At 43.6% G+C, this 144,179-nt stretch overlaps 1 protein-coding gene across 1 annotated transcript; it reads right to left on the bottom strand.

Moving 5' to 3' along the window:
* Positions 1-31,604: 31,604 nt before the first annotated feature.
* On the bottom strand, positions 31,605-116,252 carry LOC311234490 (uncharacterized protein). The gene is made up of 4 exons (XM_084321703.1): positions 116,126-116,252; positions 83,235-83,374; positions 76,138-76,282; positions 31,605-34,719 (listed from the first exon to the last, which is right to left on the bottom strand). Exons 2-4 carry the CDS (start codon positions 83,361-83,363, stop codon positions 33,107-33,109), a joined length of 1,887 nt encoding a protein of 628 aa, XP_084177829.1. The 5' UTR covers positions 83,364-83,374; positions 116,126-116,252; the 3' UTR covers positions 31,605-33,106.
* Positions 116,253-144,179: the final 27,927 nt, after the last annotated feature.

Raw genomic sequence — 144,179 nt, 5'->3', positions numbered from 1 at the left:
TACACAGTAGAATGCCACCAGTTACACATTAACTCTAATAGTTAGACTAGACGGTTTTTAGACCTTAAGGATATAGAGAAAACTAATAAAGTAAAATGTGGACAGAACTACTAGAATAACTTAGTCACAATAAAGAATAAAAACTCTTAAATACTAGAAGGTAAAACTATACAAATATTGGTCACATGATTTAATCAGGAAACAAAGTATTCTATTAAAGGTTCCTAGTTACACTATGTAAACATTTTGTCACAAGCATGAGGATGTATTATTCAGTGAAACGGATCCCCTCATCAAGTAAAGTGTCAGCAGATTCAAACTGTGAAAACCGTTGTCAGAAGACCCAAACGGTTGTGTCAGCCTAAATTGTGTAACATGTTGTCACCAGACCCGCAGACAAGCCGGCTACAAGGGGTGGCCAAATAAGGAAGGCAGATCATGGACGTGAATAGGCAGGCAGGGTCTCCCCCTCCCTCTCTCCCCCTCTCTCTCTCTCTCTCTCTCTCTCTCTCTCTCTCTCTCTCTCTCTCCCCCTGATAAAAAGGGCTGATGGCGACACACAAGAAGAGACACGCCACACACACAGGGGACAGGCCCTGGGAGGCAGAGCCACACAGAACTCGAGAGCCGAGCAAGACACTCAGAGGAGACGGAGAAGGATCCCTGGAGAGCCAAGCCGTGACACAGAGGGCCTGAGACCCGATGACAGAAAGATCGCATCGCAGCTGGAGCGCTGAAAACCTCCACCGACAGAGGGAGACTCGCCAAGCCGGCTACTGAAGAGCCGATGACACAGAGAGCCATTGAGACCAGATGACCGAGCCGAGGTTCATAGCAGACTCCGCCGATACGAAATCAAGCACTCCCTGCCTGATCGGCGAGGAGACCAGGTTGCCTTGACAACCAGACCAGCGAACCACAAGAGAGAAGGCGCGTGTTGGCCTGGAAACCAAGACAACAACCAGAGAACAGCACCGAGAGACGATTAGATTGAATGAAAGAGACAATTAGATTGAACAAAAGAGACGATGTACTTGTTGATTCCTAAGCTGTGGTATTAATAAAACACCGCAGTTGTATTTTGACCACGTTGTCAGCTCCTCTCTTTACTTGAACCGAACATCTGAGAACTACCTAACCAATGCAGGAGAAGGGTGATATAGAAAACTATACGATCAATGAACTTAGATAGAGATAAATGAAGAACACAGGAAGGATACTTCAGTTGGTGCGGTGACCCGTGCTGCATTCGACCAGAACCGGTTGACAACGACGGCGGCCACTTCTCAAGGACACAGAGGGGTTCTCTCCCCCTCATCGATGCTCTTTACGACTGAGGACTGAGGATCGTCACCATTTCGACCGTGACCAGTGGGGATAGGTAAGTAGTATTAATGGCGATTAAAATTGGTAATGGTCGAAGCAGTCTCACAAGTTGGGGTTGCTATTACTTTGGTTAGGAATGAGTTGTAAATGGACCAGGATAAAGTTGGTGTTGGAGGGGATCGGGGTCCAGGTTTCACAACCTGGCTCTGGTCTCAGCCACACACCGGCGCTGCACTTAGGAAGCGTAGGGGTTAGGGGATGTTCAGTTGGGATGCCTATAGTTGGTACAAGGCCAGGTGAGGAGAGGAAATAGATGTCTGTATTTAGTTATATCAGCTTAGGGGATAGGCTAGGGATTAGGTAAAATATTTGAGGGGACCGGCGTAGGAGCAGTAGAACGGAGATTAGTCACAGATAGCGGGAAGTGGGACTGTGCGTGACGTAGTGGTTCATTAAAGGGTAAAGAGGAGTAGTCAGATCTTAAAGAGTAGAATAAGAGAACCGTGGTGAAGTACAGGGATAGCCTGGTTCCGCGAAGAGAAACAGAGAACAGGGAGATGAGAAGAGGATAGGGTTCGGGCTAGGATGCTGTAGAAACCACACTTAGAATCGGTGCGACGGAGTAATGGACTTTGGAAGACGTTCCATAAGCGAATTACCACTTCTAGTCCGACGTCATTTAGGCTCAGATTGGCTAAGGTCGATATCTGAAGAACATCAGCCGTGTGGAGGAATGAGGGAATGTAGAGGAAATCAAGCCGACAAGGGGCTCTACGGGTAGCGGGGACTACGGTCGAACACACGATTTGGCCATATAACACTCCGATACAAGCCGACAATGGGCGCTATTAAAACTCTTCACGGGCTACTATACATGAATGGAGTGGGTTTTCTCAGGGGTATAGCAAGTCGGACTCAGTAGATATATGAAGCACTTTGGAAGTAGATACTGCACATGTGATTAGAACATAGGAGGATATTGTGTGAAAAAAGCGAGCAAATGCGCTAATGGATGGTATGCTTATGAATGAGACATTGTTTTACTAAGTATATGTGTTTAGATGGATGAATGTTAGGAGCTCTGAGTGAATGCCAAGGTATTTTTTGTATTATTATGAACCAGGTGGCCAAGGCTGCAACGGGGAAACCGCACCCCTGTCTGGGAAGAGGCGTTTATTTAGCTGCCAGTGTTAGCTGGCGCGACGGGACTAGCGTGTGGTCGCTGTGTTGCGTTGTCGAGTGAATTGAATGAATGGCATGTGTGATGGAACCTAGATGATGTGAAGTGTGCGTTGAAATTTTTCAAAACGGTGGTGTGGAAGTCTAAAAGTAATGTAGTAACGATCAAAGAAAACGGAGATTTTGGAGCTGATGACGTCGCTAGGAGCATCTGCTTGGTGGGGGCCTAGAGGGGGTGCATTAGATTTGAAATACGGGGCTGGATCGGGAGCGTTAGATTTAAAATACGGAGCCGGCCGGGGCCAATCGGGCGAGCGTGCTAGAATAAGGAAAATAATATATGTTCTGTGAACGGGGGCTAAATAGGATTATGGGGGAAAGCAGGGGTTGTGTAAACGTTGCGATGTGTTGTGCCGCTCGGATCAACAGGAGAAGGGGCCGTTTGGGAGGAGTGATGTTGGATGCTAAGCTAAGCTGGTGCTAGCGGTACTGAGCTAACGAAGCTAAAATGCTAAGCTACCTGTGCTAACAATATAGCATGATTGAACTCTCGGGGAATCTCGCGTGTTGCTACTCTTTGCTGGCGCGGGATCTTAGAGAGGCGGTGGACAGGGACTTCCGGTGTAGGGGATTCTGGGAATTGTTGTTTTGTGGTTGAGGTGGAACGTCGAGTTCCCGTCTGGGTGTGGTGTTACCGTTACGTGATGACGCACTTGCGGGGGAGGGCGTGGGCGCCTCCTGCAGGACGTGGTGAGAACTGTGGTGCAATGTGGATATGAGCGATCGTTCCAGTGGAGGGCAGTGTTGCTTCTTTGATAGTTACACCTCTCCTTCACAGGTTAACGAGGTGCAGTGAGCAATAGAGAACGTTTGTGATTATTATAGGTTTTGAGTAGCGACCATCTGTGGAGATTTGTAAATTCTTTATATTCGGTTTTTTCAGTTATTGATGATGGATGTGTATACTTGTTTGATTATGAATCTGTATTTGTTATGGGCCAAGTATGGTTGGAGTGAGAGCAGCGGCGTTTTGTGATGGGGTTTGGCGTGAACACCCCCCCCCCCCCCTTTTTCCTCTGTCTCTTCCTCCCTCGTTCACACTCTCCCCTTCCTCCTTCCCTCCCTCCCTCCCTGTCCCTCCCTCCCTCCCTCCCTCCCTCCCTCCCTCCCTCCCTCTCTCTCTCCCTCCTTCCCTCCCTCCCTCCCTCTCTCCCTCCCCCCCCCCCCCCCCCCCCTCCGCTCCATCCCTGTCTCCCAGCTTGACTTTGTGGGATGACAGGTGCGCAAAGGGAGTTTTGTTGTTGCCTTTATGGTGGGCTTGGAGTGTTGGTTATATTAATATAGTGTTACTTGCTAAAATAGGATTACGTAAGGATAAATAGAATATTCATGGTCGTTCTTTTGGTCTGATTGAAGTTAAGGTTGATTTAAGTTAAAGTTGGCAGCAGATGATGGTGATGTGTTTGGAGTCCTGTGGGTAAACGGGACCAGGCGATACGGGGTATTCTGCTGATTGAGTGTAGACGGTTTTGGTAATAGTTAATGTTGCATTGTGTGCCCCCCCCCCCCCTTCCTCCCCTCAGTCCCTGTATCCCTGTATCCCTCCCTCCTTTTTTCTTTTCCCTTCGCCCCTCCTCTGTCTCTCCTTGTATTTCGCCATCCCTAGATTGCGGCGTGTGTTGTGGGCATTTGGTTGTAGGTTTATTTGAACTACGTTGTTATTGTGTATGTGAGGTAGGTACCGGATGGGCGCTGTCCTGTCTAGGTGCAGGTGGTGGTAGGTTGAGTTGTGATATTCCTTGGAAGGAAGGCTTGGGGTGTTTCCGTTCAGGTTCGAAACTGGAGGGAGGACGCTTTGGGCTGTGAGTTGACGGTTCTTTGTGTATTCAGGGAGCTGGGTGAATATTGCGGTGGCATAGTGCGGGTGTCCGTGAATTTATTAACGTGGCCAGCTGTACTATGTGTCGGTCGGGGTTTTAGTGATATAAGTTGCTAAAAGTTTATTGTTTTCCCTGATTGGTGGTTGGTAGCAGTAGCAGCACTAATTAATTTTTATTAAGTGTTGTGGGGGGTAATGGTTGTGTGTAAGGATGAATGAAATGGATGTTGTATGAGGAGTATGAATGAAATTGAGGTTGTATGAGGAGTGTGAAGCAAAAGCGAATAATACATTTAGTCGATACGCTAATCGGGCATTTAAAGTAAGAAATAAGATTAGGATAGACAGATTCATCAAGCGAAGAGAGATTGGAACAGATGGAAGACCAGGTTTACAAAGGATTATTAGATAATGGATAGGAAGGGGATTAATGATTATATTTCCCAGGAAATCAGGTGGAGAGAGCACACAGGGGATTGGAAACCTCCAGTGTTCCTGTTGAGGGAACGGACAAAAAACAAGATAAGCTGTATCGTTATTTTTTCAAACAAATCACACTGTGTCTCTCTAAATATTTTAGTATAGTGTTGCCCGACATTTCCAATGCATAACGAAGAGTGGGAATAATAGGGAAATGCCACTGTATTAAGTCTGGATGTTTTTGCTTTCTTTCTGTCCAGGTGCTCGGCTGAACAGGAGCTCTGGACGATTTCCATAACCATCTAGGGAAAACGGCTGTAATGAGCCTTGGTATAAGTATGAATGATAAGCCAATTATCAATCCTTGTCTGCACAGTAAAGATTTGACAGTGTGAGTGTTTTAACTCAAGTAAGTGGTAATAGTGAAAGACAGAGGAACTTGTTTTTTCAAACGGTGTTACAGGAGTGTTTGAAAGAGTGAAGTGAATGACAGTAACATAGGAAGTTCACCTTAGTGGAACATTAATAGGAATAACTGAAGCGATAGATGCAATAATAATAGAATAACAACAACGACAATATGGAAAAGGGCCTTAGTGATCAGGCCATTGGGGGGAGAAGGCCGAGAGCCTCTGCAGACATTTCCCAGATAGACTTTACCAGTGATTATGATCTGATAGATTGGAATATGGACTTCTCTCATGTGACCAGTACGACAGAAGGACTTGAAATGTTGACTTTGGTTCCAATACAGGGGAGTGAACCAGTGACAACGGTGTTACTCCAACCAGAACCGATTCAAGCTGGAGTGTCCATTGCAGGCGACTGCGGTTTAACCAAGGGGCAGAAAAAGAGACTGAGGTTACAGCAGTCCCACGAAGTCCACTCTGGCCGGATGGCTGGAACTGAGACCGACAGCAGGTATGGAATACACGAACAGTTTCTACAGCCCACCCGTTTCCCATGTCCACCCTGCCCTCAGCACCAAAGCCAAGATGAGAGGCGGAGCCCAGCGATGGGACGTCAAACCGCCAGTGCTGAGATGGGGGAAGAGGCAGCATACTATAGACAACAGAGAGCGTTTGTGACAGCGTTCGAACAACACGAGGCAGTTCATCGAGATCTGATGAAGACACAGCTGGAGATCGGTCAAGCCGCACACGAGACTCAGAGATTGGAACGAGAACTGGCAAGAAAGGCTGCGCTGCTAGAAGCGACAGCTGTTGAGATCATGCTTCGGGCGTCTGACCTAGGCCGCCGTGATCGAAGAGTGCCCTGTGCTCCGTTGCCCGGACAGGGAACTGGGCCGCGACAGGGTGAACGGAACCGCAGGAGGGGTGAGTTTCCAGGCCCCTCCCAACAAGAGAAGGCCCGAGGAGAGGCAGCAGAAAAGGACAGGTATGCCCCTCTCTCCTCCAGGCAACAGGACATGCGCCCAGAGGACGGGAGAGGGGTTGACCTGGCGAGCACTGTGGGATGCCAGCCGAGAGACTGCGGGAGTCGTGGTAAACTGGAACCCCTGGGATGGCCGGCGTCGGCTGTGTGCTGGGATTGTGGGGAGGTTGGCCATTTCGCTCGGTCATGTGACAAAGGGTGGAGGGCTCAGCAAAAGTCCGGTAGAGGGCGAGAGTCCATCAGAAAACAGAGTTGCTGGAAATGTGGAGAGTTGGGACATTTTCAGAGGAGGTGTCTGCATAGGTCATAGGTTAATTAAGAGCAAAGCGGAAATGCACTAACAGCCTTTTGGGTGCTCGAGTAAATAGAGTTATTGATAAATTAAAATGGAAAATGAGACTGATTAGAATAAGGATAGAGATGAGGATACATAGATAAGGTTTGATTAGGTGTGCAAGTTACTAAAATGGTTTGGAAGACTAACCAGGGTAAGTTGGGGCTGTTGATGGGATGAAGTAACTGGGAAAATTGCATGGGTTAATCTAAACTAACAAAATTTATGGTTTTAGACAGGAAAAATGGAACATATAATATTAGACAGAGTTAGAAACAAAGGACTATTTATAGTAGTGATTACAATACTTGATCAAAGGGTGGTCAAAGTTGAATTAAAAAAAAAAAAAAAAAAAAAAAAATATAAAACACGACAATTATTATTTCATTACTTATTTTATTTCTTTTTGAATTTCTAAGTTCTGTTTGATGGGTGTGTAGCATGTAGGCACTCACAATTTTTTTGTTAATTTGTTTGTTTTTGTTTGGTACTCTGATAGTTATAGGAACTGGCTGGCTGGGGGAGTTCTCTCGCCGGTCAGGGATAGCAGGTGGTGGTGACACAGCGGGACTGGTAGGAAGTCTGATATAATGAGCTGGGAACTGAGAATGGACGGGAGCTGGTTCATGGTTTGTTTTCCGCTCATTAAGACTCCAGATGTAGAATCTGGAGGGTTGTGTCACTTTTTGGGTTATGATAAGTGTTGGGGAAACATATTTCTCTGTCTATAGAAAGCTCTGTAGGTTTTTGGTCGCAAATTGGCCAGACAGTATTCATGTAGAGTGCAGACATGTGAATTTGATGATTGACTTATGGAAGACTCTGCACCGGCTTGTTGAAAGCTGGCGGAGTGTGTGTGATGTGTGTTTAAAGGGACTGTGGTTTGTTGACCATGCACATAGGTTCTGTTGGTGATTGGCCTCGTCTAGAGCTGACTGTCCGGACCGAGGAGCTGTCGGGAAACAAGGTATTTGAAAGTGAAATAATGGTTATTCCACTGTCAAGGGTGGAAGTGGTAGTTGTGTTGATCTTGAGATATTGCATATCTAGTAAAACAGTACAGCACAAAACCAAATGAGACAAAGGTGATTTGATTGAATAAATAACTTAAGAAGCTGTGAAATACATAGATAATTGATTTGGAGAAAAATGTATTGTCAAAATGCAGAACAGTAAAAATGTATCTGCGAAAATAAATGTTTCCAATCTATTGTGTGTTTGTAAATAATAATCCAAAATGCAAAAAGGACAGAGGGAAAATCGTTTCCTTCTGTGGAGAATCGGAGCAGGACAGAGATCTACATGCATACAACGAAGAGGCGGTGATTAGCACAAGATACAACAAGAAGAAAACGGTTAAAAACGAGTTAGCAGTAAAGGCCTTAGGAGGTTGGAATAGGGATAACTGACAGGGATGAAAGCGAAGGATAATTGAGGCCTCAGTGGTCTTTTCAAGGAGAAGAAATAATTTATGTTGCTTGTTTGAATTTCCCTCAAATGTTTAGAGAGTTAATCTTTTAGTGGTGTGATGTATTAATCTTTTCTTGCAGAGTCCATTACACAAAATAGACATTTAAGCTAATTACACGGATAAAAAATAGTCTAAACAACAAAGCTATTATTGAAAGAGTGTTTCTTGTAAAAACAGGAACAGCTTTCGTAGACTGGATGTCATAATAATAACTGATAAATGTGTATAACTGTGAAAGGAGGAAAAGGTAGGTAAAATGATGATTTTGTAACTGTACAGATGGAAAGGGGGTTGTAGTTCGATTTGGGTAATTTTTGGATTTTTTTGAAAATTTTAGAAAATATTAGCAAAAATTATGATTATGATTTTTAACATGTTTAATTTAGAAAATTAATGTTGTATAGTGGGTTATTAAACCCCCTAAGGGTGGATTGTCGTATATTTCTAAATGAAAACATGAACATAGCCAACTGAAATGTACAAGGTAATGATTAGAAAGACAAAATGCTGATTGATAGAAGGGCCATTTAGATATCCCCATGTGAGTTATTTTTGTGACCCTAGGCTTGAGAGGGAGATCACCCCGCACTCAGCCAAATGGAGGACAATCGGGAGGGCAAAAGACTGTTTATGATGTAAATGCACATTCCACTGGTTGGTTAGCAGCTGTGGTTTAGGCCACCTCCAACTGACAAGAGAGGAAATCATTATCGTTGAAACAGGAACCAAACTCAGAATAACCGTTGAGATCAAAAAGGTCATATTTACCCTAAGGAAGGAATTTCAGGTTACAACACGGCAGCTGCTGACGAAGACCCAGAGGTCAGAAAGGTGACACAGACTATTTGGAAATCTCCCCTTACACAGTAGAATGCCACCAGTTACACATTAACTCTAATAGTTAGACTAGACGGTTTTTAGACCTTAAGGATATAGAGAAAACTAATAAAGTAAAATGTGGACAGAACTACTAGAATAACTTAGTCACAATAAAGAATAAAAACTCTTAAATACTAGAAGGTAAAACTATACAAATATTGGTCACATGATTTAATCAGGAAACAAAGTATTCTATTAAAGGTTCCTAGTTACACTATGTAAACATTTTGTCACAAGCATGAGGATGTATTATTCAGTGAAACGGATCCCCTCATCAAGTAAAGTGTCAGCAGATTCAAACTGTGAAAACCGTTGTCAGAAGACCCAAACGGTTGTGTCAGCCTAAATTGTGTAACATGTTGTCACCAGACCCGCAGACAAGCCGGCTACAAGGGGTGGCCAAATAAGGAAGGCAGATCATGGACGTGAATAGGCAGGCAGGGTCTCCCCCTCCCTCTCTCCCCCTCTCTCTCTCTCTCTCTCTCTCTCTCTCTCTCTCTCTCTCCCCCTGATAAAAAGGGCTGATGGCGACACACAAGAAGAGACACGCCACACACACAGGGGACAGGCCCTGGGAGGCAGAGCCACACAGAACTCGAGAGCCGAGCAAGACACTCAGAGGAGACGGAGAAGGATCCCTGGAGAGCCAAGCCGTGACACAGAGGGCCTGAGACCCGATGACAGAAAGATCGCATCGCAGCTGGAGCGCTGAAAACCTCCACCGACAGAGGGAGACTCGCCAAGCCGGCTACTGAAGAGCCGATGACACAGAGAGCCATTGAGACCAGATGACCGAGCCGAGGTTCATAGCAGACTCCGCCGATACGAAATCAAGCACTCCCTGCCTGATCGGCGAGGAGACCAGGTTGCCTTGACAACCAGACCAGCGAACCACGAGAGAGAAGGCGCGTGTTGGCCTGGAAACCAAGACAACAACCAGAGAACAGCACCGAGAGACGATTAGATTGAATGAAAGAGACAATTAGATTGAACAAAAGAGACGATGTACTTGTTGATTCCTAAGCTGTGGTATTAATAAAACACAGCAGTTGTATTTTGACCACGTTGTCAGCTCCTCTCTTTACTTGAACCGAACATCTGAGAACTACCTAACCAATGCAGGAGAAGGGTGATATAGAAAACTATACGATCAATGAACTTAGATAGAGATAAATGAAGAACACAGGAAGGATACTTCAGTTTTTTAGTGCCTTTGAGGTGCTTTGGTACCATGAGGTGCAAGCATAGTCGTAGTACCCTTGAATGAGTGCTCCTGCTAGAGTCTTCAGGGTATTCTTGTTTACCAGAGAGGAGATCCGGTACAAGAATCGCGTTCGTTGGTTGACTTTTTTTATTACATTGGATGCCATTTTGTCACAGGAAAGATTAGCCTCTAGGATGGAACCCAGGTAGGTAATTTCATCTTTCCTTGTGATAATATTGTCACCCACTGTAACCGAGAAGCCGTCGGTCTTGCTGAGTTTGTTATTTGAACCGAAGAGAATGGACTCTGTTTTGCCCATGTGTAATGATAGTTTGTTGTCGGCGAGCCATATGCAGATTTTGCCTAGTTCCGAGCTGAGGGCTTTTTCAACCTGTAACTTGTTCTTGTCAGAGACCAGCAGGGCTGAGTCGTCCGCAAACAGGAACAAGTTGCAGTCACAAGCTGACGACATGTCATTTGCATAAATTAGGAATAGTAGCGGTCCTAGTATGCTTCCTTGTGGAACACCACAGCTCACTGTGAGGGGGGGGATAGTGTACCGTTTACTTCCACCATCTGTTCCCTCCCCTCCAGGTAGGATTGTATCCAGCTCACTGATAAACTATCAAAACCAATTGCTTTTAGCTTGTCAATCAGAATGGTGTGATTGACAGTGTCGAAGGCCTTTTGTAGGTCCAGCATGACCATGCCGCAGTATTTGCCCGCGTCCACCTCTTGTTTGATGTGGTCGTTCAAGTAGAGAAGGCATGTGTCAGTGGAGTGGGATGTTCTGAAGCCAGATTGGAATTCGTAGATTAGATTTTTTTCCGCGAGGTACTTTTCGATCTGTTCGTATACTATTTTTTCCATGACTTTCGAGATGGATGTAAGGATAGAAACAGGGCGGTAGTTACCCGGGTCTAATTTGCTGCCCTTTTTGTGCAGGGGTGTTACTCTCGCAATTTTGAAGTCCTTGGGGACGTGTCCCTGTTTTATGGAGAGGTTTATTATGTGTGTGATGACTGGGGTGATGGCTGCTGCTGAGTCTCTGAGGAATTTGGAGGGGATGTTGTCATGGCCAGTGGCCTTGTTTGGTTGGAGGGCGCTCAGTTTTTTGAGTACCTCATCTGTAGTTACTATTTCCAGTTTGAAGTCGTCTTTGTGGACGCCTAGGTTCTTGTAGTATGCTACTATGTGTTCTACCCCATACTGCCCTGAGTGGGAGGGTAGTTTGTTTACCAGTGTTGTGGCTATGTTTGTGAAGAAAGTGTTTAAGTAATTGGCTACATCCAGCTTGTCTGTGATGAGCGTGTTGTCCGTCTTTATGTTTATGTTTGAGTTTATGTTTTGAGTTTTTTACTGCAGCCTAGTTGATTGTTGAGTAATTTCCAAAGTTCACGTGGTTTATTTTTGTTTTCCTCGGTTTTGTCATTGATGAAATTTTTTTTAGCAGTTTTGATCATGGAGTTTACGTCATTTCTTAGTCTGTTTCTTTCTAGTTTGAGTTCAGTCACGTGGTCTTGGAGTTCACTGCTCGTGCTTTTGGTAAGCTTTGACTGACTTTTACGAAACTCAGAGCATTTTTTGTCTCTGGCTTTCATAGCGGTCAGTATTTCAGTGTGCATCCATGGCTCAGCGCGATTTTTTACCCTGGTGGTTCTTAGGGGGGCCATGTTGTTTAGTATTGATGAAAATTTGGTTTTGAAGCCAAGCCAAGTTTCTTCAACCAGTGTACCATTGAGTTCATCTGACCAGTCCAGACTCTCCAGTTCAAGGTTAAAGGCCTCGCTAGAGTAGGTTTTGAGGTCTCTAGATGTGACTGTTTTGTGACAGCCAGCCTTTAGTTTTAGCTTTTTGCGGGTACAGAATATCATATAATGATCACTTAACCCGCATGCTATAACCCCTTTATTGGATATCTTGGACTTGTCAGAGGTCAGTATGAGGTCAATGGTAGTCTGAGTTGATTCACATATCCTTGTGGGTTGGGTGATTAGTTGGCTGAGGCCGTGCAGATCACAAAACCTATTGAAGGATTTGAAGACGGGTGCATCTTTTTGTTGCATATCCGTGTTCCAATCCCCAATAAGAATTTTTTCCGCATCCTCAGCTCCAGCTAAGCACACATCCATAGTATCATAAAAGCCAGTTTGATCTGGCGGTCTGTATATTGTGCCGACTAGAACAGATTTTGCCCTTTCAAATAAAATTTCCACCCATACGGTTTCAATTGTCTCATGATGAAGGTCAGTACGGGTAATGAATTTGGTGTCCTTATGTATGTACATACAAACACCACCTCCATACTGGTTTCTGTCATTACGGACTATAGTATAGTTCTCTATTTCTATTTCAGGGTCTGTTACAGATGGATCAAGTTTAGTTTCAGTAAAGCATAATAAGTCTACCTTACCGCTCATAAACAGGTTTCTTATTTCGTCCAGCTTATGCTTAATGCTGTTCACATTAAGGTGAAAGATGTGTAGTCCGTTTTTATTAGCTGTGTTATTGATGTCTTCAAGTTCCAGGTAATGGTTTTCTGGTGCTGCTGTGGGGGAGGGAGGGGGGGGGCTTTGTTGTTGTCTCCGTGAGGTCTGTGTGCTGGTGTGTGGGGAGGGGGGATCCTTTGTCCTGTCTTTTCTGGCGGCAACCCTTTGTTCTCCTGGGCTGGTAAACATAGCCAGCCTGGCTAGGTTGGCTAATTTATCAGGCGATTTGTCCGTGGGGTTGCCGGTTGGATTTCTTGTGATTTGCACCGGTGTTGTAGCCTCTGGTTCATCCCGTCTAGTTCTGGTCCCTCGGGCGTTCCGTTGTAGTTGCGCCGGTGATCCAGTAGTGGGCGGTGGAGGGTTGTTGATGTTGGATGATGCATTGGTCGCAACGGTGGTCGTCGCTGTTTGCGTCTGTAGTCCGAGTTGTCTCGCTTGGTACAGAGTGATAACTGGACCTGGGTTCAGCGGAATGTCTCCCGAAAGAAGCAGGTATAAGTCTGACCAGTTTGTTTTGTGATGTTTGTAGTCTTGGTTTTAGGGCCTTTGAGGTGCTTTGGTACCATGAGGTGCAAGCATAGTCGTAGTACCCTTGAATGAGTGCTCCTGTTAGAGTCTTCAAGGTATTCTTGTTTACCAGAGAGGAGATCCGGTACAAGAATCTTGTTTGTTGGTTGACTTTTTTGATTACATTGGTTGCCTTTTGTCACAGGAAAGATTTGCCTCTAGGATGGAACCCAGGTAGGTAATTTCATCTTTCCTTGTGACAATATTGTCACCCACTGTAACAGAGAAGCTGTTGGCCTTGCTGAGTTTGCTATTTGATCCAAAGAGAATGGATTCTGTTTTACCCAAGTTTGTTATCAGCGAGCCAGGTTCAGATTCTGCCGAGTTCAGAGCTGAGGGTTTTTGCCTGGTATATCAATATCATAGTCCCCCTGTCTGCCCCCCAGTCACTACCAGACAAACTTCTCATGACATTTATCACTTTCTCACCTTTTCCCAATGTCTTTGCTATATGAACGGCCCAAGTCAGTCGCTCGTCAAGACATTTAAAAACATTCACCTTCTCCAAAGGAGACCCATACATGTCCAGCCCAAGGGTCTGCAACTTTCTTTTAAAGCCAACAATCCTACACTTGGACTTTGCCCCTGATATCTTAAAACCATGAATGAATGAATGAATGAATGAATGAATGAATGAATGAATAAATGAATGAATGAATGAATGAATGAATGAATGAATGAATGAAAACTTTATTTAACAGATTGCAGAATGGGTACAATACAGTACGGCTCAATACACACAATTGTTAAGGGGATGCAGACCAGAGAAAGCCGTTTGTCTTGTTTACATCAGGGTCCCCCATTTTCATTTCATCTTGACATTTATGACATACCAGTCTTTCCTTGTGACAATATTGTCACCCACTGTAACTGAGAAGCCGTCGGTCTTGCTGAGTTTGTTATTTGAACCGAAGAGAATGGACTCTGTTTTGCCCATGTGTAATGATAGTTTGTTATCAGCGAGCCATATGCAGATTTTGCCTAGTTCCGAGCTGAGGGTTTTTTCAACCTGCAACTTGTTCTTGTCAGAGACCAGCAGGGCTGAGTCGTCCGCAAACAGGAACAAGTTGCAGTCACAGGCTGACGACATGTAATTTGCATAAATTAGGAACAGTAGCGGTCCTAGTATGCTTCCTTGTGGAACACCACAGCTCACTGTGAGGGGGGGGGGGGGATAGGGTACCGTTTACCTCCACCATCTGTTCTCTCCCCTCCAGGTAGGATTGTATCCAGCTCACTGATAAACTATCAAAACCAATTGCTTTTAGCTTGTCAATCAGAATGGTGTGATTGACAGTGTCGAAGGCCTTTTGTAGGTCTAGCATGACCATGCCGCAGTATTTGCCCGCGTCCACCTCTTGCTTGATGTGGTCGTTCAAATAGAGAAGGCATGTGTCAGTGGAGTGGGATGTTCTGAAGCCAGATTGGAATTTGTAGATTTGATTTTTATCCGTAAGGTACTTTTCGACCTGTTTGTATACTATTTTTTCCATGACTTTCGAGATGGATGTAAGGATAGAAACAGGGCGGTAGTTGCCTGGGTCTAATTTGCTGCCCTTTTTGTGCAGGGGTGTTACTCTCGCTATTTTGAAGTCCTTGGGGACGTGTCCCTGTTTTATGGAGAGGTTTATTATGTGTGTGATGACTGGGGTGATGGCGGCTGCTGAGTCTCTGAGGAATTTGGAGGGGATGTTGTCATGGCCAGTGGCCTTGTTCGGTTGGAGGGCGCTCAGTTTATTGAGTACCTCATCTGTAGTTACCATTTCCAGTTTGAAATCGTCTTTGTGGACGCCTAGGTTCTTGTAGTTTCAAGTTCAAGTTTCTTTAATAGTTGTCATACAGAAGTACAGAATACTTTTATACAAAATGCTTCTTACTGTTACGCTCCAGAGACTGTGCAAGACAAGATAAGTATGAAATAAAATAACATAGTATAGCATGTAAATTAGAAGTAAAAAAATTAGGTCACAGTGTTCAGTATAGACATATGTACAATGTTCGATGCAGAGTAGACGTAACTGAGTTACCATATAATATACAATACTGTGTAGTGTACTAATATACAATACTATATAGTGCAAGGCAGAAATAGGATGAGGTGCAATTTAGGTACAATTTACAGTAGGTGTACGAGTTGTAGTGCAAATCCTTTATCAATAAATATAAAGTGTGTTTGTGTGATCTAAAGTGTGGAGAGTGGGTGCTGCAGTGTGTTGTTTGTTTAAGTGAGTGTGTGCGTGTGGGTGTGTGTGCTGTGTGCATTTGATGGTTGTTGCATAGTGTTTATTGTTCGTTTAGCAGCCTGATGGCCTGGGGATAGAAGCTTCTTCTGAGGCTTTCTGTGCTCGCCTTAAGACTCCGGTATCGCTTGCCTGACCGCAGCAGTTCAAAGAGGCAGTTGTTCGGGTGGCTCGAGTCCTTAATAATTCTCTTAGCCTTCCCCTTGCACCGCTTGTTGTAAATGTTCTGGAGGGTGGGAAGCCCCCCTCCAATTGTGCGTTCGGCTGAACGTGTCACTCTTTGTAGTCTGCTACGGTCTTGTGCAGTGCTATTCCCAAACCAGGAGGTGATGTTGCCAGTCAGGATGCTCTCTATTGTACATGAGTAGAAGTTCCTAAGGATCTTCTGACTGACTTGGAACTTCCTTAGGCGCCTGAGGAAGTAGAGGCGTTGTCGTGCCTTCTTCACAACACTGTCAATGTGTGTGGTCCATGTCAAATCCTCGGATATGTGGGCTCCGAGGTACTTGAAACTGTTCACTCTCTCAACCGGTGCCCCGTCGATGCTGAGGGGGCTGTAGTCCTTGACCCCCGACCTCCTGAAGTCCACAATCATCTCTTTTGTTTTGCCGACGTTCAGGGAGAGGCAGTTCTCCTGACACCACTGTGACAGGTTCTCTACCTCTTCCAGGTAGGCCCTTTCGTCGTTGGCAGAGATCAGGCCCACCACTACTGTGTCATCAGCAAATTTGATGATGGTGTTGTTGTTCCGCTGTGCTACGCAGTCATGTGTGTACAGGGAGTAGAGGAGGGGGCTCAGAACACAGCCCTGGGGGGCCCCTATGTTGAGCGTGATGGATGAGGAGGTGCAGTTGCCTGCTCTTACCACCTGGGGTCTGCCCGTCAGGAAGTCCAAGACCCACTGGCAGAGGTCATAGTTCAAGCCCAGGTCCCTGAGCTTGGCTATGAGTTTGGAGGGGACTATGGTATTGAATGCTGAGCTGTAGTCGATGAACAGCATTCTCACATAGTTCCCCTGCCTCTTGTCCAGGTGTGATGCTGCTGTGTGCAGCACATGGGCTATGGCGTCCTCCGTGGACCTGTTGGGGCGATATGCAAATTGCAGAGGGTCCAGGTTGATGGGGAGGGAGGAACAGATGTAGCCCTTCACTAGCTTCTCAAAGCACTTCATGGCTATGGAGGTGAGGGCTACAGGGCGGTAGTCGTTGAGGCAAGTGGGCGTAGATTTTTTGGGTACAGGGATGATGGTGGACTTCTTCAGACAGGTGGGGATGACAGCCTGTTCCAAGGACAGGTTGAAGATGTCAGTGAATACCGGGGCCAGTTGGTCGGCACAGATTTTTAGGACGCGGCCGGGGATGCCGTCCGGTCCTGCTGCCTTCCTGATATTCACTTTTTTAAAGATCCGTCTCACCTCATGCTCTGTTACCCTGAACACTGAGTCTCCATCAGCAGACCCCCCCCCCCCATTGCCGTGGTTTGTAGGCTGGTGTTTTTATTCACAGCCTCAAACCTCGCATAGAAGGAATTGAGATAATTTGCTAAGGAGATGTCATTGTTCAGTTTGAGGGAGGTGCCTTTGTAATCTGTCATTGTTCTGAGGCCCTGCCACATGCCTCTAGAGTCAGCCTGTTCGAACTGAAGTTCAACTTTATCCCTGTAACGCCGTTTTGTCTCTTTTACTGCTCTCCTGACGTTGTATCTTGCCATCTTGTGTTCTTCCATGTTGCCTGTCTCCAGCCCGGTGTTGTATGCTGATGTGCGCACTTTCAGAGCCTCACGGACGGATTTGTCTACCCAGGGCTTTTGATTTGGGTAGATTTTAATTGTGGTGGAGGGGATTGTTTCTTCTACCAGAGTACAGACATAGTCAAGCACCGTTTCAGTGTATTCGTTAATATTGGCTGTGTTATCACGGAATACACTCCAGTCTGTGCAGCTTGGAGTGACTCCTCTGACGTCACGGCCCAACGCTTAACCTCTCGCGAGACCACCGGCGTTCGCTTGAGACTTTGTTTGTACTTTGGCAAAAGAAAGATGGCGGCGTGGTCCGATTTACCGAATGGACTAAGAGCCTGTGACTTATACCCATTCTTAAATTGCGAGTATACATGGTCTAATATGTTCTCGCCTCTGGTGGGACAGGTCACATGCTGATAGAAATTCGGCAACACCTTTTTAAGACGCGCGCTGTTGAAATCACCCAGAACCAAAATGGCAGCGTCAACATTAGCTTTCTGGAGTTTGTTTACCTCGTCGTGAAGTTTTGAAAGTGTGACCCCAGTGTTCGCGTGTGGTGGAATGTACACTCCGATGAGGATGATGGACGTTAACTCTCTTGGGAGGAAGAAGGGTCGACATTTTATCGTGATAAACTCTAGGGCTGGGGAGCAGTGGTTAGACAGTTCCTTTGCGTTGCCTACATCGCACCACTCCTTGTTTATCATGAAGGCAATGCCGCCTCCTTTCTTCTTTAGTGACTCTTCTGCCGTCCGGTCCTTGCGAAGGACGAAGAAGTGGTCTGCCGGTTCTATTGCGTGATTCGGGACATCTGGACTCAGCCAAGTTTCTGTGAAACAGAGGACGTTACAATCTCGAATGTCCCTCTGGAATTGGATCCGTGCTCTGATGTCGTCCAGTTTATTTCCTATCGATTGCACATTGGCCAACAATATGCTGGGCAATGTGGTTCTGTGTCGTTTGGACCTCAGTCTGTTCCGGACTCCGGCTCTCTTCCCTCTTCGTCGTGGCGTCTCCTGGCTTTGGCCACGGCCACAACAAAGGATCTCCGCTGGCCATTGTTGTTGTTCGGCAATCCGATCCAGAGAGCAATCCAATCGGTAAGTTTTCTTTAATCCAATGTCAATGATTGACTGACGGTCATACACGTATAATGCACCAACAGTAGGTGCAAATAAAACTCTTAATACTATAAAAATTAACAAAAGAAAGCACAGTCTCGACGGAGCGATCAGAGAGGCAGCCGTTCGTTGCGGCGCCATGATCATAAAAGTATCATTGTAGTATGCTACTATGTGTTCTACCCCATACTGCCCTGAGTGGGAGGGTAGTTTGTTTACTAGTGTTGTGGCTATGTTTGTGAAGAACGTGTTTAAGTAATTGGCTACATCCAGTTTGTCTGTGATGAGCGTGTTGTCTGTCTTTATGTTTATGTTTGAGAACCTGGTTTTAAGTTTTTTACTGCAGCCTAGTTGATTATTGAGTAATTTCCAAAGTTCACGTGGTTTATTTTTGTTTTCCTCAGTTTTGTCATTGATGAAATTTTTTTTTGCAGTTTTTATCATGGAGTTTACGTCATTTCTTAGTCTGTTTCTTTCTAGTTTGAGTTCAGTCACGTAGGCTTGGAGTTCACTGCTCGTGCTTTTGGTAAGCTTTGACTGACTTTTACGAAATTCAGAGAATTTTTTGTCTCTGGCTTTCATAGCGGTCAGTATTTCAGTGTGCATCCACGGCTCAGCGCGATTTTTTACCCTGGTGGTTCTTAGGGGGGCCATGTTGTTTAGTATTGTTGAGAATTTGGTTTTGAAGCCAAGCCAGGTTTCTTCAACCAGTGTACCATTACCCACTTCGAAAGAGGGCCAAAGCATAACCACTTCGAAGCAGAGAATATATATGTACAAGTCGGACATTTCTATCTATTAAATCTATAGTTTTACTCCTAGTTACTTGTATGTCAGAACTTCCTGCACTTGGCTGAAATACTGCTTGTGATGCCGATCTCCTCCGCTCAGTGAGAGCATGGATTTTCAGCCCAGAATGGTATTAAGAACAGCAGCAGCCTCCACTGCTGAAGACTTGATCCGCATCAGGAAGGCTGGAGCAAGTCAACCCGAGCCATGTGGAGCCAAATGGTCTTCGTCTTCTAAGAGGGCCAGGAAGACAAATATGAAAAAGTGGCCAGCAGACATGGTAGATCTGTGACACGTGTGCGCGCGCAGTTTGTTGTTTTTGTTCTATTAGTGATTTACACACTTTCTCAATAAAAAAAGATTGTATGACAGATTTAAACTGATTTGCACTGCTAATTTGAAGTGTAACTTATTTAGTCTTATATACAGTTATGTCCTTGCAATTTACCATTATGGGCAAATAAAGAAAAATGTTTGTCTGAAGACATTTCTTGTTAAGGTTTGGATTTTGTGTGCCCTGTATACAATATTAATGTCCTTTGCCAGTCACATACCTATTTAAGTGATGAACTGCACTACTTGTGGTTGTTTTTAGATTTTAAGAGACGTTTTATACTTTAAATTATTATTATATTCATCATACATCATTATTTTGTATTTTTTTTTATCCACTTTTTCTGTGTTTTTTCTCCCATCCCAATTTTAGTCGTTATGCCAATTCCCCCCTCCCCTTCCTGGTCGTTGCTCGCATATGCCCCCCACTGGTCGGTCTAGGGAGCCCTGAAGTCTATCAGATGCTTCCTCCGAGACATAGGAGACAGCCAGCAGCCTCTTTTCACCTGACAGCGCGGACTCTCATTGGTGATGTTGGTGATTATGACAGCCGGCCAAGCCGGAGGCAACGCTGACAGCCGGATTCGATACCAGTGTATCTTGCGTTGGTGACGAGCGCCTAGTCCGCTGCGCCCACCCATTATTTTGTCTTTTTTTTTATAAAATCTCCTGTGGCCGGGAGGGCGACGCACAAATCACCATCAGTCAGCCTGATGATAACGTTACTTCCACACCTACCCTACTGCTTGGCCTTACTCCTAAAACCCACCTTACCCCTGCCCACCTACGGGTGGCTGCAATTAGAAACTGGCCCCGGTAAATGTCAAAATCCCCCCCACTGTACAGTTTCTTCCCCTTCGGATGTATATTTTTTTATGATCTCTTTTTCTTACACAGTACCGTATATTTGTATGTCTTGTATGTCATAAATGTCTTGATGAATTGAAAATGGAGGAGCCTTATGTAAACAAGACGAAAAAGTATTCTTCTGGTCTTCATCCTCTTTTTATTTGGGCCTCACAGGGTTAAAAGTACCCCGAGACCCACAGTTGCAAAATTACTTTTAGCCATTTAAAAAAAGAATGTTTATTTAAAAAAATTTAAGCACATGTATAGTCAATTGGTCCTGTTGTTCAGCCTCACAATGCTATTTGATAGTAAATGTGTTTATATGTCCCACCCTCTGGCCTCTGAAGTTGCTAATGTCTTTTTAATTTGGGCCTCACAGGGTTAACCTCTTAAGCCCGAGATATACAGTAAAAGTGTATATTTTCAGCATTACGTTTGTTTACCAATTATTTTAACTGTTATTAGTGAAATATAAGATTATAGAAATCTCAGGGCATTGAGTCGGAAACCGGTGGATATTGACAGGAGGAAGTGGCACAGCCAAAAGTGAGTGTAGTCTTTTGAAGGAAGAGACTCGGGGCTTTCGAATTTCGAAAAACTACCCTACCCAGCTCACACCAGCCCCTGTCAATCATCTGACTTCTGGATTTACTTTTTTATTTCTCTTATTTTTTGGGATTATCTCCCACAAACCTGAACGTCATTGCCATAAAACAGAACACAGTTAGTTTCTCTACCTTTCTGTGAACGTCTTGCAAAAAACGGTGTTGCAATACGATGAAAAATGGTGGAGAAATTTACATTATAAAAAAGATGGCAGAATTCAGTACTGTATCCACAAAACCTTCTGTTTAATCATCTTCCCTTTATTCATTTGCTTAGATTTTTCAGATCTGGTAAATTTTATTCACAGTCAAAGATCATTTTATCTTTTTTTAATATAATTGATATTCTCCTTTGGTTCATTACAATTGACTCAAGCCTAGTAACAGACACACTATTTCTGACACTGATCCATATATGTCCCTAGATTCAGATACCAATAACATGCAAATGGACCATTTAAAAAAAGAAATTTGTAAATGTTTATTCTACGTCCTTATGGAACGACATTATAATTTATTTTTTTTATGTATGGAAGAGCCGCACATTGACGGGCAAAGAGCCGCATGCGGCTCGCGAGCCATGGGTTGGCCACCCCTGGGCTAGAAGATAAAATGAAGGAAAGCATCACAGTGGTGGGTATCATATATATCATAAAGGACAGTGTATCATATATATCATAAACGACACAGTGGTGGGTATCATATATATATCATAAAGGACACAGTGGTGGGTATCATATATATCATAAAGGACACAGTGGTGGGTATCATATATATCATAAAGGACAGTGGTGGCTATCATATATATCATAAAGGACACAGTGGTGAGTATCATATATATCATAAAGGACACAGTGGTGGGTATCATATATATCATAAAGGACACAGTGGTGGTATCATATATCATAAAGGACACAGTGGTGGGTATCATTATATATCATAAAGGACACAGTGGTGAGTATCATATATATCATAAAGGACACAGTGGTGGGTATCATATATACTGCTCAAAAAAATAGAGGGAACACAAACAGACAAAGTGGGACGGGAGGAGGAATAGCAGCCATCATCTCCACTCAATTTGTGTGCAGTGATATTGACCTGGGAACATTTTCATCATTTGAATACCTTGCTATTGTATTGAAAACAGAACTGCCAGTAGTATGTGTGACATTGTATCGACCACCAAGGTACTCACCACTCTTCATACAGGAATTTTCAGAACTCATATCGATCTGCATTACCAGGTATGATCGAATCATTCTTAATGGAGATCTAAACATTCATATCAACAAAAAGGATGACCCCAGGGGTTGCGAGTTTCTGAACCTACTGGACAGTTTTGGACTGATGCAACATGTTCACAAGGCCACCCACCAACATGGCAACACTCTGGACCTACTAATAACAACAGGGCTAAACATTGAGAATGTATCAGTAAAACAAATTCCAATTTCTGACCATTATTGTGTGTTCTATGGTACAAGCCTAATATTACAGAGGACCAGAAGCGAATTCCTAGTTCACAGAAGGCTTCTGGACGCTAGAGCTGAAGCAAAATTCTCTAGTATGATGCAATCATATGACCAATGCAGTGAATCCTCCTCCTTAAATCAGATAGTGCAAAACTTCCACAGCACCTTGTCAACAGTGTTAGATACTGTCGCCCCTCTGAAGGTTAAAAAGGTAAAAACTGATAGAATCTCTCCATGGTTAAATAAAACCAATGTTAAAGATAACAAGAGAAAATGTAGGATAGCCGAGCGAAAATGGAGGAAATTCAAACTCACAGCTCACTTTAATTTATACAAAGACGCCATGGGCGCATACAATAAGGCAATACAACTTGCGAGAAAGGAATATTTTTCCAAAATGATCTCAGAAAATATGGGTAACTCCAGGGTACTTTTTCCACCATCGACCGGCTGATTAACATGCCACCCCCCCATATACCGCAGCAATCAGCCACAAAATGTGAAGAGTTCGCAGTTTTCTTTAATGAAAAGATATCTTTGATTAGAGCAAGCATTGCCTCTGATATAGATCTGGCTGTGAGTGGAAACCCACCTGAGATAACTATGGGGGAATTCACATGTATTACATTACCTGACCTCTGTAAGATTGTCTCTGAGTGTAATTCTGCCACCTCCTGCCTTGATCCTATACCAACAGCATTTCTCAAGCGGGTGTTCGATAGTGTCTCAAATCATCTCCTTGAAATCATTAAATATGTCGCTTCAAACAGGCACTTTTCCAGATGCATTCAAAACGGCTGTAGTAAAACCACTACTAAAGAAAACAAACTTAGATGTAAACGAACTAAAAATCTATAGGCCAATATCGAACCTTCCATTTATCAGCAAGATATTAGAAAATATAGTCTCAGTACAAATAAACTCCTTTCTCAAAGATAATAACATCATGGAGGAATTACAATCAGGTTTCAGAACAAATCACAGCACTGAAACTGCCCTTACTAAAATAGTTAGCGACCTCAGGCTAAACTCCGATGCTGGCAAAGTCTCAATTCTTGTCCTATTGGACCTTAGTGCAGCATTTGATACGATTGACCATAATATCCTGATCAGTCGTCTTGAAAGACTGGTTGGCTTTTCCGATCATGTACTAAATTGGCTCATAACATACATTAAGGGGAGAAAGTTCTATGTTAAGCTTGGAGACAATGTATCCGAGAAACATGACAGCAACTTTGGAGTTGCACAAGGAAGCTGCCTTGGTCCAGTGGAGGTTTCTCTATGACAACACGTGAAACACAAATTCACTCATAATTCATAATTATTATTAATTTACATATACATATATATAAAAAAAAAAAACTATATATATATATATTTTTTTTTTTAAATTATTATTATTATTATTTTTTTATTATAAATGTTTTCCTCTGTAAAAAAAGTGCCAGTGATTTTTTTTTTCTTCAAAAATGGCCAAAATGTACAGCTCTGAGCAGGCCTGCACTGCAGTATTGCCTGCAGTAATTATTCGTGAAGAAAACTTCACAGGTGTGACCCATTGTTAAATAAATAATAAATAACAGCGAATCAAAATAGGCTATTAACTTCATCTAAGCACGGTCTGTGCAGTTAAACTCTTGCCATTGAATGGAGGATTGATTGATTGACAGCCCTTGACATCCAATACACGGAGGTTGAATATGATTGGCAGCCTTGCAAATCCAATCAGAGATTTCTGCATTGCAAAGTCAAAATGGGTCCAGCTGCATGTGAGGAGGATAGGTTTAGCTCGGGCCAATCTCAAGTTTCTCAAGTTTCTTTATTAGTTGTCATACAGAAGTACAGAATACTTTTATACAAAATGTAACATAAAGAAGCATTTTGTATAAAAGTATTCTGTACTTCTGTATGACAAATAATAAAGAAACTTGAGAAACTTGAGATTGGCCCGAGCTAAACCTATCCTCCTCACATGCAGCTGGACCCATTTTGACTATGTGAAAGTTGAGACTATGATAAAGTTGTTGTTTAGTAGTTAGTAAGCTGTACAGCTATAACAAGTCAGGCTAAATTAAACTTTGCACCAACATTAGGACCGAAGTATAAACCAGCAACTGAGCAACATGAAGAAGTGGATTTATGCATCTGGATCAGAAAAAACGTAAGTAGGCTACAGTGCTTGTATGCTAACAGTAGCTAGGCAGCTTAGCCTACATCACAATGATAATCACCAAGCTAACTTACTGTACACACTGTAGGGCTGGGCAATTAATCGAAACAGAATCGCGATATCGATTCATAGACCTATGCAATCTAATTTCTAAGTTATGACTATTTTCTTTTATTAAAAAAAACGTTTTTTTTTTTTTTTTTTATATTATTATTTTATCTGGGTTGAACATGATTTGTGGAACTCCCTCTGGTGTTGTGGTCGTGGTATTCACTGACCTTTGGGAAGTATTTCGACATGCACATGGGTATCTTAGTGGTGTAGTGTATCTTGTAGACCAGGCCCATTGCAAGTTGCTGTACTCTGTCGTCTACTCTAAGCCATCCTAGGTTATCAAAGTGGACAGGGGTGAGGTGGGTTTTAGGAGTAAGGTCAAGCAGTAGTCTGACCAGTTTGTTTTGTGATGTTTGTAATCTTGTTTTTAGTGCCTTTGAGGTGCTTTGGTACCATGAGGTGCAAGCATAGTCGTAGTCAGGCATGCGTTGTTCATGGCACGGGGTACCACTCAGTGGTACCTCACTGAGTATTAAAGATTTGAGCAGAAGCGCGTGCACGCACATGCACGCGCTCGCGAGAACGCGCTGCGCTCGGCTCGGATCGTTGTGTTTACCTGCGGCGCTACCTCGCATTATCATAACAATAGCCGCTATAGGCTGGTGTCTTCAACCAGTCTGGGACTCTTTGTGATGTAAATATGGAACGTCCCAAGTTGCCGCTGCCCACAGAGTGCACCGCCGTCCAAAGGTGAACGACGGCGAACGAAGGGCCAAATCAAAACAGCCGTCAATTCCGAATTGACAACTGTTTTGATTCAACCCCCCACGCACCACCACTCACCCCCGGACAACAACACACTCTGCAAACAGCAGCAACCCGGGACATTCCATATCTACATCACAAACTTCGGGACTGAGTAGATAATTAATTAATCTTCTCTTTATTTTTATTATTTATATTAAAACTGAATCAAACCATAAACAAGGTTGCCTGTTGGGATGTTAGATCCTAATGTGAAAAACTGATTTTATATGTCTGCACTTTATGTGCTCATTTTATGCCTGTCTTAATTCTGTTGTGAAGCACTTTGAGCTGCAGTTTCTGTATGAAAGGCTATACAAACAAAGTGTATTATTGTGCGCGAGGGAACATATGCGCATGCGCGCGGGGCCGCGCGTGCGTGTGCACGCGCGCGTGCGCGCGGCGTCATTATCCTGCGTGGCGGCTCAGCCCATAATAACAACGCAACGCTGGTCGTAGTACCCTTGAATGAGTGCTCCTGTTAGAGTCTTCAAGGTATTCTTGTTTACCAGAGAGGAGATCCGGTACAGGAATCTAGTTCGTTGGTTGACTTAGTTTTATTACATTGGATCCCATTTTGTCACAGGAAAGATTTGCCTCTATAGGATGGAACCCAGGTAGGTAATTTCATCTTTCCTTTTAAGATAAGATAAGATATTCCTTTATTGATCCCCTTGGGGAAATTCAGGCATCATAGCAGCATGGGGGAAGGGGGGGGGGTACAGGTAGTGAAAACAACACAAGCAGTGTAAACAAATAGGTCAATATAATTTACTATCTAACTAACTGAAATATACATTATTCATTATTCACAGTATCCACATAAGGTGCAGTATGCATAAGGTAGTGTTATTGTCCTACTTGGGTTCCTATTAGTTCTAGGTCGATGTCTGGCAGCAGTCGCTGCCCACTGTTGTGGAGCCTGATGGCCACTGGTATGAAGGACTGTCCGAGGCGGTTAGTTGAGTGTCGGGGGGGTATGAGTATGTGGCTTCCTTGTCACCTTCACCTAATTATGTTTTGATCTGGTCAGGTGCGCTGTCACCTAAAATGTTTTGATCTGATCAGGTGCGCTGTCACCTAATATGTTTTGATCTGGTCAGGTGCGTTGTCACCTAATATGATTTCATCTGGTCAGGTGCGCTGTCACCTAATATGTTTTCATCTGGTCAAGTCCGCTGTCACCTAATGTTAATATGTTTTCATCTGTGTCCACTGACACACAGTGGGGGATGTTTTAAAAATATTATTTAATATATAATATAATATAATAATTTGTGCTTCACCTAAAAATTTGGTCAGCAGCCTCCACTGCCTTGGTCCATTACTCTTCTCACAATATGCTGCCCCTCTGGGACATCATTCGAGACCACAATGTATGCTTCCATAGTTAAGCTGATGATACACAACTATATATCTCCGCAGAACCAAATAACACTACAGCCATACAGTCCATTACAAACTGTCTGTTAGCAATAAACAAGTGGATAACAATAACTTCCTAAAATTAAACGAAAGCAAGACCGAAATCCTATTGATCGGCCCAAAAGAGAAAAGGGAAGTGCTGTGTGAAAACCTGGGGAGTCTGTCATCCTATGTAAAGACTGAGGTTACAAGCCTAGGTGTCATCTTGGACCTGACCTTTAAGTCTCATATTAATAAGGCCATGAAAACGTCATTCTTCCACCTAAGAAACATAGCGAAAGTAAGACCTTTCGTAAATAAAAAGGATGCCGCGACACTGATGCTTTTGTCTCAAGCCGGCTTGACTATTGTAATGCACTGTTCACTGGTCTTCCCAAAGCAACCATTGGGAAGCTTCAGCTTATCCAAAACTCTGCAGCTCGATTACTAACTCATACAAAGAGAAGAGAACATATCACTCCAGTCCTAGCCACTCTGCACTGGCTTCCAATAACTCATAGAATTGATTTTAAGGTCCTTTTCCTGACATATAAAGCTGTTAATGAGCAAGGCCCAAAATACATAGCAAATTCCCTAGTTAGTTATCTGCCCTCAAGAACGCTACGGTCATCCACTACAGGTTTACTACACACCCAGAAACCAAAAGAGGATAGGAAGTATGGCATTTGCCAACTATGCCCCAAAACTATGGAACACACTACCAACACACATCAGAAACGCCAGCTCCATACACATTTTTAAAGGAAAATTAAAAACTTACCTATACAGTCTAGCTTACAAATAGTGTACCATGCCTTAGGGAAAGCGAGTATCTTATTGAAATGTTTTTATTTTTTATGTATTGATCTTTTACTGAAATGTTATTTTACTGTACTTTGCCTATTGCCGTACTTTTATTACTGTTGTCTTATTAATGTGATGCTTTATTTTTAGTACCCGGAGCTGCTAACTGGCTAACGTTATGAGAGCTAACGTTGCTACCTGCTGTACCCGGAGCTGCTGGCTAGCTGACGTTATGAGAGCCAACGTTGCTACCTACTGTACAAGTGCATTGGTTTAGTGCACTTCCTACTTCCGGTTGCTGCTAAACAAGTACAAGTGCATTGGTTTAGTGCACGTTATGAGAGCTAACGTTGCTACCTACTAGATATTGGTTTAGTGCACGTTATGAGAGCTAACGTTGCTACCTACTAGTTATTGGTCTAGTGCACTTCCTACTTCCAGTTGCTGCTAAACAAGTACAAGCGCATTGGTCTAGTGCATTTCTTACTTCCTAACTGGCTAACGTTGCTACCTACTAGATATTGGTTTAGTGCACTTCCTACTTCCAGTTGCTGCTAAACAAGTACAAGTGCATTGGTTTAGTGCATTTCCTATTTCCTAACTGGTTAACGTTATGAGACATAACACAAAGACGCTATGGCTTGGAAAAGCCTTATGGACCCAACTCTTTAGATGAGGGAACGGGTACATACAATACGCGACCACTAATAAAAACGTAACTACACTAACGTTATGAGAGCTAACATTGCTACCTACTGTACAAGAGCATTGGTTTAGTGCATTTCCTACTTCCGGTTGCTACTGAACGGACATGTTTGTGCGGACCTGTTTTCCCAAACTGGTCCGCAAATGACCGTTTTCATTTTTACGTTATTATTATTTTTTTTAAAACATTGATCTTAACTGATCACTGTGACTTTATTGCTTTTATCGTTATATATGCCTATGTTTGTGTACAGCACTTTGAGCTACATGACATGTATGAAAGGTGCTTTATAAATACTTAAACAACACATCCTAGATCTCGATGAATGAAATATTCCAGTTGAAAATCTTTATTCATTACATAGTGGAATGCGTTGAGAACAAAATAACATAAGAATGATCAATGGAAATCAAAATCGGAGGTCTGGATTCAGAACTAAAAGTGGAAAAATCAGATCACAGGCTGATCCAACTTCTGTGGAAATTCCTCAAGACAATTCTAAATGAGGCTCAGTAGTGTGTGTGGCCTCCACGTGCCTGTAAGCACTCCCTACAACGTCTGGGCATGCTCCTGATGAGACGACGGATGTATTCCTGAGGGATCTATTCTCCTCCCAGACCTGGATCAGGGCATCAGTCAACTCCTGGACAGTCTGTGGTGCGACGTGGTGTCAGTGGATGGAGCGAGACATGATGTCCCAGAGGTGCTGGATTGGATTCAGGTCTGGGGAACGGGCAGGCCAGTCCATAGCATCAATGCCTTAGTCATGCAGGAACTGCTTACACACTCCAGCCACATGAGGCCGAGCGTTGTTCAGTTCAGTTTTTATTTGCCACATGGAATCATACAATCAGAGTTTCTTCATTACACAATCATAAATATCATTCCATGGACAAAAGCAGGAAGAAGAATAAATCTTATAGTTACCTGCCCCTTATTCCTAAACTAAACAAGTATTTACTTAACACAATAGGGACCGGCCACGAGTTTATACGGGTGGCAAGTTGTTATTGTTTTATTCCATATTTATAACCGGATCATCATCCCCGATCGACTCTGCAGATCTACCCTCGGCAACATGCAATACCGGCCAGATCCTCTTAGGAGCGCCATCGCTCCACTGCAGTATCATTGTGGGCGAATGCAATTTTTATTTTTTCACCCTCCAACGGAGCCTGATATTAAAGCCACACTATACACAGTGGATCACGTTTCGAATCGCAAATTTCACCATGGAATAAGAGGATTTATCATCAACCAATGAACATATCGATCTACCAGATGCCGATCGATAACGGGGAAATGCTGGAGGGGAACCCACCGGGTGACGGTAGGAGCCTTTTCACCTAATTTATAGCCGGATCGGAGCTTGTTGTGCAACGTAAGCAATCGATCTGTGAATGTGGCTACTTACACGGCCACTGTATTGGTAATCAATAATACTAATTAGGGGTGCACCGATATATCGGTCGGGTATCGGTATCGGCCGATAAGTGCCTTGTTGACTGCTATCGGCCGATAAGCTCAAATGTGCCGATAGCAGTCGCCGATAAATACCCATCAATTTGTGTAGCGTCAAAAGGCAAAAAAAAAAAGTTCACTCGCGACCTACCTGCACAACGCCCGCCGTCCCCCACACACACACACAAGCTACTGCATCAGTTACTACTTATGATTAACAAGGCATTCGTTTTGTGGCATTAGCGTTATATAGTTAGTGTTACATGGACAATAACATCAGCATATTATTATTACCCATAGCAGCAAGGCATTACTCCGAGTCCGTTCATTAGCTACCGGGAGATGCAAGACTAACGTTACTGGTGAAAATGTGATTTGCGTTGGAATACTCCTTTGCCAACTTGCTGTACTTTGCTTGCAGGTCTGCAGCCATTATTGCTGCATTATGAATAGCCCCAACTTTAGCCAAGGTAACGTTATGGCTAAACCTTTAACAATAGTTAACGCTAGCTTTCGGTTAGCTGTTCAATGCTATTAATAACACAACTCCCCGTCAACACCCTCTCTCGGGAAGATGGCATTTAAGAAAGTATCTGCTGTTAAAATGACAAACATTCGTTTTGTGGCATAACGTTATATAGTTAGTGTTACACGTTCAATAACAAGCATATTATTTACCCGAAGATAGCAGTAAACAAGGCATTACTCCGTTAGCCCGTTCATAGCTCGGTTCCATTCCGTTGCTCATTCCGTACCCAACTACACATTCTGCAATCTGTTAATAAAGTTTTCAACCAGACAAATGTATAGAAAGGCTTTGTTTTATTATAACATTTGTTGCAGTAAAATCATTATGTCTCATTTGGTCATGATGTGGAGCGCCGGTCGGCGGGCCGGGCAGCTAACGTAGCTACGTTAAGTGTGTTCTGCTCTCGCAAACAGAACAATGGCGGCATGCCCGAAAGTAGAAACGCTTGCCGATTGGTGGTAAGGACAGCAGGAGGTGGGTGCTAGCGGTGTGGCGTAATTGGCCGAATCGACTGTCAATCAAAATGGTTCCATTGCATTGGTTGAAAGCTCTGGTTGAGAGAATAGTATCCCGCTGCAGGCCGCAAGAATGGTTCCATTGCATTGGTTGAAAGCTCTGGTTGAGAAAATAGTATCCCTCTGCAGGCCGCAAGACGATACTGGGAGAGAGATAGTGATACCATAAACATATTTCTTGATGTTTCCTTTTTTTAAGTAAGTAAAGAGGCCTACAAATACAAACATACACATACAAATATACAGTAGTTTCATTAAAAAAAATGTAAAATTAAATTTTTTTTTTTTTTTTACAAATACTTATTATACAAATATCGGTATCGGCCGATAGTGTTAGTTGAACAATCGGTATCGGTATCGGCGGCCAATTTTCATATCGGTGCATCCCTAATACTAATCGACATCCCCCGCCGCCCCCCTTTCATCCATAGATGCTCTGGGACAGTCCGGACCATAAGCAGTTTGTGTTTTTTCATTATAATATATACAACGGAAATGCCGTTGAATATAACGTTAGTAGCCTTTAGCTCTATAACTAGCTTGCCAGAAAATAGATGATACGAAATATGCGATAAAGCTTATATTCACGGCGCTATAAAATGACAACCTACCGATGGATTTTTTTCTTCTTTAAGCCATTTTGAAGGGACGGTTTATGCATCAAGTGACAATGAGAATGGACAGATAGCAATACTATAAAGCATAGATATAGCTGTTACAAAACCCACATGTTTGTTTACATTCCCCGGTCCTCTAGCCACTAATTAGACGGCGCCGAACGGTCGTCAAAGTGTTAATGGTCGGCGTACAACCTAATTTACACAAATAATCATTTATACCATTATACAAGAAACACACAATCCACAGTTAAACAAGAACAAATTTAATAAGAATAAAGAATAAAAGAAAGAGAAAAAAAAGATCTCGCTATTCAGATCACATTTGATTTTCATACTGACTAAATATTTTTTTTTTATATATTTTTTTTTATTATTGATAAACACTATTACATCCCTTAAGCTCGCTATGGAGAGAATTCCACAACTTTACACCAATAACTGAAGGACACATCTGTTTGTTTAAGTGTGGTACGTGCAAACTGATGTTTAAAATAGTATTTTCTCCTACTAAACTCACTTTCTAAATGAAAAAGATTTTGTAGTTTTTCTGGCAGTGTATTATTTCTTGCCCTAAACATAATTAACATTGTTTGAAACTTAACCATGTCTTCAAGTTTAATTATGTGTGTGTGTTCTCGATAACTCACTTTGTGTGATTCTTACAGACCTCTTCTGTAGTATATATAATGGTTTTATGTTGGTCCCATAAGTATTCCCCCATACTTCAACACAATAACTGATATAAGGTGAGATGAGTGAACAGTAGTGTTCTCATTGCCTCATACTCTAACACATCCTTTACTTTATTCACAACAAAAATACTCTTTGACATCTTTTTTTTAACGTGTGCTATGTGCGATTTCCATGTTAATTTATCATCCATAATCACACCAAGAAAACAAAATTCATTAACTCTCTCTACATCAACTCCATCTATGGTCAGTACTATATTTTCATCTAGTTTTCGAGTTAGTTTTTTTTGTCATGCATGAGAAGGAACCCACGTCTGTCACATGTGCTCAGTGTGAACCTGCTCTCATCCGTGAAGAGCACAGGGTGCCAATGGCAAATCTGCCAATCCTGGTGTTCTCTGGCAAATGCCAATCTGGCTGCACGGTGTTGGGCTGTGAGCACAGGCCCCACTTGTGGACGACGGGCCCTCATACCAACCTCATGGAGTCCGCTTCTCACAGTTTGAGCAGAAACATGCACATTGGTGGCCTGCTGGAGGTGGTTTTGTAGGGCTCTGGCAGTGCTCCTCCTGTTCCTCCTTGCACAAATGCAAAAGTAGTAAGTTTGACATTTCACTGAATCTTTTCTCCCAAGTGGATTTTCGCATGTTTTCTCGAATATTCTAATTGACTGAATCTCTTCTCACACAGATCACAATGATGTGGCTTCTCTGCTGTATGGATTTGCTGATGAATCAGAAGATGTGTACTTGTCCTAAAGCTCTTCCCACACTGATCACAGAAGGAGGCTTTCATCCTGTGTGAAATCTCTGGTGTGATTTCAGATGACTAAAGCTCTTCCCACACTAGTCACAGGAGTAGGGCTTCTCTCCTGTGTGAATTCTCTGGTGTGTTTGCAGACTAATCAGATGACGAAAGCTCTTTTCACAGTGGTCGCAAAAGTAGGGCTTCCATCCTGTGTGAATTCTCTGGTGTGATTTCAGTTGACTCGGAAGACTAAAGCTCTTCCCACACTGGCCACAGGAGTAGGGCTTCTCTCCTGTGTGAATTCTCTAGGGCTTCTCTCCTGTGTGAATTCTCTGGTGTATTTTCAGACTATCTTGCCGAGTAAAGCCCTGTCCACACTGGTCACAGGAGTAGGGCTTCTCTCCTGTGTGAATTCTCTGGTGTGTTTTCAGACTACACAGTTTACTAAAGCTCTTCCAACACTGGCCACAGGAGTAGGGCTTCTCTCCTGTGTGAATTCTCTGGTGCGTTTTCAGAACATGTTGCTGAGTAAAGCTCTTCCCACACTGGCCACAGGAGTAGGGCTTCTCTCCTGTGTGAATTCTCTGGTGTATTTTCAGACTATCTTGCATAGTAAAGCTCTTTCCACACTGGCCACAGGAGTACGGCTTCTCTCCTGTGTGAATTCTCTGGTGTATTTTCAGACTATATTGCAGAGTAAAGCTCTTTCCACACTGGCCACAGGAGTAGGGCTTCTCTCCTGTGTGAATTCTCTGGTGTATTTTCAGACTCTGTTGCAGAGTAAAGCTCTTTCCACACTGGCCACAGGAGTAGGGCTTCTCTCCTGTGTGAATGGACTTCTCTCCTGTGTGAATTCTCTGGTGTATTTTCAGACTCTGTTGCAGAGTAAAGCTCTTTCCACACTGGCCACAGGAGTAGGGCTTCTCTCCTGTGTGAATGGACTTCTCTCCTGTGTGAATTCTCTGGTGTTTTTGCAGATTACTCAGATGAGTAAAGTTCTTCCAACACTGGCCACAGGAGTAGGGCTTCTCTCCTGTGTGAATTCTCTGGTGTATTTTCAGACTATGTTGCATAGTAAAGCTCTTTCCACACTGGCCACAGGAGTACGGCTTCTCTCCTGTGTGAATTCTCTGGTGTATTTTCAGACTATGTTGCAGACTAAAGCTCTTTCCACACTGGCCACAGGAGTACGGCTTCTCTCCTGTGTGAATTCTCTGATGTTTTTTCAGCTCAGACCGTTGACTACAGCCCTGTCCACACTGGTCACAGGAGTAGGGCTTCTCTCCTGTGTGAATTCTCTGGTGTGTTTTCAGATCTGACAGTCTACTACAGCTCTTCCCACACTGGCCACAGGAGTAGGGCTTCTCTCCTGTGTGAATTCTCTGGTGTGATTGGAGATGACCTCGCTGAGTAAAGCCCTGTCCACACTGGCCACAGGAGTAGGGCTTCTCTCCTGTGTGAATTCTCTGGTGTGATTGCAGATGATGTTGATGACTAAAGCCCTGTCCACACTGGTCACAGGAGTAGGGCTTCTCTCCTGTGTGAATTCTCTGGTGTGATTGGAGATGACCTCGCTGAGTAAAGCCCTGTCCACACTGGTCACAGGAGTAGGGCTTCTCTCCTGTGTGAATTCTCTGGTGTCTTTTCAGACTCTGTTGCTGAGTAAAGCCCTGTCCACACTGGTCACAGGAGTAGGGCTTCTTTCCTGTGTGAATTCTCTGATGTTTTTTCAGATCAGACAGTTGACTACAGCTCTCCCCACACTGGCCACAGGCGTAGAGCTTCTCTCCTGTGTGAATTCTCTGGTGTGTTTTCAGACTACTTCGATGACTAAATCTCTTTCCACACTGGTCACAGCAGAGACCTTTTCTTCCATCCAAGCCTCTTGGTTTCTTCCCAGGCCTGACAGGACAGCTATCTGGATGGAGATAGTGATGGAGTGTCAGAGGAAGGAGAGAAAGATAATTGGGTTATTTTATTCAGCTTTAGTTTCTATTCTAAGAGGTTTATAATGGTATGTATTAGGGCTGGGACGGTTCACAAAATGGACGGTTCGGTTCGTATCACGGTTTTGGGGTCACGGTTTTCGGTTCGGTATAAGTTAATTTTAATTAAAAAAAAATGTAACACTCAATAATCTAAACATGCTTCATTTATTTAAAAAAAATTCAAAAGTTTACAGTGTTTACAGCCTTAAATAATGTTTGGCACACAAAGACCGAACTGACTGAAAAATATAGGCTACATTTGTCAAAGTATTAACTGGCAGCATACATCAAACTAACAATACGTACATTATCTGTCTACATTTATTTAGACTAACATTATTAAAATATTGAGTGCAACTGTGGTGGATTACTATCTATGGGTTGGCGCGGGTCCCCACGGACATTTTAGCGTGTGGGACCTTCAGCTTATGAGGAGTTCATAACATCAACACATCAACAAGCAGCACGAAAGCGGCAATAGTCCCGGTTGGAGTTAGTAAAACAGTTGTATGTTAGCCTTCTTGGATGTTGAATAAACGCCTATCATTGTCTTTAAACACCCCGCCTCTCATTTCCTCCTCTGCTAGCTAGTAGCTACGGTAACATTTCGTTGACTGTATTAGCTGGGGCTAGTGCTACCATAGTTAAAACGTGCGTTGTGTTGTACAAACTGCTAACGCTATGGCAAGATGTGTGTAGGCCTATGTAATGTTAATGGCTATGTTTTTAAAGTCGTAATGAAGATTGATTTATATTGTGCTTGCCATTTTTACACAAACTGACTAGCACCTGGCTGCAGTGCTGCTGCCTGCAGCCAGTGCTCGCCTCTCCCGGCTCCGCCAATTTTTTATTTTTTTTTAATTTGCGTGTCATCTGAACCGTACGATACACAGACACCCCGAACCGTGGGGGTCGTACCGTACGGTACACAGTTCGGATGCGTACCGTCCCACCCCTAGTATGTATCTTGGTTTTATAGTTTAATAACAGTGTAGTCCAGAGTCATCTAAGTTATAGACTTAAACCACTTTGTTTCAAGCACCAGTTAGTCAACAGTTTCTGGAGCAGAAGTGGTTATCGTGGCTATGTTAAGGTCAGTTTGTCTCAGGTTATGACAGATTTAAGTGTCACCTTATGGATAAAATATTACATCACACTATGGGAAATTTCATATACCAGTCTCTGTAACAATATAGTATGTTTTCTGTAAATTGGATGAAACATTAGTCTACAAAATAACCACATAATCCATGACTACTTTTGAATAATCCTGAGTTTAAACTAAATACAAATTAAAGGCATTTTCTTCTTTTTAGTATAAATATATATGCGCCGATCGTCAAAACCGATCGATGACACGGAAAACATGATCCAATTCTCTGCAGAGTTCTCACTCGCTCTTCTCTCCACAGAGCTGCTTGCAGCGTACGGCTCCACCTTCTCCTCCAGCCCTTCCCGCACCCATGTAAATAGAGGCTGCCTCCGGCAACAGTCTGCTCTAGTAGTGCATGCGACGTGAGCTAACGTTGGCTACCTACCGAGCCGTTGGCTACCTAACGTTACTGTTTAAACTAAATGACCCAGTGACTGCATGAGGCATTGTTAACGGTATCTAGCCAGCTAGCTACTGATAGCTCCTGATATCAACAAATGCTCCAGCAAGTCTAAGCCTACGCTCTGCATCTTCTGGCCGCCTCAGACCTACTCCTATCCAAGCTCCGGGAGGGTCATCAAAGAGAAGTCGCCTATTCTCAGTCCTTGCCCCACAATGGTGGAATGAACTACCCACCCCAGTTAGGACAGCCGAAACACGTCCAATCTTTCGCCGTCGACTAAAGACGCACTTCTTCAACCATTATCTGAATTAAAAAAAAAAAAAAAAAAAAAAAATCTAACCCTAACTAACCATACTGTCATGCACTTGTCCTAATAAACTAACCTACACTGTAGCACTCAACACTTTGATGAACATTGTTACTCAGCTGATAGAGTTGTGCTCTTCCTGATGGCTTGTCGTACAGAACTTGTAAGTCGCTTTGGATAAAAGCGTCAGCTAAATGACTAAATGTAAATGTAAATGTAGTAGTGCATGATAGCTCACGTTAGCTCAGTTTTTTTTTTTTTGTATTTTTTCTTTTATTATTTTTTAAACATAACATAAAATTAGACATACAAGCATTAACAGTAAACATCCAATGAAATCACCATTTAAATAAGTGTAGTATACGAGATATACACCTAATACTTGCTATCTAATACCCTACATACATATGCTCTCGCTTGCCCAGCCCCCCCGGACCCCCACTTGGATAATCCATCCATTATCATTCGTTCCTAACCAGGCACTACAATTCATATGCTAGCTTTTATTCTCTCCACCACTTCTAACCAGATTGCAATTTTGGCTTCACTGACACCTAAAATTCTTGCTGTAGATATTTCTAGATAGATCACATCGAGATATGTAAGAACCCATACCTTCCGACACATTTTTTCCGGTTGAAACCATCGTGATGCTATCAGCTTTTTAGCCACTGTGAGACCAGATAAAACTAATCTCTTTAGCTATATAGGGGCTCCATACTGAAAAACATCATTCAACAGCAATACAGAGGGGTGTACAGGTATGTTCAGAAATAAGAAATTTGATAATTGCTGGGCCACTTCTTTCCAGAATATCTTAACTGGTGGGCAATCCCAATACATGTGCATAAATGTACCCTCATCCCCATTTGTACATAAGGAACATCTGGAGTCTTGTTTAAGTCCCATTCTGTTCAATCTTATAGGAGTCAAGTATGTCCTATGAATATAATTAAGATTAATTTGTTGATGGTCCGGGTTAAGTGACGCAATTCGAACGTTTGCCCAGACTTCTTGCCAATCAAAGTTTATTTCCAAGTCTGGTATATCCCTCCTCCAGACTGAGTCTAGGGGGAGGATTCCATACGAGGACGTTAGTAAGTGATGATAAAAATCTGATACGAAACCTCTCGATGTCTCTCTTTCATAGAAGAATGTGATATCTGTGGTGTTCAATTGGTATCCTTAATGGGACTCCATGAGCCTTCAAACAAACCAATAACTGGGCGTAAAAATAATATGTGGAACTGGTGAGATTAAATTTTTTATGTATGTCTTTAGCTACAAAAACCCTGTTTGTTGAAAACATCTCCTAATGTGTGTATGCCCTGCTTTTCCCATTTAGGGTATCTTATAGGTCGATTTCCAATCAAGAGTGCATTGTTATTGAATAGGGGAGTATGACTGCCATTTGTGTCACCTCACAGCGCTTTGTGCCAGATCTCTACATTTCAATTTTTCAGATTATTCCAGATTGCTAAAGTACAGAATCTAAGCTTTCAAATGATGTGTCATATGTTGAAATCTGAGAATGTTTTGAACTCGATGTGCTCAATTATAACTTCTAAAACTGGCTGTGTTCTAGAATACTTAAGAGGTGAAAAGGCTTCTCAAAGGAAGGCCACTTTTCACACTTCAGACAGTTTCAACTGGGCGTCAACAAAACCCCCTCCAGCAACGCCCCTCACCTGAATAACATTAACATAATTAAGTGCTGCCATCAGAGTTCTCTCTCCTCAGGACCCCTGTCTCTCCAGGACCCCCTATCTGGACTGTATAGGACTGTGAAGCTATGTACCCCCCCCCCCATGCTGCTTTGACACCAGAATTTCCCCAAGGGGATTAATAAAAGATCATCTTATCTTAGTAGGTAACATCACAATAAAAAATAAACAATTTTAAGAAGATAAAATAAAAGTCAATGTCTACAGAGTGTATGGATGCAGGGTCCATGTCCCCCCACCTGATATGCTAAGAGTTAAAAAAGAAGAAGAGAGTATTTGATGAAGAAACTGTACATTGTATGAGGTGGGGGGTAGTTACACATACACACATCAAGCTGCAAGCAGAATTATTGTTAAATCTATGTCACAACGAGAAAAAGCAACAAAGTCCTCACTCAGTGGCATGGGCCTAATGTTATGTAGCTCTGCAAGCTGCTTACACACACACTTACCTGATATGCTAAGAGTTAAAAAAGAAGAAGAGAGTATTTGATGAAGAAACTGTACATTGTATGAGGTGGGGTGGGGGGTAGTTACACATACACACATCAAGCTGCAAGCAGAATTATTGTTAAATCTATGTCACAACGAGAAAAAGCAACAAAGTCCTCACTCAGTGGCATGGGCCATTCTCTGATGCATAAATAATAAAATAATGTATGATTGAAGTGATGGATGTCAGTGTCACAGTTACACATACACACAGTCATCATATCCCTTCTAGTTACACATACACACGGTCCTCATGTCCCTCCTAGTTACACATGCGCGCAGTCCTCATGTCCCTCCTAGTTGCACATACACAACACACATCTTGGACTAGCTGGACTCAGTGTCTAAGAGAGGTGATGAGCATCTTGGGCTAGCTGGACTCGGTGGCTGGGAGGTGATGAGCATCTTGAACTAGCTGGACTCAGTGTCTAAGAGAGGTGATGAGCATCTTAAACTATCTGGACTCAGTGGTTAAGAGGTGATGCAGCATCTTAAACTAGCTGGACTCAGTGGTTAAGAGGTGATGCAGCATCTTAAACTAGCTGGACTCAGTGGTTAAGAGGTGATGCAGCATCTTAAACTAGCTGGACTCAGTGGTTAAGAGGTGATGCAGCATCTTAAACTAGCTGGACTCAGTGGCTAAGAGGTGATGCAGCATCTTAAACTACACACACACACACAGTGCTCATATCCCTCCTAGTTACACACACACAGTTCTCATATCCCTCCTAGTTACACACACACAGTTCTCATATCCCTCCTAGCCACCACAACCTAATGTTATGTAGCTCTGCAAGCTGCTTACACACACACTTACCTGATATGCTAAGTAGGGATGCCCCGATCACGTTTTTTGCCACCGATACCGATCACCGATCGTCGTGAGCCATATCGGCCGATACAGATCCGATACCGATCGTTTTTGATTAAAAAGAAATTAAAAATTTTATATAAAAAGTTTTTTTTTTTTTTTTTTATAAAATATATATATTATATAATTAGACTTGTACTTGTATTATCTGCAAGACATCGCCACCACGCAACAAGTCAAAATGCTCGCTATCTGCAAACAGCTCCACTGTCTGTGTGTACTCTAGTAGCCTCCAGCTCCAAAAAGGATTCTCCGGCGCTGCAGCGGGACCCTATTGGTAACGTTATGCTTTGGTCATTTCACATTCAGCAAGCCCTCAGCTCGAATACGCATTAAATCAATGTTATTAGACATTGATATCAAGAGCTATCTGTAGCTACTGCTAGCCGGCTAGATGACGTTAAGACAGAACTTTAGTTCAATGGGACATTTCGTTTTGAACAGTAAACTAACGTCAGCTAACGCAAGCTAACGCAAGCTACCGGAGGTATGAACATGGACTACTAGATTTTCTGGATCATTTGTTGATATCAGGAGCTATCGGTAGCTAGCCGGCTAAATACCGTTAGACAATGCCTACTAAACGTGAATAGTTGACTGGGTAATTTTGTTTAAACAGTAACGATAGCTAGGTAGCTAACGTTAGCGCAGGTCGAATGCACTACAGACTCGAGCAGAGGAGCCGCACCGTCCTCTTTGTTTACAAACTCTACACGGGGGCGGGCGGGGCTAGGGAGGAGGAGCAGTTTGCAGGTCCTGTGCGTCTGAGACAAGCAAGTGAGATATCCACTTGATCAGTTTCCGCGATCGGCGAATATGACTCATTATCGGAATTCCCCGATCGCATATTTATACTGATTATCGGCCGATAACGATCGGTGGCCGATCGATCGGGGCATCCCTAATGCTAAGAGTTAAAAAAGAAGAAGAGAGTATTTGATGAAGAAACTGTACATTGTATGAGGTGGGGTGGGGGGTAGTTACACATACACACATCAAGCTGCAAGCAGAATTATTGTTAAATCTATGTCACAACGAGAAAAAGCAACAAAGTCCTCACTCAGTGGCATGGGCCATTCTCTGATGCATAAATAATAAAATAATGTATGATTGAAGTGATGGATGTCAGTGTCACAGTTACACATACACAGTCCTCATATCCCTTCTAGTTACACATACACACGGTCCTCATGTCCCTCCTAGTTACACATACGCACGGTCCTCATGTCATGAGGTGATGAGAATCTTAAACTATCTGGACTCAGTGGTTAAGAGGTGATGCAGCATCTTAAACTAGCTGGACTCAGTGGCTAAGCGGTGATGCAGCATCTTAAACTACACACACACACACACACACACAGTGCTCATATCCCTCCTAGTTACACACACACACACAGTGCTCATATCCCTCCTAGTTACACACACACACAGTTCTCATATCCCTCCTAGCCACCACAACCTAATGTTATGTAGCTCTCCACCTTGCTATCTGAAACAATAGCTATCAATATAACGTTAGCAACTTTAACTTACATGGCTGTGTGGCTAGCTAGCTAGCTAACGCTAACGTTAATGTCTGGAAGGTTCTGCTATGACATCACTACTATGACAACACAACGTTCCAGAATGTACTAGCCTGTACACTAACCGGTTTTACTGTGACATCACACTGAAGCTTAACTTGAATTTCACTATGATTGCCATGACATGCTCTCTTAGACACTGAGTCCAGCTGGTTTAAGATGCTCATCACCTCTTGGCCACTGAGTACTGCTACATCAGTGTCTAAGAGAGGTGATGAGCTGTCAGTCGATGGGTCTTTGTATAGTCGACGGGTCTTTGTATAATCTTTAATCATATCAATAAATCCTTTTCCTAACCCCATCCTTTCTAATACTGCCCATAAATAAGACCATTCCAACCTATCAAAGGCTTTCATCGCATCCAGGGACAGCATCGCTATAGGTGTGGTGTCATCCTTGCTGGCATCAAGCACATGTAGTAACAGTCTTATATTATCCGTGATCAAGCGGCCTCTTATGAAGTCAGTCTGATCAGGATGAACTAAAGACGTCATATGCTTTTGAAGTCTGATGGCTAATACCTTGGAATACAGCTCGATATCGGTTCCGAGGAGGCTTAAGCGTAGAGCCATATGAAATCCGCGATCACGGAATCGCGGACGGAATCGCGGAATTGAGCTATAAAAATGTTATTACCTGTAAAACGTGGAATATTGCAGAATTTGCCATAATTTGGACTGCAATTCCGTTTTCGGGATAACGGTGGAGCGTTTGGTGCAAAGCAAACATGACCGGGACGCTAAAGCGCGTTACACCGCGCGCGTCACTTCCACACTGCTTCACAACAACACAGCAATGTCCAAGCGTGTAGCTGCTTCGGTATTAACAGCATCTAAAAAGCTACGAAATACCACACTAAACCCTAAATTCAGAGCAGAGCAGTATCCGAATGATTTTTATGCCTCCGGCGATAAGTTGTTTTGTAAATATTGTCAACATACTGTGGATTGGACCCGCAAAAATACGTGCGATGATCATTTAGTCTAGAAAAGTCATGTCAAAAACAAGGGGAAACACTGTGCTTCCCAAAACACACCAGCACTTCAAACAACAATTACAGCAAGTACCTCGTCAGCAGATTCAAGACGAGAGTTTGTGCAGGACTTTGTAGCTGTTTGCGCCGAGTCTGACATCCCTTTAGCAAAGCTAAAGAAACTGCGACCATTTCTAGTTAAGCACTGCAAGCAGGGAGGAGCGCTGCCTGAAAACGAAACAGCCCTTCGTCAAATCCATCTGCCCCGTGTGTTTGACCAACATATAACTGCTGTTTGAGAAAATCCGTGGGAAGAAGTTGTCGGTGGTTGTTGATGAGACGACCGATACCAGGGACTGCAGTGTTCTAAACATTGTCATTGGTGAGTTACTTAGCAGCCTATTAACATGTCGTTTAAATTATTTTTTTTTTTTTTTACATGCTGCAGTGTGCATTGTCAGCTTGCAAAGTGTGATGACGATGATCTCTGCTGGTGATCACAATAGACTACAGCTAGAGATGGCGAGGCTAATCACTGACACTATTGTGATGAAATAGCTATGTACAGTAGGCCTACATTTAGGACTATAGATGGAAATTATAGCTCCTTGCTAAATCTGGTGCACCAGTCTTTGTTTTATGCAAATGATTGTCAGTGCACACTGTCCTTTATAAACAAAATAAACTAAAGGTGCATAAATTATGCATTACTGTATTTCATCACAATAGAATATAATATATAGCTAGGCTACTGACATTGTGATAATGTCAGTAGCTGTATCTATTGTTTAAACTTGAAATGTCAGTAGCTGTATCTATTGTTTAAACTTGAAATGTGTATTTTTATTTTGTGTGTAGTAGTAGTTTATTCAGTCATCATCGCACACAATGCAATATACACCATCATTTAACAATATTTGATTTTACAGTGACTGAAAAAGGTACAGACTGAAGCATAATGCTTATATATGCCTGTCCTATATTCTTAACATAAATTAAAAAAATTAAGACATGTGCATTTTTATTTTGTCACAATATTATTTGGCTTAAATATAATAATTTTTTGCTTGTGTTATCTTTCATTGCAGGTGTTGAAAACCAGTACTATCTGGTAAATGTCATTTTCATGGATCGATGCAACCACTCAACAGTTGCCCAAGCCATCATACGCTCCCTCCAGAGCAATAATCTGGACTTGAATGATGTCTGGGCAGTGGTCACAGATAATGCCGCCTACTGTCTGAAGGCATACAGGGAGATTCTAAAAGGAGTGATGCCCAACAGTGTCCATGTAAATGCAGCTGTCGCCTCTAGAGGGCGCATGTTTATTTTTATATTTCATTTTATCTCTTGTGACGTATCACGTCCTGTCTCACGCTCTCACTTGCCGTAGTTTGAGCAGATCTGGCAGAACGTGTCCAAACTTGTCGGAGAAGACAGTGCAGCAGATTTATGCACTTTATTTGTCAAAGCAAAAAGGACTAAAGTAATATAGCCATGAAGATAACCTCCTCCCATTGAGCTGCAAGCAGGCCAAAGTGGTTCGTAAAGCTTATTCACACTTTTCGTTTTGTTTTTTGTAATTCTATTGACTGAATTGTATGAGTATTGACTGTTATTATTTCCTGCATTTGTAGTTCTACGGTGGTGATGAACGTGTATTCAAGAATATGCATCAATAAACAGCCATCTGTAATTAAAGAACTCTGAGTCCTCGTCGTGCATCAATGGGCGGCACAGTAGAACACTGGACTGTGGAGTTGAAGACTCCAAATGAGAAGTGAATCACGTCGGGTAGAGGATTGTCTGCAGTTGAAGATGTATCGTCGTGTCTGGGGAACCTTTCTGCCATGGAAGGAGCTGCAGCAGTGCGCACACGGCCAAACAAGCGAGCTCGTGGAAGAAGACGTCTCGAGGTTGGCGCGGGTACAGAACACTGCCGTTGAACTTTTCCATGTATCAGTGGGATTTCGCAGCATCCATCTTAAAGAAGCAGCAGACTTTCCCCTACATTGAAGTTGAACTGCATAGGCAAACAAGCAAGCTCGTGGAAAAAGACAGCTCGAGGCTGGCGCGGGTACAGGACTCTGCCGCTGAACCTTTCCACGTATCAGTAAGATTCACAGCATCCATCTTAAAGAAGCAGTAGACGTTTTCCCTACGTTGAAATTGAACTGCATAGGCAATGCCATTCACCAAGTTGACTGACTACACGTCTCAGGTATTGACTTTTCAGAGAGAAGTATTGTTGTAGGCTACAATTGCATTGCAAGTGCGCACATTCTTGAGACTGTATATAAGGTTGTTTACAGTTTAATATTTTTGGCCATTTAAGAATAGGTTGATATTCATTAATGAAGTCTAGCTTTATATGGTTAATTTAGAAAAGGCCATTCATAAAGGGTATATTCGAACTTAATACTTGCATTTTCATAATAGCCTACTAGGCTTACATTTTCATTTCGTTTTTTGAATTTCATATTAGCCTATACTTTCCCAGTATAGTAAGCTACTATAATATAAACCTAGGCCTATGGTTTATTTGTTATTTTTCGTGATTTGTATTTCACTTTGAAGAAAGGTGTAGATTTGAATTAGCCTACAATGTCCAACTAAATTAAGCATTTTATTTTTGAATACTTAAGACATTTGTTGACACTTTATTATTAGGCTTACACTTTTCTTAGACTGAATTCATATTAGCCTACCCCTCTATTTACAGATCATAGTTCTTATTCCATAGATATGGTTCATAAATATTTAATGAATACATAATTGATTTATTTACTACACAGTAAACATGTCACAAAGGGGTGAAATAGAGCAGACTGAATCTCAGATTGAGACAGACAAGCTAGACGATAGTGAGCCAGTGATGGATCTAAAGGTGAACTTCAAAATGGCATATGAGAGGTGGAAGCACTACATAAATAAACTGAAAAGATCCTTCAAGTATAAGGACTAGAGCTGCCGCGATTACCGCATTACCGCGGTATCGCTGTTACATCACGGCCACCGCAGAGTAGGCTGAATACCGCGTCACCGCTGTTTTTTATAATAATAATAATAAATTACCCTCCTCTCGTTGGGCTTGCGGCTCTGCAGATATACCCTACTTCTCTATCGAGGTTCCAAGCGACCCTATTGGGTACCAGAAAAGTCACGTGAAACATTGCAGACCACTGATTGGTCAGAAGAGAGACGTGTCACACGTTTTTTACGTCCTGAATGTCAGATCATCACAACACGGCTAATAACGTTAGCTTTAACTCTCCGCCGGAGTGGACTACCATCGCTCTTCAGGAGTACTAAACGAGACATAATGATTTTACTGTCTGCAACGAATGTTATAATAAAAGCCCTTCGTTCTATACACTTGTCTGATTGAAAACTTTATTAACAGACCGCAGAATGGGACAACTCAGCACGCTCTGAGCAAAGAAAGGAACTGAGATATGAATAGAGTATTGCTTGCCTTGCTATCGTCCGGTAAATACGCTCAGTGATGTTATTGAACGTATAACTATATAATGTTAATGCCACAAAATGAATGCCTTTATTATAAAGTAGTAACTTTATAGTAATAATAATAAGAAAGGGTCGGGGGGGGGTAACCAGCCCTGCCCGCGACACCGAGTGAACTGCGCACGACCAGAGGGTAAACTTCGAATCCGTGTTTCACTTTCAATAACTAATGCGTGCTTGCCGAATCCCAAACAATATTCATGCTGCAAAGTCATCCTCTAAAGATAGACATTTAGACTAGAGGCAGGCTATATGCTATAAAGAGTAGACTACTACTAAAAAAAAATGCATTCAAACTTTTATTTTTTGTGTGCGTGCGGTAATACCGCAGCGGTAGGAAATATTTTGCAAATTTGTGCGGTAAGGAAAACAGCAATACCGCGGCAGCTCTAATAAGGACGACTCTGACCTAATTGAGACCATGGCCAAAATAAATTCAGCCCAAAGTGAGATTGACGGTATTTATCTAGAAATGAGAGACACTTTACATCCCGATCAGCCAGACTCAGAAACCTGTAGAAGGAATGATACATGCCAATCGCTCACCAGGACTGCTAATACAAAGGCTCAGCAGTTCATCAACAACAAGAGGAGAACCAGGACTGCTAATAAAAGGTCTCAGCAGTACCACAACAACGGTGGTTCTGAAATCTCAGTGTCACACAACGCAAGACAAGCTGCAGCGGAAGTAGCCGCAGCTACAGAGGTACTAAAATTAATGAGAGAGCGCCATGAGCAAGAAGAAGAAATCCAAAGACTGGAGCAGGAAGATGAAAGGCGGTCGGCTGAAAACGACGCAGAGAACGCCAAGATCCACGCAGAGAACGCCAAGATCCAGGCAGAGAAAATATTCATCATGGAAAGTGCTGATAGAAGAAAAAAGCTGAATGAGAAAAAGAGAGAAGTGGAACGGTTAGAGGAACTCAAGAAACTCAATGCAGTTAAGGCAAAGCTAAAGGTTTACACTGAAAGCGTTCATAATGTTGATGAAGAAGATCATCTGTGGTTACCTCTTCTACACTATCCTTCAGCACATTCGCTAGCTCTCACCCCACAAGAAGAACTGCGTCCTCTTGCGCCTCCAGTGTTCCAACAAGGAGAGAGCCCGTCTCAACAAGGAGAGAGCCCTTCTCAACAAGGAGAGAGCCCTTCTCAACAAGGAGAGAGCCCGTCTCAACAAGGAGAGAGCCCTTCTCAACAAGGAGAGAGCCCGTCTCAACAAGGAGAGAGCCCTTCTCAACAAGGAGAGAGCCCTTCTCAACAAGGAGAGAGCCCTTCTCAACAAGGAGAGAGCCCGTCTCAACAAGGAGAGAGCCCGTCTCAACAAGGAGAGAGCCCTTCTCAACAAGGAGAGAGCCCTTCTCAACAAGGAGAGAGTGAGCGAGAGGAACAGGAAGAGCCTGTCATTCTGACTGGACAAGAGCCATGCACTGCCACAGCAAACGGTGTGAAGAATGAAGATGAGAATCAACAAGGAGAGAGCCCTTCTCAACAAGGAGAGAGCCCGCCTCAACAAGGAGAGAGCCCGTCTCAACAAGGAGAGAGCCCTTCTCAACAAGGAGAGAGCCCGTCTCAACAAGGAGAGAGCCCGTCTCAACAAGGAGAGAGCCCTTCTCAACAAGGAGAGAGCCCGTCTCAACAAGGAGAGAGCCCCTCTCAACAAGGAGAGAGCCCGTCTCAACAAGGAGAGAGCCCGTCTCAACAAGGAGAGAGACCTTCTCAACAAGGAGAGAACCCTTCTCAACAAGGAGAGAGCCCTTCTCAACAAGGAGAGAGACCTGGAGAGAGACCTCATCGACAAAGAGAGAGACATTCTCATCAACAAGGAGAGAAAACAAAACCAGGAGAGTTTGTGAAAGAAGACTTCTATCTTCAGAAAAGATGGAAGAGAGTTCAGTTCCTGTCAAATGAGTTCCGGACTAGGTGGAGAAAGGAGTACCTGCTTAATCTGCAACACAGAAGAAAATGGACCAAGGACAGGAGAAATACCAGCAAGATGAGAACTTGCCAAGAAATCAGTGGAAGTTAGCTGCTGACAATAGGGTCAGAAGAGTTAACCAGTTAGTCAGTGACACAACACTAGACAACAAAGGCGCACGCACATCTCAGCCACATTATTTAGAGAGAGAGCCATACACAAAACGGTACTATTACAGGAAGCAGAGTAAAGGCTCTTTGAAACCTTTTTTTTGTTTTTGTGTATTTGGTTTGTTTAAAGTGTTCCCAATGCTTAAAGGGTTCCTGATGTTTTAAATGGTTATGTTGAAAATCACATGGTATGTGATTGGTGAGAGTGTAAATGCAGCTGTCGCCTCTAGAGGGCGCATGTTTATTTTTATATTTCATTTTATCTCTTGTGACGTATCACGTCCTGTCTCACGCTCTCACTTGCCGTAGTTTGAGCAGATCTGGCAGAACGTGTCCAAACTTGTCGGAGAAGACAGTGCAGCAGATTTATGCACTTTATTTGTCAAAGCAAAAAGGACTAAAGTAATATAGCCATGAAGATAACCCCCTCCCATTGAGCTGCAAGCAGGCCAAAGTGGTTCGTAAAGCTTATTCACACTTTTCGTTTTGTTTTTTGTAATTCTATTGACTGAATTGTATGAGTATTGACTGTTATTATTTCCTGCATTTGTAGTTCTACGGTGGTGATGAACGTGTATTCAAGAATATGCATCAATAAACAGCCATCTGTAATTAAAGAACTCGGAGTCCTCGTCGTGCATCAATGGGCGGCACAGTCCATGTAACGTGCCTCTGCCATGTCATCAATCTGGTGGGTGAGACCTGGCAGCACTACAGATACTTCTCTGATGCTGCATCACTTGTGGCAGCGATGAGATCCGTCTTCTGCAGGAAGCCTGCTAGAAAGAGAAGATGGGTGAGCTTCCTCATCAACAAGGAGTTTGTGCACACCAAGGCTCCTCCTGAATCAGTGGGCTCCAGATGGAATAGCTGGTTTGAGGCAGTGCAGTACCACGCAGAGCATCTTCATCTGTACAGAGAATTTTTATTGGAAGAAAATTAATCAGCCCAAGCGGTCACAAACATCCTCAGCCTGCTAGAAACAGAGGAAAAGATGCAGGCCCTCACTGTGAAGCTAACCTTCATCGCAGAAGGCTGCTCCAAACTGATGACAGCTCTGACTATCCTAGAAGGAACCCATCGTACCACAGCAGTGTGTGCATACTAGGGCTGCAACTAATGACTAATTTGGTAGTCGACTAATCTGCCGATTATTTTTTCGATTAGTCGACTAATCGAAAACCAATGTTAAAAAAAAAAAAAAAACGTTTTTTTTTTTTTACCTATCTTTGTGAAAGTGGCTTCTCAGCTCTGGTCCAGCTGAAGACAGAGCAGAGGAACAGATTGGACATTGAGCATGACCTCAGAGTTGCTTGTCTACCATCACCCCAGACTTTGAGACTCTTGTCAGGACCAAACAACAACATCATAACATGATGATCCCATAGCAAATTAAAATAATGACTCATGAAACATTTGAATTTGGATCTTTAAGCCACTTTAAATGAAAATGTATTTGAAGAACAATACAGCAATCACTCATAACCAGATAAATAAATTAAATAATACAAATTAAAGTGGAAGTGTACTTTAAATAACTTTTGTTTGCTGTGTGTGAGAGGAGTCCGTGTGTGTGTGTATGTGTGTGTGTGTCTTACTCTGATCGCTGTGTGAGTGAGAGGAGTGTGTGTACTGTGTAATTTGTGTGTGTGTCTTACTCTGATCGCTGCGTGAGTGAGAGGTGTGTACTGTGTAATTTGTGTATGTGTGTGTGTCTTACTCTGATCGCTGTGTGTGAGTGAGAGGAGTGTGAATGTGTGTGTGTCTTACTCTGATCGCTGTGTGTGAGTGAGGAGTGTGTATGTGTGTGTCTTACTCTGATCGCTGTGTGTGAGTGAGAGGAGTGCGTGTGTAATGTATTGTGTGTCTAGTCTGATCATCATCTCCTGCAGGGGAACAATGTTTTCAATGTCCAAAATTTGCTATGGGATCATCATGTTATGATGTTGTCTGGAACCCTGAGAAGCCACTCTCACAAAGATAGGTAGTGCAAAAAAAATTTAAAAAAATAATTAATGACTAATCGACGCAACAATTTCTCGTCGACGATTTTTTATAATCAACGTCGTCGATTATGTCGACTAATCGTTGCAGCCCTACTGCATACAACATCATGGAGGACCTGGGCTCTTACCTAGTGAATGGAACAGCAAAAACATGTGGGTTTGGTGCCAAGACAGATGAGCTGCTGAGAAAGACGGGTGCACGAGAGAGGAAGCAGGTTCTTGACGATCTCCATGATGCCTTCCACTTGGCCTTCACAAAGTTCTCCAAGCACTGGGACACGCACCCAGCCAGAGAGATCTACAAGCTGATAAGGGTGTTTGATCCAAGGCAGGCACCAGCCATGGAGAAGCGGATGGAAGCCTACACAAGACTGATACCCATGGCAGACCCATCACCAGAGCTCAGTGAGCAATGGATTGCCTACCAGCACTCCAGGGAGCCCATGGCAGCTGATGTCACGCTTGCTGATTACTGGAGGGGCATGAGTGTGATATTCCCAAAAGTTGCAGAAGTGGCAATGTCCTACATCTACTTCCCAGTCAGCTCAGTTGACTGTGAGGAGTTTTAGCAACCAGACTCTCCTTACAGACGAGCGAGAGGCGCTCACCGAGCTCAACACACAGAGGCTGACCATCATGTACAAGACTCTCCTTACAGACGAGCGAGAGGCGCTCACCGAGCTCAACACACAGAGGCTGACCATCATGTACAAGACTCTCCTTACAGACCAGCGAGAGGCGCTCACCGAGCTCAACACACAGAGGCTGACCATCATGTACAAGACTCTCCTTACAGACCAGCGAGAGGCGCTCACCGAGCTCAACACACAGAGGCTAACCATCAAGTACAAGACTCTCCTTACAGACCAGCGAGAGGCGCTCACCGAGCTCAACACACAGAGGCTGACCATCATGTACAAGACTCTCCTTACAGACCAGCGAGAGGCGCTCACCGAGCTCAACACACAGAGGCTAACCATCAAGTACAAGACTCTCCTTACAGACGAGCGAGAGGCGCTCACCGAGCTCAACACACAGAGGCTGACCATCAAGTACAAGACTCTCCTTACAGACGAGCGAGAGGCGCTCACCGAGCTCAACACACAGAGGCTGACCATCATGTACAAGACTCTCCTTACAGACCAGTGAGAGGCGCTCACCAAGCTCAACACACAGAGGCTGACCATCATGTACAAGACTCTCCTTACAGACGAGTGAGAGGCGCTCACCGAGCTCAACACACAGAGGCTGACCATCAGGTACTTCAATGGAGATGTCTCTGATAGATGGAAGACTTAAACAGACAGGAGCTAATAAGGAGTAGTACTAGTCATACTACTACAGGGAAACAGAAACACCTTTTATTGTTTTAGTTTAAAGTTTTCAACTAAATTCAGGTTACTAAGTAGCCCAGGTTGTTGCATATTTTCTGATGCATTCTTTTTCATTTATAATGAAAAGCATACTGTAACAGTTTACAGTTATTGTATTGAATGTTTTGTTTACAGCTATTTTTCTTTTTTACTTGAAGCACAGAGATGTTTTAGTTTAAAGTTTTCAACTAAATTCAGGTTACCAAGTAGCCCAGGTTGTTGCATATTTTCTGATGCATTCTTTTTCATTTATAATGAAAAGCATACTGTAACAGTTTACAGTTATTGTGTTTACAGTTATTGTATTGAGTGTTTTGTTTACAGTTATTTCTCTTTTTTACTTGAAGCACAGAGAGAAAAGTTTGCTTAAAATGTGTTAACTCAGAAGCCAGAAGCCACGGGAATGTTTTGTTTACAGTTTTTTCTTTACTTGAAGCTTATAAGCACTTTACAATTGAACTGCAGCACTTAAACATTAAAAAATACTTATATCTTATTGAATTGTGGACATTTATTCATTCCCACTCATTAGATACAATTTCTGATGGTAAAATGAGCGTAAAAAGCAAAATACAGAATTCTGAAATATTCAAACGGAAAAAACGGAATTTGGGAAAAAATAAAATGGAATTTGGAAAATAATAAAACGGATTTCATATGGCTCTACTTAAGCGTCTGTAACTACCGCAATCGGTGGGGTCTTTGTCTTTTTTAAGGAGGACTGTTATGAGTGCAATATTGTCGTTCTTATGGAAGTTCCCCTCCTTGATTGAATATAAAATCATATTAAGTAATAGGGGTCCAATTACATCCCAACATGAGAGGTACATTTCTGGTGGGATACCGTCCCTTCCAGGAGCCCTACCACTTTGCATTTCAGATATGGCCTCCCTAAGTTCATCTAGTGTGATGGATGTTTCTAACTGGTTTGTGTCATCCTCTGATAGTTTAGGAAGGTTAATTTGATTAAAGGGGTTATGCACTGCTATTCCTAGCACTATTTGGGCAACTTTACACAATTCCTGTTAGTCTATTGAAGACATTTGTAATTTTTTTTCCCAAAAAATTCATTGTTTTATATTTCTAATAGAGTACTCGAAACCATCATTTTTCAGCCTCGAGAAATCAGGCTGTTATGGCCCCGCCCATAAGCACTTTGAGTGACAGTCAGACCACAGGCTGCACTGGTAGAGGGAGGGAGGGAGGGGGGGGAAGAGAGAGAGAGTTCAGTTCAGTTCAGAGTTTTTATTTGGTTTAGAACCATGAAAGTAATGCTGTTGTCTTGTGCTACGTATTTGAACTTCAGATTGTTGTTTAAAAATGGCATTAATCTCTTTTTTTAACACATTAATTTGAGATTCCAATCGAACCGAGTAGTTGTATTGTAAAGAGGAAAATAAAGTAGAGTAAAGTGTTTCCAGCTCTGCCAGTTTTGAACAACGATTCTTGCGTATTGGAGGAAAAGTTCCCGGTAAAATCCTTGATAAATCCCTTTACCGACATCCATAATATTCTGGGGTCCTGTACAGATTTCGCATTCTCCAGTAGGAATACATCAAGAGCTTCTTTGAATTGTGTAATGAATTCCTTGTTTTTCAGCAATATCGAGTTAAATCGCCATCTTGGGGCTCGGGATGACAGTATACCAAATTATCCTTTTAGGAGTAAATAACAGTGATCTGATAGTGCATTGGGTACCATTTCCACGTCATAGTTATCAAATAGTCTAGGGGATGCAAAAACATAATCTATTCTGGAAAATGTGCTATGTCTTGCAGATCGACAAGAGTACTTCTTGTCAGGTTGAGTGATCGCCATAGGTCATTTACACCTGTATTCTTAGACCAATCCTTTAACGCATTAGATGCATTTTTCTAGTCATTGGAAAAGGTGGGATAAGATTTATCCTTCCCGGGATCCCAAATGGCATTAAAATCCGCGCCAATTATAAATGAGTATTCAGGAAGGTCTAACATTGTTCTAGTAAGTGTAGCATAGAAGTTAGCCTCGTACAGATTTGGGGCATATGCCGCTACCAACGCTATTTTCCTGTTCCTGTATACAATTTTAGCTATGGTTATCCGACCATCTGTATCAGACCATACTTCCTGCAATTCAATATTCAACTTCAGTTTCACAACTATAGCAACTCCACGGGATCTCGTTCCAAAGGAAGAGTGACTAATGTTATGATATATGTTGTCCGCTAGCGTTGCGTTGTCTTCCACTAAAAGGTGCGTTTCGCTTAGAAGAGCCACATCAACCTGTTTGTTTTTCATCAGTGTGAGCACGCTTTTGCGTTTATGTTGATTATTTATTCCCCCAGTATTCCAGATCATTATATTCAAACTAGCCATAATCTATACATGTTGTTGTGTACTTGTTAGTAATGCGTCTGGAGTACGAATTCACAATGGATATACATCCAACTATTGAGGTCCCGTTGAGAGCCGAGCTTAAAAACATACATGTATACAAATAAACCCCTAAACCCCCCTCCCACAGGGAGCCGTACAAGGCTGTATTCCTTAGACACAACCTTCGCGTATAACTCCCTCCCTTACACCACCGGTTAGCCCAGAGTGAGCCTTTTATCCTTAACTTTCCTATAATAATTGCCATAGGATCTAAAACTTTAATTCTAATTTAATAGAATGTCACTCGTGGCCTAGACACCCTCCCTTTAATGTAATAAAAATAAAATGAAAAATGTGAAATATGCCTCAATTAGCATATACATTTGAACCTTCTACTAACATGTATATGTTGGAACCTTACAGAAAACAGAGAGAAAGAAAAAATAAAATAAAAATAGAAATCCCTAAATTTAGGGAGCAATTGCTTTAAATTTTTAAATAACTTCGCCAAGCTTACACCTTTAGATGAAAGTGAGGTTTTTAAATCCTTGTATGCAGTTCGTACACCGACAAGTGTGGGCATTAAGCAGTTATGAGGGTTTATTGATCTTCCATAACTGGTTCATGTGCAGGTACATACCAAATGTTATTGCTCCCAGGCCTTCATTGTAAAAGTCCGGTGCATTCTAGAAAGTTAGCCACCGATCATGACTTGTATAAAACTAATGTTATATTCCAGAGTATTCTTCCCACCAAAGAGCCATGCCATTCCAGTGTATTCCAGTATATTCCAACATGACACAGAGCGATCGAAAAAAGAATCCAGAATGTTCCAGAATGTCAACGTCAGATCATTGCCTGCACAAAAACCATAAATCTATAAATACAGTGTCTAGCGTTTCGTATTAAACTATTTGTACCTCAATTTTGTCAACAAGCTTGTTTGATGCCGTTTTTGAAGTCCGAGCCATGGCAAAGTTATCCAAATAAAAAAAAGATGAATAAGCTTGTCATCCGAGACGGGCCGGTGATGCGCCCAGCCCGTACTCTTCGGCATCTTCAGGCGAGCGTATCCCGATCCTTTTTCCATTTTCCCCCACAATGGAAAGAAACGCTGGATAGCGTAGGCTGGGTTGGAGATTTTCTTATAGAGCTTCTGCATCACATCCTTGTAACGGGCTCGTCGGTTTATAGCCTCCCTGCACAAATCTTCGTAGAACGACACTGGTTTATCTTTGTATTTCAGTTTTCCCCATTGCTTACGTGCCTCCCTGATGATCGCGTCTCTCACTTCAGTTTTACACAGAGTAGCAATAATCACTCTTACTTTGTTGCCGCTGGGGTCTCGGGTGCCGATTCTGTTACAATGATCCACCATCGGTATTGTAGGGAGGATTTCTTTGCCTAGAATTTCAGCTAACACTGATGGAAATGAGTCGTCTGTGCATTTGACTGATTCATCCAGTCCCACTATACGGATATTAAATCTACGAGAGTGACGTTCGAATTCGAGCAACCTCTCCATTGATTTCTTGTCGTTGTCATGTATCTTCTGCCAAAGCTCTTTGTCCACCTGTTGCATCTCCCCCGCTAGCTCCATGATTTCTTCATGAAAAGCCTTCTTGCTCTCCTCGACCACGGTGTTTTCAACTGCAGTAATACGCTCGGTTTGTTTTGCAGCCGCTGTTTTAACCTCTTCGAATTTAGCATCGATATATATCTTAAAAGCATCAGCCTTGACGTCAGCTTTATCCATCAGGTCCTTTATCAGATTAGTCAGAGACTCGAAATCGGGTGGTGTATTCTCCATGTCTGTTTCGGGTGAGGTTGCAGGAGCGTTGGGAGCGGTGGTATTGTCGGATATTTCCTTTTCAATATCCACTGCTATCTCCCTCAAGGAGCGAGTTGCCGCCGGGACCGTTATATTGTCCACTGCTATCTCCCTCACGGAGCGAGTCATCGCCGGGACCGTTATTGTAACTGAGGGGTACAATTCCCTGACTGTATTGTTAGATATGGTATTTAATACCACTACCTCTTGTACTTTAACTTCTGGCCATCCAGTACATGATATAAGTATGATGAACACTTTCCCACCTGATGAAACGAATCCACACAAATGTACAAATCGAAGGTTTAATATAGCAAAAGGTATATACAACGTTCACTTGTTTACACTTATGATTTGAAATATGCACTTGTATGGCAAACGAGTATTCGTAGGTAAATCAACATTGAATGTCCAATCTCTGGTTACGCAGGGAGTAAGTATACAACCTGGATATTTAGGAAACTATAGCGATGGTACTTAAATGATTATAGCTGGATACACTAAGGGGGGGGGGGGGTCCCGCTGGTTGTAAGACAGTAGGAGGGGGGGGTTAGAGAAGCCGCTGGCGGTATCCCATCTGGCCGACGGTTTCTTGGGAGAATTCAAAGTCTTGAACACGGTGCCCACAGAACCTCGGTCCGCAGACGAATACAGCTGGACCCTCTGGTGGACGGTAGCTGCCGGTCCACAACGGAGAGACGTGAGGCGACCTCACTGGTGTAGAGCGCCGTCTCACCTGGAGTCCTCTCCGGGGGGTAGTTCCAACACTCCGCAGTGTTGGCCTTTATCCATGGAATAATCAAAGCACCCAAAGCATAATCCAAGCCGTGGAAGGCTCGCCGTCGTCCGGGTAGAGTAATCCAATATACAGGTCCAGTCGCCCTGGCCCGGAGCTCCTCGGATGCAAGCACCACTAGGGGGTCTGCCCAGCCTGGTTAAGCGTCCAGATAACGTCAGGAACGATGGGGGTACTGATAACTTTAGAACTCTAATCGAACGATGCACCATACATAAATAGACTATTATTAGCTTAATAGAATACGTCCAACTCGACGGTATAGTGCCAAACTATGACTATTCAACTATTAATCTACACGATATCTCAATGCCTATTCTGGGGCCAAGTAGGCCTTACTACACCACACGTGCGTCGTGGAGAGGCTTCGCGTCTGTCACTCTGTTGGAGGGTAAAGAACTGGACTAAAAGAAAGTTCTACTTTACTTGCGCCATATATATATGCGCTATGAACAAATAGTACCATTCGTATTTCGCCCGACATATTCCTGCGCGGAACCGGGGCTTGCCACGACATGTTGGGCGGCACGATTGAACTTGGACCTAGGGGTATGGCAACCTGGCGCCAGGTTCTCGTCCAATGGTAGAATGAAACTATTATGGGCTGTTTAGTAGACTAAAGGGATATTCAGTGCATATTGTACAAGGAATATACAGGGGATATCAAACGATATACAAATACAATTAAATATATATATACAAATAAATATATATATTCGGTTTAATCTGATCCTTCACAACAGTTATATTGTCCACTGCTATCTCCCTCACGGAGCGAGTCGCCGCCGGGACCGTTATATTGTCCACTGCTATCTCCCTCACGGAGCGAGTCATCGCCGGGACCGCTATATTGTCCACTGCTATCTCCCTCACGGAGCGAGTCACCGCCGAGACCGATATATTGTCCACTGCTATCTCCCTCACGGAGCGAGTCACCGCCGGGACCGTTATATTGTCCACTGCTAGCTCCCTCACGGAGCGAGTCACCGCCGAGACCGTTATATTGTCCACTGCTATCTCCCTCACGGAGCGAGTCATCGCCGGGACTGCTATATTGTCCACTGCTATCTCCCTCGCGGAGCGAGTCACCGCCGGGACCGCTATATTGTCCACTGCTATCTCCCTCGCGGAGCGAGTCACCGCCGGGACTGTTATATTGTCCACTGCTATCTCCCTCACGGAGCGAGTCATCGCCGGGACCGTTATATTGTCCACTGCTATCTCCCTTACGGAGCGAGTCGCCGCCGGGACCGTTATATTGTCCACTGCTATCTCCCTCACGGAGCGAGTCATCGCCGGGACCGTTATATTGTCCACTGCTATCTCCCTCGTGGAGCGAGTCACCGCCGAGACCGTTATATTGTCCACTGCTATCTCCCTCACGGAGCGAGTCACCGCCGAGACCGTTATATTGTCCACTGCTATCTCCCTCGTGGAGCGAGTCACCGCCGAGACCGTTATATTGTCCACTGCTATCTCCCTCGCGGAGCGAGTCATCGCCGGGACCGTTATATTGTCCACTGCTATCTCCCTCGTGGAGCGAGTCACCGCCGAGACCGTTATATTGTCCACTGCCATCTCCCTCACGGAGCGAGTCACCGCCGAGACCGTTATATTGTCTACTCCGTGTCTCTTTCCAGGTTCTTTCTCTTTCTTTGGTCCCATGTTGAATCTTTCTTTCTGTTGATATAGTTAGTAGAAGGTCTTATTTAATATATACGATGAGGTTTAAACACATTAGTGTTGTACAAAGAGGGTTTTGAAGCTAAATTAACGTTAACGACAAACGTGACCGCTACATCTCGTTCTCAAACCGGAAGTCACGTTAGCTCACTGTTCAAAACGAAACGTCCCATTAAACTAAATAGTTCACTGAGGCGTTGTCTTAACGTTATCTAGCAGTAGCTACAGATAGCTCCTGATATCAATGTCTTATAACACTGATTCGATGCGTATTCGAGCTGAGGGCATGTTGAATGTGATCAATAGGGTCCAGCTGCAGCTCCGGAGAATCCTGGCCGTAGCTGGAGGCTATTCGAGTACACACAGACAGTGGAGCTGTTTGCAGATAGCGAGCATTTTGACTTGTTGCGTGGTGGCGATGTCTCGCAGATAATACAACTACAAGTATGATTATATAATATATATATTTTATATAAAATTTTTTTATTTTATTTAATTTTTTTAATCAAAAACGATCGATATCGGATTGGTATCTGCGGCAAAAAACGTGATCGGGGCATCCCTACTGAATACCTCTTCACCTACGACTGAACTCCTGTACACGGCACCAACACTAGGGCTGCAACTAATCATTATTTTGTTATCGATTCATCTAAACTATAAATTTACCAGAAAAACAACAATTGATTCTATTTGCTATTTAATATTTTAAAATGTTTTACTAGTATCCTTATGCCGGCCCAGCTGGCATTTTCATCCGGCCCGCTGCCTCACCCAGGAGCAATTCAACTGGCCTGTGATGGAAATCAAGCGCACCTCGTGCAAATGTCCCGACTTTAAGCAAACGCTGAGCGTTGTCTGCACCGGCATCGTGTTTTTGTTGAATAAAATCAGTCAGTCAGTCGTCTGTTTTCACTCGACCCAAGTCGTGGTTATTCGTTTTCATCCAATTTTACTTTATCAAGTGGATTATTGTTCATTCATCAGCCTACTAGGGCTGACCTTCGAAGCTTTTTTTGGCAATCGAAGCTTCGGGGCCGAGCTTCGATTTTAATTCGAAGCTTCAAAAAAAAAAAAAAAAAAAATTAATATTTTATTTTTTTTATTTTTTTTATCTTATGTTGTGGGACTTGTACAGCACTTTCGTAAACGTTGTTGTTTTTAAATGTGCTCTATAAATAAAGTGGGTTGGATTAATTAATTAAGTAGCCCCTTTCGTGACTGACGCATCCAACAAGGTTTCACTCGGCTGTGTGATTTAATTCAAGGTGGATCGCTGTTGTCGTTTGAACAACTTCAGATTTCATGGGCACTACCAATCCCCCAAATCAAGAATGTTTAAGATGAATGAAGTAAGATTTTGATTATTTGAAATATGGCCTGTGGCCTATAAACTATGCACAGAATTATGTCAGTCTACAAGGTCCGGATTCTACATGGTCCGGCAATGTAGACCTTGTAGACTCCACTACAGACCAATTATCAGTGAATGTTCATGCATTTTTAAGAAGGGCAACTTCCACAAAAAAACAAAGAACTCACCAAAACATCTCAGTAGCACCTTATCTAAATGTTATATTTCATATATGGAGATTCATATTTATTTATGTATTGCATGCATTTCTACATTTTATTTCCTATTTTGTTTATTCATCCCAGTATCTTTCTTTCTTATGTGTGGAATTCTACAAGGTGCGCGCACACACACACACACACACACACACACCTACACACACACACACACACACACACACTTACATTTAGTCATTTAGCTGACGCTTTTATCCAAAGCGACTTACAAGTTCTGTACGACAAGACAGCAAGAAGGGTACAACTCTATCAGCTGAGTAACAATGTTCATCAAAGTGTTGCGTGTTACAGTGTAGGTTAGTTTATTAGGACAAGTGCATGACAGTAAGGTTAGTCACGGTTAGATTTTTTTTTTTTTTTTTTTCATTTCAGATAATGGTTGAAGAAGTGAGTCTTTAGTCGACGGCGAAAGATTGGACGGGATTCGGCTGTCCTAACTGGGATGGGTAGTTCACACACACACACACACACACAAATCGAAGTAAAAAAAAAAAAAATTTAAAAAATCTTTTTTTGAAAAAAGAATACATTTTTTATTTTATTTTTTAAACTTCGATTTTTTTTTTAATGTTCGAAGCTTGTGCCATCGAATCGAACGTTCGATGCTTCGAAGCATTTAAGACAGCCCTACAGCCTACACTGTAAAAAAAATTGCGTTAAGTGTAAATGCCATAGAAATACAGTAAATTACTTTTGATCAAAATATTAACCACCAGGACCAGTTTAACCTAGAATTGCTAATCAGGTGACCAAAATGTCCCCTTTTGCCCGGACACGTCCACTTTTCACACCCTGTCCGGGGCGTCCGGTGGGGTTTTCTAAATTCATGAAAATGTCCATCACACGCAAACAGAGGAAGCGGACAGATTTGATTCTGCTCACGAAGCCAAAGCGCAAGTGTACATTTACAGATGAACTGCAGAGGGAATTCCCAATGTAACGCCCCGGTCGGGACAAGAAGCGGTGTGCAACGCTTGACCATATGTTTCCGTGTCTAATAAAGGTGCCGGAGATCTCAAAGCTCACATGGACACAGAAAAACATGAACTGGGGTGAGTTTCAGCGTTTTTTTTTACCATGTTCGATACTAACTGCTCTAATGATCATATCACCCACATTACATGAATCATCCAACGTTGGCCACGGAATTATAAACGACCCCCCGCCCATCCGGTCAACATCAGATCATACTTAGTAACTCCTAGAAGCACGTCCAGTTGAAATTTTTTATCTGGCACCGATCGCTATCAAACTGTATTTGATCATCAATATAATGCATTTGGGGCTATAAATCATGTTCTGGAGAAAGCTGCAGAAAACGATAAAAACATACTTTAGACCGTATTTTAGTATGAATATGTGAATGAAAAAGTATAACGTTGCCACACCCTGAACAATAGATATAGGACGTTGAATGGGCCATAGTAATGTCAATTTAGCAATACAATTTAAAAAGTTATAGCCCTGCAAAGAAGGGGAACTTCTCCATGTTAAATAGGGCTGGCGAAAGATGGTAAATTATGAATTTAACCCTGGCGATCAAAGTGTTAAGGTAGATGCTGTTATGCTTAAAGTCCGGAGTCCGGACTTTGAGAATGCCTGTGTTAGACCTACAGTATAATACTGCCAGCTGCTATAAAAAATCCAAAAACTATCGGTATCGGCAGTGTATCGGCCGATATGGCTCATAGACGATCGGTGGCAAAAATCGTGATCGGAGCATCCCTAACGCCTACTATTTATATGAATGATATTGTCTCTGATATTGTCAGGATCATCTCTATGCGGATGACACTATCGTCTATTGTGTTGTTGACTCTGTACAACTACTAGGGGTGTAACGGTACGCGAATATGTACTGTACCGCCTCCGGTACAGTACACGCTGTGCACCGAACGATTGCAACGGTACGGAACTTTTTTTTGCGGAACTTAAATCCCCCCGGCCCTAATATAACGTGCACAACTAACCGGATGTTGTTTGTTCATCCCACGCAGCCACGCTGAACGATAGCTGTAATTCAGCATAGCATATTAGCCTTAGTATGACGAGTGCAATACTAACTGACAAGCCAGAGCTAGAAGATGCTCCCACAACATTCAAGTCTCCCGTTTGGGATAATTTCAGATTCCTACTTAACCACAGTAATGGACAAAAACAGGTGGATCGCACTAAAGCCAAGTGCCGGCTAGCCCCTTTTGTGACTGATGCACACTTGTGATCCAAGCCTTGCATCACAGTCACGAAAGGGGCTACGTGCCGGCATTGTTCAACTTTATTGCGAACTTTATCACGCATTTGAAACGGCATCACCCGAATGTGAATATCACTGGTACAAGGAAGAAACAGACCCTAGTGCAAACCCAGCTCCCTGTGGCATTCAAGCAGCATCTCGCTATTAATTCAGACCGGGCCAAAGCAATAACAAATGCCATAGGTGTTTTTATAGCAGCAGATCTGCGACCATACTGTTGTCGAGAACACTGGGTTTAAGCATATAGTGCATAGAGAGTAATAGAGCCCCGCTACCTAGTTCCCTCTCGTCCGTATTTCAGCCAGCAAGTCATACCACCAGCTCTGTATAAACAAGCCCCTTTCGTGACTGTGATGCAAGCCCTGCCCCTGTATTCAAGCAGGGCTTGCATCACAGTCATGAAAGGGGCTCTGTATAAACAAGTACACGCTACAGTTGTCCAAGGCATCTGCTATATAATCTTCAGATTTACTTAAGTGTTATTAGTAGGTTACAGCAGTAAGCATTAGTTTGCTCAGTAAATTATGGCCAATTAATTTTATATTGTTTAATACAGTTAAATAAATAAATAGATAAATGAAAAGCAATTTTTTTGTTGTATCCCCCACCCCCCCCCCCCCCGTACCGAAAATAATACCGAACCGTGACTTCAAAACCGAGGTACGTACCGAACCGTGGATTTTGTGTACCGTTACACCCCTAACAACTACCCATTAAAAATGTACAACTCTCATTTAATACTTTGCAGGATACGCTGTTAATCTTAAACTGGTACTCAAACCAAACAAAGTTCATGCTCTTCTCTAAACTCTAAAGCATACCTGTCAACCCTCCAGTTGTTCCCAGCAATACCTACGTATAATAAACAAGCAAAATGAAGAGGATTTATCCATCTGGAGCAGAAAAAAGATGGAGGATAATAAACTATGTTTCTATATTTTTATAACAACTGACTCGATCTCAATTTCTACATCTTACGGTCATGGCTCATTTTAAATATTCCACAACAGAACTATTCTGTACAGCCCTAGCATGTTTTGATATTGTCAATTATCTCACTTTTACTAGGTGACTAACTCAAATATGCGACCAGAAAGAAAAAAAAAGGAAAATGGACATAGGGACGTTTTTTAGTCAAAGGGCAGCAGAGACAAGTGATACAGGGACACAGGTAAGGTCTTACAATAGCTTAGTGATTATTACAGTGCAGTTCAGCATTCAGTAACCCATACTTTTTGTGAACATGTTTTTGATACTACATTCTGTTGAACACACACCTCAAAACCATACCTAATGAAAATTGGCTCAATTGCAAGAAAAATTATAGACAGTTATGATATTACATTCTGCTCAGCATAATTTGTATGCAAAATATTGTGGTTCCCTGCTTTAGTCTGTTGACAAATTTGTTTAGTTTATCCACTTTTTCTCCTTATTTTCTATTTTTCTCTTATCCCAATTTCGTATTTCCAATTATCCCCTCCCCTGTCTTGAATGTTGCTCGACTATGCCTCCCACTGGTCGGTCGTAGGGAGGATAGAAGCCTTGCATCAACGTGTCCCCTCCGGTACACGAGGAGGCAGCCTGTCGCATCTTTTCACCAGACAGCGCGGACTCTGTGGCGAGGTGTAACGCAGGGGAGGCTCACACTACCCCCGCTACTTCCTGTCTCTGCTGTGCAGGTGTCCCCCAACCGACCTGTAGGAGTCGCAGTCCACAACGTCCAATCCCCACCCATCGACTTCCACCCGCTACCTCTGCCAATTGAGATAGTATGATGACTGGCCCAAGCCGGAGGCAATGTTGACACCGGGATTCGAGACCGGAGTCTCTTGCATTGGTGACGGGCGCAATCTCCCCTGCGCCATCCAGCCACCTTCCTGTTGACACATTTATATACTAAATTTTGTAGTCCTGTGTCATACCTAAAATGTCATATAAGTGAATTGTATATAAACAACTCACCAAAAGTGACTATCACACAACTGATTTGACCAAAAAAATCCAGCAAAGGGGGGGGGGGGAAACACCCCCTTTACCCCACCTCCCTCCCTCTCTGGCAAATCTCCCTTATTTTAATATCCCAATGTTGACAGCTATGCTCTAAAGGTACTGTCTGTGAACATTTGCATATACTGTATCTACTGTGAATGAGTATTATTGAGAGTTAAAGAATATAAATACTTCCTATTTTCCTATGCTTAGCAGAAGGAGGGTTTAAACTCAACACTTGAGTATCCATTGGTCAGTTTGAATCTATAATAGCCGACCATTTGTTTTAATTAATTAAAATTGTTTAAATGATTTACTTTTATGTTTCTATATTATTTTTGTATTATGTATTGTACCTCTCGACATCATTGTAAATGTTCTTTCGAGATTAAAGATTGAAATAGAAATGATGTGCACCATTGTGGATCGGCGGAAGTCTTTCATCTCTGTGTACAACTAAACACAGCCTATTAGTTAGGCCTACTTCAAGGATTACCAAGGATTGGTTGGATACATTTATGTTAATTACTCATTAATTAATATTATAATAATGTTTAGTAGTTGAAGGAATTCAATTGCGATAGATAGACCTTTTTGTCATCAACATCATCACAAAGATGCACACACATTTTGGCAACAGCAGTATTGTTTTTCCACAGCCAATTTAAAGGGAATACGCCAGGTTAGTGAGCTCAAACATGGGATGGGCATTTTAATGGGTTTTAATCTTCAAATATTCTATAAAAGAAAAATTGGTTAATGGTTTAACTTAGGGATGCCCCGATCGATCGGCCACCGATCGTTATCGGCCGATAATCAGTATAAATATGCGATCGGTGATCGGTGATAATCAGGGGAGGAAACTAACTTTTTGGATTACCAGCCAACTAGCTGAATTTTTTTACCAGCCCAATTTTTCTTTTACCAGCCAAAAACAAATCGCTAATTGTGATAATTACTTCTTTGTATGTCTTCGTCTAAATTGATTTTCAATCATAGTAATAATCACACCGTGTCTCTACTCTAAAAAATATTTATTAGCATAAAACATTAATAACAGTGTCTCTACTCTTCACAATATTAGCATAAAACATATTAACATGAAAGAGGGATCTGTTCTGGACTGGGTTGGGCTGAACAGGGCAGTGAAAGATGCTGGGTTGGACTGGGTTGGGCAGTGAAAGAAAAAACCTGAAGTATGTTGTGAAGTGTATATAGATAGATGTGAAATGTATAGATGTAGCAGTACTGTATCTGTATGTCGTGTATGTCATATGTTATGATGAATTGAAAATGGGGGACCCTGATGTAAACAAGACGAAAGTCTTTCTCTGGTCTGCATCCCCTTAACAATTGTGTGTATTGAGCCGTACTGTATTGTACCCATTCTGCAATCTGTTAATAAAGTTTTCAATCAATCAAGTTAACTTTGAACCTCGGTTGTCAAGCCGCGTCAATGTTGTGTATGCATCTGGGTGTTCACTGTGCCTTTAAGACGGCACAGTGGGCTGGACGACAGGGCTGTGAAATACCGTCAGTGTTGTGGTATCGTCAGTTCGGTTGGTGTGTTGTTGTGCACTGGTTGAGCATGCAATAAAACATATAACATTACGTCGTAGTCCGGTGCGTTTTTGGAAACATTATAGTCATAACAGATACACCTAGCTAACATGGGGCTGGCTGCTTTGAGCACACACACACACACAGGGCTAACGTTAGCTAGCAAGCATAGCTAAAATGCTAATTAGAAGCTAACCACTGTATACAGTTCCAATAGACTAACAATACACCTCTGTTATTTAAATGTGTTCTTGCCTTAGACTCGAGGGTTGTACTAGGGTTGGATGCAGTTCCCTGTTGGTCAGTCTGTCTGTTTTCCATCTTCTGCTGTGTTTAACGTTATCCGAGTGCTTCCTTGACTGATGGCTAGTACCGCGGGACTTTTATTCAACATTATATATGTCCGCCGCGGGTTGGCCAGTACGGCAGGAACTTTTATTAAACATTATATATGTCCGCGGGTCTTGTGCAGTGCTCTCGTGGCACTGTCAACTAAAGCGACTGAAGACGTGCACCGTTTGCCAGTGCAGTGATTGCAGAATGTTTTTTTTTTGTTTTTTTTACTAGTCGCCAGACTGGCGAGTGGTCTTCATGAATCACTCGCCAAACCTAAAAAATACTCGCATTTGGTGAGTAAAGTGGCCTAATTTCCTCCCCTGGTGATAATGCTTTATTTTCGCCGATCGTCAAAGCCGATCTCATTCGCAGAGTTCTGTCTCAGACACCGGGTGGTGCGGGGTCTGCTCCTCCCTCCCGCACACATGTAAACACGGGTCAAGTCTAGTGAGACGGGACACGGGAGGACGGCGTCGGCGTCTCCCTGAGCTAACGTTAGCTTAGCTACCGTTACAAAATGACCCAGTCAACTATTCACTTTTAGTTTAATACATGATGAGGCATTGTCTAACTGAACGGTATCTAGCCGGCCAGCTACCGATAGCTCCTGATATCAACAAACGCTCCAGGAAGTATAGTAGAGATGTGTATGATACCTGTTAGCTCACGTTAGTTCACTGTTCAAAACGAAATGTCCCGTTGAACTAAATAATTCACTGAGGCGTTGTATTAACGTTATATATCCGGCTAGCAGTAGCTACAGATAGCTCCTGATATCAATGTCTTATAACACTGATTCGATGTGTATTCGAGCTGAGGGCTTGTTGAGCACAGTTAAGTAACGTTATACTAATAGGGTCCAGGTGCAGCTCCGGAGAATCCTGGCCGTAGCTCTGCTCGAGGCTACTCGAGTATAGGTCCAGCTGCTAATTATAGTCTAATTCTATAATATATATATTTTATAAAAAAAAATATATATATATATATATATATATATATATAAAATAAAATTGTATTTCTTTTAATCAAAAACGATCGGTATCGGATCGGTATCGGCCGATATGGCTCACAACGATCGGCGATCGGTATCGGTGGCAAAAAACGTGATCGGGGCATCCCTAGTTTAACTGATCGTTTAACAAGAAAACTAAAAGAATAGTGTGCAGCGCACTGATAATTTAGCTACTCTGATCCTCACCTTCACTCAACTAATTATCATAATTGCTACAAATGATCATAATTGTTTTCCATTTAGTCATCAAATAATATGCGACTGTGACCTCAAGTCCCCAAAATAATGTCACCACTGGAACCCCCGACCCCATAAAACCCTATGAAGTGGTATTGCAAGATGGCTTATGTCAATTATTTTCCACATTTTTGGGATGCATGGAAAAGACCAGGGAGAGGGTTCCGTTTGATGATCTCCTAAAGACCCACCAATCAATCTTAGCATAACATTTGCACAGAATGACAGAAAGTATAACCGCAAAGAACAATGATATACGGCAATGATTATTCACAAATGTAGCTTCGCCTTACTCACCATGGCTCTTTGCACGTTTGGGTCGGATGGTCTGCCTTAACCATTAGCATATTTTAATTTATAATGCTATTCTTGGTTTGCTTCCATCATACCTATGGATCTACATTCTTTAAAAATGTATGGGAAGTTATGGTCTTTAATCCTAGGACTTAAGGCCTCTACATGCTACAGCAAATTCAAAGCAACTTCAACACAACATCGACAAAGCAACGGTGTTGCAGACACATTACCTTTATGCTTCTGCAAAATCAACGCGCAGCCTATGATGCAACAAAATGTACCCCGGATGTGCGGCTCGAGCGCGCCCAGCCCGCCTGAATACTTTGGGCAGCCGAAGGTGCGCACTCTAGCAATTACAAACGGATTTCCCTTCTCAACCATACATCGTTAGTATAATAATAGCCCTGTTTATGTTTGTTTTCGCTTGTGTTCTTGTATATAGTGTAATATAGTTATATCGCCACATCAACCCAGTCCATCCCCATTGTTTCCCCAATCTCCTTCCACGGATTCATCGTCATAATGCTATCCTTGTAGTCTTTAGACCCGCTATTATATAAATGTGTGTACTTTCGGACCTCCTCTGCAATACGTTCCTGCATTTGATTCATTTTAAACAAACAATTAAACAAGTGTAATGAAACAATACACTAGCTATCGAGCTCCTGTCAGAAAGTTTTCTTTTGGTCTCGAGCTCCTGTCAGAAAGTTTTCTTTTGGTCTCGAGCCAGGAAAACACTAGAAGTGACAGACAGCCCCGCCCCCATTCACTACCAACCAATCACTGCTACGCAATACCAACGCAACGGGTCTTTAGATTAGATTTTGGAGACAGGTACGCAACGTCCTCGCAACACAGTCTACAAGACTGTCTGCAACAAGCGCGCTGAAATTGCGCCGATGTTGTGTTGAAGTTGCTTTGAATTTGCTGTAGCATGTAGAGGCCTTTATGCCTACTATCTGTCCCTAAAGCCTGTACTGAATTGGGGAAAAGGGGGTTTAAGTATGTTGCTCCCTCTACTTGGAAACAGTTGCAAAATTATCAGAATCTTTGGTAGGTGGTCTCATTGGATGCATTTAAAGTTATTCTTAATGACTTTGAGGCAGAGACATCTGGCTGCACATGTTTTGACTGATTTATATTGCCTCTGTATGAACCCTGATGTCGATGACTTGTGATGAATATATTTTGATTCTGTAATTTGTTCTTTATTTTATTGTTAATTGTTATATGTTTTTATATCTGGTTTTAGAGCCAAACACAGTACTACATCAGCCTGGTTACAAATTATATTATCTCAGCATTAGATAAGAAGAAACACTGTGCTGCCCTCTTTGTAGATTTGTCAAAAGCCTACCGCACTACCTGCTTCTAAAATCTGGTTTCGGGATTATCCATCTTCTAGGCGTCAGTGTGTGAAGTTGGGTCAAGCCCAATCTGAATTTCTGTCCATAACTAAAAGGTATGTCGCAAGGTTCCGTTTTGGGTGTCCTTTTTACGATCTACATCAATCATATTGTTTCTTCTTTGTACGGATGTAATTTCCATTTGTATTTTGATGATACAATTGCGTACTGTTGATACTGTTCAGTTGGCCATTGAGAAATTGCAGGTTTCTTTTGATGCTCTTCAGGAGGCCCTTGTTAATCTTGAATTAGTTCTTAACTCAATGGACGCAAACCACGGTTATACAACCGTTAAACGCCAACCACGTATATATAAGTTATTTGATCGTTTTTCCTTTTTTTCAAATATTTGTATTCATTATTCATCTGGGGACCTTAGTCTATTTGCCATCCCATAGAGCCCCATTGTGAACCCGGAAATTTCGGAACCACCAAAGTTTTATGATGGATATGGATAGTACGGGTCCCCAGCACTCAGAAACTGCCGGATGCTAAGTTGTAAATGTTGGGCAACTTTTTTTTATTTGCATAATTAGCATACATTTACATAATCACCTAAATGGACAAATCTCAGAAACTACTTGATCAATTTTAACAATGTTGGAGTTGTTTTGGGGGTTATTCAGCATGCTGAATCCATTTATAATACTTAAGAGAAGAAACCAGAGGGGGGCTCCAGTAGCTCACCGCATATCTCGGCGCTATTTCTGCATCGGGGAAAACCATGCTGCGTCACGGATCTGGTTGACCAAGAAACCAGTTTCAAAATTGCAATATTTACTGGAATTTACCAAATTTCTACTCATTTTGGTGCAATTTTTTTATGAATTTTCAGTTTATAAATGTTTCAGAAGATGCTGAATTTATAGATAATTTTCATGGAATGTTCAATTGTAAACAGAATGATAATAATAATAATAACTTTAATTTGTAGAGCGCCTAATGGGGTACTCTAGGTGCTTATGCTTGGTTACTGGGGTAACTGCTGCAGCTCTGCCATGAGTCCACGTGGCAGCGGAGCAGTTTGCTGCCACAACTAGAAACTATTCTATTGGATTTTTGTATGTGAATGAATGAAAACTTTATTTAACAGATTGCAGAATGACTGTGACTGTTACCTTATAAAATTTCCTCAGAACCCCAGTTCCTAGCCTTGACCTAGACTTCAGTGCGCTAATCGGTAACGGAAAACTTCCAAGTGGCTAATTTGCACCATGATCTCATTCCTACTGTGGCAACGAGCAGCTGCAGCAAATACAGACCCCTGATTTTCAAGGATTGTTGTTTCAATGCAAGTAAGTTGAGAAAATAGAAACGGATACACAAACTGTGGTTTTATTACTATCCAATAACAAACTGAATATAATATGATCACAAGCTGTAGTAAGCTAGCTCTTAGGGTTAACGTTAGCAATCTGACGGTAACTAATGTTAATGCAAGCATAGCTTAGCTATGTTAGCAATGTATGTCATGAATGTGTGATTATTACCCGTTATTACTAGGGATGCTCGATATTGGCTTTTTTACCGATATACCGATATTGTCCAACTCTTAATTTCCGATACCGATATCAACTGATATATGCAGGGTTTCCCCCCCCCCCCCCAAAAACAGAATAATTTCAGGTAATTAACATTACGTATCTCTTGTTGTGGAATTAACACAACATTATGCATACTTTTGACAATAGATAAAATCAGAATTTGTTCTTACTTGCTTGCCTGGGTAAATAAAGGTTATAGAAATGTAAAAAAATATATATATATATATATATATTTAAACTAGAGCTGGGCCGTTAACGGCGTTAACGTGCTGCGTTAACGCTATACTAGTATCGCGCGATAATATAATTAACGCATCAATCTTAAAAAAAAAAAAAAAAAAAAAAACATTTGTTTAACATTTTTTTTTTGTACCTTTATTTACCCAGGGTAGGTTCTCTGAGCACATATGCTCTTTTTCAGAAACGCCCTGCTTCACATTCACACAGTTCCATTCACACCTGGGAGCTGCCCAGTACAACCACAGTTGACACCATTGGCCACTGAGCAACTTCACTGGAGCAGTTGATTCAAGCCATGTCACATAGTTCAAGTTTGAAATGATTCTTTCTGTTTTGCTCCTGAGAGTGTGCTAGATACTGTACTGTATTGGTAATATTATTTATTTGTGTTAACTTCTGAATAAAACAACTTATTAAACACAAGTACATCTTATTGAACATTATTTTGATATTTCATTACCAATTATCATAGCAAAACAGCTTTTTCAAACAGTCTGTAAAGCATTTTGAAAACGGGAGATGGGCTCACGGTGTAATGGGCCACCTGGCCTGAGAAACATGAGGAAAGAAAAAGTAAGGACTTACTTCTGGTCATTATTTGGGTAGAACACACATATTTTGAATGCCTTCGGCAGGTTTTTTTTCTTTTTTTTTAGCCATTTTAATCTAGATTAATCAAGATTAAATCCAGGATTGCAGATAGATTAATCTAGATTAAAAAAATTTATCTATGCCCACCTCTAATTTAAACAGATACAGATATTTTCCGATATCACATTTGAATGCCAATATCGGCCGATAATATCGGTAGGCCGATAATATCGGACATCCCTAGTTATTACCTAGCCTTGCGTCACCAGGCTCTATCCCTCGTCACACAGAGAAGCATCTAGTTTGATTCTAAATATTGTATAGAGTATTCATATGGTACTTTTGCTCTCCTTAATGTAGAATTGTGTGATAGAAGATCTGAGGCACTGAGGCAGAGAAAGAGACCCAAAAGGTAATGCAAATACCAGTTTGTTCATGTAGGATACCAATAACATGGGAAATGCATGTTTGCATTGGAATAGTGAACAGCCCGTCTGAAATGTACATCCTGGCAATGTATCCATATTGCTCTGTAATGTAGAGTGTGTGGTAGTGCAGAGACGGAGGATACAAATAGTGCATTCTTCTTTTGTTCATTTCAGATCGACATGTCAAGGAAGAAATTCTTATTCGAGCCCTGTGACGGCAAGGACAATGACTTCAAGACATCTGGACCAAAAGGCATTACAGCTTTGCTTCAGAGGAGTGAAGAGCTTGACGATTCAGCTACAACACATGGTGTGTCAGCATCTGTAGTTTGTCACAAATCATGTTATAGCTCATATACTTCTAAGTCTAGAAATGCAACCAAACGCAAACTCAGCTCATCTGATGGTGCCTTTGAGTTTTCTAAACAATGTCTGTTTTGTGGTATCATTTGCGAACCCAAAGACACCAAACACCCTGATAGATGGAAGCCAGTGAAACAATGCCAGACTGTTGAGAGACCAGGAAGCCAAGTCATCAACCTGGACAGTGTCAGAGTTACATGATATATATGTAGCCAACTCCGGGCACCTCTGCAGTTAACTTGTGTGACTTTTATGGTGATGCTGTAGCTGTCATGAGGGTGGAAGGGTGCCAGACATTCCATGAGTAACACACACTCAAGTCACTCAAACTGGTAAAACGAGATAAAACCACTGCCGCTGATGATTTTATCACCAAGCTTGTGAAGAGAGTGCAAGCTGAGGTGCAGAATATTCCCTTGCACCGTGAATATGACCTTGGCAGCTTCCAGCATGACAAGATCATACAAGCCACAAGTCCATCCCTTTTGAAGTTTGTCTCCTGTCTGGTATCAAAGGAAGGAAAAGTGACCAAACCATCACTTACACTCGCTCAGTGCATCCAGCAGCACATCAGTGGGAGCTGGAATCAGACAACCCTGGGGCTTGCCGTAAGACTCCACCATAAATATGGTAGCACAGAGCTGGTCAAGAATCTTAACGAGCATGGCATTGTCACCACCTACGATGAAGTCATACGGTTCCGGAAGTCAGCTGCCAAATATGCTTCAGAGGACCCAGATAATTATCTGCGCAGTTGGAGAGGCAGATTGGCCCCATCCACAGTTGGGGTGACAATTTTGATCTTGTGGTCTTCACACCGAATGGTGCCGCACGACTCATGCCATGGCCACTCAGTTTGTGCAGAATCCTGCAGGTATTCTCTTCCCTGGAGGAGCCACTCCTGGTGGTGGGGTCATGTCACTAAAACTACCTCGTCAGACAAAGCTTGACGCCAACTACTGCTTCTGCAAAGGCAATGACCGCACATGTTGCAACTCACTGACACACTCGCAAGAGAAAAGAAGATGACATTAAAGTAAATTCAGAGGAAGATGAAGACAGTGGGGAGGAGTTTGATGATGAGGAGTTTGATGATGTGGATTCAGAGTTGTGAACACGGTAGCCACTTTCTGAGTGAGAAGTTTCAGGAAGACTTACAATCCAAAACAAGTAATTATCTATTATTAGGCAGTAGGAGGAAGCGCATATTGTTATTTTGTGGCCTATATGCTTGAGTAATGTAAATACCTTTCTTTTGTTATTTCTGTTTTATTAAGCTATGTTATTGTATTAAGGAACACAGTTTGACCAGTTTGTGTTTTTACAATTTGCTGTGACGTTACAGGTAGTAAATAAAATAGCGGATGCCCTTCAAATCTGAGTATTTGTCTCGACAACGCAGATCTTTATACACCTGCCTATCTAGTATCTACTGTACTATGACAATATGACATTACCATAGGAACTATTTGGAGTCAGTAGAGATATTGTGAATACATAATGTCTGTGCTGTCCAAATGTAATCATTTCAGTATCCTCTAAAACTTTCTAATTGACTGAATATGCACCAAAATTGCACCAAAATGAGTTGAAATTTGGAAAATTTCAGTAAATATTGCAATATCGAAACTCTTGAGTATCATAAATGGATTCAGCATCCCGAATAACCCCCAAAACCCCTCCAACATTGTTGAAATTGATCAAGTAGTTTCCGAGATTTGTCCATTTTGGTGATTACATTTACATTTACATTTAGTCATTTAGCTGACGCTTTTATCCAAAGTGACTTACAAGTTCTGTACGACAAGACAGCAAGAAGGGTACAACTCTATCAGCCGAGTAACAATGTTCATCAAAGTGTTGCGTGTTACAGTGTAGGTTAGTTTATTAGGACAAGTGCATGACAGTAAGGTTAGTCAGGGTTAGATTTTTTTTTTTTTTTTTTTTTAATGCAAATGTGTGCCAATTATGCAAATAAAAAAACATTTCCCAACATGTACAACTTAGCATCCGGAAGTTTCTAAGTACTGGTGACCCATACTATCCATATCTATCATAAAAGTTTGGTGGTTCCAAAATGTCCGGGTTCATTGTGTTGGCAAATAGACTAACCTTGGCGTTACCATAGGGAATGAGTCTGAGATCGCCAAAGTGCAATACCGGCAGCATCCAACTAGACGGCGGTATCAAGCACCCTATGAAACCTTGTATCTTGGCCTGTGTGTCGATGAAATGTCTCCGGTCGGCTTTTTTTAGCGGTTATAACAGTCGGATTGAGAAGAATCAAATGCTCTCGATGCATGATGTGTGGTGGATTATGTTGGCGACACGATGGACATCAATACTTGGAATCACGATCAGATAATTGGAATATTCTTTTTGAGGTACATCCTAGTCAAGGTACGGGCTATATGATATCAATCTTGCGTTGATTCCACCATGCCTTCACCTCGAACTGAACGTGTGTGTAATGTTACTCCACAACATATGCCGTTGGTGAAGATCAAAGCATCTAAAAACGACCCCCCCCCCCCCCCCCCCTTTCATGTATTCATGATGAAACATAATACCTATGATATAGATTTGATTTGAGAATAATAGCTGGTCCAGGCAAGAAACGGCAACAGTTATAGTATAATACACGCATAAGGCTATTCCTCAGCATTACCCCAGACCGATCTAAAAACATACTTCTATGCACCACGGTATAATGCACGAATGTATTCATGGACAAATTATTGACCGGAAGAAAGTCACTGTCAAATGACCATAGTATTGTATCCATAGCTATAATATAGAATATAGTTATAGCTCTACAAACAAGGTGATGGACTCCTATCTTTTAAAGCGTGGCAGTGCTTAGACGGGGCCCGAAAACAGCAGGCAATGAGTTAATGCTAGTAACACAATATTTATGTTGTTTTCAAGAGCCAGAAATATTGACTTTTAATGTGCAGGTATCTACTGTCAGAGTCACTGAGTATAAATATCTTGGCCTGTGGCTCTACGGGAAATTTACATTTAAGTTCCATGTGGATAATCTTGCCTCTAAACTGCGACAGAAAATTGGTTTCCTGTACAAGAAATTTGGTTTCCTGTACAGAAACAGATCAAATTTTCCTCTAATTAGTAGGAAAATAATTGTTGTTCTTATCAGTTTTGGAATATGGTGATGTAATTTATAGGCATGCTGCAGCATCAGCTCTTAAACCTCTGGATTCTGCATATCAGTCAGCTCTTTTTTTTTAAACTTTATTTTTTAGCGTTTATCGCTTTTCTGGTCAAGCATGACCGACAGTTGTAGGGTGAAACGGGAGAGAGAGCAGGGGGAGACATTCGGCAAATGACGGCGAGTCCGGGAATCGAACTCGGAGTCAACCAGATCCGTGACGCAGCACGGAGTCCCGCGACGCAGCGCGGTAACATGGTGTGCTACTGGAGCACCCTATCAGTCAGCTCTTAGCACATTGGGTGCCACGCCCCTTTGCCCAGATAACCCCTTGAGTGCCAGCGCTTTAGTCAATGGGAGGTCGGGGATATTTGCGAACGCTTAAACTATATCTTAAATTATGGGTCTAAAACAACCCTCGCTTATCAATGACTTGCTTGCAGTCAACATGTACGAAACAGATTGTTTTTTCATTGGTACATTTCCGTTTTATACCGTTTTGAATACGAGTATAGTTTCGGAGAGTTTTAGTAATTTCAGAGAAATTCCGCGATAATAGCCCTTTAGTGGAATACACAAAACACGTCGTAATTTTTCGGCTGATTTATGAATCGTTTTCAAAATAAACGCTCGATTATCGATAGTATATGTGTACTTATGGACGCTAGAGAAGCGGGCTGAAAAATCTATTATCCATGACTCGTCATTGGCACCCAACGCATGGCGAGTTAGGACGACTATTCTTGTCGTTGGCACTCAAAGTGTTAATGGTGACAGATACGATACTCACCATTGTGTCATGTATGATAGGGTGGGTTGGCCTTCTCTTGCAGAAAGGCGCAAAAAACACTGGTATTTATTTATTTAGATTTTTTAAATTATTTTAGAACATTATTTTTTTTAATATTATTATTTCTCTTTTGAGTTTCATTTTCTGTGAATATTGCTTTTATTATGTACCGTTTACATTTGCACAATCGTCGTTTCTGTAAATGAGGGAAACTTCAGAAGCTTAAGATTTTTAAATAAAGGTTGAAATGAAATATCTGCAACCCTGTTAATTGTGCTGTTGCCTGTCTTGGCTAGGACGCACTTGTAAAAAAAAATGTCAAAAAGATCTCAATGTGAATTATTTTTTAAATAAGAGAGAATTTATAGCCTTACCTCCTCCTTCATTCACAGTTCCTTTAAGTCCTGGTGTTTTAATGCAGTCCACCAAGTAGACAGATAGTTCCTTTAGTTCCAACAGAGAGCGGTGACTGCAAGACGCCATCTCCTCCACTGTACTGGATATCAGTGGGGCTGTGGCCTAAAAATACCAGATAAAAACAGTAACAATAAGAGTCTTGCAAAGTACAACGTTCACCGTCCCCAGAGTAATTGTAGATGGACAGGTTTGGCATTGTTTTTTTTATGTTAGACATTAGTCTTGTCACTGGTACTTGATGATGAGTCACCTTAAAGGGATAGTTCAGAGTTGTGGACATCAAGTGGTATGAAATACTATAGTAGTATAGTTGATGCAGTGCCCTCAGTTTACACACCGAGTCTCGTGGTCGGAGTTCTGACCTGACAGAAGTTTTAATCACCCACAGCAGAAAACAGCGTGCCTCATTTTCTATGCTTCAAGACCCAGCATTTAGTGACTACCTCACACTGAGACTAGTTCAACACATCATGTCACTCTGAAGCATTTAGTGACCTCACACTGAGACTAGTTCAACACATCATGTCACTCTGAAGCATTTAGTGACTACCTCACACTGAGACTAGTTCAACACATCATGTCACTCTGAAGCATTTACATTTACATTTAGTCATTTAGCTGACGCTTTTATCCAAAGCGACTTACAAGTTCTGTACGACAAGCCATCAGGAAGGGCACAACTCTATCAGCTGAGCAACAATGTTCATCAAAGTGTTGAGTGCTACAGTGTAGGTTAGTTTATTAGGACAAGTGCATGACAGTACGGTTAGTTAGGGTTAGATTTTTTTATTGTTTTTTTTTTCTTTTTTTTTTTCAGATAATGGTTGAAGAAGTGCGTCTTTAGTCGACGGCGAAAGATTGGACGTGATTCGGCTGTCCTAACTGGGGTGGGTAGTTCATTCCACCATTGTGGGGCAAGGACTGAGAATAGGCGACTTCTCTTTGATGACCCTCCCGGAGCTTGGATAGGAGTAGGTCTGAGGCGGCCAGAAGATGCAGAGCGTAGGGGTCTTGAGGGTGTGTAGTTAGAGACCATTGACCGGAGGTAGGCGGGAGCGGTTCCCTTTGCCGCACGGTATGCTAGGTCGAGGGCCTTGAAGCGGATTCGTGCAGCAATGGGGAGCCAGTGCAGGTCCCTAAGAAGTGGGGTGACATGGGCCGACTTCGGTAGGTTTGAGATCAGGCGGGCCGCTGCGTTCTGAATGAGTTGAAGAGGCTTAGTGGCAGTGGCCGGGAGGCCAGCGAGCAGTGCGTTGCAGTAGTCGAGGCGGGAGATGACTGTTGATTGGACGAGGAGTTGGGTGGCTTCTTTTGTCAGGAAGGGGCGTATCCTTCCGACGTTGCTCAGGAGGAATCGGCAGGTTCTGGTCGTCGCTGCGATGTGAGCAGAGAAGTTCAACTGGTCGTCGAGGACAACACCAAGGTTCTTGGCGGTCGGGGACGCAGTCACAGCTGTATTCTCGACTGTGATTGAAAGGTCGGTTAGGGGGGAGGATTTGGCCGGCAGGTGGAGCAATTCTGTTTTGCTTAGGTTCAGTTTGAGGTGGTTGGACGTCATCCAGGCTGAGATGTCGGACAGACAGGCCGAGATCCGCTCAGAGACGTGGATATCTGAGGGAGGGAAGGAGAGGAAGAGTTGAGTATCGTCGGCATAACAATGGTAGGAGAAGCCATGAGACGTGATAATGTTACCCAGTGATTTAGTGTAGAGGGAGAAGAGAAGGGGTCCTAAAACCGAGCCCTGGGGGACACCCGTCCGCAGGGGGCGGGTGGCCGACAGGGTCCCTCTCCATGACACTTGGTAGGAGCGGTCATTGAGGTATGATGACAGCCATGTCAGCGCAGAGCCAGCCACTCCCATTCCTGCGAGGGCCGCAAGGAGGATCTGGTGGTTGACTGTGTCGAAGGCTGCAGATAGATCTAGGAGAATCAGGACAGAGGAGAGGCCTTTCGCTTTTGCTAAGTGAAGTGCCTCTGTGACCGCAATGAGGGCTGTCTCTGTGGAGTGACCAGTCCTGAAGCCTGACTGATTAGGGTCTAGGAGGTCATTCTGTAAGAGATAAGCAGTAAGTTGGTTGGATACAGCACGTTCAAGTGTTTGGAATGGGAGGATGTCTGGTGCTATGGTCTGGAGGAGTGGGGAGGGTAGCTGGTCCAGCTGGCAAGTAGTCGGACGGTTTGACGTTACCAGTGTCAGGGTCTCTGCTTCTGTAATGGGAGAGAAAGATGACAGAGTGAAGGATGAGGTTCTCGATTCAGCATTTGGAATGGGTGGGGGTTGGGAGAAGGAGCTGCGGATGTTCTCCACTTTTTCCTCAAAGAAGATCGCAAAGTCTTCGGCAGAGAAAGATGAGGGAGGGGGGGGGTGGGGGGGGAGTGAGGAGGGAGGACATGGTAGCATGCAGTTTGCGAAGATTCTTGGCAGAGGCTTCGATCCTATGGTGGAAGAAAGAAGCTTTGGCATTAGTGATGGTTTTGGAGAATGTTAACAAGAGGTTGTGATATGTGTCGATGTCAGCAGTGAGGCGTGACTTTCTATACTTCCTTTCAGCTGCTCTCAGGACCTGTCTTTGTTCTCTCACTGGATCTGTCAGCCATGGACTGGGTGGGGAACGGCGGGCAGGTTTCTCAACGAGGGGACAGAGCTTGTCGAAGGAGGTTGCAAGGGCTGAAAGGAGGGTGGAGGTTGCCATCTCTGTGGAGAGAGCAGAGAAGGTGTCACTCAAAGGTAGAGCGGATAGTATGTCAGAGGAGAGGGTGGAGGGGGATAGGGAGGGCAGGTTGCGTCTGAGTGAGACTGTTTGAGTTGGGGTGAAGACCTTTCGGTTAAGCATGAGAGTTAGTGAGAAGGATATGAAGGAATGGTCAGATACATGTAGGGGAGTTACCGTGGTGTTAATGATGCTGGAGTTACGGGAAAATATGAGATCCAAGGAGTTGCCTGCTTTGTGGGTGGGAGGCATGGCAGTGGGAGTCAGGTCAAACGATTGTAGGAGGGAGACTACTATGACTGACTGAGATGAGTCAGGCAGGTTGAAGTCGCCCAGTAGAAGGAGAGGGGTACCATCTTCCGGTAAGGAGCTAAGAAGCATGTCCAGCTCATCTGTGAAGTGACCGAGTGTACCTGGAGGGCGGTAGAGTGTAACAATGGTGAGATTGAAAGGATTAGAGACAGATACTGCATGATATTCGAGAGAGGAGCGTGACAGTTCTGGGAGTGGTGTTACGTTTGTAGCCCATGAAGGAGATGTCATGAGGGCAGTGCCTCCACCCCGTCTGGAAGGTCGAGGTGTGTGAGTGAAGTTATAGTTTGTAGATAATGCTGCAGGTGTTGATGAGTTATTGGGGGTTATCCAGGTCTCAGTTAGAGCCAGGAGCTGCAGATTTAGACTATGGGCGTAGGCAGTAATGAAGTCAGCTTTCTTGACTGCTGATTGACAATTCCATAAGCCTCCCCGTACTGTGACAGGTGTATTAGTGGCTGTAGGAGGGTAGGAGAGATTAGCCGGGTTGCTAGCAAACTGGCGTGGATGGGTAGAGTCAGTTCTGGAGGAGCAGATTGTGGATATAGGTATGAGACACATTTAGTGACTACCTCACACTGAGACTAGTTCCAACACATCATGTCACTCTGAAGCATAGGAAATGTTTTCTGCTGTGGATGATTACAACTTTTGCCTGCAGGTTATTGTGTGGTGGAATAACACTTTTTTGTCTCATGACGTCGTTTGCTGCCTGTCTGAAGCTTCCCGGTTCACTCAGAACGAGGCCAGAACTCAGACCACGGTACTCTGTGAGTTAAGCTAATGGCATCGCATCAACTATACTACTAGCAAGTATTTCATACCACTTAAGAGTCCAAAAATCCAAACTATCCCTTTAACTCACAAGTCAGACTCAGTGTTTGGTAGGGATGCACCGAATGGGAAATTCTTGGCCGAAACCGATACCGAAAATAGGAAACAGTTGGCCGAAAGCCGAAAGGCCGAAAATGATTCATAGAATAGATTTTTTTTTACCAATGTTGTTCATAATGCTGATTATGGAAAAATATATGATTATGGCAAAACTTAACTTAAATAATAAATAATCACTATTATGGGTCTTTTTGTATCACAAACAGTACTGTATTTGCAAATCTGGTATGTCATAAATGTAGCAGTACTGTATCTGTAGGTCATATATGTCCTGATGAATTGAAAATGGGGGACCCTGATGTAAACAAGACGAAAGTCTTTCTCTGGTCTGCATCCCCTTAACAATTGTGTGTATTGAGCTGTACTGTACCCATTCTGCAATCTGTTAATAAAGTTTTCAATCAATCAATCAAAGAGAGAGAGAGAGAGAGAGAGAGGCGGACATCTGTGCTCTACTGAGCGCACCTTTCTAGTCCCCAGATGACTTTGGCACAGTAGACGCGCGACAGACAGCGTCAATGTGAGAAACACAATCCCTCCCCCTCTCGCTCTGAATAATATGCATATTAGATCACTGAGTGATTAACCGCGACGGGCATATAGTAAATAAGGATAAAGTATGTTAAAGACGCATTTATTGGACTCGTTGCGCGCAGAGTTTACATAGAAACAGCGCGACTCCCGAGGAGATGCATTGCTCCCGAGTCCCAAGAGGAGTATCACGCAGGACTGAAGAGCTCACAGCGGCATGTAATGACTGAATCCGCGTTTTGATGACATCATCACAACAACACGCGTTAAGTTACAGGTTGCTTCTGTTTCGGTGATATATTTTCGGTGAAAAAACTCAGAGATTTCGGTGCATCCCTAGTGTTTGGCCATGCCAAGTTTCCCCACATGCTGGGATACAAGATGGGCCAAACAGGGTATTATGCTGCTTGGAGTTTAATCAAATCACACTCTCTTGGTGTCAGATTTTAGCATTGGGGAAACCCCCCCCCCCCAATACCGCTACTCTGTTTTAGCCTGGCATGGCCCGATACCTGTATCAATACATCCCTGGAAGACAATCGTTCACTAAGTCAAACTTTTAATTTGTTCATAACATATTCACTTATGCTCAACCAATGTATTGAAGAGTATACTCTTTGTTTGGATTGTAATAAGGGGGGGGGGGGGGTGGACAGATAACTGGTTTGCCAGCTAACCACTTATTTGAAATCAACCAGATATTCATAACGGTTCATTTGGAAATAATTTTGATACTGATATCAAATACATGTCATATCACATTGTAACTGGTATTGGAAAACTCAATACCATAATAATGTCAAAACTAGCAAAGAGTCTACCCAAAAAGAGTAGATTCCTGAACTCCTACAGCCTAAGGTCGCTTTCACACCCGAGATCTTTGGTCCGCCTTAATCGAACCCTGGTTCGTTTTCCTCGGATAGTCCGGTTGGTTTTGGGTGGTGTGAAATCTCATTCGAACTCTGGTGTGGACCAAACAAGTGAACTCCGATGTAGCTCTGTAGCCAAAATGGCCAATATGTGCCCACTTCTATCATTGGAGTGGATGCGTCAACTCTGCTTGACTCCAATGGTAGGTGTCTCCAGAAACCCTGAAGTCCTGCATCCACTAGTCAAGCAGGGGTGGCCAACCAGTCAGAGACTAAGAGCCACAAAAATGACTGTGGTACCACAAAGAGCCACACCATATACCAGCGTTTCTCAACCTTTTTTTTCAGTCACGGCACCCTTCATGTGTTTATACTGTAGGTCTCACCCTCTGGCCTCTGAAGTTGCTAATGTCTTTTTTATTTGGGCCTCACAGGGTTAAAAGTACCCTGTGAGACCCACGGTTGCAAAATTACAAAATCACTTTGCCATTTAAAAAAAGAAAGTTTATTTAAAATATTTTAAGCACATGTATAGTCAATTGGTCCTGTTGTTCAGCCTCACAATGCTATTTGATAGTAAAATGTTTATATGTCCCACCCTCTGGCCTCTGAAGTTGCTAATGTATTTTTAATTTGGGCCTCACAGGGTTAACCTCTTAAGCCCGAGATATACAGTAAAAGTGTATATTTTCAGCATTACGTTTGTTTACCAATTATTTTAACTGTTATTAGTGAAATATAAGATTATAGAAATCTCAGGGCATTGAGTCGGAGACCAGCGCATATTGACAGGAGGAAGTGGCACAGCCAAAAGTGAGTGTAGTCTTTTGAAGGAAGAGACTCTGGGCTTTCGAATTTTGAAAAACTACCCTACCGAGGTCACACCAGCCCCTGTCAATCATCTGACTTCTGGATTTACTTTTTTATTTCTCAAATTTTTTGGGATTATCTCCCACAAACATGAACGTTATTGCCATAAAACAGAACACAGTTAGTTTCTCTACCTTTCTGTGAACGCAAAAAAACGGTGTTGCAATACGATGAAAAATGGTGGAGAAATTTACATTATAAAAAAGATGGCAGAATTCAGTACTGCATCTACAAAACCTTCTGTTTAATCATCTTCCCTTTATTCATTTGCTTAGATTTTTCAGGTCTGGTCAATTTTAGCATGGTGTTATTCACAGTCAAAGATATATATATATTTTTTTAAATAGAATTGATATTCTCCTTTGGTTAATTACAATTTACTCAAGCCTAGTAACAGACACACTATTTCTGACACTGATCCATACAGTATATGTCCCTAGATTAAGATACCAAGAACATGCAAATAGCCCATTTAAAAAAAAATGTAAATGTTTATTCTACGTCCTTGTGGAATGAGTGACATAAAAAAAAATTAAAAAAAAAGTTTAACTTTCTATAATTTTTTTAATGGATGGAAGAGCCGCACATTGACGGGCAAAGAGCCGCATACGGCTTGCGAGCCGCGGGTTGGCCACCCCTGCTGACTAGTCAAACCTAAGAAAGATATGTGATGTATTTTGTTCATCCACTAGTCAACCCTAAAAAAGATCTGGTGATATGAGATTTTGTTCATCCACTAGTCAAACATAAATCGGATATGGTGATATATTTTGTTCATCCACTAGTCAAACCTAAGGAAGATCTGGTGATATGAGATTTTGTTCATATAGCCCAACCCTAAGCATAACAACTGAAGCATAATACCACCTTGGAGACCATATGGTGTTGGCTAGGACCGGCTATGTGGTCATCTTTCTTGTCTGCAGCCGGGAAAACAGCTCCGACACGTTTGTTGGGGCCGTCACTGAGGTCATTCTTTCCCTGGGACATCTTCATTGGACACGGCTCTGTAAAGTCCATACAGACAAAATCATAATTTAAAGCAGATGAAACATTTCAGTTAGGCTGTATGGTTATTAGGGATGGGTACTGAATTCGGTACTTTTGAGGTACCGAACCGAAACACGTCGGTACTACCGAGTATCGAATCAAGTGAGAAACCGAAAAAAAAATATTTTTTTATTAATTTTTCTTTTTTTACTTTTTTTACTTTTTTCTTTTCATGTCAACGTTCACACGCACAATATATGCTTACCTAGGATTTGACTTGATTCAACAACAAAGCAGTCGGAGCAATGACAAGCCGAAAACTGTCGAAATTGTAGTTATTTGAAGTTTGGATTTTTTTTTTTACTGTTGTGCCTTAACGTGCGGGTTCGTTTTTGGCGGTCAACAAAACGTGACGTCATCGGATTTTAAAGAAATGTGCGCATAGTACCGAAAGTTGGCACCGGTGGATCTCACGTGAATCGATACTCTGTAGTACCGACGTGTTTCGGTAGGTACCTTTAAAAGTACCGAATTCGGTACCCATCCCTACATGTTATCAACTAGATTCAACTCCGGTAATGTTAGAGTCGAGAAGGTCCGTGGCGCTAAAATGTCCGTGCGGTCCCCCAACCCATAGATAGTTCCAACTCACCGAATTACGTTAATCCACCACAGTTGCATTCAATATTTAAATAATGTTAGTCTAAATAAATGTAGACAGATAATGTACGTATTTTTAAAATATGATGAACAGAGCAGTGTTGTTTTGAAACAGGACAGTGTGTGTGTTAGTTTATTTATTTTAAATAACCGTGACACTTTTCCTTTCAATAAGAAATCCAGCCATATTCCTTTCCTTTCAAATACTGCACTTTAATTTAAAGCGGAAAACTAATCTTTCCATTAAGAACTGACAATCAGGGAATTTAAACATTGTTGACATTGTTTTTTTGTGTTTATTTTAAAGAAAGGAAAGTCTAGTGCTGGCTGAGCATATGTTTGTTTGCACTAAGTTAATACTTTGACAAATGTACCCTATATTTTTCAGTCAGTTCGATCTTTCTGTGCCAAACATTATTTAAGGCAAACCACTGTAAACCTTTTATATATATATATATATATATATATATATAAATGAGAAGCATGTTTAAATTTTTGGAGTGTTAAATTTTTTTTAAATAAAAAACAACGTATATCAAACCAAACCGAAAACAGTTAGCCCAAAACTGTGATACGAACCGAACCGTTGATTTTGTGAACCGTTCCACCCCTACCACGCACCCCCTCCTAATGTACAGTTCCCTCCCCCTCATATGTATATATTTACTGTTAAGATCTGTACTGTATATTTGCATATCTGCAGGGGAGGAAATTAGGCCACTTTACCCGCCAAATGCGGGTATTTTTTACATTTGGCTGGTAAAAGAAAATCAGATACTCGCCAGTTGGCTGGTAAGCCAAAAAGTTAGTTTCCTCCCCTGCTGGCGAGTATACAAAAAAATAAAACATTCTGCAATCACTGCACTGGCAAACGGTGCGCGTCTTCTGAGTGTTCGCTTTAGTTGACAGTGCCACGAGAGCACTGCACAAGACCACCCGCGGACATATAATGTTTAATAAACGTTTGCGCAGTACTGGCCAACCCGCGGACATATAATAATAAAAGTCCCGCGGTACTAGGCTAGCCATCAGGAGCACTCGCAAACAGATAACGTTAAACACAGCAGAAGATGGAAAACAGACAGACTGACCAAAGGGGAACTGCATCCAACCCTAGTACAACCCTTGAGTATAAGTTACTAAGGACACATTTAAATCACAGAGGTGTAATGTTAGTCTACTGGAACTGTATACAGTGGTTAGCTTCTAGTTAGCGTTTTAGCTATAGCTGCTTGCTAGCTAAAGTTAGCCCTGTGTGCTCAAAGCAGCCAGCTAGGTGTATCTGTTATGACTATAATGTTTCCAAAAAAGCACCGGACTACGACGTAAGGTTAGACATTTTATTTCATGCTCAAAAGCCCCTGGCTTGCACATTGCAGTCACGAAAGGGGCTAGCTCAACCAGTGCACTGTGCACAACAGCACACCAACCCAACTGACGTTACCACAACACTTGACGGTACTTCACAGCACTGTCGTAAGACCACCGTGCTGTCTTAAAGGCACAGTGTGCCTACCCAGATACATACACAACATTGACGCGGCTTGACATACAAAGAAGTAATTATCACAATTAGCGATTTTTTTTGTCTGGTAAAAAATCTGTTTGGCTGGTAAAAAAAATCAGATACTCGCCAGTTGGCTGGTAAGCCAAAAAGTTCGTTTCCTCCCCTGCTTGTATGTCACAAATGTAACAGTACTGTATATCTGTATGTCATGTATAGGGATGGGAATCGTGAAAAGACGTTAGAAAGCGTGCCTGCACTTTACCAAAGTTGATGAAAACAACGCAAGTTGCAGCATTTGCAAAATGTCTATTTCATCGAAGGGGGGAAATACGAGCAACATGCTAAAGCATTTATCAACACGGCATGCCCTTAACGTGCTGGAAGAATGTCGTGTTTTTGATGTCCTACGGAAGAGTGCTGCTGCTGCATCTACCTCCGTTACCGAAGGTAGAATCCATTATTACAAATTAATAACGTTAGCGACATTAGGGGTGTAACGGTACACAAAATCCACGGTTCGGTACGTACCTCGGTTTTGAAGTCACGGTTCTGGTATTCTGGGGGGGGGGGGGGTAAAAAAATTGCTTTTCATTTATCCATTTATTTAACTGTATTAAATAATATAAAACAAATTGGCCATAATTTACTGAGCAAACTAATGCTTACTGCTGTAACCTACTAATAACACTTAAAGTAAATATGAAGATTATATAGCGGATGCCTTGGACAACTGTAGCGTGTGCTTGTTTATACAGAGCCCCTTTCATGACTGTGATGCAAGCCCTGCTTGAATACAGGGGCAGGGCTTGCATCACAGTCAGGAAAGGGGCTAGTTTATACAGAGCTGGTATGACTTGCTGGCTGAAATACGGACGAGAGGGAACTAGGTAGCGGGGCTCTATTACTTTTAACATGTGCTTAAACCCAGTGTTCTCGACAACGGAGTATGGTCGCAGATCTGCTGCTATAAAAACACCTATGGCGTTTGTTATTGCTTTGGCCCGATCTGAATTAATAGCGAGATGCTGTTTGAATGCTACGGGGAGCTGGGTTTGCACTAGGGTCTGTTTCTTCCTTGTGATATTCACATTCGGGTGATGCCGTTTCAAATGCGCGATAAAGTTAGCAATAAAGTTGAACAATGACATAGCTCTGGCATGTCAGTTAGTATTGACTCGCCATACTACGGCTAATATGCTATGCTGAATTACAGCTCTCGTTCAGTGTAGCTGCGCGCTGCGTGGGATGAACAAACAACATCCGGTTAGTTGTGCACGTTATATTAGGGCCGGGGGGATTTAAGTTCCGCAAAAAAAAAGTTCCGTACCGTTGCAATCGTTCGGTGCACAGCGCATACTGTACCGGAGGACCACATTGAGGCGGTACAGTATGTATTCGCGTACCGTTACACCCCTAAGCGCCATACATGCAAACAAAACCTAAATGAAAAATGAATGCTTTCATCATCATCACTGTATAAATATTCTCCCATTTCAGATGATGACAATCAGAGTGCATCTAGTGCTGCCAGTGGTTCTCGCGAATCTCAGGAAACCCCATTCACTTTAGCACAGCGGGGTAAACTGACGCAAGAAAAGGTGAACGAGTTACACCAAGCTGTCACAACTAGGGATGTCCCGATCACATTTTTTATTTAATCCCAATTTCTCACATTACATTCACCCTGAATGTTGACGTTACCCAGGTGAAAAGTTAACTTCATTCAAGTGAGGCATTGCAATCCTTGACATAAATCATTTGATGTATAATTAAATCAAAGGAAATGCGTTTGGGTCTGAGAGTGTGGCTGGTCTGCTGTTCTGCAGCTGGATACTATTGGTTTGTTTTGGCAAAATTCTTCTGCTCTGTGTGACAATAAATAAATGAATGATGATATGCAATTTAAAACCAAAACTAAGGCCTCAGTAGGGCTGGGCGATATGACCAAAAACGTTATCGCGATAAAATTATAAAATTATTCTCATATAACTCGATATCGATAATTATCGTCGATATAATGTCTGTCAAGTTTAATTAACTTATTATGCCCGGCGCCGATACGCGGGCTGACTTGTTTTGCTGCTGTGAATGTCTCGAGAGTCGAGTTGATGTCGTCATCAGTCCGCGCACGTTAGGAGTTAGCCAAAGCAAGCGGAGTATTTCATGACAATGTACTAAAAAATGACCCTAAAATACTCTGTTCCGCCCAATTCATTGCAACGACGTCCACCGTATACCCCACACTACTATAACAGTTACCCTCAGAATTCAAAACACACACCAACTCGGCAGGTAACCTGTGAAATAGCGCAGTGCAAGCTAATTAGCCATAGCCAGCCTCGTTTCCGAGCGGAGTATTTCATGACAATGTACTAAAAAATTACCCTAAAATACTCTGTTCCGCCCAATTCATTGCAACGGCGTCCACCGTATACCCCACACTACTATAACAGTTACCCTCAGAATTCAAAACACACACCAACTCGACAGGTAACCTGTGAAATAGCGGCGTGCAAGCTAATTAGCCATAGCCAGCCTTGTTTACTGCATCCTACCTCCGCGCCTCCTTCCGGGTCTCCTTCCGCTATCGGCCATCTCCTTCACTGATTGGTTGTTAGTGCGTGTGTTCATATCCAAGCTTGGAAAATCGATATATCGAAACTTTGCGACCACGTTTCATGTTTATTTCGAGGAAATAATTTATCGCAATAGTTATCGTTATCGTTTTATCGCCCAGCCCTAGGCCTCAGTATGAGTTTAAGACGTGAACATGGTCATGTTTGTTGAATAATAATTTTTAAAAAAAACGTTAATTTCTTTTTTTATTAAAATCCTGTTTTTTTTGTCGTTCCCGATCTTCGGAAAATAACGTGATCGGCCCCAATACCGATCACGTGATCGGATCGGGACATCCCTAGTATGCACGATATTGCTTTTTTGACACCGATACCGATAACTTTATGCTCCTCAAGCCGATATCGATATTTATTGTATTATAAAAAAAATGTAATGTATATATTTTTTTTGATCAAAAACATTTTCTCAACATGAAACAAAACATATCACAATACAATAATAATACATAAAAAGACTTCCCAGGACAATAACTTAACACCAACTTAAATGTGACCTAACCAGACAACAGAAACAAAAGCCAAGACAACAGTTTTGACTGATAAAGTGACCATATTTATTTTTCCAAATGAAAATTCACAATCCGTCAACAACTTATAAATACATCCAACCTAAGACGCTCAAAGCTTTTTGTTCTTCTTTTTTCAAATCGGAGCCTTGAAAAAAAGGCTTTGAGTGGACACATCACCACCTCACATCACCACCACAACAAGTCACCTGCAACATCACCACCGCCACGGTGTTAAAAGCCCACGACGACGGCGCGAGCACGCTTGTACCTATTGACGAGTCGTTTGCTAAATTAAAGGAGCTTGACAGAAATGACCCAAGGGCTCAAGCCGCTATCTTTTAAGCAGTCCTTGGTGGTGCAAATTAACCTGGCTACTACGGAGCAATAAGTGACTGCGTATTCAACCAAGGGTTGCATCCCAGCCATGAAAGGGGCTAGCTTTGCTTAGCTCCTCGCGTCGTCATAGGCTTCTAAGTTAACACAATAACACACCATCGTAGCGGTGGTGATGCCGCAGATGACCAGTCAGGCTGGATGTATTACAAGTTGTTGCCCTTTTCCCTCCTTGTGGAACTTCTGCATTGCATTTATTACAAATAGCAAGCGAACTTTTTCCTCTGAAATTCCGAGTACCGACGCGGCCATCTTTGTTGTTAACGTCCGCGCTGCTTCCAGAAACTTGCGTGGCTACGTCACAGCCAAGAAAGGGAGCGCTGGGTTTGTGTAAAACGCCCTGTTCCTAAACCACACGCTATCTGTCATACCACAGTACTGGCAAAACGGGAGGAGCCGCCAGTCAAAACAAACGCACTTCATCCAAATTCACCCACACCGCATTTTTTTTACGAAAAAATATATTATATTATCGGAGCTATTAATAACGTTATCGGGTTTATCGGGATGACGTCATAATTGCTGATATCGGCCCGATAATTATCGGCCCGATAATTATCGTGCATCCCTAGTCACAACATTTGTGGTGAAAGGTTTGCACCCTTACTCCACGGTAGAAGCCTCGGAATTTCAGTAGGTGAATTGCTTTCTTAGATGTTACTTATGTCATGTCAACTCGTATCAGTTATGTTTTTACTTTTAACGTTTATTTATACAGGTAGGTTATTGATAACGAATTCTCTTTTGCAACAACGACCTGTTGAATGTAACTACAGTTCAATAGATTCAATTAGTTTAAGAGAATCTCAAATAAATAAGTTAAAAAAAAGTAGTTTTTGTATTTTTCTGACATGGGGCTCAACAATAAAATGACAATCAGAAATGTCAAGTTGCATGTTGTTATTCTACCAGCTTAGTTCTGTTGCATTCCGACAATGTTCTGTAGGGAGATGACAAAGGCTCTCAACCCCAAATATAACCCCCGATCCAGAGAGAGTTTAACAGTTTGGATGCCACGGGTGCCGTGGTTTAAAAGCAAGCGTATGCCACCACCCACTTCAATGATAGAGCACTCGCATTTGTGAACACATTTACTATATCTTAAAGGGGAACTATTTTACTATTTCTTTCACTATTTGGGCACTTTTACACAATTCCTGTGAGTTTATGGAACACCTCTGTAATTATAATTTTTTTTTTATTCATTGTTTTGTATTTCTAATCAAGTCCTCAAAAACAGCATTTTCCTACCTCAAGATCTCGAGCCGTTTTGAGGCTGGGCTCCTAAACCACTGTGTGGCCTGGTGGCTACTGCCACATTATCATGCAGAGGTGTCTTTCTGACATCACAAATCATCACATTTTCAGATGACTCAGTTCAGTGAGGGTGAATATTGTGAGAGGAGAATTGGAAGAATGCACCAATATGATAATTAGAGACATAGATCATATTAATATAAGTCCACATAGCTAGGAAACAATGCTAAACACTGAAAAAGGCGATTTATAAGATAGTTCCCCTTTAAATTATGGCTATGTGTCTAATCTGGCCGTCGCTTATCAATGACTTGTTTGCAGTCAACATTGTCGAAACAGATTTTTTCTTTCTTTTTTTTTTAAATCGGTTAATTTCCGTTTTATACCATTTTGAAAAAAGCTTGTTTCTTGAAACTTCCAGAAGATTTCAGAAGATTCTTTTTTTTTATCCACTTTTTCTCCCATTTTCTATTTTTTCTCCCATCCCAATTTCGTATCATCCAATTCAACCCTCCCCTGTCTCGAACGCTGTTTCTTGCCTCCCACAAGCCGGCTGCAATGTGGACTAAGTCATTAGGGCTGCAACTAATGACTATTTTGGTAGTGGACTAATCTGTCGAATATTTTTCCGATTAGTCGACTAATCGAAAAACAATTATATTTAAAAAAATATATATAATTTCTTTTTCTCACTACCTATCTTTGTGAAAGTGGCTTCTCAGCTCTGGTCCAGCTGAAGACAGAGCAGAGGAACAGATTGGACATTGAGCATGACCTCAGAGTTGCTTTGAGACTCTTGTCAGGACCAAACAACATCCCCAGTTATCCCATTAGTTCCCCCAAACTTACTGTCGGTCTGTTATGTTAAGCTAAGAAGTCTTCAGCTGGCTGAACCAGAGCTGAGAAGCCACTTTCACAAAGATAGGTAGTGCAAAAAAAAAATCGACGCAACAATATCTCTTTTTCATAATCGACGACTAATCGTTGCAGCCAGGGGAGGAAATTAGGCCACTTTACTCGCCAAATGCGAGTATTTTTTAGGTTTGGCGAGTGATTCATGAAGACCACTCGCCAGTCTGGCGACTAGTAAACAAAACAAAAAAAAACATTCTGCAATCACGGTCACTGGCAAATGGTGCACGTCTTCTGAGTGCTCGCTTTAGTTGACAGTGCCACGAGAGCACTGCACAAGACCCGCGGACATAGAATGTTTAATAAAAGTTGCCGCAGTACTGGCCAACCCGCGGCGGACATATAGAATGTTGAATAAAAGTCCTGCGGTACTAGCCATCAGTCAAGGGAGCACTCGCAAACAGATAACGTTAAACACAGCAGAAGATGGAAAATAGACAGACTGACCAACGGGGAACTGCATCCAACCCTAGTACAACCCTCGAGTCTAAGGCAAGGACACATTTAAATCACAGAGGTGTATGTTAGTCTATTGGAACAGTATACAGTAGTTAGCTTCTAGTTAGCGTTTTAGCTATATAGCTGCTTGCTAGCTAACGTTAGCCCTGTGTGTGTGTGTGTGTGCTCAAAGCAGCCAGCCCCATGTTAGCTAGGTGTATCTGTTATGACTATAATGTTTCCAAAAACGCCCCGGACTACGACGTAAGGTTATATGTTTTATTGTAGTGATGCACCGATGTGAAAATTGTGGCCGATACCGATAACCGATATTAATATTGCTGTTCTGGCCGATACCGATATTTACCGATGTCGATATCTCTGTATAGAAAACACTTTTTTATGATAATCAAATAAAGAGCTATTTTCCAAAACGCATAATTCTTTTTACTTTTGTAACTTATTTTCAGAAATGACTGATATTTTGAAACTATTTAAGGCCAAAACATGTATATATAAAAAAAAAAAAAGAGATAAAAAAAAAATAAAAAAAAACATTTTTTTTTTTTTTTTTTTATATCGGCCCTATCTTGATATCGGTCCGATACCGATGTGTAAAAAAACGGCCATATCGGCCGATATTATATCGGCGGCCGATATATCGTGCATCACTATTTTATTGCATGCTCAACCAGTGCACAACAACACACCAACCGAACTGACGATACCACAACACTGACGGTATTTCACAGCCCTGTCGTCCAGCCCACTGTGCCGTCTTAAAGGCACAGTGAACACCCAGATGCATACACAACATTGACTCGGCTTGACAACAGAGGTTCAAAGTTAACTTGATTGATTGATTGAAAACTTTATTAACAGATTGCAGAATGGGTACAATACAGTACAGCTCAATACACACAATTGTTAAGGGGATGCAGACCAGAGAAAGACTTTCGTCTGGTTTACATCAGGGTCCCCCATTTTCAATTCATCATAACATATGACATACATGACATACAGATAGACAGTACTGCTACATTGATACATTTCACATCTATCTATACACTTCACAACATACTTCAGGTTTTTTCTTTCACTGCCCAACCCAGTCCAACCCAGCATCTTTCACTGCCCAGTTTAGCCCAACCCAGTCCAGAATAGATCCCTCTTTCATGTTAATATGTTTTATGCTAATATTGTGAAGAGTAGAGACACTGTTATTAATGTTTTATGCTAATAAATATTTTAAAGAGTAGAGACACGGTGTGATTATTACTATGATTGAAAATCAATTTAGACTAAGACATACAAAGAAGTAATTATCACAATGAGCGATTTGTTTTTGGCTGGTAAAAAATCTGTTTGGCTGGTAAAAAAAATCAGCTACTCGCCAGTTGGCCGGTAAGCCAAAAAGTTAGTTTCCTCCCCTGGTTGCAGCCCTATAAGTCATACATCGCACGAGTCCCCTACGATACTCGAGGTAACAGCGCATCTTTTCACCTGCGCAGCGCGATCTTTCAGCGTCAGGGGTCTGCGCTTTGGAGGGGCGCCGCCCCCATCGCTTCCTGATTCTACTGCGCAGGCGCACCAACCGACCTGTAGGAGTCGCTGTCCACAACGCCCGATCCCCACCCATCAGTTTCCCACCCCCTAATACTGCCAATGTGTATTAGTACGGACGACCAGCTAAACTGAAAGCAATGTGGAGCGCTGGGCTCGAACAGGCGAACCCAGCGTCTCCAGTATTCGTGATTTCAGAAGATTGTGATAAACGCGCTTTACTGTAATACACAAAACACGGTCATTTTTCAGCCTATTTATGAATCGTTTTCAAATAAACGCTAGATTATCGATAGGATATGTGTACTTATGCACCAGCGTTTCCGTTAGCCGGTAATTACCGGTATTTGACCGGCAAAATCTGTTGAAGTCCGACATATTTAATCTCTCCGGTCTTAATGTCCGTGAAAATAATTCCCTGAGTCTAAGCACAATTTGATTATTTGAATTGTATTAAAATAGGCTAAAATTAAATAGCCTATGCGATGAACGAAACAATCATTACTGTTGTGAAGGATCAGATTAAACCGAATATGTATATTTATTTATATATATATATTTAATTGTATTTGTGTATCTTTTGATATCCCCTGTATATTCCTTGTACAATATGCATTGAATATCCCCGTTTCTACTAAACAGCCCATAATAGTTTCATTCTACCATTGGACGAGAACCTGGCGCCAGGTTGCCATACCCCTAGGTCCAAGTTCAATCGTGCCGCCTAACATGTCGAGGCAACCCCCGGTTCCGCGCAGTAATATGTCGGGCGAAATACGAATGGTACTATTTGTTCATAGCGCATATATATATGGCGCCAGTAAAGTAGAACTTTCTTTTAGTCCAGTTCTTTACCCTCCAACAGAGTGACGGACGCAAAAGCCTCCCCACGATGCACGTGCGGTGTAGTAAGGCCTACTTGGCCCAGAATAGGCATTGAGATATCGTGTAGATTAATAGTTGAATGGTCATAGTTTGGCACCATACCGTCGAGTTGGACGTATTCTATTAAGCTAATAATAGTCTATTTATGTATGGTGCATCGTTCGGTTGGAGTTCTACAGTTATCAGTAACCCCATCGTTCCTGACGTTATCTGGACGCTTAACCAGGCTGGTCAGACCCCTAGTGGTGATTGCATCCGAGGAGCTCCGGGCCAAGAGCGACTGGACCTGTATATTGGATTACTCTACCCAGACGACGGCGAGCCTTCCACGGCTTGGATTATGCTTTGTGTGCTTTGATTATTCCATGGATAAAGGCCAACACTGCTGAGTGTTGGAATTACCCCCCGGAGAGGACTCCAGGTGAGACGGCGCTCTACACGTGAGGTCGCCTCACGTCTCTCCGTTGTGGACCGGCAGATACCGTTCCACAGAGGGTCCAGCTGTATTCGTCTGCGGCCCGAGGTTCTGTGGGCACCGTGTCCAAGACTTTGGATTCTCCCAAGACACCGTCGGCCAGATGGGATAACGCCAGCGGCTTCTCTAACCCCCCCCCCTCCTACTGTCTTACAACCAGCGGGACCCCCCCCCCCCTTAGTGTATCCAGCTATAATCATTTAAGTACCATCGCTATCGTTTCCTAAATATTCCAGGTTGTATACTTACTCCCTGCGCAACCAGAGATTGGACATTCAATGTTGATTTACCTACGAATACTCATTTGCCATAAAAGTGCATATTCCATATTTCAAATCATAAATGTAATTAAGTGATCGTTGTATACACCCTTTGCTGTATTAAACCTTCGATTTGGTACATTTGTGTTGGTTCGTTTCATCAGGTGGGAAAGTGTTCATCATACTTATATCTTGTACTGGGTGGCCAGAAGTTAAAGTACATGAGGTAGTGGTATTAAACATCATATCTAACAATACAGTCAGGGAATTGTACCCCTCAGTTACAATTGAACCTTCGAGCCGGATGGTAACTAGTGTAATATTAATATAGTGTTATTAATATCGAAATGGCCTATGATGAACACTCCACGAAACGATCCTCCTAACCTAGAACGCCCGCGGCGCAGACGACAGACACCTCAGTACTTAGAGGCTTACACTGTCAGTCAACTACCTAGCCTTCGACAAACGGTAAACGCGGTAAAAGTAGAAAGTAAAATTATGTCTGACCTTAACGAGCAGGTTTCCCCGACCACAGAGCCCCTAGTAGGTCCTAATGCAACTGACCAAGCTCACGGTGGGGACCAGGAGGGAATTGACATGCCTTTACCCCCCGCTACTACTCAAGAAGTAGTCCCCGACCACCCCCGGGAGGAAGACAACCCTACAGAGAGAGAACTCTGCACGGAAGAGGAGGAGGAGAGCGCCGAGGAACTGGAGCTCCAGGACTCCCCGGCGAGTACCCCCAGGAGCGGCTCACCTCCACTACCGCCTTCCCCCAACGAAGCGGAGAGGATACTACAACAGGCGTTCCTCGTCAGCCTGACAGCCTCTGCCGAGCGCGATCGTCTCCAAGCACAGATGCTTGGCGAGCGCGAACACCTCCAAGCGCAGCAACGGAGCGAAGAACAGCGCACACGTCTGGAGATGAGACGCTTCCAGATGGAAGAGAATATGGCAAGAGACCGGGCCGACGCCCAGCGCGCCGCTGCCGGTGCCCAAAGAGAAGCAGAGCGCGCCGCCGCCGACGCCCAGCGCGCCGCCACCGGTGCCCAAAGAGACGCAGAGCGCGACAGGATACAAGCCGAGCGCGACAAGCAACAAGCGCAGCTAATGGAGCAGCTGATCAAAAGGACAACTCCCTCTCCCTCCGCCAGGGGCTCAAGGAACTCGTCGAGACAACAGTCAAGAGCAGCGTCACCGCAACGAGCAAGCGACCCTGAACTTGACCAACAGACCGAGTCTAGACCCCCCGCAGACCCCCTTCCCATACCGGTCCAAGCGAGACCCAGCTACAAGGAAGGAGCGGCATACACTGCGGAGAAGCTAAATAAACGATTACAGGATCTGGAAGATTTGATAGAGGAAGAAGAGGGAGAAGAGGAGAACCAAGCCCGACGACAGCACAGTACTCCACCGGACCAGGAGGTCCCATACAGTCCAGGCTATACCCCCGCGGCGCTGCGCTACAGACCCCCGACTCTATTCACGGGTGAGCACGACGCACGACCAGCCCCGAGGAACAGTACCTGGACCAGCGGGCCATGGTACCCTGCCAGTACCAGCCCACAGCGAGGCGCAAGAGGGGACTCGCCCAGGAGGTCTCTCCCCCAACGCTCGCCGATGTATCAGCCATCCACGGCGTCATACAACGCCACGCCGTCATTCCCAGACTTCGCCTATGAGAGTCGAGCACAGTACACGGAGCTCCGGATGTGCTTAGAGACAATGATGGTGGATGTCGCTGATGAACGCCACAAGTATGCAATATTACTGAAGCACCTGAAAGTACCGCGAGCGCACAATATAGCGCTAGCCTATGCTACCTCCTCGACCCCATACACAGCGGCCCTTGCAGCGCTGGATCAGAGATATGGACGTATATGGGATTACGTAATCCAGGAGATAAGGCATATTGACCGCCTACCCCCAGCCACAGACAATCGCTCACTAGACGACCTGTCAATCAAAGTGCAGTCCATGGTGGGGATGCTGGGAGCTCAACGGGAGAAGGGCATGCATGAGCTATACGCCAACTCTAACGTTGAGAGGATTTTGGAGAAGCTGCCACCCGCAAGACAGGAGCGCTTTAGGCGGCAGAGGGACTACCGAGATCCCGACGGCCCCGAGCCATCCCTCCTTGATCTGGCCGACTTCCTGGCGAGAGAGGTCAGCAGCTTACGACTGGACACCTTCGGGCGGAGCACGCCAAGCTCCAGAGAGGGACCCAGGAGAATAAATGATGGAAGAAGATCGGTGACTGTCATGCACCAATCAGAGTCAGTACCGAGCAGTAAGAGTCACAGCACCCCCTCGAGAAAAGAGAAGTGGAAGATAGCGTGTCCCTACTGTGAGAAAGAACACTGGCTGTCACAATGTGACTCATTCACAAAGATGAATGCAGAAGAAGTGAGCCAATGGATAAAGTCCAACCGGCGCTGTTATCGATGTGCGCGGCCCCACATGGCAGCCGAATGCCGCCTAAAGAAAAGGTGCAGCCGGTGCGATGGAGCCCATCTAGATATACTACACGATAGTAACGGAAGACGGCCTATACCTGCACCACGGAGCGGCACCAAGGCAAGTGTCATGTACATTGACCCCGCCAGCAGCAGCGGAGCCCAAGTGCTCTTAAAGGTAGTCCGTGTGACATTGAGCTACCAAGATAAAGTCATGGACACTTACGCCGTCCTTGATGACGGGTCAGAGAAGACCCTTCTGCTCGCCTCCGCTGCGACCCCGCTGGGACTGCGGGGGAGCAAGAACGAAATGACGATTCGGACAATAAGAAGAGATTTAAAGACGATAAAGGGCGAGAATGTCTCCTTCACCATCGCAGCCAACGGGCAGCCAGAGCGACGGTACAAGATCACAAATGCTTTCACCAGCCAAGAAATAGGACTCTCGCAGTACACCTACCCTGTCACCAAGTTGATGGATAAATATGTGCACCTGCGCCAATTACCTATCCCGCTCATAGACGGCGCTACCCCGACCCTGTTGATAGGCTCCGACCATGCAGAACTCATAGTCCCGATTGACCGGGTCCATACAGGCCCCCGAGGCTGTCCTGCAGCAGTCGAGACCCGCCTAGGATGGACATTACAAGGCCCCCTCGCTAAATCTCTCAACCGAACAGCAGCCACTAGCTGCTTCCACTCCAGAACGACAGAAGAAGACACCACTCTCCTGCAGCATGTCGAGAGGCTATGGACCCTAGAGACAATGCCCTTTAAGAACGAAAAGAAAGACATTCGCTCTAAAGAAGACATTTACGCCATCAACCTACTCGAGCAGGGGACAAAGAGAGTCACAGTCGGCGGAGTGATGAGATACGCAACTCCACTCCTGAGGCGAGAGGGAATGCCCACCTTTCACGCAAAGAAAGACGCCACGGAGCGCTATCTACTGAACACAGAGCGGCGCCTAGCCAAAGACCCCGCTCAAGAGAGTGTGTACCGAGCTGAGATTGAGAAGCTAATCACAGCGGGACACGTAACAAAGATTGACATTAAAGAGGCCGATCAGACGACCGAATCATGGTACGTGCCGCATCACAAGGTCCATCACAACGGCAAGGATCGCATTGTGTTTAACTGCAGCTACCAGATCGGATCCCAAAATCTGAATAAAGAGCTCTTGCCCGGCCCCACACTCGGCCCCTCCCTACTAGGCGTGCTACTGCGCTTCCGCCAGGACAAGGTGGCTATAAGCGGGGATATCAAAGGGATGTTCTTGCAGGTGAGACTAGTAGAGGAGGACAAGCCTCTGCTACGGTTCCTATGGAGAGAGAAGATCGGAGATGAGAACCCATCCATCTACCAGTGGGAAGTACTCCCCTTCGGAACCACATGCAGCCCGTGCTGTGCTACATTTGCACTACAGAAACACGTCACAGAGGACCCAGCAGCAGATGAAGAGGTCCAACACAGTGTGAAGAACAGTTTCTACGTGGACAACTGTTTACAAAGCGTCTCGACTCAAGAAGAAGCTGAGGCTCTCCTAATCAAGTTACGCGCCTCCCTAATCAAAGGCGGCTTTGATCTCAGGCAGTGGGCCAGCAGCGACCCGCAAGTATTGCGCAGCCTCTCCTCCGCGGACAAGGCTGCCAGCAGCGAGACCTGGATGGCGACAATCCCAGGAGAAGCCCAAGAAATGACACTAGGATTAGTCTGGCGCTTCAAAACAGACTCGCTCCACTATAGACACAAACCCTTGGCTCCAGAGCAAGGAAGGTCGGCGGCGATACCGACCACCAGACGGAGTGTGTACAGAACACTCGCCAGACAATATGACCCGTTGGGATGTATTCTACCTTACACCACCAGGGCAAAGATGATTGTACGAGCACTATGGGACAAGGACCAGGGCTGGGACGACCCAATACCCGCACACCTTGCCTCAACATGGAGAGAGTGGGAGACGGAACTCCGCTCACTCCCAGGTGTCAATATACGCCGCAGCTACTTCCCATCCACAGTGAGGCCAGAGACATGCGAGATTGAGCTACACGTCTTCAGCGACGCCTCCGAAGTAGCCTACGGATCGGTTGCCTATTTGCATGCCCAAGAGATGGGAGGAAAGATACACACTGCTTTCATACTGGCCCGCTCAAGAATAGCCCCACGTAAGCAACAATCTATCCCACGTCTAGAGCTCTGCGCAGCACTCGCAGGAGCGCATCTAGCCACGTTAATCCAACGTGAACTCACCATTCCGGTGCATAGAACAATCTTGTGGTCAGATTCCACGACAGTACTCACATGGATTAAGTCTGATTCATGCAGATACAAAGTCTTCGTGGGAGTCAGAGTCACCGAGATTCAAGAATTAACAGAAGAAGCAAGCTGGAGGTATGTGGACACCAAACACAACCCAGCTGACGTCATCACCCGGGGAATGTCTCTGGATGACATAACCCGTCGCAACATCTACAGTGACGGACCAGCATTCCTCAAGCTCCCGGAAGGAGATTGGCCTACGCCCACCCCGAGGGAAGCAAGTAACGAGGAGGCTGAGAACAAGAAGCCTATGTTCTGTGGACTGAGCACTGTCGCCTCCACAGACCCCAACATAGATGACTGCATTACCCTAGAGAGTGCGCAACAAAGAACATTCCTGCGGCACCACCCAGAGATTCAGTCCACCACTGACATGTCAGCAGCTGACTACGAAGAAGCAGAACTTCTTCTACTACAACGAGCCCAGAGAGACTCGTTCCCCGATAAGCTAGACCAGGGAGGGGCAACTGGCGGCCCGCGGGCCGCATGCGGCCCTCACCGACGTTCCATGCGGCCCCAGGCCAATATAAAAAAAAAAAAAAAAAAAAAAAAAAAAATTATTTTTTTGTATTGTATTCGACTAAGAAGAGTTGGCAGTCAACTATGACTCCTTTCGATCGATTAGTCGACTATTTGACTAATAGGGGTCAGCCCTAGTGTGCACATATTCAACGCTGTTGAAAGTGCCGTGCAGCAATATGGGGGTTTTGATAAACTGTCGGCTGTTGTTACCGATGGATTCGCCGGGATTCTAAGGCAGAGTGGCGTTGAGTGTCCAATGCTGCACTGCATTATACATCAGGTAAGTTCGCTAACATAATTTCCATCTATTGTGCGTCACTATAATGACCAATGCGAGTCGAGTGTAGTCAAATTATATGCGAGAGTCGTTAAATCGTTTCTTTTTTTTTATCTGATATAGGAGGCTCTCTGTGCCAAGAAGCTTGAATACAGCCATGTTATGGATTTGGTTACCAAGGTTACCAATCTAATTCGTGGAGGCAACAGGTCACTAAACCATAGAAAGTTTGTCTCCTTTTTGGAAGAGATGGACACTGATTATGGCGACTTGCAGCTACACACAGAAATCCGATGGCTGAGCCGTCGGAAAGTACAGGAGCGACATTGAAACACTGCAAATGCAATTCAATGATCGGTTTGAAGATTTCAACGGCATGCAGTCACGGATAGCGCTGTTTGCCGGCCCCCTCACCGCTACGGTGTCAGAGCAGCCCCCACCGTTGCAGCTTGAACTGTGCGAGCTACAGTCAGATCCTTTTTTTCAAGCAAAGAGAAATGAGAGGGGAATTTCGTTTTGGAAACTGCTACCTGAGCCCCGCTTCCCACTCCTCAGGGACTTTGCCCTCTCTATGGCCAGTATGTTTGGGAGCACATACATACGTGAGAGCAATTTCTCAAACATGAAGCACATCAAGTCAAAGGAGAGAAACAGGCTGTCGGATGAAACATTATTTCATCTGATACAGATTGCATGCACAAACATTGAAGTTGACATTCCTGCTATTGTGCGCCAAATGGAGAGACCACAAGTGTCTCATTAAAGACAGGGGGGGGAGGAGATGATGAAGAGGTGTAGAGGGGGGGAAGGAGATGATGAAGAGGTGTAGAGAGGGGGGGGAGAGATGATGAAGAGGTGTAGAGAGGGGGGGGGGATGATGGAGAGGTGTAGAGAGGGGACCATTATTATTATTATTATTATTATAACCATTATTGACCCACTGTGGGGCGAGGGTGAATGTCATGCCAGTTTGATTAAGGGTCAATGGGAGGCATGTAGTATTGCACTTTACTTTACTTGCACTTTACTCGTTTACTTTTGTAGTGTTCAGATAACACTAATAACACAAACACAAAGCAGCATTCCTGCTGCATTTCACTACAACAGTAAATCAAAAGTGCAATAATAAATGATTTTGTTAAATGTATAAACTTGTATCCTGCTACTAAACAAAACATTCCTGAGTGCTTCATATCCATAACATGCATTTCAGTGTTATAATGTTTTGTTTAGTAGCAGGATAAAAGTTTATACATTTAACAAAATCATTTATTATTGCACTTTTGATTTACTGTTGTAGTGAAATGCAGCAGGAATGCTGCTTTGTGTTTGTTGAGCAGTGGGCTTTAAGTTCATACATTTATTTTATTAGAAGATATACAAATATAATTGATCATTTTTGTATATATTTGGGGTTACAGCAATACTTTTAAATTCAGCTGTTTATAAATTCATAAAGTTGAAATTGCATTACTAAATGCATTTGAAATGGAATAAAAACAAAGTTACAACAATTTATAATTGTTTATATACCTTATTTATCACATCTGTGACTATTATGGGCTATTTGAGTGATGGGGTACTACTGGCGGGACTGCCGATAAACAATGCGGCCCCCCAGATTGATTGTGGACATTTTGTGGCCCTCACCATATACAAAGTTGCCCACCCCTGAGCTAGACTGTCTACAGGGAGGAAACCCCGTCCCATCAGACAGCAGACTGATTCACCTGGCACCAGAGAGTGATGCACATAATCTCATCAGAGTGGGTGGTCGCCTGCGGAGAGCCCCCGATCTACCAGATGACATTAAGCACCCGATCGTCTTGAACAGCCGACACAAGGTCACAGAGCTGATCATAAAGAAATACGACGAGGATGTACACCACGCAGGAGCAGAGAGAGTCTTCGCGGAGATCAGACGTCGTTATTGGATATTGCAAGGGAGAGAAGCAGTACGGCGCTTCCAGCGAACCTGTCTAGACTGCCGTAAGTGGCGCGCGCAGCCCAGCATACCACGGATGGCTGACCTACCCCCCTGTCGCCTCCGAATCGGCGACAAGCCATTCCATTCCACAGGCATGGACTGCTTTGGCCCGTTGTATATAAAGAGAGGAAGAGGCACCGAGAAGCGGTGGGGTATTGTATTCAAATGCATGACCACCAGAGCGATACATATCGAGCTCCTTCCGACCATGAGCACAGACTCATTCCTTATGGCCTTCCGGAGATTCACATCACGGAAAGGAAAACCGTCTACATTGTTGTCTGATCACGGGACCAACTTCAAAGGCGGAGAAAGAGAGCTGAGAGAGAGCTTCCAAGCTATGGGCCCAGAACTTAAGACCCACCTCGCTCCAGCCCAGATTGACTTCCAGTTTAATCCCCCGAACGCACCCCACTTCGGTGGAACCTGGGAACGAGAAGTACGTTCTATAAAGACAGCCCTGTATGCCGTACTCGGAGCCCAGACTGTGGCAGAGGAAGTCCTAATGACAGTCCTCACGGAGATCGAGGGAGTATTGAACTCAAAGCCCCTCGGTTACGTCTCCAGTGATGTAGCAGATGTCGACCCAGTCACCCCCAACACACTCCTGATGGGGCGGCTGGATCCCGCGCTACCCCAGACAATGTACAGGCCTGAAGAAGCGAACGGCCGAAGAATGTGGAGGTACAGCCAAGTACTAGCTGACAAGTTTTGGAGCAGCTTCCTACTTCACTACCTACCGTCTCTACAGACCCGCCAGAAGTGGGTAAAGGAGAGAGACAATTTGACAGAAGGAACAGTCGTCATGATTATTGACCAGTCGCTACCCAGAGCTATGTGGCCGGCTGGCCGCGTAAGCAAAGTGATCACCGGTGCCGATGGCAAGGTCCGAGCAGCTGAGGTACTCGTCCAAGGGCGCACTTACACACATCCCGTGGCGAGGCTCATAGAACTGCCCCGACTCCCAGATACTATCGATGACGACCATGACCCTATGACTTTGTGAGTTGACTGACCCTTACAGCGGACCTTGAGTGGTAGACAGTGCGGTTAATCTGTCTCTGCTTAGCTAATTAGGTGGGACTAATTAGGGGGCGGCTGTTGTGAAGGATCAGATTAAACCGAATATGTATATTTATTTATATATATATATTTAATTGTATTTGTGTATCTTTTGATATCCCCTGTATATTCCTTGTACAATATGCATTGAATATCCCCGTTTCTACTAAACAGCCCATAATAGTTTCATTCTACCATTGGACGAGAACCTGGCGCCAGGTTGCCATACCCCTAGGTCCAAGTTCAATCGTGCCGCCTAACATGTCGAGGCAACCCCCGGTTCCGCGCAGTAATATGTCGGGCGAAATACGAATGGTACTATTTGTTCATAGCGCATATATATATGGCGCCAGTAAAGTAGAACTTTCTTTTAGTCCAGTTCTTTACCCTCCAACAGAGTGACAGACGCAAAAGCCTCCCCACGATGCACGTGCGGTGTAGTAAGGCCTACTTGGCCCAGAATAGGCATTGAGATATCGTGTAGATTAATAGTTGAATGGTCATAGTTTGGCACCATACCGTCGAGTTGGACGTATTCTATTAAGCTAATAATAGTCTATTTATGTATCGTTCGGTTGGAGTTCTACAGTTATCAGTACCCCCATCGTTCCTGACGTTATCTGGACGCTTAACCAGGCTGGTCAGACCCCTAGTGGTGATTGCATCCGAGGAGCTCCGGGCCAAGAGCGACTGGACCTGTATATTGGATTACTCTACCCAGACGACGGCGAGCCTTCCACGGCTTGGATTATGCTTTGTGTGCTTTGATTATTCCATGGATAAAGGCCAACACTGCTGAGTGTTGGAATTACCCCCCGGAGAGGACTCCAGGTGAGACGGCGCTCTACACGTGAGGTCGCCTCACGTCTCTCCGTTGTGGACCGGCAGATACCGTTCCACAGAGGGTCCAGCTGTATTCGTCTGCGGCCCGAGGTTCTGTGGGCACCGTGTCCAAGACTTTGGATTCTCCCAAGACACCGTCGGCCAGATGGGATACCGCCAGCGGCTTCTCTAACCCCCCCCCCTCCTACTGTCTTACAACCAGCGGGACCCCCCCCCCCCTTAGTGTATCCAGCTATAATCATTTAAGTACCATCGCTATCGTTTCCTAAATATTCCAGGTTGTATACTTACTCCCTGCGCAACCAGAGATTGGACATTCAATGTTGATTTACCTACGAATACTCATTTGCCATAAAAGTGCATATTCCATATTTCAAATCATAAATGTAATTAAGTGATCGTTGTATACACACTTTGCTGTATTAAACCTTCGATTTGGTACATTTGTGTTGGTTCGTTTCATCAGGTGGGAAAGTGTTCATCATACTTATATCTTGTACTGGGTGGCCAGAAGTTAAAGTACATGAGGTAGTGGTATTAAACATCATATCTAACAATACAGTCAGGGAATTGTACCCCTCAGTTACAATTACATTTGTTTCATCGTTGCTTCTAATAATGACAACGACGTTGTCAGCGAGAGCTTAGTGCTGGGTGTGCGAACTTTTGTGAAGCTGCAGAGCCGGAGCAGCAGCAGCACAATGCAGTACTCCAGCAGTACTCCAATTCAGCCATTTTCAATTCAATGTTGGGTGGGGGGTAGGCTTGGGCACACACTGAGTGCACACACACACGCGCCAGCCAGGGAACAAACTTAACTTACCAGCCATTTGGCTGGTAGATTTTAAAAACTACCAGCCATCCAGATTTTTTACCAGCCAAAAATGATAAATAGCTTTTTAGTATATCGCCATGTGTTATTATTACTATATAATACTCTCGTATGCTATTTTCAATTAATATCATAAACAACATAAGGAATATTAGCATAATTTTGAGTGGACTGAAGGAATGAGTCAGCGTTAATAGTTTTAAATGCAAATAATTTATTGCGAATTTTTTACAATATGGAAGCAAAAGAATTAAAGAACATTAAAACAACTTCAAACAAGATAAACAAATCCATACTTGCCACCTACAAGGCAACAAGGGATGTTAGCGGAGTCTGTAATGCATCCAGCCTTGTATGGAATAATAATATAATAATAGATAATAATAATAATACCGTCCACCCCTAATATAATATAATAATAATCTGGTCAGCAGCCTCCACTGATTTAGCGTGATTCAAACCCCCTCAATGTGCAGTTTCTAGTTAATCAGTTAGTCAGTTACGCAGCCTCCACTGATGTACAGTGACGAGTGAATCTGGTAGTTGGTTTATGACGTTACGAGTTAATCAGTCAGCAACCTCCACTGATGTTATGACGTTACAAACGCGAAATAACATTATACATTATGCTCCGCGAAATAAAGAGAGCTTATTATTAATCAGTCAGCAGCCTCCACTGATGTTATGACGTTACAAACGCGAAATAACATTATACATTATGCTCCGCGAAATAAAGAGAGCTTATTATTAATCAGTCAGCAGCCTCCACTGATGTTATGACGTTACAAACGCGAAATCACATTATGCTCCGCGAAATAAAGAGAGCTTATTATTAATCAGTCAGCAGCCTCCACTGATGTTATGACGTTACAAACGCGAAATCACATTATGCTCCGCGAAATAAAGAGAGCTTATTATTAATCAGTCAGCAGCCTCCACTGATGTTATGACGTTACAAACGCGAAATCACATTATGCTCCGCGAAATAAAGAGAGCTTATTATTAATCAGTCAGCAGCCTCCACTGATGTTATGACGTTACAAACGCGAAATAACCAGGGTACAAAATATGCCTCCACATATTTGGTCAAATCAAATGCAAAATTAAATATCAGAGCACAATCAAAAACACGATTGCAGGTTTTTTTTGTAGGCTAAAGAACGGATGAAGACAGACCTCGTGTGCGTCTCATGTTACAAACTTGATCTCGTGAGCAGAGCGCATCTCATTTACATTTAAAGGTTCATTGTTTGTAAACATTAGAACGGACACGTGAGACGTGACACACACACACACACACAGTTTCACTTTCGTTTCAACTCACCACGCCCGCATCCAATAGGGTCCAGCTGCAGCCCCGGAGATTGTTCCAGATTGGGCAACTTTCGCCCGCTCCCACGACATTTCTCCCTCCAGCTGGAGGCTACTCCCCGCATCATATTAATGCCGACGCATGCAGTGGATTTTGTTGGCCGCCAGATGGCGCCCAGGCCTTAATTTATGACGGCCAAACATTAAATCTACAAGCCTGTGGCGCTGGGCGTGTGACTATTTTGTACCCTGGCGCCAGCAGAGGCAGGCCTGTACGCTGCGACGAGATCGTCGCAAATTGCCCCCTAATTTGGCCGGTGCGAATGAAAAATTATATCTACTCGCAAGCTTGCGAATAGTGATTTCACCCCTTCATTCGCATTTCACTACACTAACATTAGCCTACAACCAGGGCTGTACAGGCGACATAATGTTGCGGTTGTAATTTCATTACAGACCAGCGCGGACATTTAATAACATGCAATTTAATTGACACGAGCAATGGGCTAACGTTAGCTGGTGGTCCCGAGTGAAGCAGGGACGGCGGAGCTATAGGCTAACGTTAGCTGGTGGTCCCGAGTGAAGCAGGGACGGTGGAAAAGTGAGGAAAGGGGGTGGGTTATATTGACAAGTGACAACGCTTGACAACAGAAGTTTAAACATAACTTCATATTTATTAGTTATTCGTTTCTGTATATCATCCACTGTGACTTTCCATCTCCGTGTTAGACTCTTCCTGTTTACATTCGAGTGTGACGTCATCACCTACGGCAGCTTAGACGATCAAAACGCGAACCTAGAACAAAACCCGGGGGGGGGGGGGGGGGGGCTGGCTCTCTTGTGCGTTCTCGCCCCCTCTCTCTCTCTCGCTCTCTCTCTACATTCAATGATTTAAAGTAGCCAAACGTTACAGACAGTATAAATACTAACTGGATAGTTGATGATAAACATTTAATTTCATTATCTGAAATATTCTAAAATCATTAAGTCTGCTATAAGCCATTATCCCTTTGTGTGTAATTATTATTTTCTCACAGTAGTATATATATATATATATGTGTGTGTGTGTGTGTGTTTGGCTAAAGTGGATAGAAAACACAGTACTGTGCAAAAAAAGGGCACCCAAGAGTTTTTATATAAATAGTCTTAGATGTAAATAATTTTTTTTATTAGTGTGTCAGTAGACTACTCTTAGTACATTTTCATTAAATAATTTTTTAAAGCATCTTCATGGTTTAATAATGCAAACATATGTTGCAGGGACTTATTATAATCATCATATTGGCGTGACTGTATGCATCAAAGGGTTAAATCAAGCATTTTTAAGTGCTTTAGGAAATGTCAAAATATTGCGATATATATTGTGTATCGTGATATGGCCAAAAAATATCGCAATATCATTTAGAGGCCATATCGCCCAGCCCTACTATAATGGTAAAATAGTTATTTAAAAATTTGCCCCTAAAAAATATTCTTTGCCCCTAAATTTCTCATTTAGGGGCAAGTGTGCCCCTAGTGAAAAAGCTTAGCGTACAGCCCTGAGAGGGCGAGACCGCTCTAGTGGAGCGAGTGGGTCACAGCAGTGTTCACGTTTTACGGTAATGTTGCAACAGTGCTGTGAAAATACCGTAAAGCGTTGTGACGAGAGCAGTGTTGTTGTGGAGCAAGCAAATAATCCGTCTCTTATTATATGTGAACTAAAGAGTACAAGGTTTACACAACAGCCCCCACCCGCTGTTTTATTGTATTTGTACCGTCCTGTACTATCCGCTGTCAGCTGTTTATCTCTCTCTGTGAGCTACTGAGCTTGAATAACTAGCGTTAGCTCACGTTAAGTAGTGTTAGCTCCACGGTTAATTTTAGCTCACCCTGAACTAAATCAATGACTAGGTTATAAAGCATTCGAGTAGTTTTCACTGCACATAGAAGTAGCCAAACAGGAGCATTTCGGGAGCATATCACCAAAACCCAGGCAATTTCTAGCCCTTAAGGAATCAAATAGTCTGCCATGGCTATAGGCTAGATGCTAACGCTAAAACGGTGCGGGCTTCTACCGGTGCGGGACTACCATTCTGAGAGCTGACGATTTGTTTACTTGGTAACACGTAACCCCCCCCCCGCTGACGAAAATGAAAGTCATACCGTCAAATACCGTGCACCGGGGTATTATAACATAAAGGTTTGCCGGTGTGAAAAAAAGGATACCGCCCAAGCCTAGTGGGGGGCGCTGCTGTGCGGTCCCCAGAAAAGAGCCAATAACAGCTGAATCTGCTGCTCTGCATCGACACTCTCGCAAATAAGTCATTGGGATGTGGAGAGAGAGAGTCGTCACGCAAACCCACGATAATGTTGCCGTCAGTTCTTCGCTTGATATAATTAATACAAATGTCCAATATAACGGAATTCGTTAGCTCATAAAAATGTGATTATAGCAGACTGTTGTTTATTAATGTCGGGCGACTGCCCACAGACACCCATTTGATTTAAAGTCGGCAGCAGCACGAGTCTCTGGACTTATTTTATTTGGAATATAATGACTTTATACGCAAAAGTAGCCTAGTTTTAAGTAAAAATATTATAAATCTACATGCCTTGATGATGTCATTATTTTGTTTTGTTGTCATTCTTTTGCCTATCAATTGTTTTTAAGCTCAATAAACTCTGACCGGAATTTCTCTCATTTGACCGGTAGATTGAAATCTACCGGACACTGAGGCCGGCAACAATTTTTTCTAATGGAAACCCTGTTATGCACGCTAGAGAAGCGGGCTGAAAAATCGAATATCTTATTTCCTGATCGCACACACGTTGCTATGTCTGTGAAAAAAGCTGGTAAAGACTGGTAAAATAGATTCCTTACCTCAGATCAGATGTTCTCCAAAAAGATTATTCCAATTCCTGATCACCATTCCAAATATCGATCGCGTTTATTGATCCAACGCTGGTGGTCGAAACTAGAGCTGTACTGCACCCATTCTGCAATCTGTTAATTAAAGTTTTCAATCAATCAATCAGCCTAGTTTAACTTGGCGTAGCCATCACTAGCTTAGCCGCCTAGCCCCATAATTGGACATTACCCGAGTAGGATAAATCTGCAGTGCCGCAGCCCGGGGCCTGTACTGTGCGGTGCACTACTGCGCATGCGAGAAACAAAGTAACATATAATATAGGACACTAGAAACATAAAGTAACATACTAAAAATAGGACTTAATGTCCAAAATAGCTAAATAGGTACTTTAGGGCTGACCCCTATTAATCGATTAGTCGAATAATCGGTCGAAAGGGGCCGTAGTCGACTGGCCAACCTCTTAGTCGAATATAATAATTAAAAAAAAGAATTGTCATTCTTTCCAAAAGAAAAGAGGCCTAGAAGCGTGGCTAACGCTAATGGCACGCATACCAGAGGTTAACTGCCTACGAAAACAGGCACAGAGGCACTGAAAGAGGATTTCACCCATCTAATGAACACACTAGACTAGACAAATATCAAGATGTATCCATCAGTGGACCAATTGCATGCTTTTGCAGAGGACAAGAAGCCTTCAGTCGACTCCTTAGGACATTAAGCACCCCCCACAGCCCAAATGGAATGATTGGATGATTAAAAATTATTTTAATATTATTTTTTTATTTATTTTTTTAGTCTACCAATAGTCGACTAACGGCAAATTTTGGCCAATCCTAGTCGACCATCCAAATCCTTAGTCGGGGACAGCCCTAAGGTACTTACATTTTCACTGAAAGACATCTTTGGTTCATTTTCAATGAAGAATAATGAATGCTTAAAGTAATACTATATAGGTTAATTAAGTAATACTATATAGCAGGGGTCAGGAACCTTTTTGACTGGGAGAGCCATAAAAGCCAAATATTTCTAAATATATTTCATTGAGAGCCATATAGTATTTTTAACATATATAATAAATTAAATATGTCTTACTTTTAATGCGACTTCTGGTGCTGCATGTTTTTGCTGATGGCCTTGTAATCTGGTTCATACGTGGTGAGATTGAGCTTCATGCAGGCATTGAGGCTTCCATCAGTTAAACGTGAGCGTAGGTTGGTCTTAATGTTCCTCATATGCGAGAATGACTGCCCACATGCATATGTAGAGCCAAACATGGTCAATACGGCAATACTCACACTGCATTGTGTGGTATGTCACAGGAAGCTCGTTCCAAGTTTTAAGAATCAGCTGGTCTTCAGGTTGAAGATTTTTAATTTCTGTCCACTTGTGTTCCCTCGCCAGCTCTGCTCGCTATATCTTCAGCTACAGATACTATTAGCTGTATCTTCAAAACTAATTCTGTTTACTTTAAAATGACACAGTATTATTAAGAAATATCACAAGTATAAAAAAAAAAAAAAAAAAAAAAAAAAAAAAAAAAAAACGTTTTTTTTTTTTTACTCAAAAAATTCTGGGAGCCATATGCTGTCACCAGAAGAGCCATATATGGCTCGCGAGCCATAGGTTCCCGACCCCTGCTATATAGGTTAATTAAACCAGAGCTAGAAAAAAAGATGTTGAAAGAGCTGCACTCGACTCGACTCTTGCCGGAGCATTTGTTGACATGGGTCTGTGAGGGGGAGGGGCAAGGCGTGCAGCAGCAGCTGTGTGTGCCTCAGGCAGAGGTTACACCTTTCGTATCATCTTCGTATTGTTTTCTTATGCGTATCGCCGCGACGTCGTGCGCCTGAGTCACACTTTCGTTTTTTTTTTCGTTTTTGTCAGCCAAGCACACTGATGTAGTACACTGCCAAAGCAGTAGGTGGCAGTAGGTGGCAAACATGAAGGCAATTTCAACCAATCAGAACGAATGTGCCAATACACTTCCTGGTGGAAGCTCCAGGAAAGAAATGTCAATAAGGCAGGCGCCTATGCCGCGCCACCATCTTGCTTGCTCACTCAATGCAGCAATTCTTTTTTCAGCAAAGCCTAATAAAAGTGCAATAAACAAAACGGATACATTCACTGTGTGTTCTGCCTGTCATTTGTTGATGAAACAAAACTAACATCAACACAAGTGACCACCAAGAGCAGATAGTTTAGTCTAAAAACGATCGGTAGCATTGTTAGCTGCATGCTAACGTCAATGGAGTATGCCATTATAACTATAGCATTGTGGCTAGAAGCTAACGTTAGCTCACGCTACTTAGCCAGCACGAAACTGATGATATCGCGAGCTATCAGTAGTTAGATAACATTAGAGACAACGCTGTGTGTATTAAACAAAGGTGAATAGATGACTGGGCCATTTTGTTTAATGCTTGTTAAGTTGAAAGAGGAACTCTGAGCTAACAGGGTCTGAATCCTGATAGCTCACGTTAGCCAGCTGCTCATGCTATCGGTAATGCTAGCAGAATGAATGGATGTAAACTTTATTTAACATATTGCATATGGGTACAATACAATACGGCTCAATACAAACAATTGTTAAGGGAATGCAGACTGTTGTAGCTTGGACTGGGGTCCTTATAACAATAACTTGACAACACATGGTAGCTGAAGCTATTGGGACACGGAGCTCTGTCCCAAACACACACACTGTTGTCACCGGAAGGGCACGCAGATGGTATCTACTGCGCATGGGCGTTTTCGCAACAACGGCTAGCGTGCTGACTACACGCTGTTGTCGACTCGTTTTTTTGCGTATCTCCAAACGCAAACACAATTTTGCGTTTCAGCCGTATCCACAAAAAAACGCCAAAAAACGCGTTTCTGTGTAGATAGGACATGATACGTCGTCAAAAACGTATAAAAAACGCCAGGAATACACTAGTCTAACCTCAGCCTCAGAGAAGACCGCAAGCTAGAACGGCGCTGATAATTGGATCATGTTTTTCGCGCGTATCATCGATCGGCAAAAATAAACCATTATCGGAATTTACCGATCTCATATTTATACTGAATATCGGCCGATACCGATCAGAGCATCCCTAGTAATAGCTGCCATTAGAGTTGTTCCGATACCGATACCAGTATCGGAAATGCCGCCGATACTGCCTAAAATGCAGTATACCATATGACGTCATTTATCAATAAGCTGTGTGATCGGCGAAAATAAACCATTATCGGAATTCACCGATCTCATATATATACTAAAGTTAGTTTAGGTTCGTGTTAACTAGGGATGCACGATAATTATCGGGCCGATAATTATCGGGCCGATATCAGCAATTATGACGGCATCCCGATAAACCCGATAACGTTATTGATAGCTCCGATAATATATAATAAATGTTTTGGTTAAAAGAAATCTGGTGTGGGTGGATTTGGATGAAGGGCGCTTGTTTTTATTATAGCCTCCTCCCGTTTTGCCAGTACTGTGGTAAAACTGATAGCGTGTGGTTTCCTTTCGCGACTGTAGGGAACAAGTCTGACCCACTTCCAGTGATAAAGCTAAGCTAAGCTAACGGAGCGGGCATTCCCCAAGCGCACGCACAGAGACAACAAAGGTAACTGAACGTAAACCAATCCCGGTCACCCTCTTTATCTGGGAACGCCCAAACCCAACTTCGGTCACGCCCCATCTTGCGCGGCATTCTGGATCTTTCCTCACAGCCCCACCAGATTTTGACGTCGAAAGGTAGGTGATATGAAATCACTTATTTTAGAGTATATATATCAAATTTCATGAGTATTCATCTATATTTAGTCATCTAAAGACTACTAGATGTGAACGTTTGTACCACTGCAACGTTATAATTGTTCGAATGTGTTCGGGGCGACGCTGTTTCCCAAGTAAAAGTAGCATCCTGTTCCTTAAACATGAACTCCCACTCGCCCCAAGATGAAGTCAGATCGTTTGTTTATGTTGCTAGCATATATAGCCAGTGTTTTGTCCGACGAAATGTGTTGTACATTTGTAATCTTCTTAATAAGAGATCTAAGTTTGTCTGAAGTAGGGTGACCAGGTAGTGATGAACTGAGGTTGCGCGAAAATAATCGAAGGGAGAACAATAATTGTCGCGGGGAAAATAATGAACTGGTTTTCTCTCTCTCTCTCTCTCTCTCAATCTCTGTATAAAAAAACATCTGAAGCATAGACAGACAGAGTGACAAAGTCCAGAGACAGCACAGCAGACACGGTAGGTTTGTGTGTGTGCTTGTTTGTTTCTCTACAGGTGAATGGAGGTGTGCGTGTGTGAGGCTGCCATGCTGAACTGGGTGAAGGTAAGGTTGTGTGTGTGTTTGCATGTCTGGTAATATTTCGGCATAATCATTTTGGTTTCATGCTCATTCATATTCAAGTTCATTAACAATAGGCAAGATCTTCTTGATACCTTCCATTGTTCTTCATCTTTTCATCAGAATTTCACTCATATCCAACAAACCATAGCAATAAACTAAATTCATCATTGAGGTCAACAACCTCCTTATCCATATTCAAAAAAAACAATTCAAATCTAATTTAATTTCATCATAAATCACTCACATACAGTAAGTTCCCTCCTAGCACTGTTTTTTTTAAATAATGTGCTAAATAAATCAAATAAAATAAACTCGTCAGTCGTACAATAATAATAAAGTTCATATTATTTTACTTTCTTGTTTAAAATATTTGTGTGTGTTTGCAGAGCATGCCTAATATCCGGCAAATGCAGAAGAGGGAGAGGAAGGTGCGTCTGTGGGCCCCGGAGGCCACAAGTTAACTATGGACAATCATGCGATTAATCGAGTTAAATATTTTAATTGTTTGACAGCACTAGTAATTAAACAAAGCACTCAGAAGAAAATAAACAAGCTACTGAATCAAAGTATGATAAACAATAGCCCTTGCAGTCACGTAAGGGGCTAGATAAACAAATGCATTCGTTTTGTGGCATTAACCGAACGTTATATAGTTAGTGTTACACGTTCAATAACAGGTATTCACTCTTGGTCGACGGGGAGGGGAGCCGGGAGGAGAGGCGCACGCCTCGGCTCAACAGACCCGTCCACCGTCTACCTCGGAACGGCCGGGCTCCCAACACGCCTGCCGCCCGTCCGCCCTACCACCGTTCCGAGGTAGACGGTGGACGGGTCCGTCCACCCCACCGTGCGCCTGCTGTTGTTTCCAACGCAACCACCTCCCGCCATGAAGCTCGCGCTCCGTGGCCGAAAAAGGATGGTATTCATTAATGATACTTCTGCAGGTTCACCTACGGAAACCAGTTGTTACCGATTACTTCCTCTGCGGGCTAACTACGGCTCCCCGGTAGCTACGGTAAGTCTGTTGAGGCTTGCCGATTGGTGGTAACAGCAGAGGCGGGTGCAAGCGGTGTGACGTAATTGGCAGAATCGCCTGTCAATCAAAATAGAGCTCTGGTTGAGAAATAGTATCCCGCTGCAGCCCGGCAGACCATACTGGTTGAGCCGAGCGCCTCGCATTCACATCACCTCAACCCCGTGCGCATCCTTTATTTTTTTTTCACCGAACGTTCGAACCTATTAATTAAAGTCCGAATGTCAGCGTAACGAACGAACGTTCGAACGTTCGGGCTCAGCCTTACAAGGTACCCATGTACATGTCAAAATACTTCCCAAAGGTCAGTGAATACCACGATCACAACACCAGAGGGAGCTCCACAAATCATGTTAAACCCAGATTCGGCTCAAACAAGGGACTAAACACGTTCGCAATTATGCCAATTATCAATGTGGAACGCCCTACCCAAAGCTGTAAAGGAATGTGAATCACTACCCACTTTCAAAACCACTCTCAAAGAACACCTACGGGAGACTGCAATTCGAAACTGGCCCCTGTAAATGTCCTAACCCAACCCCCTCCAATGTACAGTAAATGACCAAGTATGGCTTTGTCAATATTCCAATGTACAGTTTTGCTTGTACAGTTGTACAGTGTCCCCCACCCCCCCAGCCACCCAACCCCACCCCACCTACCCAACCTCCCCAATGTACAGTTTTTACGTCAAATGTATATACTTTTTTCTGGGCTCTTTTTGTATCACAAACAGTACTGTATTTGCAAATCTGGCATGTCATAAATGTATAGATGTAGCAGTACTGTCTATCTGTATGTCATGTGTGTCATATATGTTATGATGAATTGAAAATGGGGGACCCTGATGTAAACAAGACGAAAGTCTTTCTCTGGTCTGCATCCCCTTAACAATTGTGTGTATTGAGCTGTACTGTATTGTACCCATTCTGCAAATACAAAATCTGCGGCACTGCAGATTTACCCTATTGCATCACCCCGCGGATATGTCCCCCTGTAAAGACTGCTGTGGACATCTACAGATAATAGTCGTACTCGAGACGAAGACATTTAATTTGGAAGAGAATGAGCCGACAATACCATGGACACCAAAGGTGAGACAACAATAGAGGCTATCTAGTCGACTCCAACAAGCTAAGCTAACAGCAGCTAAGGGAACACTATCCCCAGATACAGAGGGGGAAACTACCGAGATATACCACATAATAGTAACTATTGGAATGAACGTGGAGCAAGACCGAAAACAAACAGCATCCCCTAAGAAACAGGAGCAGTTTAAACGAGAGAGAGCTAATGGCTGGCTATGCTAACTAGGCCAACATCAACCACCACGAGTGATAAGAAGCAGCTGTGGACGCTGCTAACAACACAGTAAGAGGAGAACTCCCCTCAAACACTGAAGACATGCAGCTAGAAAACACATTTCAGTCACTACCTGACGAGCCTCCATCAGCAGGAGGACGGGGCTCAGACGTCAGTCCCACACTAGAGACACGACCAGGACCGAGGAGCAGCAGCAGCAGGACCGCGTGTAGTCTTCTTCTTCAATGGGTGTAATGGCCGACTGCGACGCCGGCTGGCGGCTGCCTCTTCTTTAGTCTTTTACCAACGGAGTTGCAGTTCCGCGTTCGGGTTCCGCGATCTGATTGGCCACTGACGTTTCTCTCAGCGCCAATCGCGTAAGGCCGATCATGAGACCACCGCAACACTTCCGGGATTCTGAAATCGGGGAGGAGATAGCGGGGGGAGCATATGAATGAATGTGGATTGATTGATTGATTGATTGAAAACTTTATTAACAGATTGCAGAATGGGTACAATACAGTACAGCTCAATACACACAATTGTTAAGGGGATGCAGACCAGAGAAAGACTTTTGTCTTGTTTACATCAGGGTCCCCCATTTTCAATTCATCAGGACATATATGACATACATGACATACAGATAGTCAGTACTGCTACATCTATACATTTATGACATACCAGATTTGCAAATACAGTACTGTTTGTGATACAGAAGGAGTCAAGAAAAGGGAGTATATACATTTGACGTAGAAACTGTACATTGGAGGAGGTTGGGTGGGGGGGGTTGGGTACACTGGGATATTGACAACCATACTGGGTAATTTACATTGGAGGTGGTTGGGGGGGGCACACTGTATAAACAAGCAAAACTGTACATTGAGGGGGGGGGAGACTCTATACAAACAAACAAAATTGTACATTGGACTCTTGACAAAACCATACTAGGTAAATGACTGTACATTGGAGGGGGTTGGGTTAGGATATTTACAGGGGCCAGTGTTGAATTGCAGTCTCCCGTAGGTGTCTCTTGAGAGAGGTTTTGAAAGTGGGTAGTGATCCACATTCCTTTACAGCTTTGGGTAGGGCGTTCCACATTGATGTGGCATAATTGCGAAACGTGTTTAGTCCCTTATTTGAGCCGAATCTGGGTTTAACATGATTTGTGGAGCTCCCTCTGGTGTTGTGATCGTGGTATTCACTGACCTTTGGGAAGTATTTTGCCATGTACATGGGTACCTTGGTCGTGTAGTGTATCTTGTAGACCAGGCCCATTGCAAGTTGCTGTACTCTGTCATCTACTCTAAGCCATCCTAGGTTGTCAAAGTGGGCAGGGGTGAGGTGGGTTCTAGGAGTAAGGTCAAGCAGTAGTCTGACCAGTTTGTTTTGAGATTTTGAGATGATGAGAGCCGTGATGTAAGTGGTTGCAGATACGACTGTGGGGGGGGCTAGAGACATGATCCAATAGACTTTTATGCGCCCGAGTTTCCTGAACAAGGCAAGACCCCTAATCGATCAGAACTAAATCGGCCGAGATCAAGTCCCTTTTCCAGCACCTACTCCCCATACACATGCGCAGATTGTCAACGGAGTCTGGACGACGCGCGATGACGCACAATTCGTATGAATGTGGACTGTTCCATCAGAGGGGGGAGAAACAAGGTTTGCATACAGAAAATACTGTACGACGTGGGATTGATTGATTGAAAACTGTTTGCAACAAAACAGATTGCAGAATGGGTACAATACAGTACGGCTCAATACACACAATTGTTAAGGGGATGCAGACCAGAGAACGACGTTTGTCTTGTTTACATCAGGGTCCCCCATTTTTCAATTCATAATGACATTTATGTCTTGACATACACGACATACAGATATACAGTACTGTTACATTTGTGACATACAAGATATGCAAATATTAAGTACTGTTAAACAGAGATCCTAACAGAAAATATATACATACGAGGGGGAGGAAACTGTACATTAGGAGGGGGTGGGTGGGAGGGGGGGTTTGGACATTTTACGGGGGCCAGTTTAGAATGGCAGCCTCCCGTAGGTTTGATTTGATTTTATTAGGGATCCCCATTAGCTGGTGCGATAGCAACCAGCTAGCCTTCCTGGGGTCCACACACAAAAAAACACACAAAAACAATCACTATTGCAAAAAAACAAAATTATTAAAAGTCAGTACACACAATGCATAATGAACCTACTGTAACAATTAATATAGCTACAATTACATTAGTGTAAAACAAAAACAAAAAATTACTTTACAGTGTTAAAAACAATTTAAAAACTATTTAAGATTCTTTTTTAAAATGAATCTACTGTAAATGCAGCAGAGGTTCCGAGGCAGGCCATTCCACAGAGTTAATGCTAATAAAAGATCTCCCCAAAGCGCTGGTTCTAGGACCTGGCAATTCAAGCTGCCCACTACTGGAACCTCTAATGTAATGCTTGTGCACAGTATTACTAAAAACAATCTGATTATGTATAAAAACAGGAGTTTTACTGCTCATGACCAACTTGAACAGCACAAGTATATTAAAAGACAATCTATTTTCAACGTTAAGCCAAGAGAGGCGGGCATGCATTCGGCTCACATTAGACCTTAGTGAGCAGCCCAGTACCAACCGTGCTGCCCTGTTCTGGACCACCTGGAGCTTCCTGAGGTCACCACTGGCAGCAGATGACCACATCGCAGAGCAATAGTCAAGATGACATAAAAGGGGACGGGCAACAAAAGAAGCACATTTCCTGGAAATACCAATTGCTCTTCCCATTTTTAAAACAATATAATTAATATGCTGAGACCAAGACAGAGTGCAATCCAGCATCACTCCAAGGAGTTTAGTACTTTCAACTTGTTGAACTGCTGAATTACACAAGTTTAAATGAAGCTTCTTTGAGAGCTCTTTGAGAGCACTTATACGGGAGGTGTCGATGTATAGATGTGTTGACGTCACTGTCTTCTCTCTCTTGATGTTTCATATAGTTCTGTGGTTTTTTTCTACAGTAAGGAGTGACAGCTGCTGCACCTGTCTGTAGCCAAGGTTTATAATGAACTTCACCTGTTTTACTATGTGGCGCTGTGTGTGTATATGTACAGTATGTGTATGTATACAGTATGTGTATGTACAGTATGTGTGTGTATGTATGTGTGTATGTATATGTAGCCGGTCTGATCGTGTCTGCGTTGTGTTAAGTCGATTCAACCCCTGTTAAGGGATCGCCCTGAGTGGGAGTTGAACCCCGGACGCCCGCATCGCGGGCGGCATCACAGACCACTAAGCAAGAAGTGAATTCACTACTTGCTTCCGGGTCTGGATGCCTCTGGGGAGTGGGTTTTACTTGCAGTACCGCTTACCATCCACAGCCACGTCACTACTTGTACCCGTGACTGTGGATATACTGCGGTACCTCCGTTACATATATATGTATGTGTACATGCCTGTGTCTGTCTGTTTGTGATTAACTACCGTCATTGCAAATTAGTCGGCTTTCAATGATCTTTCAAGATTAAATAAAGATTGAATGTTTGCCTGTCTGACAGTCTCTCTCTGTCTCTCTCTCTCTCTGATTCTCTCTCTCTCTCTCTCTCTCTCTCTCTCTCTGTCTCTCTCTGACTCTCTCTTTGTCTCTGTCTCTCTCTCTGACACTCTGTCTCTGTCTCGCTCTCTCTCTCTCTCTCTCTCTCTCTATGTCTCTCTCTCTCTCTGTGTGTCTCTCTCTCTCTCTGTCTCTCTCTCTCTGTCTCTGTCTCTCTCTCTCTCTCTCTCTCTCTCTCTCTCTCTCTCTCTATGTCTCTCTCTGAGGTAGTCATGACAGTATGAGTTACTGTCTGGATGTTCAATCTCCAGTCTTGGGTTCAGAGTCTTATTTCCTGAGGCTGTTAGATGCTCTGTTCCCGTCCTGCACCAGAACCTGTGTATCCCGCTGGGCCACCACTCAGGTGAGATGTTCCTTTATTAACCACTGAGATGAGATGTTCCTTTATTAACCACTCAGGTGAGATGTTCCTTTATTAACCACTGAGGTGAGGTGTTCCTTTATTAACCATTGAGGTGAGATGTTCCTTTTTTTTTTTTTTTACTTATTTTTTTTAGCGTTTATCGCTTTTCTGGTCAAGCATGACCGACAGATACAGGGTGAAACGGGATATAGAGCAGGGGAAGACATTCTGGTAAATGACGGCGGGTCCGGGAATCGAACTCCAGTCCACCAGATCCGTGACGCAGCGCGGTTTTCCCCGACGCAGAAATAGCGCCGAGATATGCGGTGAGCTACTGGAGCCCCCGAGATGTTCCTTTATTAACCACTCAGGTAAGATAAGATAAGATAGCTACACACAGTCCTCATATCTCTCCTAGTTACACACAGTCATCATATCTCTCCTAGTTACACAAACAGTCCTCATATCCCTCCTAGTTACACAACGTCCTCATATCTCTCCTAGTTACATACAGTCCTCATATCACTCCTAGTTATACACAGTTCTCATATCTCTCCTAGTTACACACAGTTCTCATATCTCTCCTAGTTGCACACAGTCCTCATATCCCTCCTAGTTACACACAGTCCTCATATCTCTCCTAGTTACACACATTCATCATATCTCTCCTAGTTACATACAGTCCTCATATCCCTCATAGTTACACACAGTTCTCATATCCCTCCTAGTTACACACAGTCCTCATATCTCTCCTAGTTACACACATTCATCATATCTCTCCTAGTTACATACAGTCCTCATATCCCTCATAGTTACACAAACAGTCCTCATATCCCTCCTAGTTACACACGGTCCTCATATCCCTCCTAGTTACACACAGTCCTCATATCCCTCCTAGTTACACACAGTCCTCATATCCCTCCTAGTTACAAACAGTCCTCATATCCCTCCTAGTTACATACAGTCCTCATATCTCTCCTACTTACACACAGTCCGCATATCCCTCCTAGTTACATACAGTCCTCATATCTAGGGATGGGAATTGATAGGATTTTATCGATACGATTCCATTATCGATTCTGCTTATCGATTCGATTCTTTATCGATTCCCTTATCGATACCTGATCAATTTATAATTTAAATAAATAAATTGGAAATGCAACAGAACTACATTTAGTCATTTAGCTGACGCTTTTATCCAAAGCGACTTACAAGTTCTGTACGACAAGCCATCAGGAAGGGCACAACTCTATCAGCTGAGCAACAATGTTCATCAAAGTGTTGAGTGCTACAGTGTAGGTTAGTTTATTAGGACAAGTGCATGACAGTACGGTTAGTTAGGGTTAGATATATTTTTTTTTATTCAGATAATGGTTGAAGAAGTGCGTCTTTAGTCGACGGCGAAAGATTGGACGTGATTCGGCTGTCCTAACTGGGGTGGGTAGTTCATTCCACCATTGTGGGGCAAGGACTGAGAATAGGCGACTTCTCTTTGATGACCCTCCCGGAGCTCGGATAGGAGTAGGTCTGAGGCGGCCAGAAGATGCAGAGCGTCGGGGTCTAAGCTGGTTAGAATAACAACATGCAACTTGACATTTCTGATTGTCATTTATTGTTGAGCCCCCATGTCAGAAAAATACAAAAACTGTAAAAAATTAAACATTAACTATAGCCTACACTTAAATAAAATAATGTATTTGAGATTCTCTTAAAATGTATTTATTTTTTTATTCTTAAACTAATTTAATCTATTGAATAACAGGTTGTTATTCCTCTGACTTCTGTCTCTCACTCACACTCTCTCTCACACACACACACACACACACACAGAGAGAGAGAGAGAGAGAGAGAGAGAGCTCCCTCCCCGGGCCCCTGTCCTTTATGTATTGGCTTGTGTTGCTACACGGACACATTTGTATGTTGCACCACTGTACTTCCTGGCTTACAGACATGTAAACAAGCACCCACGTCTCTCATTATATGTGAACTAAAGAGTACAAGGTTTACACAACAGCCCCCACCTGCTGTTTTATTGTATTTGTACCTGTACTATCCGCTGTCAGCTGTTTATCTCTCTTTGTGAGCTTGATTAAATAGCGTTAGCTCACGTTAGCTCACGTTAGCTCCGCGGCTAATTTTAGCTCACCCTGATCTAAATCAATGGCTGGGTTCTAAAGCATTCAAGTAGTTTTCACTGCACATAGAAGTAGCCAAACAGCGGGAGCATTTCGGGAGCATATTACCAAAACCCAGGCAATTTCGAGCCCTTAAGGAATCAAATAGAGTCTGCCATGGCTACATGCTAACGTAACGTTATTGCGCAACTGTAGGCAGCGATAAGGGAATCGAAAGTCACAGGAGCCACACGGTTCCAGGCATCGGCCAATTAGGTTTTCGATTCCCATCCCTACTCATATCTCTCCTACTTACAAACAGTCCTCATATCCCTCCTAGTTACATACAGTCCTCATATCTCTCCTACTTACAAACAGTCCTCATATCCCTCCTAGTTACAAACAGTCCTCATATCTCTCCTACTTACACACAGTCCTCATATCCCTCCTAGTTACACACAGTCCTCATATCCCTCCTAGTTACACAAACAGTCCTCATATCTCTCCTACTTACACACAGTCCTCATATCCCTCCTAGTTACACACAGTCCTCATATCCTTCCTAGTTACACAAACAGTCCTCATATCCCTCCTAGTTACACAAACAGTCCTCATATCTCTCCTAGTTACACACAGTTCTCATATTTCTCCTAGTTACACACAGTCCTCATATCTCTCCTAGTTACACACAGTCCTCATATCCGTCCTAGTTACACACACAGTCCTCATATTCCTCCTAGTTACATACACACAGTCCTCATATTCCTCCTAGTTACATACACACAGTCCTCATATCCCTCCTAGTTACACACAGTCCTCATATCTCTCCTAGTTACACACAGTCCTCATATCCCTCCTAGTTGCACACAATCCTCATATCCCTCCTAGTTACACACAGTCCTCATATCTCTCCTAGTTACACACAGTCCTCATATCCGTCCTAGTTACACACACAGTCCTCATATTCCTCCTAGTTACATACACACAGTCCTCATATTCCTCCTAGTTACATACACACAGTCCTCATATCCCTCCTAGTTACACACAGTCCTCATATCTCTCCTAGTTACACACAGTCCTCATATCCCTCCTAGTTGCACACAATCCTCATATCCCTCCTAGTTACACACAGTCCTCATATCTCTCCTAGTTACACACACACACAGTCCTCATATTCGATTAATCGATCCCTGAAGGAGTCAGTGGTCCCTGCCTGCTTCAAGATGTCTACCATTATCCCGGTACCAAAGAAACCCTCCCCAGCAGGTCTCAATGACTACAGACCGGTGGCACTCACCTCTGTGGCCATGAAATGTTTCGAGAGACTGGTCAAGGATCACATTTGTGCCTCCCTCCCCAGCGATATGGACCCTATGCAATTTGCATACAGGCCAAACAGGTCCACTGACGATGCGGTCTCCCAAGTACTGCACAGCACCCTCTCTCACCTGGACCGTCAGAAGGGGGGCTATGTGAGACTCAAGTTCAAGTTCTTTAATAGTTGTCATACAGAAGTACAGAATACTTTCATACAAAATGCTTCTTACTGTTACGCTCCAGAGACTGTGCTAGACAAGATAGTATCAAATAACATAATATAGCATGTAATTTAGAAGAAGAAAAATGAGGTCACAGTGTTCGGTATAGACATATGTACAATGTTCTGAGTTACCATATAATATACAATACTATGCAGTGTACTAATGTACAGTACTATCTAGTGCAAAGCAGAAATGGGATGAGGTACAATTTTAGGTACAATTTACAGTAAGGTGTACGAGTTGTAGTGCAATCCTTCATCAATAAATATAAAGTGTGGGGAGTGGGTGCTACAGTGTGTTTGTTTAAAGTGGGTGTGTGCTATAAAGTGTGTGGAGTGGGTGCTACAGTGTGTTTGTTTAAAGTGAGTGTGTGCGTGTGGATGTGTGTGCTATGTGCGTTTGGTGGTTGTTGTTGTGTAGTGTTCATTCATTGTTCGTTTAGCAGCCTGATGGCCTGGGGATAGAAGCTTCTTCTGAGTCTTTCTGTGCTCGCCTTGAGACTCCGGTATTGCTTGCCTGACCGCAGCAGTTCAAAGAGGCAGTTGTTCGGGTGACTGGAGTCTTTAATGATTCTCTTAGCCTTGCCCTTGCTAAGAGAATGTTGTTCATTGACTACAGCTCAGCGTTCAACACCATAGTCCCCACCAGACTGGTGGACAAGCTGATCGAGCTGGGTCTGAGCTCCGCTCTGAGCGCCTGGGTACTGGACTTTCTGAGTGAAAGACCCCAGGCGGTCAGGGTGGGGGGTCGGACCTCCAACACCATCACCCTGAGCATCGGGTCCCCCCAGGGCTGTGTTCTGAGCCCCCTGCTGTACTCACTATACACACACGACTGTGTGGCCAAGTTCAGTTCCAACTCCATAGTGAAGTTTGCAGACGACACGGTGGTGGTGGGGCTGGTCTCGGACAATGACGAGAAGGCCTACCGGGAGGAGGTTGAGGTACTGGAACGCTGGTGCCAGGACAACAGCCTGCTCCTGAACATTGGTAAAACCAAGGAGCTGATCGTGGATTATAGGAGAGGACAGCAGGAGACACACACACCACTGAGGATAAACGGGGCCACCGTGGACAGGGTGAGCAGCTTTAAGTACCTGGGGGTCCACATCTCAGAGGATCTGACATGGTCAACACACATAGTCACAGTTGTAAAAAAGGCGAAGCAGCGCCTCTACCACCTGAGACAGTTAAGGAAGTTCAGAGTATCGGGGAAGATACTCCAGTCCTTCTACTCCGGAGCTGTAGAGAGCATCTTGACTGGAAACATCACTGCCTGGTATGGCAACAGCACGGCACAAGACAAGAAGGCCCTACAGAAAGTGGTGCGCTCTGCCGAGCGTACCACGGGTATTGCACTACCTCCCCTGCAGGTTCTATACAGAGGGAGGAGCAGATGTAGCCCTTTACTAGCTTCTCAAAGCACTTCATGGCTATGGAGATGAGAGCTACAGGGCGGTAGTCGTTGAGGCAAGCAGGCTTGGATTTTTTGGGTACAGGGATAATAGTGGACTTCTTCAGCCAGGTGGGGATGACAGCCTGTTCTAAGGACAGGTTAAATATGTCAGTGAATACCGGGGCCAGTTGGTCGGCACAGACTTTTAGGACGCGGCCGGGGATGCCGTCCGGTCCTGCTGCCTTCCTGATATTCACTTTTTTAAAGGTCCGCCTCACCTCATGCTCTGTTACCCTGAACACTGAGTCTCCATCAGCAGCAGACCCCCCCCCCCATTGCCATGGCTTGTGGGCTGGTGTTGTTATTACCAGCATCAAACCTCGCATAGAAGGTATTGAGGTCATTTGCTAAGGAGATGTCACTGTTCAGTTTGAGGGAGGTGCCTTTGTAGTCTGTCATCGTTTTGAGCCCCTGCCACATAGCTCTGGAGTCAGCCTGTTCAAACTGGAGTTCAATTTTATCTCTGTAGCGCCGTTTGGCCTCTGTCACTGTCCTCCTTACGTTGTATCGCGCCACCTTGTGGTCATTCATGTTGCCTGCCACCAGGCCGTCGTTGTATGCTTTGGTGCGCGCTTTCAGAGCTTCACGGACGGATTTGTCTACCCAGGGTTTTTGATTTGGGTAAACTCTAATTGTGGTAGTGGGGATTGTTTCTTCCACCAAAGTACGAACATAGTCCAGCACTGTCTCCGTGTAGACATTAATGTTATCTGTGTCGTGGAACACGCTCCAGTCTGTGCAGTCAAACGCAGCCTGGAGCGTCTCCTCTGACGTCACATCCCATTTCTGCACCTCTCGCGAGACTACAGGAGTGCTCTTGATTCTCTGTTTGTACTTTGGTGAAAGGAAAATGGCCGCGTGATCAGACTTACCAAAGCCACTAGCAGAATGAGCCTTGTAGCCACCCTTGAATTGCGAGTAACAGTGATCTAAAATGTTACCACCTCTGGTGTTACAAGTCACATGCTGATAGAAGTCAGGCAAAACCTTTCTCAGATTGGCGCTATTGAAATCACCCACTACCACAATGGCCGTGTTAAAGTTCGCGGCTTGGAGTTTGTTTACCTCATCGTGAAGTCTGGAGGAGGGATATGAGGACTGTTTGTGTAACTAGGAGGGATATGATGACTGTGTGTAACTAGGAGGGATATGAGGACTGTGTGTAACTAGGAGGGATATGAGGACTGTGTGTAACTAGGAGGGATATGAGGACTGTTTGTGTAACTAGGAGAGATATGAGGACTGTGTGTAACTAGGAGGGATATGAGGACTGTATGTAACTAGGAGGGATATGAGGACTGTGTGTGTAACTAGGAGATATGATGACTATTTGTGTGTAACTAGGAGGGATATGAGGACTGTTTGTGTAACTAGGAGGGATATGAGGACTGTGTGTAACTAGGAGGGATATGAGGACTGTGTGTAACTAGGAGGGATATGAGGACTGTGTGTAACTAGGAGGGATATGAGGTCTGTGTGTAACTAGGAGAGATATGAGGACTGTGTGTGTAACTAGGAGAGATGTGAAGACTGTTTGTGTGTAACTAGGAGGGATATGAGGACTGTTTGTGTAACTAGGAGGGATATGAGGACTGTGTGTAACTAGGAGGGATATGAGGACTGTGTGTAACTAGGAGAGATATGAGGACTGTTTGTGTGTGTAACTAGGAGGGATATGATGACTGTTTGTGTAACTAGGAGGGATATGAGGACTGTGTGTAACTAGGAGGGATATGAGGACTGTGTGTGTAACTAGGAGAGATATGAGGACTGTGTGTAACTAGGAGGGATATGAGGACTGTGTGTAACTAGGAGAGATATGAGGACTGTTTGTGTGTAACTAGGAGGGATATGAGGACTGTTTGTGTAACTAGGAGGGATATGAGGACTGTTTGTGTAACTAGGAGGGATATGAGGACTGTGTGTAACTAGGAGGGATATGAGGACTGTGTGTAACTAGGAGGGATATGAGGACTGTGTGTAACTAGGAGGGATATAAGGACTGTTTGTGTAACTAGGAGAGATATGAGGACTGTGTGTAACTAGGAGGGATATGAGGACTGTGTGTAACTAGGAGGGATATGAGGACTGTGTGTGTAACTAGGAGATATGACTATTTGTGTGTAACTAGGAGGGATATGAGGACTGTTTGTGTAACTAGGAGGGATATGAGGACTGTGTGTAACTAGGAGGGATATGAGGACTGTGTGTAACTAGGAGGGATATGAGGACTGTGTGTAACTAGGAGAGATATGAGGAATGTGTGTGTAACTAGGAGAGATGTGAGGACTGTTTGTGTGTAACTAGGAGGGATATGAGGAATGTTTGTGTAACTAGGAGGGATATGAGGACTGTGTGTAACTAGGAGGGATATGAGGACTGTGTGTGTGTGTAACTAGGAGAGATATGAGGACTGTGTGTAACTAGGAGAGATATGAGGACTGTGTGTAACTAGGAGAGATATGAGGACTGTGTGTAACTAGGAGGAATATGAGGACTGTGTGTGTAACTAGGAGGGATATGAGGACTGTGTGTAACTAGGAGAGATATGAGGACTGTGTGTAACTAGGAGGGATACGAGGACTGTGTGTAACTAGGAGAGATATAAGGACTTTGTGTAACTAGGAGGGATATGAGGACTGTTTGTAACTATGAGGGATATGAGGACTGTATGTGTGTAACTAGGAGAGATATGAGGACTGTGTGTAACTAGGAGGGATATGAGGACTGTTTGTGTAACTAGGAGGGATATGAGGACTGTGTGTAACTAGGAGGGATATGATGACTGTGTGTAACTAGGAGGGATATGAGGACTGTGTGTAACTAGGAGGGATATGAGGACTGTGTGTAACTAGGAGAGATATGAGGACTGTGTGTGTAACTAGGAGAGATGTGAGGACTGTTTGTGTGTAACTAGGAGGGATATGAGGACTGTGTGTGTAACTAGGAGGGATATGAGGACTGTTTGTGTAACTAGGAGGGATATGAGGACTGTGTCTGTAATTAGGAGGGATATGAGGACTGTATGTAACTAGGAGGGATAGTAGGACTGTGTGTAACTAGGAGAGATATGAGAACTGTGTGTAACTAGGAGGGATATGAGGACGGTGTGTAACTAGGAGAGATATGAGGACTGTTTGTGTGTGTAACTAAGAGGGATATGAGGACTGTTTGTGTAACTAGGAGGGATATGAGGACTGTGTGTAACTAGGAGGGATATGAGGACAGTCCTCATATCTCTCCTAGTTACACACAGTCCTCATATCCCTCCTAGTTACACACAGTCCTCATATCTCTCCTAGTTACACACACACAGTCCTCATATCCCTCCTAGTTACACACAGTCCTCATATCCCTCCTAGTTACACAAACAGTCCTCATATCCCTCCTAGTTACACACACAAACAGTCCTCATATCTCTCCTAGTTACACACAGTCCTCATATCCCTCCTAGTTACACACAGTCCTCATATCCCTCTTAGTTACACACACAAACAGTCCTCATATCTCTCCTAGTTACACACAGTCCTCATATCTCTCCTAGTTACACACAGTCCTCATATCCCTCCTAGTTACACAAACAGTCCTCATATCCCTCCTAGTTACACACAGTCCTCATATCCCTCTTAGTTTACACAAACAGTCCTCATATCCCTCCTAGTTACACAAACAGTCCTCATATCCCTCCTAGTTACACACACAAACAGTCCTCATTATCTCTCCTAGTTACACACAGTCCTCATATCCCTCCTAGTTACACACAGTCCTCATATCTCTCCTAGTTACACACAGTCCTCATATCCCTCCTAGTTACACACAGTCCTCATATCCCTCTTAGTTACACACACAAACAGTCCTCATATCTCTCCTAGTTACACACAGTCCTCATATCCCCCCTAGTTACACACAGTCCTCATATCCCTCCTAGTTACACACAGTCCTCATATCCCTCCTAGTTACACATACAGTCCTCATATCCCTCCTAGTTACACACAGTCCTCATATCTCTCCTAGTTACACACAGTCCTCATATCCCTTCTAGTTACACACAGTCCTCATATCTCTCCTAGTTACCCACACAGTCCTCATATCTCTCCTAGTTACCCATACAGTCCTCATATCCCTCCTAGTTGCACACAGTCCTCATATCCCTCCTAGTTACACACACAAACAGTCCTCATATCTCTCCTAGTTACACACACAAACAGTCCTCATATTAGTTACACATACAGTCCTCATATCCCTCCTAGTTACACACAGTCCTCATATCCCTCCTAGTTGCACACAGTCCTCATATCCCTCCTAGTTACACACACAAACAGTCCTCATATCTCTCCTAGTTACACACACAAACAGTCCTCATATTAGTTACACATACAGTCCTCGTATCCCTCCTAGTTACACACAGTCCTCATATCCCTCCTAGTTACACATACACACAGTCCTCATATCCCTCCTAGTTACACACAGTCCTCATATCTCCCCTAGTTACACATACAGTCCTCATATCTCTCCTAGTTACAGTGTTTCATCAGCAGGGAACAAAATAAGCACCCGCCAAACGCCAATGGCGTGTAGATTTCCTCTTTGGCTGGTAAATTACACAGGCTACTCAGCCACTCTGGCGTGTAAAATAATTGGGAGCCATATGAGCATATTAGAGTATTATATCAGGGCTATACAGTGCAAGCATTTCACTCGCATTTGCCTCTAAAAATAGATTTGTGCGAACCGGAAAAATCATTTAGGAGCACAGTGTGTGAGTAATAGTCTTGCGTAGTGGGCGTGTCAACTGCGCAATTGTCATTTCATAATAGACACGGAGCAGCATGGATCAGCTCTGTAACAACTCATCTCGAGTCACGCTGCTTCTATGTGCAACGAAAACTCTGCAAGCAGCAGTTCCAATTGTCTAACATGCTTTGCATCCTCGCCAGTTATACCCACGTCGTGCTAAAAAACAATAACTACTGTAATGTCATCGGCTAACTGAGTACTCCAACTAAGCTAACCTGCTAACGCTAACTACTGCTAACGCTAATCACTGGGGACGCGCAGAGGCATAGTGAGGGAAGGGAGGGCTGAGAATCTGTCTCTCTCCGACTATCTGTGTGTGTGTGTGTGTGTGTGTGTGTGTGTGTGTGTGTGTGTGTGTGTGTGTGTGTGTGTGTGTGTGTGTGTGTGTGTGTGTGTGTGTGTGTGTGTGTGTGTGTGTGTGTGTGTGTGTGTGTGTGTGTGTGACGGGGTCCTCTCTCGAACTCCTTTGATTCTCTCATAAACAGGCGTAGTCGGAAAGATCTCGTTGGTGGGTGTTTATTTCCCGCCTCCCAAAAGTGCAGAGGTGATATCGTTTTACAAAAAATTTGAAAAGTGAAAGTAACGTAAAACAAAATACCCTAAACTTACTATATCTAACAAAAGTGGAAAAAGAGAAAACAAATAAACAAAGCACAATATACTTAATACTTAACACTACACAAAGTCTAAATACACAATATCCACTACTACTTCCACTTCAAGCAATACCAACACGTTGTTCAAAGGGATTCCAGTTACCTTCACTGTAACTCAGTCCATTCAAGACTGACGTCCCTGGGCCAAAGCAGCTCTCTTATATCCAATAGCCCCTCCCACTAGGCTTTAAACAGGATGTACATATTATTATTATTATTATTATTATTATTATTATTATTATTATTATTATTATTATTATTATTATTATTATTATTATTATTATTATTATTATTATTATTATTATTAACACATTAAACCAATTCCTACACACAAAATATATATCCTCCACTATATCACACATACTTTCCAACTGTTTTAATTAAAGATAACCACGTAAACAGTACAATACAATAATATCGCTCACGTGATCCTTGCCTTGCGCCAACCCCTCCCATTTAACCTGGCGGACATGTGTGCCTCTGCTTGGCCAACACATCAACCTAGGAGAAGTGCAGAGCGAAGCGAATGCATCGTGACAATGTGAGTAATAAATGTGTATGTGATGTTATGAATGAACATCTTGCTGAATGAACGTCATTCTGCTATAACCACGAAAACGGAATGAAATGATTGTGCGCATTCGGACATTTCTGACATCCTAAGAAAACTGACAGGAGGGAATGTTTGGTGTGTGTGTGCGTTGCTCCGCGGCATATGGCGTGTGTGTGTTTCCATGTGCGCTGTCCACATGAAACGCACCACATTACATTATAAGGTTATATGGTATATGGAAAGACAGACAATGAGTGTGTGTGTGTATGTACAGTATGCGCACTGCCCGCAGTCAGTGATGGAGCCGCTCCGTCACAGTGTGTGTGTGTGTGTGTGTGTGTGTGTGTGTGTGTGTGTGTGTGTGTGTGTGTGTGTGTGTGTGTGTGTGTGTGTGTGTGTGTGTGTGTGTGTGTGTCGCTCTCTCTCGCTCTCCCTCTCCCTCTCTCCATCTCTCTCCTGAACCTATTTCATTCAAAAGGAAGATATTGATGGACAGTAGCTATAGTATATAGCTCAGTAGCTGTAACAGAATAATTGTATTAATTACTATTGATTAACTATTATTCAATAGCGTTTAAATTATAATGAATTAAATAATTGTATAATAATAATAATAATAATTGAACCCCACCGTCATAGCCAACTATCGTCCTGTCTCTCTTCTCTCCTTCCTTTCTAAAACACTTGAACGTGCTGTATCCAACCAACTTACTGCTTATCTCTTACAGAATGACCTCCTAGACCCCAATCAGTCTGGCTTCCGGACTGGCCACTCCACAGAAACGGCCCTCATTGCGGTCACAGAGGCACTTCACTTAGCAAAAGCGAAAGGCCTCTCCTCTGTCCTGATTCTCCTAGACCTATCTGCAGCCTTCGACACAGTCAACCATCAGATCCTCCTCGCGGCCCTCGCAGGAATGGGAGTGGCTGGATCTGCGCTGACATGGCTGACATCATACCTCAATGACCGCTCCTACCAAGTGTCATGGAGAGGGACTCTGTCGGCCACCCGCCCCCTCCGGACGGGTGTCCCCCAGGGCTCGGTCCTAGGACCCCTTCTCTTCTCCCTCTACACTAAATCACTGGGTAACATTATCACGTCTCATGGCTTCTCATATCATTGTTATGCCGATGATACTCAACTCTTCCTCTCCTTCCCTCCCTCAGATATCCACGTCTCTGAGCGGATCTCGGCCTGTCTGTCCGACATCTCCGCCTGGATGACGACCAACCACCTCAAACTGAACCTAAGCAAAACAGAATTGCTCCACCTGCCGGCCAAATCCTCCCCCCTGACCGACCTCTCCATCACAGTCGAGAATGCAGCTGTGACCGCGTCGCCGACCGCCAAGAACCTTGGTGTTGTCCTCGACGACCAGCTGAACTTCTCTGCTCACATCGCAGCGACAACCAGAACCTGCAGATTCCTCCTGAGCAACGTCAGAAGGATACGCCCCTTCCTGACAAAAGAAGCCACCCAACTCCTCGTCCAATCAACAGTCATCTCCCGCCTCGACTACTGCAACGCACTGCTAGCTGGCCTCCCGGCCACTGCCACCAAGCCTCTTCAACTCATTCAAAACGCAGCGGCCCGCCTGATCTCAAACCTACCGAAGTCGGCCCATGTCACCCCACTTCTTAGGGACCTGCACTGGCTCCCCATTGCTGCACGTATCCGCTTCAAGGCCCTCGACCTAGCATACCGTGCGGCAAAGGGAACCGCTCCCGCCTACCTCCGGTCAATGGTCTCTAACTACACACCCTCAAGACCCCTACGCTCTGCATCTTCTGGCCGCCTCAGATCTACTCCTATCCAAGCTCCCGGAGGGTCATCAAAGAGAAGCCGCCTATTCTCAGTCCTTGCCCCACAATGGTGGAATGAACTACCCATCCCAGTTAGGACAGCCGAATCCCGTCCAATCTTTCGCCGTCGACTAAAGACTCACTTCTTCAACCATTATCTGAAATGATAAAAAAAAAAAAAAAAAAATCGAACCCCGACTAACCTTAATGTCATGCACTTGTCCTAATAAACTAACCTACACTGTAACACGCAACACTTTGATGAACATTGTTACTCAGCTGATAGAGTTATACCCTTCTTGCTGTCTTGTCGCACAGAACTTGTAAGTCGCTTTGGATAAAAGCGTCAGCTAAATGACTAAATGTAAATGTAAATGTACATACAATTGTTAAGGGGATGCAGACCAGAGAAAGACTTTCGTCTTGTTTACATCAGGGTCCCCCATTTTCAATTCATCGTAACATATATGACATACATGACATACAGATAGACTGTACTGCTACATCTATATATTTATGACATACCAGATTTGCAAATACAGTACTGTTTGTGATACAAAAAGAGTCCAGAAAAAAAAGTATATACATTTGACATAGAAACTGTACATTGGATTGGGTAGGTGGGGGGGGGGGGGGGGGGGGGTAGGAGTGGGTGGAGGAGGAGGAGGAGGAGGGGTGGGTGGGGGACACTGTACAACTGTACAAACAAAACTGTACATTGGAATATTGACAAGACCACACTTGGTAATTTACTGTACATTGGAGGTGGTTGTGTTAGGAGTCGGACATTTACAGGGGCCAGTTCTGTATCGTATGGCTCTCGCTCGGCGTCACTCTCTGCACTGTCCTCGCACACGTGCACGCGCACTGAATAAAGACCACAATGTACCTTTAATCCCAATATTTGTCTGACCACACCCCTATCAGCTTACCCATATAAGCAGGGGTGGGGCCACCCACTCGCCTCCTTCTCGCTTTCACCACAAGGAAGTGCCTCGGGAGATCCCCACTTGACGATGATGTGATAGTAGGAGAAGAGTTGGAAAACGTGAGAAGTTGACATCATATCTTTATTTTCTCTCTCACTATATTAAACGAGAAAATACGGCGATATTGTCTTCGTACTGGAGTGTCTGGAAGATAATGATCATTCTAAAAATCCTCCACCGGTTTTCGTATTGGGAGTTCGCACCGCTACATGCTTTTCAACTGCAGTCCTTGCTGTGTGCTGGTTGCGGTAAAGGCACAGCTGGACTGTAGGATGTGCCGCTGTTGTGAGAAGCGGTGGTATAGTGGCTATTTACAAACAATTTTGTAATTCGTATTTGCCACTTCCACTCCGAGGATAGCTTTAGTCTACGCGCACATAATAAAGATTCTGATCCATCTATAAGGGCCAACTTGACTTAACAAAACAATAAAAACTATAAGCCCTTGAGGAGGCTGTTACCGGCTAAAAACCTATAGTTGACGCGTCTGTGGCCGCTGTTGTATACCGTCTGGTGAAAGGAATGAATGTCCACAAGGTCCGTTCCACTAATACCCCAAATGGGTTTATTTACCACATAATTAACGTATGCACCAATTGCATGCGATACAAAGCAAATGCCAACGATACCTTCAAAAGAACAAACAAACACTATACACTACAAACAAAACGATAACAAAACAACGTGCCGTGTCGACGTGACGACTTGACGACTTGACGACTTGACGGTCAAAAACTGTTTGGCTCTACCGGTAACCAAACACACCTGCCTGTCATCAGTCCCGTTACTCATTAAGTAGCTACGTATGTCACCTACTGGTGAGCAACGGGAACTGATGCCACAAACTCAATTTGGCAGGCTGGCAGGCACAATGTATTACAGGCAGAATTCATCATAAATACATAAATCCAAACAAATGCATAAAATATAACATATGGCACTACAACCATGTAAATTGGCTCTTACACGCCGGCCTCTAATTGTTAAATGTCATAACATATAACAATTATAACATAAAATGAAAAACAAAAAGAGCCAAAGTGTGCCATATAACCACAAAACAAATCAATGCCATATAACCACAAAACAAATCAATATTTATCGCCTCGTGCATAACAAACTTCCAAGCCCGGTCAATGGTCATTCCAAGATCAATGTCTTGGCCTTTAAGGACCGAGCACCCCAAGCCGTTCTCGTCTGGGAAGGCCTCTAAAAACTCTGCAGAGGAGCTGCAGAGTTGCAAATGTCAATGAAATCTCCCGCCATCTTGTCCATTGGCGCTCAATGTCATTGGGAATGTTTTCATCCCAGCTGCACACTCTTCTCCACAGTTTGAGCAGCATGGACTTGGCAGGAAGTGTAACTGGGCCAAGGAAACTCAAGGGACGGCACACCGAAATCTGGTTGTTCAGTGAAGTTCCCAGGTTGCTCAGTGTCTCTTCCAATCTGCTCACGGAAATCATATTGACAGTGGCCACTGAAATCCCATTTTCAGGACCATTATTTTCTTGCAGGGGCCCGTTGACCACCCAGCCCAGAACAGTTCTCATAGCATACGGACCATTTCCACGGCCGTTGATCACCTCCCAAGGTTCCAATAACCTGGGAGCATTGGTACCAATCAATAGATCAACATTTGCCTTTATGCTGGGAATTTGGACATGGGACAGGTAAGGCCACTTCAGCAAATCTTCCTGTGATACAACATTGTCACTTGTCACAGGCATTTTCCTTTGTGAAAGGACTTCTGGGAGGCTATAGAAAGTGTCCCCATTGAGACCAGAGACCTCCAAACCTTTCAGTGAGGTACTTGATACCACCTGCTCCTGGCTCAAAGTGCGCAGAAGGAAGTTAGTCTGTGGTCCAGTCACATCCAATGCACTCATTAAATGCTCAGAACAAAATGTTGCAGAACTGCCAGGGTCGAGAAAGGCGTATGTTTGCAGTATCTTTCCATTTGTGGACTTGACTTGGACTGGCAGAATGGACAGCTTACAATTTCCTCCGCCGGCCCCAGTAAGACCACACGTCTGCGTGGCTATAGTGACACTTGACTTGACAGCTGAAGTGACACTTGCAGATGAATTAGGCTGCTGGTATGTGCTGAGGTAAGGCCTGTCAATGTGAAGTACGGTTGGATGTTTTTTCTCACAAACCTTGCAGGTTAGGCGCTTGTCGCAACCAGCACTCATGTGACCGGAACACAAACATCCGAAACAAATCCTATTTTGCTTTATGAAAATAATTTTATCATTGTGGTTCTTGCCTTTCAGCAGCGGGCACTCTGACAGAGAGTGATCCTGAAAGCAGCATACACAAGACTCAGATTTCTCCATTTCAAAATCCTGCCCCCTATGGACAGAGCCTGAATTGACTTTGAAATCATGTCCCCTATGGACAGAGCCTGAGTATGCTCTGCTATCCTGTCCTCTATGGACAGAGCCTGAATTGGCTTTGGAATCATGTCCCCTATGGACAGAGCCTGAATATGCTCCGCTATCCTGTCCCCTATGGACAGAGCCTGAGTCTGGGTCCTTGGAGTCCAGACGTGTGACAGTTGTAGCAAAGCTGTTGCCTTCAGCTCTGCCAAACTTGTACTGAGGCTGGAACTTGCTCCTGTTGCTCAATCCATCCTTTATGGTTGGTTTATCCTGGATGTCACCGAAAAGTGGGTCAGAAAGGATCCTGACCTGACGTTCCACGAATGTGACCAGATCATTAAAAACAGCTCTATGATGTCGTCGCTCAAGTAGCTCATAAGCTGTTGTCCTCCATCTTTCCCTAAATCGGTAGGGCAGCTTGGTTATAATCATGCGCATGTTGGTAGGCATGTCAAGCTCCTGCATGTGTTGCATCTCTGTCATCACGTTGCAACAGTTGCGCAGGAACAGAGAATAGTCCTGTAGTGCCTTTACATCTTCAGCCTTAACTGCGGGCCAGGCCAAGGCCTTTTCGATATATGACGTAGCGATCTTAAATTCATTCCCGAAATGTTCTTTCAGGAGACCTTTGGCCATGTCATAACCACGGTCTGGCATCATGTGCTGACAACTCCTTACCAGCTCACGTGGTTGTCCTTTTGTGAACTGTTCCAAAAAATATAAACAATCAGCTTTGTTGGCCTTTGCTTCAATATTGTGCTCAAAGGATCTTATGAAGCTCCTGTAGTGAAGCGGGTCACCATCAAAGGCAGGGATGTCTCTGGATGGTAGAGACATTGTGAGCTGTTGTTGCACAAGAGCATTAGTGATTTCATTCTGCCGTTGCAGGACTGTACTCAAGTCTCCTTGAAGTTGTACTTGACAAGGTTGATACAGTTGTGGTTGCACAGCAGCTCCACCTTGTGGTGGCATTTGAAAAGGTTGATACAATTGTGGTTGGACAGCAGCTCTACTTTGTGGTGGCATGTGAAAGAGGGGTGGTTGTGCAGCAGCTCCACCTTGTGATGGCATGTGAAAGAGGGGTGGTTGTGCAGCAGCTCCACCTTGTGATGGCATGTGAAAGAGGGGTGGTTGTGCAGCAGCTCCACCTTGTGATGGCATGTGGAAGAGGGTTGGTTGTGCAGCAGCTCCACCTTGTGATGGCAAGTGGAAGAGGGTTGGTTGTGCAGCAGCTCCACCTTGTGAGGGCATGTGGAAGAGGTGAGGTTTAACCTTTGGCTTGACAACAGGCTCTGACATAGGAATGCTGAATTGCTGTGCTGTCGGATTTAGCACAGTATGGCTTGAATGAGGAGGTCCGGTGTGATTTCCCACATGCCTTTGGCTAGAGGTTCGTGACCGTCTCCCTGCATCTGACGTAGTATGCAGAACAGCCAAATGGGCAGTGGATACAGCCAACTCAGCCTCCATTTCAAGCTGCTCCTTTTTCCTCCTTAACACTTGCTCTTGATCCTCCAGAGCTTGTCTCTCCTTTAAGTACGCTGCTTTCACCAGCAGTGATGCTCTTTTAGCCTCTGCTATGAGGCGTTCAGAGCTGGCACTGCTACCACTCTTTCTGCTGCCTTGTGAGCGTCCAAAGGAGATATTTGAAATACTGTCATTTGGTTTCACATCATCAACCACTGTTTGTATGTTGTCTGGGCGCACGTCATCTGTGGGTGCACTGACAGTGTGCACCTCCCTTGTGTGCACATCCTCTGTGTGCACAGCCTCTGTGTCTACACAGACAGTGTGCACATCCTCTGTGTGCACAGGTTCTGAGTGCACTTCACCCTGGCTATTTGTAATTGCCATATTTTGTGCCAGCCAACTCTCAACATGCACGTGGAAGCTTTCCAACGTGTTTATTCTTGACCCAAACCAGGCAGTTTGTAATGCATTTTCGTCCGGGGACATAGTTGACGTATTCATAAATTCATTTTGTACAGATTTGGCTGTCTCACACAGCCTAACATATTCACATAATACACCTTGTACCCCTGTCACGTCAGCATTGTGCATAAATACCTCCATCATTTTGTACAACTTTTTTGCCTTATTTAATTTATCTGATCTTTTATTTTCCAATTTTCCCAATTTTTCCATTACAGCCTTTAAGGTCAGTTTAATTTCCCTTTTTTCCATTGTGACAGTTTTCACAGCCGCCTCTGCACCGACGAGTTGCTCATTATTAATGTCTTGATTGTCATCCGCAACGCTCATGTTGACAATCAGCAGTGAAATGATTGAAGCAATAACGTTATGCCCGGCGCGCACGAAGGGATTCAAACAGTCAACGATAGTTGTGCGTGGCGCACATAACGGATTCAACGCCAATGGTGGCGCGCACAAATGAATCAAAGTTAACGGTAGACTGGTACGCGCAGTCTATTTTCAGCTACCAATGCATTGGAATTTATGCTCGCAAAACGTAAGAGTTGTGTGCACACATTTACCATGGCCAAAAAAAGGGGTAGCGCTACCTTACCTCGGCTTGTAGCCTACCACGGAAAATGTTGGCAGCTGACGTTGGGTACCGTTGGTTGTAGTTGGAGCTCTGATGAGTAGGTTGACGTTCAGCGCTTCTCAGCTCATGGCTATGTTGACATCCAACAGCTGGAACTGCGCAAATCCCACGCAGTCCTCAACGCATCAGCTCCGCGCGCGCATCAAAGCGAGGCTGAATGGCTTCCCCGCTGTCCTCAACGTTTCTTGTTGCGCAAAGCTTAAACCTACTTTGCTCGTCTTGCTGTGGTTCTGGCTGATCCACTTTACTGATGAGCAAGTTTTTGACTTGCTTTGCTCTTGGTGTGGTTCCCAATCCACCTTTATACTAAAGAGCACGAGTTTTTGACTTGCTCTTCATGTGTTCTCAACGAGCACTAGTTTTTGACTTGTATAAGGGCCAACTTGACTTAACAAAACAATAAAAACTATAAGCCCTTGAGGAGGCTGTTACCGGCTAAAAACCTATAGTTGACGCGTCTGTGGCCGCTGTTGTATACCGTCTGGTGAAAGGAATGAATGTCCACAAGGTCCGTTCCACTAATACCCCAAATGGGTTTATTTACCACATAATTAACGTATGCACCAATTGCATGCGATACAAAGCAAATGCCAACGATACCTTCAAAAGAACAAACAAACACTATACACTACAAACAAAACGATAACAAAACAACGTGCCGTGTCGACGTGACGACTTGACGACTTGACGACTTGACGGTCAAAAACTGTTTGGCTCTACCGGTAACCAAACACACCTGCCTGTCATCAGTCCCGTTACTCATTAAGTAGCTACGTATGTCACCTACTGGTGAGCAACGGGAACTGATGCCACAAACTCAATTTGGCAGGCTGGCAGGCACAATGTATTACAGGCAGAATTCATCATAAATACATAAATCCAAACAAATGCATAAAATATAACATATGGCACTACAACCATGTAAATTGGCTCTTACACCATCCTTTGGCTGTCACAATGAATCAATCATTTATTTCTAATAAGCAAAACAAACAAAACTTGTATATCCAATACATGCGTGCGTTGCGTGCAGTGCGTCTGTGCGTGCGGTACAAAAACTGTTTGCCTTCCCGGTCCACGTCTCCCACGCAAGACTGTGTTGAAATCACTCTGTACTGAGCTCTGTTAAGGAAGGACAGGACACACTCACTGAGAAACATTGCTTTATACTGAAAACTAGGGTAAGCCATTTTAAGTTTATTAGTGAATCTTAAAAGTGAGGAACCAGCTGACTTGATTAAAGGGGCGTGTTTAAAACGGCCATTTTGTTTTGTTAAGTGCCCCCATTAAGGGCCAGGTGTTAAGACAGCACTAATTAGTGTTAGAGATTTAAAGGCTTGCTGGTGTAGCGTCAGCGAAGCGTCGAGAAACGAAGAGGGACAAAGAGGAGGAGTTTTCCTGGAGTTCTCCGCCGAGGGACCCACCGATCCACCTAGTGCTAAGTACACCCTAGTCCTATCTTACACTCCACTCTGAAAAATCCTTTCCCCCCCACTCTGCTATTTCTCTACTTCCTCCCTGCCACTCTTGACAAGACAATGTGTCTCATACCTATATCCACAATCTGCTCCTCTAGAACAGATTTAACCCACCCACGGCAGTTTGCTAGCAACCCGGCTAATCTCTCCTACCCTCCTACAGCCACTAATACACCTGTCACAGTACGGGGAGGCTTATGGAATTGTCAATCAGCAGTCAAGAAAGCTGACTTCATTACTGCCTACGCCCATAGTCTAAATCTGCAGCTCCTGGCTCTAACTGAGACCTGGATAACCCCCAATAACTCATCAACACCTGCAGCATTATCTACAAACTATAACTTCACTCACACACCTCGACCTTCCAGACGGGGTGGAGGCACTGGCCTCATGACATCTCCTTCATGGGCTACAAACGTAACACCACTCCCAGAACTGTCACTCTCCTCTCTCGAATATCATGCAGTATCTGTCTCTAATCCTTTCAATCTCACCATTGTTACACTCTACCGCCCTCCAGGTACACTCGATCACTTCACAGATGAGCTGGACATGCTTCTTAGCTCCTTACCGGAAGATGGTACCCCTCTCCTTCTATTGGGCGACTTCAACCTGCCTGACTCATCTCAGTCAGTCATAGTAGTCTCCCTCCTACAATCGTTTGACCTGACTCCCACTGCCATGCCTCCCACCCACAAAGCAGGCAACTCCTTGGATCTCATATTTTCCCGTAACTCCAGCATCATTAACACCACGGTAACTCCCCTACATGTATCTGACCATTCCTTCATATCCTTCTCACTAACTCTCATGCTTAACCGAAAGGTCTTCACCCCAACTCAAACAGTCTCACTCAGACGCAACCTGCCCTCCCTATCCCCCTCCACCCTCTCCTCTGACATACTATCCGCTCTACCTTTGACACCTTCTCTGCTCTCTCCACAGAGATGGCAACCTCCACCCTCCTTTCAGCCCTTGCAACCTCCTTCAACAAGCTCTGTCCCCTCGTTGAGAAACCTGCCCGCCGTTCCCCACCCAGTCCATGGCTGACAGATCCAGTGAGAGAACAAAGACAGGTCCTGAGAGCAGCTGAAAGGAAGTATAGAAAGTCACGCCTCACTGCTGACATCGACACATATCACAACCTGTTGTTAACATTCTCCAAAACCATCACTAATGCCAAAGCTTCTTTCTTCCACCATAGGATCGAGGCCTCTGCCAAGAATCTTCGCAAACTGCATGCTACCATGTCCTCCCTCCTCACTCCACCCCCACCCCCCCCTCCCTCATCTTTCTCTGCCGAAGACTTTGCAATCTTCTTTGAGGAAAAAGTGGAGAACATCCGCAGCTCCTTCTCCCAACCCCCACCCATTCCAAATGCTGAATCGAGAACCTCATCCTTCACTCTGTCATCTTTCTCTCCCATTACAGAAGCAGAGACCCTGACACTGGTAACGTCGAACCGTCCGACTACTTGCCAGCTGGACCAGCTACCCTCCCCACTCCTCCAGACCATAGCACCAGACATCCTCCCATTCCTAACGGCAACCATCAACTCCTCACTCAACTCGGGGGTGGTCCCCACCTCCCTAAAACAAGCCAGAGTCACGCCGCTCATAAAAAAAACCAACCCTGAACCCTACCGTCATAGGCAACTACCGTCCTGTCTCTCTTCTCTCCTTCCTTTCTAAAACACTTGAACGTGCTGTATCCAACCAACTTACTGCTTATCTCTTACAGAATGACCTCCTAGACCCTAATCAGTCAGGCTTCAGGACTGGTCACTCCACAGAGACAGCCCTCATTGCGGTCACAGAGGCACTTCACTTAGCAAAAGCGAAAGGCCTCTCCTCTGTCCTGATTCTCCTAGATCTATCTGCAGCCTTCGACACAGTCAACCACCAGATCCTCCTTGCGGCCCTCGCAGGAATGGGAGTGGCTGGCTCTGCGCTGACATGGCTGTCATCATACCTCAATGACCGCTCCTACCAAGTGTCATGGAGAGGGACCCTGTCGGCCACCCGCCCCCTGCGGACGGGTGTCCCCCAGGGCTCGGTTTTAGGACCCCTTCTCTTCTCCCTCTACACTAAATCACTGGGTAACATTATCACGTCTCATGGCTTCTCCTACCATTGTTATGCCGACGATACTCAACTCTTCCTCTCCTTCCCTCCCTCAGATATCCACGTCTCTGAGCGGATCTCGGCCTGTCTGTCCGACATCTCCGCCTGGATGACGTCCAACCACCTCAAACTGAACCTAAGCAAAACAGAATTGCTCCACCTGCCGGCTAAATCCTCCCCCCTAACCGACCTTTCAATCACAGTCGAGAATGCAGCTGTGACTGCGTCCCCGACCGCCAAGAACCTTGGTGTTGTCCTCGACGACCAGTTGAACTTCTCTGCTCACATCGCAGCGACGACCAGAACCTGCCGATTCCTCCTGAGCAACGTCAGAAGGATCCGCCCCTTCCTGACAAAAGAAGCCACCCAACTCCTCGTCCAATCGTCATCTCCCGCCTCGACTACTGCAATGCACTGCTCGCTGGCCTCCCGGCCACTGCCACTAAGCCTCTTCAACTCATTCAGAACGCAGCGGCCCGCCTGATCTCAAACCTACCGAAGTCGGCCCATGTCACCCCACTTCTTAGGGACCTGCACTGGCTCCCCATTGCTGCACGAATCCGCTTCAAAGCCCTCGACCTAGCATACCGTGCGGCAAAGGGAACCGCTCCCGCCTACCTCCGGTCAATGGTCTCTAACTACACACCCTCAAGACCCCTACGCTCTGCATCTTCTGGCCGCCTCAGACCTACTCCTATCCAAGCTCCGGGAGGGTCATCAAAGAGAAGTCGCCTATTCTCAGTCCTTGCCCCACAATGGTGGAATGAACTACCCACCCCAGTTAGGACAGCCGAATCACGTCCAATCTTTCGCCGTCGACTAAAGACGCACTTCTTCAACCATTATCTGAATAATAAAAAAAAAAAACTATAAAAAAAAAATCTAACCCTAACTAACCGTACTGTCATGCACTTGTCCTAATAAACTAACCTACACTGTAGCACTCAACACTTTGATGAACATTGTTACTCAGCTGATAGAGTTGTGCCCTTCCTGATGGCTTGTCGTACAGAACTTGTAAGTCGCTTTGGATAAAAGCGTCAGCTAAATGACTAAATGTAAATGTAAATGTAATGCAAGCCACCACCCCTTATCAAGGTAAACCACACAGGTGAATAGCTCAGGTAGGTCTCTTTAAAGGGAAAGTGCACATAGTTTCAAATCATAAGAATAGTTACAATAAGATAATCAGTGTAAATAATATCATGATTTGTCAATCATATTATCAGTTTTCGTTTTCATATTTCGTAATCCATAAAGCTTTTTCATAATTCAAATAATTGCATGATACAAACTCAAAGATTAAATAACTCAAGAATGGCTCCTACAAGTCGGCCTCTAATTGTCCATTATCCTAAAAAGGGACAATTATTCTATGCAAATATGTTAACAGGAGCCTGAACATGTCTTTATATAGTTCATGTAGGAATCGAAATATTCCAAAAAGGGGGTATGTTCCACGAAAAAGCGTATAATCCACAAAAAAGGTATAATCCTCAAAAAAAGGTATAATCCATAAAAAAGGTGTAGTCCATCAGTGTAACAAAGGTTCGGGCATTGCCCTCGAAAAGGAAAAAACAAACAAGCGCGTGAAGAAGTCAGTAGGGGCTAGTCAATGTCAGTCAATCTGCTTCTTTCAGCAAGCATAGTTTGCTGATGGGCCTTTCTAGGATATTGTACTTGGTCTTGACCTTTACCTTGCGTACATGCCCTCTGCTGTCAGGCATTGTCTCTTCCACCTTGCCCATGAGCCAGGAATTTCTTGGCGATGACTCA

This window comes from Notolepis coatsorum (assembly GCF_963971535.1).
Source record: "Notolepis coatsorum genome assembly, chromosome: 9".
NCBI classification, from domain to species: Eukaryota; Metazoa; Chordata; class Actinopteri; order Aulopiformes; family Paralepididae; genus Notolepis; species Notolepis coatsorum.
This window is presented reverse-complemented; position numbering and strand designations above follow the sequence as displayed.

Bases quoted from the DNA above. Each gene is read 5' to 3' on its own strand.
- LOC311234490 (XM_084321703.1), bottom strand. From the start codon at position 83,363: ATGAAGATGTCCCAGGGAAAGAATGACCTCAGTGACGGCCCCAACAAA. The intron at 76,283-83,234 runs GTGGTATTATGC...TGGTATTTTTAG, and splicing joins AACACCATATGGTCTCCAAG to GCCACAGCCCCACTGATATC. The intron at 34,720-76,137 runs GTAAGGCTATAA...ATCTCCATCCAG, and splicing joins AACTGTGAATGAAGGAGGAG to ATAGCTGTCCTGTCAGGCCT.